At 48.1% G+C, this 115923-nt stretch overlaps 6 protein-coding genes across 12 annotated transcripts; 2 read left to right on the top strand and 4 right to left on the bottom strand.

Annotated features, from left to right (window-relative positions):
- Window positions 1–1999: 1999 nt before the first annotated feature.
- On the bottom strand, window positions 2000–26415 carry LOC135896629 (PHD finger protein 7-like). 2 transcript variants are annotated; one of them, XM_070521716.1, is made up of 13 exons: window positions 26191–26415; window positions 26029–26135; window positions 25866–25967; window positions 24822–24946; window positions 18785–18944; window positions 18614–18720; window positions 18442–18558; window positions 13884–13999; window positions 8697–9074; window positions 7370–7596; window positions 6727–6886; window positions 3288–3384; window positions 2000–2108 (listed from the first exon to the last, which is right to left on the bottom strand). In XM_070521716.1, exons 1-13 carry the CDS (start codon window positions 26255–26257, stop codon window positions 2060–2062), a joined length of 1812 nt encoding a protein of 603 aa, XP_070377817.1. In that variant the 5' UTR covers window positions 26258–26415; the 3' UTR covers window positions 2000–2059. The 2 variants fall into 2 exon arrangements, with proteins under 2 accessions (XP_070377817.1, XP_070377818.1); XM_070521717.1 differs by lacking the exons at window positions 2000–2108; window positions 3288–3384; window positions 6727–6886; window positions 7370–7596; window positions 8697–9074 and adding an exon at window positions 13138–13460 and having other exon boundaries at window positions 26191–26388.
- Window positions 26416–27481: 1066 nt separating this feature from the next.
- Window positions 27482–52736, top strand: LOC135896613 (cell growth regulator with RING finger domain protein 1-like). 5 transcript variants are annotated; one of them, XM_065425083.1, is made up of 6 exons: window positions 27484–27831; window positions 30940–31009; window positions 31065–31192; window positions 37420–37600; window positions 45627–45747; window positions 52187–52736. In XM_065425083.1, exons 2-6 carry the CDS (start codon window positions 30948–30950, stop codon window positions 52493–52495), a joined length of 801 nt encoding a protein of 266 aa, XP_065281155.1. In that variant the 5' UTR covers window positions 27484–27831; window positions 30940–30947; the 3' UTR covers window positions 52496–52736. The 5 variants fall into 5 exon arrangements, with proteins under 5 accessions (XP_065281157.1, XP_065281156.1, XP_065281155.1 ...); XM_065425081.1 differs by having other exon boundaries at window positions 27486–27840; XM_065425085.1 differs by lacking the exon at window positions 30940–31009 and having other exon boundaries at window positions 27482–27831; window positions 31010–31192.
- Window positions 52737–56618: 3882 nt separating this feature from the next.
- On the bottom strand, window positions 56619–57253 carry LOC135896621 (cone-rod homeobox protein-like). The gene is made up of 2 exons (XM_065425097.1): window positions 56990–57253; window positions 56619–56931 (listed from the first exon to the last, which is right to left on the bottom strand). Exons 1-2 carry the CDS (start codon window positions 57251–57253, stop codon window positions 56731–56733), a joined length of 465 nt encoding a protein of 154 aa, XP_065281169.1. The 3' UTR covers window positions 56619–56730.
- A 6587-nt stretch (window positions 57254–63840) lies between these two features.
- LOC135896628 (neprilysin-21-like) lies at window positions 63841–66801 on the bottom strand. The gene is made up of 2 exons (XM_065425103.1): window positions 65774–66801; window positions 63841–65310 (listed from the first exon to the last, which is right to left on the bottom strand). The coding sequence occupies exons 1-2, from the start codon at window positions 66713–66715 to the stop codon at window positions 63895–63897; spliced, it is 2358 nt and encodes a 785-aa protein (XP_065281175.1). The 5' UTR covers window positions 66716–66801; the 3' UTR covers window positions 63841–63894.
- A 13678-nt stretch (window positions 66802–80479) lies between these two features.
- LOC135896626 (disintegrin and metalloproteinase domain-containing protein 10-like) lies at window positions 80480–82664 on the bottom strand. The gene has a single exon (XM_065425100.1). The coding sequence runs from the start codon at window positions 82603–82605 to the stop codon at window positions 80494–80496; it is 2112 nt and encodes a 703-aa protein (XP_065281172.1). The 5' UTR covers window positions 82606–82664; the 3' UTR covers window positions 80480–80493.
- A 6419-nt stretch (window positions 82665–89083) lies between these two features.
- On the top strand, window positions 89084–103040 carry LOC135896619 (retinol dehydrogenase 12-like). Of its 2 annotated transcripts, XM_065425094.1 has the most exons (5): window positions 89096–89574; window positions 89677–90015; window positions 92641–92829; window positions 100809–100921; window positions 101870–103040. In XM_065425094.1, exons 1-5 carry the CDS (start codon window positions 89289–89291, stop codon window positions 102065–102067), a joined length of 1125 nt encoding a protein of 374 aa, XP_065281166.1. In that variant the 5' UTR covers window positions 89096–89288; the 3' UTR covers window positions 102068–103040. The 2 variants fall into 2 exon arrangements, with proteins under 2 accessions (XP_065281167.1, XP_065281166.1); XM_065425095.1 differs by lacking the exon at window positions 92641–92829 and having other exon boundaries at window positions 89084–89574.
- Window positions 103041–115923: the final 12883 nt, after the last annotated feature.

Genomic DNA, 115923 nt, shown 5'->3' with positions numbered 1-115923 from the left:
GGTACAAAAGAGATGGTGTGAGGTTTCTGGAATGTGAACAGTCCACATTCACCGAATATTTGCCTTTACTGTCCCTTCAAATGGAGCTGCCACCATTAAAAGCTTTCAAAGCGAAGAGCAGTGGGTGTATGTGGCATTAGCACCTGTGTCATGGGACTGAAGTGCATTCTCCAAGCCAAGTGTCCCGTCAGGCAGACAGTTATTCGTTCTGATGCAAAATGCGGCACAGAACACAAATACTGGTTACATGCTTCTTACAAAAACCAATTGACTCAGAACTGCGTTTGAAGAATGTAAACAGTTCCCTGTACGTAATTGGAAAAAAACGATTGCACGCATTGTGCATCTCTTAACCCGGTATTTTTCCAGGTAGCTTCGCTTAACCTACCCTAGATTCCTATGAGTGTGCTGAATCTGCCATTTTTTTTTTTTCTCTGGACAATTGTAAGCATGTGAACTACCGATATTGTTGGGGAAGAGAAACGAAAACAGAAATTTGCTGCTTGATGTTGGCTGAACACCATACGCAATATAAGTGCTTCGCCTTTATAATGGTTAAGGTAATTCTTAATTCTAGAGTAAAAAATCTGCGATTGCTCCTGTTCTCACGGGTATCCTTTCAGTTGAAGTATGAAATTTGCAAGAACTGCACTGTGTGAAGAAAAGCTTGTTTTGAACGATTCATCTACATTTCAAGCCAAGTTGGCCCTGAGTACTACTGCGATTGTGATGACGCGACAATGCTGATGGCCCATAAAATAGCTTCTTGGGAGCTCGGTGCTATGAAAGGGGTGCGCGAATATTCAGAAATTTAGAATAACAAATCAAATATTCGATTTGATATTTGAATAGATAGCCATTATTCATAAATATGGATAGTTCTAGAATATTTTTGTATTATTAACTGCACTTTATTTGAACATCAACTTGAAGCAAAAGTACAATAAATGTTATCTCTTCAGCCACAGTAGGCATAAAACATGAGTAGTGGAGCAGGCTACGTACCTTGGGGAGTCAAAGCTGACTGTCTAAGCTGCAATCATTCGTGCTCTCCAACGGGTCTTGGGTAGGTGAACAAACTACATGTGCTCCTAATGCTGAACTTTGTGCTTTTAATTAATAAGCAAAGCTTTATGGTGTGCAATGCCGTGACAGAAAACAAACATTAATAATACTAAGACGTCAAGATTGTTTTATAATGGGAGAAACAGCTGTTCACTAATCAAAAACTATTAAAGAAGTATCAATTCACTTCTGGCACAATTTTATTCGTATTCAATCCAATATAAGAAATGCTTGAAATGACCGTAACCTCTGCTCAAGAGAGCTGCCTGACCTGCCTACTGCCAGGATTTTCATAGGGTCTAAAGGTAAATGTATAACCAGACACAAAAAGTTGCACATCAAATCTCACTGCTAAAGAACAAATACCTAAAAACATTTTTGTGTGATCATAACCTGAAATAACACAGAAGTGATTGTCAGTCTGATAGTGCCTTTCAAAGATGTCTCTTCTCATTTCTGAATGAAATTGAAGGAGTACTGATTCATGTGTTGCCATTGTCTTCAGTTAGCACTTCCATTAACTTTCTTGACAGCTGGTCTTCACTACAAGATTGGTCTGGTAGCTCATAACACTGCTGCAACACTGCGGCAGTGTTGCCTTTCAACGTTGCCACAATATGGGCAATGTCCTCTCTGTCTTGCATTCTAGCAACATCAGTATTCAATGTTGTAATAACACTACACTAATGTTTTAGCAACATAGCTTATATGTTTTAGCAATGTCAGCGTAACATTATAGACCATTATTTTATCAGCTTTGCAACGTTAGGGAAGCATCTGCACGTGCACTGCATTCCATACACTCCTGGTCCACACTTTGAATCCTGAAGTATTCCCGCATTTACTGTGCTTTATATAGTATGCCATTTCACTAAACAAGACCAAGGAAAGAATGTCGATTTGTAATCATATACACCACCAATTTCACAACTACTTGCATGGTAAAAGTCACTTTATTATTCCTGAAACCTTTGCTCCAGAACTGATAGGTTCTCTACGCTACTCGTGCCGAGACAGCTGGCATCCTCCGGTGCATTCCAATGCTGAAAAAACAAGACAATACAAAATGCTACACGTATCAAGGTCAACATGAAACTTTTCACTGCTCATATATTTACAAGAATGCAGAGCATAACTGATGTAATGCACAGGAAACTAACAGCACAAATGATCAACACAAGCAAAGTACTGATACGAAAATTGCCTCAGCCACTTTCTTTTAGGTGGCTGTTGACTAGCCAAAATTTGAACATTTTCTTTTTTTTTTCTTCAAAATATGCATCAAGCACAGACAGCTGTCAGAGTTAAAAAAAGAGACTTGTATTGACACTAAAAGAATATATTGCAGCCACGTGGTACTGCAAACTCTGAAGGCTGCCGAATTGGTCCTGAACACAAGGGGATATGCATTCCCCTCTTGTCCATTAAGTGGTCAATGGACTTAGCTTCCTCAAACATGGCCATAGTGTCTGTACATAGGATTGCCAGGTTTGGCTACTTTGCACCAAATTGGCTACTTCTGAAGGCTCGCGGAGGAAAAACTTTCGGGTTGGCTACATGGCTTCTTTCTGGCCACTTCTAAAACCAAAATTTTCTTATTATAGCTATACACAAACCAGACAAAACAGTACAATAGTGTAATTCGCTGTACTATGCCTCTTATGACCTGCACAATGTACAATGACCATCCTCACCATGTGTATTTAGACGGGAGGATGCAACCTTGCAACCAACAAAATTGATTCAACAGGAACACCTGGCCCGTTCCACGGAACATCTCCTTTTATAAATGAGTGCTCAGAAAATTAAGAACAAAAGTTTTACTATGGTTACATAATGATGCGTCAATGGTATCTGGTACCACGACACCATCACAGGAGGTTTTGTTGATGTGTTAACTGTCATTTTTTTCACATCTGAAGCAACACTGCTCATGGCGTGCATTTTGAACTGGTTACAATAAAAGGCAGTGCAATTATATTTGTTTTACTCTTCAGGAAGTATCAGCATCAATACTAGGTCACTAGCTATGAAGTAAAGGTATAAAAACAAGACGCATTCTTCTGTCAGTACTCCTTCAATGCTGAACAGAAACGCAGACGCTCTTGCGTCTGGCATACGCATGAACCATTACGAGCTGAAATGCAACATGTCCGAGGCACCTACAGCTTGGGCAGCACTTTCAGAGTATAGACAGACCATTCGAGAAAAAAATTCTGTACCTTCTCTGAAACCTTGAAGGAGCGTAACGCAGCCAGTCAGCAGCATATGACCTCAGCATCATGTCGGTGGCATCGGGGAAGTTCTTCTTCACTGCCTCTGAAAAGTGTAAATACAATACCATGGAACCTAATTTACCTTTTACATTCACAGATGTTTAAAATATTTGACAATTTATCTAAATCCCTAATTTTTCATTACAATGCCCATGCTTCGTGTTCATAGATGTGCAGGCCAAATTAGAACAAGATGTTGCCAAGTATTGAGGCTGGACATGAGGTGTCTTACTTAGCTAACATGACCTGTTACATGGGAGAAAAAAGAATTCAGTTTTTGTTTTGTTCCGCAACAACATCAGAAACGGCTTGGAATGACTGCCACTATAGTTATTAGATGTCTTGAGGTTCGTACTGTGACAGGAGATGGTGCATGCGCATCAATATAATGAGGAACACATACGATGTCCTGTTACAGTGGCCCGCTTCCACTCTTATATTTACAGTATTCTAAAGCAGTGAAGCTGGTTTCAGGAAACCGGTCATTGTGCACCTTTGTCTCTGTCGCAGTTCTCTACGCAAGTATTGATATAAAGTGAACTGAAATAGGCCTGAAAAATGAAGATTTTACAGGTCTACGCCCCTACATCCAGTCATGATGACCAGGAAGTCGAAAGCTTCTATGAAGACGTGGAATCGGCGATGGGTAGAGTGAAAACCAAATGCACTATACTAATGGGCAACTTTAATGCCAAGGTAGGCAAGAAGCAGGCTGGAGACAAAGCAGTGGGGGAATATGGCATAGGCACTAGGAATAACAGGGGAGAGTTATTAGTAGAGTTTGCGGAACAGAATAATATGAGGATAATGAATACCTTCTTCCGCAAGCGGGATAGCCGAAAGTGCACGTGGAGGAGCCCGAACGGCGAGACTAGAAATGAAATAGACTTCATACTCTGCGCTAACCCTGGCATCATACAAGATGTGGACGTGCTCGGCAAGGTGCGCTGCAGTGACCACAGGATGGTAAGAACTCGAATTAGCCTAGACCTGAGAAGGGAACGGAAGAAACTGGTACATAAGAAGCCGATCAATGAGTTAGCGGTAAGAGGGAAAATAGAGGAATTCCAGATCAAGCTACAGAACAGGTACTCGGCTTTAACTCAGGAAGAGGAAGTTAGTGTCGAAGCAATGAACGACAATCTTGTGGGCATCATTAAGGAGTGTGCAATGGAAGTCGGTGGCAACTCCATTAGGCAGGATACCAGTAAACTATCACAGGAGACGAAAGATCTGATCAAGAAACGCCAATGTATGAAAGCCTCTAACCCTACAGCTAGAATAGAACTGGCAGAACTTTCGAAGTTAATCAACAAGCGTAAGACAGCTGACATCAGGAAGTATAATATGGATAGAATTGAACATGCTCTCAGGAACGGAGGAAGCCTAAAAACAGTGAAGAAGAAACTAGGAATTGGCAAGAATCAGATGTATGCGTTAAGAGACAAAGCCAGCAATATCATAACTAATATGGATGAGATAGTTCAAGTGGCTGAGGAGTTCTATAGAGATTTATACAGTACCAGTGGCACCCACGACGATAATGGAAGAGAAAATAGTCTAGAGGAATTCGAAATCCCAAAGGTAACGCCGGAAGAAGTAAAGAAAGCCTTAGGAGATATGTAAAGGGGGAAGGCAGCTGGGGAAGATCAGGTAACAGCAGATTTGTTGAAGGATGGTGGGCAGATTGTTCTAGAGAAACTGGCCACCCTGTATACGCAATGCCTCATGACCTCGAGCGTACCGGAATCTTGGAAGAACGCTAACATTATCCTAATCCATAAGAAAAGGGACGCCAAAGACTTGAAAAATTATAGACCGATCAGCTTACTGTCCATTGCCTACAAACTATTCACTAAGGTAATCGCAAATAGAATCAGGAACACCTTAGACTTCTGTCAAGCAAAGGACCAGGCAGGATTCCGTAAAGGCTACTCAACACTAGATCATATTCACACTATCAATCAGGTGATAGAGAAATGTGCGGAATATAACCAACCTTTATATATAGCTTTCATTGATTACGAGAAAGCGTTTGATTCTGTCGAAACCTCAGCAGTCATGGAGGCATTACGGAATCGGGGTGTAGACGAGCCGTATGTAAAAATACTGAAAGATATCTATAGCGGCTCCACAGCCACCATAGTCCTCCATAAAGAAAGCAACAAAATCCCAATAAAGAAAGGCGTCAGACAGGGAGATACGATCACTCCAATGCTATTCACCGCATGTTTACAGGAGGTATTCAGAGACCTGGATTGGGAAGAATTGGGGATAAAAGTTAATGGAGAATACCTTAGTAACTTGCGATTCGCTGATGATATTGCCTTGCTTAGTAACTCAGGGGACCAATTGCAATGCATGCTCACTGACCTGGAGAGGCAAAGCAGAAGAGTGGGTTTAAAAATTAATCTGCAGAAAACTAAAGTAATGTTTAACAGTCTCAAAAGAGAACAGCAATTTACAATAGGCAGCGAGGCACTGGAAGTAGTAAGGGAATACATCTACTTAGGGCAGGTAGTGACGGCAGATCCGGATCATGAGCCAGAAATAATCAGAAGAATAAGAATGGGCTGGGGTGCGTTTGGCAGGCATTCTCAGATCATGGGCAGCAGGTTGCCATTATCCCTCAAGAGGAAAGTGTATAATAGCTGTGTCTTACCAGTACTCACCTACGGAGCAGAAACCTGGAGGCTTACGAAAAGGGTTCTACTCAAATTGAGGACGACGCAACGAGCTATGGAAAGAAGAATGATAGGTGTAACGTTAAGGGATAAGAAAAGAGCAGATTGGGTGAGGGAACAAACGCGAGTTAATGACATCTTAGTTGAAATCAAGAAAAAGAAATGGGCATGGGCAGGACATGTAATGAGGAGGGAGGATAACCGATGGTCATTAGGGTTACGGACTGGATCCCAAAGGAAGGGAAGTGTAGCAGGGGGCGGCAGAAAGTTAGGTGGGCGGATGAGATAAAGAAGTTTGCAGGGACGGCATGGCCACAATTAGTACATGACCGGGGTTGTTGGAGAAGTATGGGAGAGGCCTTTGCCCTGCAGTGGGCTTAACCAGGCTGCTGCTGCTGCTGATGATGAAATAGGCCTACAAATAGTAGCTTGTATTTAAATCTGACTTCGGCTAGTTACCTTGTGCTTAATGGCAATTATGGCGCAGCTGTGCTGCATGATGTGCATTTTTCTTTCTTTTATTTTTCTTTAATTTTTTTCAGTCAGCTGGACCAGTCTTTCAGGAAATTTATGGCTGCTTATGCACAATCTGAACGATTGGTTGAAATTCGGGAGTGTCCCAGACAGATAGGGAGAGTTGGCAGGTGTGCTATGCCTGCAGCAAACAGGAGGAAAAAAAATAAATGCTCTAGCTGTCTTACCGATCATGGCACTGAAAAGTTGAAGGCCCATGAATGGTTTCTTCCCTTTCCTCCCCGTCATGCTAAACTTTTGGGCATAGCTGTCTTGCATGCACCTCTGCATTACGTGGTGCATGGAATCCTGTGGAGATGATCGTCCGATTGTTGACAGGCAGGAGACCTAAGAACAGAAGTATTATAAGAGACCACTATAGCAGCATATTATTATCGCTACAGCATAAAGCTGAAGAAGTGCCTAATAACTTGCCATGGGCTGTCACAAAGGCAATAATGAAAATGGACAATGCGATAATTTCAGCCATTCTTGCCACTTTTGCAGGCTTCATTCAGTAAAATGGAGATATGTTAAGCATCAATGATCATACATACAAAATCATTTTGCAGGCAAAATATTCAACATATTTATGCAACAAGGCATGTAATACCATAAATGCCGCCTTTGAACCTTATTCATGGCATTTGCTGTGGCTCGAGGCAAGCCATATACAAACAGTGCGAATTAAGGCAGAGGCGTTTACCATGCAAGTAGTGCTACCAACATGACAGCCACGGTGCCAGTGAATACTATGATATGGCTGAAATGTATTAAAAATGAGTGCACAATGCTAACTTCAAATGATAATAAACATAAGGTAAAACTTACAAGGTTAGCCCTACTCTGGGCAGTAGAGAGTCGATTCTCGAGCTCCTGCAACCCTTCATGGGATGTCAATGGTAGTACATCGAGCATGCCGCGGTCAACAGGTTTGGCAGTCTGGGCATGCGCTTGCAGTGAGTACGACGACAGTTCCAACTTGTTTAATATGTCTACATGTGCTGAGAGCTCTGCTGTCATCTTTCCCAACTCCTTCAGAATTTTCTTCTGCCGTCCTGTTGGAAAAGCAAAACAACGTTTCGCATTAGTACATCAGAGATGACAACAAGATTTAAGGAACGGCAATATAAGTTTTCTTCTGCAGTGCAGTTAAACGAGCCCTGAACCACTTTTTATTGAAGTTGAGAAAGGCATTTGAAATGAAAATAGGCTGTTTCAGAAATACTTTGCCGCAAAAAGTACTTCAATGCGTTGAGCAGAAGCGGAGTAATTGGCAATCAAACACGACCTCCCCTGTGCTCCCGTTCCTTCTTCAATGCCTTTCACTGCGAAAGCTATGGCACAGTGGGGCATGCCCATATGCCTCGCCCTTCCGATTGTCACCGCGGCGCACAGTTCACATTTCATTTTGGATGTTAACGTAGACGCCACGACTTCCGATTTGGGTGCCTACGACACGCAAAACATAAGCCAAATGTGTTTGTCTTTAGCCACTTGCAGTGACCTTAGCCAGTGGACTCGTGGTGGCACCCTGTGGCAGCCGCGGTATCTACACTACGTAGCTGACCGCAACTACCAATAGCAGTCGCTCATGGGAGTCTGCTTTATTACGAAATAAAGCATAAAGCCTTCCTCCTTAAAAGAGTGAGGAGGCAGCCTTCTGTTAAAGAGAGAGTGTTTGAGAGAAAGGCGACTTCGTGATCCGCTTGTGAGCTCCACGCACACAGCAAACCTTGGCTGAGATGTTCACAGCAGCATGTGCTATTCGCAGACTATGTTATTTCACCAAGCCCAACGGGTGGGAATCGGGGCCCCTTTTAGGAAAAGCAAAACAATGTTTCGCATTAGTATATCAGAGATGACAACTAGATTTTTTTCGAGACTAAAGAGTGGCAATAAGGTAATAAGAGTTCGGACGTTTCTTGTGCAATGCGCAAAGCAAGCTACAAGACCTACTCGCTAAATTTTGAGGTGGTATTTCACCACAGCTGCCACAGCAGCTGTTGGCCGCTGAGTGAGCCCACATGCAACTAGGGAGTGAAACAAGGTGGTTCCACTTGGCGATTAAAAAAAAAAGTAATGAGCATTTACATTTACGTGTAAGAACATGCAGATGACAGCACACATACAGACAGCTGGTGCTACTTCTACTCACTTGACATCTGCGAATTCCTTTCTCTGTAAGTTTGACCTTGCACTGATGATGTAGGCATGGCTGAATATCCAGCGTGCTCAGAGGTCATCGCCAGGGAAGGCACATCAGTCGAGCGGCTAGTGGTGCTACTCAGTGGGGCTAGAGGACTGGGACGGGGAACAAAGTTTGCTTGAAGAAGCAACTGTGTTGAAGTTTCCTCTGAGCCTTGTGAAAAGTCACCGTTGTCTGCACCACACACTCTCTTCCCATCTGAAGAAATTAATCTCACGGCATGCCGCCGCTTCTGCCGCCTTCTGCGCTGGCTGCTGCCATCTTCACTAGCCAAGTCCGATGTCATGGCAGCCAGCTGCTCTTCTTTTTGTGCTCCATTATAAATTTCTGAAAAAGAAAGGAAAAAGAGAGAGAAAGAAAAAAGGAACAACATAGGATAAAGCACCTCAGTAACGAAGTCAACATTACAGTGCAATCATCCATTTCTATGAATGTATAGCTTACCACGCTTGCAGCTACGTTATTCCGAAGTGGTCATTGGAATTGCCGAGTTTTTAATCGTTAATGATATTCTGTGAGAGTTCTTATATGGTGGCTACGCAGCTTTCCTTCTGCTTATTAGCAAAGTAGATGGTATGGCAGACACCTGATCACTTTTTTTAATGTGAACAAACGCAGAACAAGGCCCCTGAACGCCCAACTAGCTTCCAGTTTTTGATCTCTTGTCAAGATGTTTGATGTGGAAGAAACAGGTGACCCACTGAAATATTTTAAAGCGTACTCTGCAGGCAAATGTCGAGTTTCATGTGCTCTTTTCATGCCCATTACGCGGTATTGATACAGTGCAGTTAACCTTCAGGTTTACATAACAGCCGAGATTTTGAACAATCAGTCAAAGGGGTACTGGCATGACAACTTCAAATGTTCATTTATTACATTGAATGAAAGTCATAGATCTCTAAACCCTAGAAAAAATACTGACCGGCCTCAGAGGACTGATAATTATTTAATATGGCATTAAATAATTGGTTTAAGCTAAACAAGCAGTGCACTTCACGATCAGTATGAGGGACATTGCAACATTTTGACACTCCTTCTCGCTCTCTCGGTCGTCCCGTATGCTGCTACTCATTGTGAGGGCCAATGCAGCAGCATAGCGGACAAACGAGCGAGTAGGACCAAGTGTAAAAATGTTGCGTTGTGCTGCTCTCATGTGGCCACCTACTGTGTTGTGACATCATGACACAGTATTGTTCTGGAAATGAAACCAAAATTGGTTGTGGCAAAGCTCTTATATTAAATTATTTACAGCAATCTGAGGCTTGCCACTATCTTTTTCTATGGTTTAGAGCTCTAGGACCTTCACTTAAAACAATAAAATGAATTGTAAAAAATATCATGTCAGTACTCCTTAAAACATCGCAAGTCATTCATAAAAAATTTTTCAATAAAAAAAAGTAGGTCATTTTTGGTCAGAATCTGGGATAATGGAATAGCACACAAGAGGTTAAGCATTTATCTCTGCAACACTAGCAATGCAGTCAATGGATCCATTGTGTTCGGTGTTCATCTTGCCCATCTTTGGCACACTGACAGCAGTGTTGTATGGCGCAGTCATTGGCGCCGTCTGTGATGCACTGGGTTCTGATGAAAGCCTCAAGAAACCATGCAGCGCCGGGCAGCAAAACAAAAAATAGTTTGGTAATCAACACTTCTTGTCTTTCTGGAAAGTCCTTCCAGTATCCACACCTAGCATGCTCACGATGACCTTGAACACACAATTCAAGTGATTGAGGTGTGAACCCACTCTGACAGTCATACTAACAGCAAGCATGCCACCATATGATGGGCCAGAACATCTGTATACCATGCATTATACCATGCTGCCCAACAGGAAACTCTGCCGCAGAAGTCACTGTTTTATAACCATTATGTCTGAACTTAAAAGCGCTGCCTGTAAACATTCACTGGGACAACAGCTGCACATAAAAACGGAGCAGCGTCAAAAAAGGAACAGACTGCACAAAATTCAGAGAAAGGCTTGTTGCAAGTGAGTTGCGACAAGACATGTACCGACAAGCAACTAGCGTCTGTACTGTCTGTATTCACCCACATTTCAGACTAAGACCTGTGCAAATCCCCAACCAAATTTCGGTTTCTTTTACTTGAGGCACAAGTTTAACGACAGCTAGTGCTGTTTCGCACATGTACTTTGCCCCTCTGTACTGTGTGTTTTTGCTTCTTGTTGTTTGTGAATGTGAAACAAAGAGCCCATCCTTGCGGCTACAAAAGCAGCTGACAACACACGAACTGGGGATTGGCAGCTTTGAACAGCCGCTGTGAACATTTGGCCACCTCTTGCTCCTTGAGCAGGCTGAACCATGCAAGTGTTGACTTTGGGAGGTTAGACTAGCCCTATAAGTGCAGCATCCTCAACTTAGTGCTTATACTGCACAACAAAAATTCTGAACTGCAACAGCACATGGTACCTTGCAACAATCGCAAAGAGATGGTGCTGCTCTCTGCTCAAGAGAGCTACAAGAGGACTGGGTGCGAAGAAAGGGCATTCTTAAATAGCATTGCTTGCCTGGTACGTGCCAACCACGTGTCTACTTGAGCAGCGTTTCCGTCAGGCGGTGAAGGGAAGGGGCAACTGTCTTGAGTGCAGGTGGCGAGTCACTGTCGCATCTCTTGCCACTTACAAACCAGTGAAGTGGAAGGAGGGTGTGGGGGTTGCCTCAATGAGTGGCACTCTCCACATGACCTGGATGCCTAATACCTGGGGCCCACATGCAGGCGACTTATCGCCATAAATTAAAGCATGCAGATAGAATCATCAATGCGACTAGCAGTTCAGATTATTTAACTGCATACATTGAGAGGATACACCCGTTGCAGAAAGAAATTGCCAACATGAATTCCCTTTGCGTATCGGTGGCTCCCCTTGTGTTCATTTCACTCTCCTGCTTAAACTTCCTGCCCTACACGAATGCCCACTGCGAGTCGGTGGTTCCCCTCGCGCTCATTTCACTCTCCTGCTTAAACTTTTTGCTGACCATTGTCACACACCTGAATGTTCAGTCGGCAGCAGCAATTGATATGTATGACACTGTGAAGTTCTTTCTTGCATTTTGGGTCTCTTTCTATTTATTGTATATGCTGGGAGCATGTGCAGCAATTCTTTGTCAGGGTTGAGTTGCCACTATACAGATGACATGGCTCGTCTCTCCACTCACTCACCCATGCTCCAAAATCTCTTTTGTTTATTGTTTATGTTCCTTGTATTTCGTTGCATGCAGAATAAACCTTCAGTTAGATGTATATCGATCATTCTCGTCCTGTTATTTGCAGTGTTTCCGTTCTGAGCCAGGCAGAAAATCAGTCTTAAATTGCCCTGTGTGAGCATCCTAATCGGTGACATCATAAGTCCTTGTGGAATGTCAGCGATCCCCCTAGAATCCACAGAAACACACAGCCCACAACTAGAATGTGCCAGGTTGGTGTCAGTGTCACAAAGTGCGACGGTTTGAAGTCAGCCACCTACATGACGTTTTATTATGGCAAATCTTGCAAGCAATACTCGAACAAAAATATTGTGCGTTTCCTGTATATTTTCATCACCCCAGATCTTAGCGGGCACTCTGTGACCCAACCAAATAAAGCGTTCAATCTGCTTCCATCCCTTTTTGATATCTATTTACACAGAAGAATCAAACCATGCAAACATCTCAAGCTTGAAATTTTGTGCTAGTGAAAACTTTTAACATGACACAAGCTTTCTGCAAGACAGGTTTAAAAACAGCTGGCTAGTGCGTGCGATGAGAATTTAGATAAAAAGCATTTGGCTTAATGCTGTCACTGTGAGCTGATGAACTGCCAAGTGGCACAGCAGTTACACCTGCCTGTTCTTGCTCAGAGCAGTACAAGCTACGTAAACTCAACCACGCAATTTGGCAATGATCAGTCAGGAATTTTGTACTGGTCTCCGAAGCATGCTTGTAGCTAACTGTCCAGCACCAGCTGGCATCAACGTGCACCAGAGCCAGTTGATCTGTCAGTTGCGTAGCAAACACTATCTGCTCATTTCATTCTTTGATTAGCTTGGTCGGTTGAATGAATGCATCATTGTTCTGGCGCCGCAGCTTCGAGTTGACGAGCGTGAAATGATTAAACACACATTACAACAGTTTTGTTGTAGCTTGGCACCGTGTGTGTGAATTTACCTGCCTATGCTAAACAAAAGTGGCACATCATTTGACACAGATGCATTTGACACTGCACTTTCCACAATAGCAAAAACTCGAACCAACAGATATACCGTGGCTGTACGCATCCGTTAGCAGGAACTTGATTTTTGTGCTAGTCTAAACTTATAAATGAGGCGCAGTGGGTACTAGTGACCAGCACTCCTGCAGCACAACCTATGTAGCTTATAGACAAGACAACAAGCTCATAGAAACAATAGTGGCATTCAAAGACAACCAAATGAGCCAGCCCATTTATTCATAGTTCAAGGTTCCTGCGAGACGACTGCCACAATGACGCTGCCGTTGATTGTCTCAAGCATGAGCTGCAGCGTGGCACTATCGTCATGGTTTGCGCCGCCACGCATGGAGAAGTCCAGGAGGCGGCGGCTGCCCGATTTCCTGCGCTCTGAGAGCTGCGGCGGAGGTACGTCGTCGTCGTCATCGTCGCTGTCAATCTCGATAACCTCATGCTGCAGCGGGCGCTTCTCATTGCGGCTGCTGGATGGCTGCTGGGCTGGGCCGGGAACTGCGTACGCACATTGCAAGCTGGCCCTTTATACGCAAGAACATGGTGGCCTCTGTTCACTTGGGCCAGCATTGTCATAACTTGAGAACACCAAAATGTGCTTCAACAGTTTTAAGTCAGCCGTACAACAGCGTGCGGCAAGAGTGGCGATCAGAACCTGGCACTTCACAGCACACTTGACCCGGTGGGGTTGAAATGGTTACATTACTGGGTCACATTTGATGAAATACACATATGCTATATATTTGCATAGCAGTGTCAGCACCTCGCTCTCTCTCTTCCCTACCTTCGTGAATTATTGGCTGGCATGCTCCACAACTGCTTTCTCAGTTACAAGGCTGAGACCGTGGGTCTAGAACAACTAAAGTTGTTCACATAGCAAAAACATTGAAAACAAAGGGACCTGTGGCATTAACAACTCACTTCGAGTGATGATCTGGCGGCAGTCTGCACAGATCCAGTGGCTGCCTGCCACATTGCCGCAGGATGCATGGACACCCTGGGAGCCACAGCTGTCGCACACCACCATCCTCCAGCGACTGCGCAGTGAATGGTTTACCTCCATGCTGTTTCATACTTAGCAGGCAACACTGCTGAGGATATGCAAGTAGTGTGGTCATAGAAATCTCACTGCATGCATTTCGTAGAGCAGTTCTTGATTTGGGACGCTTTCTAGAAAACACCACATATTACAACCACAATGAGCGGATGGAAAGCTACAAATTTTGTATTGTTTGTTAACCTTGGCATTTCCAATACACGACATACTGTGTATTGGTTGCGAGTGCTTGGACTCTTAGTTGTAAATCTGTTTCACTATGCTTGTTCGGTGGTAAACAGGCTGAAGGAACACTAAAGGCAAATATTAAGCCACGCGATAGATTAGTGCTCAAGAACCTCTAAGGCATCAATATTATAGCGAACAGAGCCTCAATAATCGAGAAATTGAGTTAAATGCAGAACATGATTAGAGACTCCTTCGGGACATACAAGTACTTTCCCGATGACGAAAGCACTCCTCAGTTAAATTCTGTCACTAGTATACGACCACTCATTACACGAAAGTCCCTGTATTGCATTATAAAATGAAATAAAATGCTACTTGTCCAGTTCTATTTCATTTTTACAAAAGACCTCATTGAGATTACCCTTGACAATGATGCAGAAGGTTGAAAAGTTTTGTTTTTGCTTGACTGTGCGCAACCCACGCTATCACGTTCGAGTAGTTTTGTTATAGCATAGCGTTGTGCTGGTTTTACTGGCTCACGAAACTTTCAAAAACTGCAAGTAATAGAGAATTCAACTTCCACGTGATGTCGCGGGATGCCCGAACGATCCACGCCACTTGACCAAAAAGCAGCTGCAGCGGCGAATCTACCACTTTGCTTTGGCTTGGTTTCTCCATGGCCGCAAATTTGCATTTTGGGCAAAAAAAAACGTATCACTGTCCGTAGGGCGCCGTTTCACTTACCAACGGCAAAGGGCGGTGATGGCGTATGAAACATTGCCAGTCCCCCTGGTTCGATGGAGGGATGTTTGAATTTTGAAAAAGGTATTCCGACCCTTGAGATGCAATTTTCTCATAAACTAAATCTTTTTCTTGGCACGAATCAACTACTGCGAGGTTTCTGGAATGGTATTTAAACAGTCCATGCCAACTTAGTATTTGCCTTTAGTGTCTCTTTAAGATCTGCAATGCCTTCCATGTGATAAATATGTCACATTTTGCAACATCTAAGTACCGTATTTACTCACATAATGATCGTCGTCAAATTTTGTCGTCAAAATTTGATTTTTTTTCTTTCCCGTGTAATGATCGCACCCCGAACATGTCGCAGCGATATGTTGTGTGCCAAGTCCAACTAATGATGATCGCGCTTAACATCTGTCGAATGCCGCGTGAACAACTCTTGAAGACATACCAAGCAGTCTACGCACCAAACATTCTTAAGCAGATGCTCCATTTCATTCCTTTCATCACTTCCCGCACATCCATGGAAAAAAAAAAAAAAGCTACAACCAAACTTACCTTAGCTTTATTATGGTTTTGGTCAACAGCAACAAAAAACGCGTTTCTCGATTCTTCTTGTCTGCACTCGTGGGCACGCAACAAATTGTGAGCGACGATAGTGGCCATGTTTACACTGATACGCTAGCAGTGTACCCTATTCATATGCCGACGCATGTAACACAGCTAAGATATTTGCCCATTGTTAGCAGAAATGTGCCATACTAGGATAGAAGTGAAGACAAATGCCACAGTTTCTGCAGCATGCCCACCATGTGTTTCTATGTCACTGGCGTGCCCATCTCCATTTCTGTCCACTTGAAGTGGACATGGCTATGTTATCATCGCAAACTTGCCAATATTTACGATATTATTCATTACTGATACGGAAGAAACTGTTCCAATGTGCGTAATGTACTCACGAGAAGAAAACAAATCGTGTTCGGCGCGTTCGGCTTGCTCCGCCGGCCGCCATTTTCGTTTTAATATCTTGCACTGTTCAGTGGCAGCCGCCTGCTCGTTGACCTGTCGTCATCCCGCAGCAAACGCGGGATGAAAAAAATTTTTTTCTTTCTCATCCCCAAACCCGGTAAGCCATCTAGCCTCGCCAATCTCCGGCCCATATCACTAACTTCATGTGTAGGCAAGGTCATGGAGCACGCACTCCTAACCCGTGTAAACACTCACCTCGAAGACACATGTGCTTATCCCCACTCGATAATTGGCTTTCGACAGCATCTTTCCACCCAAGACGCTATGCTCCAACTTCAGCATCAGATCCTAGATGGCAAATCCCGTCACACGAAGGCGATCTTGGGCCTCGACCTCGAGCGCGCCTTCGATAATATAAGGCACTCCACCATCCTTCAGCGCATCTCCTTGCTCAACCTTGGAGAACGCACTTACAACTACGTAAGTGACTTTCTATCCAATCGGAAGGCCTTCCTGTCGGTCGGAGACATTCGATCGGAGGAACTCTCCCTCGGCAGCACGGGCACACCACAAGGCTCTGTCATTTCCCCAATTCTGTTTAATCTGGTTATGATTGGATTAGCCCAAGAACTACAAAAACTCGACGGCATTGAACACACCATATACGCCGATGACATTACAATCTGGGCTGCAAAGGGCAGTGACGGCCAAATCGAAACTGCCCTACAAGACGCCATTGACGTCGTAGAAAATTATCTTGAAGGCACGGGACTCCGCTGTTCCCCTGAAAAGTCGCGAGCTTCTCCTATACCGCCCCACAATCCGTGGACGCCCCCCGCGGGGCTCCACAACTAAACGCCAATACGAGGAAATAGAGCTCAACCTGAGCGATGGCGGACCTATACCCGTGGTCCCTTGCATCCGCGTTCTTGGTATGACCATAGAAGCCAACGGAGCTAACTCTACGGCTATCTCAAAGATACTTCGACAGACCGCCAATACATCCAGACTGCTCAAACGAGTGACCAACCGGCGAGGGGGTATGAAGGAAGACAGCCTCATCCGCCTTGTCCAATCTTTTATCGTCTGTCAGATTACTTATGTTGCACCCTTTCTCAACTGGTACAAAGCTGAGAAGTCTAAACTGGACATTATCATTAGAGGAGCCTATAAGCAGGCCTTAGGACTACCCAACCACACCAGCACGGAACTTCTACTACAATTAGGTATCCACAACACGCTAGACGAGTTAATCGAGGCCCAACGTCGATCTCAACTAGAGAGGCTTACTCTCACGGAAACGGGCCGCAGCATTCTAAACAAGCTTAATATAACCTACCACCGTCAACATGGAGATAAACACCCAATACCACGCGACATTCAGCAATGGATACACGCCGACCCTATTCCGAGAAACATGCACCCAGACTACAACAAAGAACGCAGGAAGGCACGAGCTACTTCCCTCATCAAAGCTTACGCCAACACCGCGGGCGTCACCTTCGTCGACGCAGCTGAGTACCAAGATGGACGGCGCTTTGCGGCGGTTACCACAGCAGGCGGCTTGCTCCGACATGCTGCCAGCATCATTACCAAAAATGCCGAGACGGCCGAGGAAGTGGCCATCGCCCTGGCCACTCTTGACCCAGCCTGTCACACCATAGTGAGCGATTCTCGCGCAGCAGTCAACAACTACATCAAAGGTCGCATTTCTCATCAATCACTCCGCATCTTACGACAAGCCCCGCATTCGTCTGAAAATCAGATCACCCTCGTCTGGATCCCAGCACACGCCGGCGTTGTCCACCCGCACCTCACCAACCTCAACGAGGTTACACACTCCGTAGCATGAGGACTAGTCAACCGTGCCGGAGACGGTGCAGGTGCACCCACAGGACGCGACCGCCTTACAAGATACAACGACCTTGTAAAGTCATTTTACCTCTCAAGAAGAACCTTCCCCACCCCTCACTGCAAGTTAAACAGGGCACAGGCAACCACCCTTCGCCTGTTACAGACGAATACATACCCCTCCCTCACACGCTATCACACTATATACCCTGACATCTACCCGAGCCAGACGTGCAAGGTCTGTAAAACTGAATCGGCAACACTCCCCCACATGCTGTGGGAGTGCAAACACCAATACCAAGACCTTAATCCCGTGACCCTCTCGTCGAGATGGCACGCCGCCCTGCGCAGCTCCCACCTCGACGACCAACTCTGGGCGACCCAGCAGGCCTACGAAGCGGCGAAGAGGCAAGACCTTGACGTCCCATCATGGGAGGCCTAGGCCCAGCCGACAAAACTGCTGGTGCTTATTAAAGTTCACTCTCTCTCTCTCACAGGAAATTTAACCCGCGTAATAATCGCATTCCTGAATTTGCGTAAATTTTTTTGACAAAAAAGTGCGTTCATTATGCAAGTAAATACAGTATGAGACTTCATGTTACACTGAATTACATGATGAGAAAGCCTATATGTTTCATCACATATGTTGTTGCATAGTATAGCTGGGCTTTACAAGCGCAACATCCTTACCCATCTTCCTGGTGGTGGCTGCGCCCCAAGGGGCAGGAGCAACGGGGTGCATCACAGTGCTGGTACCGGTAGAGCAGGTCCTCGTAGGCATGTGGTTCCCGCTCCCAGGAGGCATCTCTGCAAGGACAGCAGCCTGTAGGGACCGGAGCCCCATTGAGCGGGAAATACTTACTGATCAGGCACGTAGATGCCGTGGTCCTGCATCTCCCTTTGGAAGGCCTCCTGGTTGTTGCAGTGGCCGCAGCGGAAAAAGTGGCTGCCTGCGCTTATGGCCTGGCGCTGCAGAGCACAACAAGAGTTGTGATGGCCCCGCTACTGCTGCTGCGTGCAACATGCAACTGACCTGGATGCACTTTCGGTGGAACATCTGCCTGCAGCAGGGTGTCACCAGCACGTCCACTGATGGGTGGACCATCTCCTCGGAGCAGATGGAGCACAGGCTGGCGCCTTCCCGTTCCAGTGGCACCACATTCTGGCGAGGGCGGTGTGCTGCGCAGTACACCCTAAAACAAACCAAGTAATGCAGAGTATGCTTGAGAACTGCAGCCCGTGATATTTTCACAAGAGGGGGGGTGGAGTCTTGATGGGACCTCGCAAGCAGTTGCTCTCGCCTGACAAGATTCACCCTTGAAGGTGTTCAAATTAATGGCCCTTATTAAACATAAACAGTTCCCGATTCTCCAAGTACACGAGTTTCACAGTATCACATCTCCTGACAATGGTGCAATGCAATTGCACAGTGCACCTTTTGACTATCCTCACAGTGATGGCGAAAAATACTCCAGTACAGCACAAGTATGACTGTGCCCGGCGAAATGGCTTATGTCAGTGAAGGTGCATCTGAAGTGTGAAGGAAAGTGCTAGCAAAGACAATGATGCCCAAGGATAAAGAGAGAGCGGCCACAGTCTTGCTCACTTTTTCACTGCCTTTCATCCTGCCAATAAGTGGTGCTTACCTAGAACAAGATGTTCTTCGCCTTTCCATTCCTCCACAAATGAACAAGCTTGAGGCTATGTGTTAGAGCTACAAGGTAGTGTAGCTAGTGAAGTATTTGTGTTGAGACTAACACTACTTATTCTGGACTAGTAGAACAACAGATTTTTTAAAATGAATTTAATGTTATGCAGCATATAGCAAAGCGTTAGGGGTGTCATATCATACAGTGACGCGAAATGATAAGACTTGCACAGTGGCGATTCAATGCTAAGGCAGAATCTCGGAACAGTACGCATGTGCAACTTTTGCAGAAACGAAATGCCCTTCTTTGCACACATTAGAAAGAGGAAAAATCCGAGCTTTTTTGTTTTTTTTAATGTCCATACTGTACCTGTGCAAAATACTGCCTCAACAACACTTCAGCTCCAACGGCATTTTCAGCTATCCATTTTCTCATTACCACGGCATGTGCCGCAGCAGTTCCCTGCTCAGACATTTGCTGCTAACATGTACAATGTGCTGGTTCACCTGCCATCACTGGTCTGATGCAGCCGTGTGCTCCATCAAATCGAGTCCATGCAATGTTTTGGCCAAACCCATCTTCTATGCAGCTGCCTGCCACACAAACTGTGGCCATGCCTCAGACATTCTTTCCCCTTTCTCTTACATCTAACAGCACTGTTGTTTTAGCAACTGAGTGACTGTGCCAATCACACCTTTGGGCATATGTCATCCATCATGCATACAGTATGCGCCCTGCATGAAGCATAGAGTTTCTCACTATAACACCTAGAGAGAAATCTGGCGCCACCGTCTATGGGAGTTTCTTAAGGGGGCACCGTGCCGCCATGGGAATGACGGTATATGTGTCTGCGAGGCTCGTGTTGGCTGGTGTTGTAAGAGGTTTCGTCTAAAAAGTGGATATGGCTACACAAATAACGCCTTCTCAAAGTAAAATCTTCATAAAATGTTTCCATTCACGCATATTATATCTTTACTCACCTACAATGCATGACCAAGAGAAGAAAAGCAAGAACAGAGGACAAACTGTGTCAATGCAAGTGCAAACCTTGTCGTCTGTCCTCCAACTTTAGCGTACTGCTGATACTTTTTACATAACATATAGTCATACATGCTTTAACAAGTTCTCATAGTTAAACAAAACACGTTTTTGCATAATAATAAAGCTAAAACAGCTTTTCGTGTGCTGTTTTAGTAGAAAATGAATCATTGTGACAGACGGAACGGTGCTTGCCAAGCGAGTCTTCAAGGTGTCCTGTCTCTCCGAGAATGATGCCAATCTGAAGTCACAATATACCGGCATTCCCATGCATACCATAGCGCAGCAGCGCCAGATTTCCCTCTAGGTAATGTAGTGAGAAATTCTATGGCATGAAGCATCACAGCTGCTTAGCACACGCATGCAGCGATGCCCCTGTAGCACAACCACTTGAGGCTTGCCTTGAGTGCGTCAATTGAACAAGAAAGACTAGATCGCTCCGGCCTGATGTCCTAAAGAACTTGCCATGAGAGGCAAGCTCCAGAAGCTCACCCACTTCTGTACTTCCAGGTGTTATCAGGCATTAATCCACTGTAGAATGCCACATTCTGCAGTTTTCATGTTTTCTGCTACTCACGGTTATGAAAAAATTTGATTTCAACAAGACTAATCAAGGTGAACACTGGTGAGTGAACTTTACTACTTCAATCAAACATGTACACAGCTGTTCCTTTTTCGACTATGTTTACTGGCAAAAATAAAGCTATGAAAGTATCAGTGCTTGCAAACCTTATGGTTTGCTCATCTTCAGATACAACATGAGTGCCACTGGTGTCCTAGAGCATTAACTTTGGCCAAAATTGTCGCACAATTGCTACAGCTAATAAAAAGAATTCCACAGGCAAAAAGCCTTTGCTGAACGCATGCATTAATAGCTGTGTTCGTAGTTTTATTGAGGTAGTAAGAGAAGCAAGCATGATTGCAAACTGCCTCTTAGTGTTTCTCTTCCATTTTCCTGCTTTACGGCACACTTCAAGAGGCAATTTTGCACTTTCTGCATTTAGAAAAGTGAAATGAAATATTCGATGATATTGCAGGGCAGTGCATCCTACGTGGTGACCTTGTGACCTTAAATGCATGTGACCTTAAAGGGACCCTGAAACGATTTTGATGATATTGTGCAAACGTACTGAGTCATTAGAGTAGGCCCTTTTGATCAATAATTGACAGCATCTAAGTGCTCCGCATAAAGCATGTACAGTGAAACCTCGTTATAACGAACAGTTAAAAAATCCGAAATTAGTTCGCTATATCCATAATTCGTAATATAAAATTTCGTACAATTACATGCAAGAGGAGCAAAATTCAATCAGAGAAGGCACAGCAACTCGAACGATGCTTACTTGGGTCACGTTCATTTATTTACGCACAAAGAACTGCGTTATCGCGGCCTGCTTCTTGGTGTTGATCGCATTCCGTATCACGCCCTGTTCCACAGTTTGCAAACAATCAACATGGGCAAACCCACTGCCCTCAATAGCACTGCAGTGGCGGCGCAGTAAATCCAACGCATCACCTGCTTCTTGTGAAGTCCGAATGTTCTCATCGTCTACAGGGTCTACAATCTCGAGCTTGGTCTTTAACGTCAGTGCCACTCTTTTTTCCACATTCATCGCCATCACAGCGCTACGCACACCCGCGCACCGCACTCGACACGACCACCGAAAGAGCCTCCACACAACGCTACGACGGCCACGCCACTGCTAACACTAAAACGCAAAAGCAACATTCGATCACGCCGCTGCTGCTGCTGCTGAAGCAGCGCTGTCAGTGGTTGTGAGATGCGGACGATTTCTTTGGCTGTCAACTCTCGATGACGACGTGGCATCTGTGGCGCTGTCAGCGCCTGCGAAGTAGTCCTGAACGTTTCCTGCGCCACACAACACACTTGTAGTGCAACGAAACCTGCCGCCTGCTATTAAAGTGAGGTAGGGCTTGGCGTCGCGAAGTTCGTTATATCCGTTTTATGCCAAGCCGCGTTCGCTATAGGAAGTTAAAAATACATGTGTTTGACAAAAATATTTCGGAAGAGTTCGATATATTCAATAATTCGTTATATGCGTGTTCGTTATATCGAGGTTTGACTGTAATGTATTATAAGGTTTTAAATATGTACATTGCTGCCGATCGCAGCACATTGCTCGGAGGAATTTTCAGCCACCTCTACCCATATGACGTAAGTCACCCAATTTACATTAGTAGGGTGAGCTATCCGATTGGCTGCCCAGGGTGCGTCATCGATAATTTTTCCACCTTTATGGTGAACACATGATGTGCGTCAGAGTTGCAATGTTAGTTAATTTGTTTCTATAAAAAGACCGTAACAGAAAGAGAATGCTTGTAATGCGCGCTGCTTCGATAGCTTTCGCTCAGGGTTGACTGCCAAGCAGCTGGCGGAGAGTTTGGAGAGGCTTCGCGTGCTCGCTCCTGGAGAACCGGAAGTCGACGACACGACGTGCCATCATGACGCATAGCCAGTGAAGACGGAGCTTAGCCCCAATCACTCAGCGAACAAGTTGAGGAGGAAATGCATGGCTATGGAGGTGGGCAACTTGTAATCGTCCGTAGCGCTCTTAATATGAGACGTTTCACACAAATTGTGGCGCGAGTGATTAAATTTAGCTATGCCCTACGCGTCTACAAAATTTGTCTGAACTGTTTTAAGGGCCCTTCAATTCTCCAACAGGTAGCAGGTGCCACTTGAAAGTAAGGGTGCAAAAACTTTCGTTTGAAATTTCAGCTGATTGCACACCCATTTCCGCTTCCAGCAACCAAATTTCTGAGGCCAGACGGAGGCTTGGCTTAAACGATTGAAGTGAGAGTGCATCCACACTTTCAGCAAGGCAGTGTGAATTGAACAAGTTTGTAGGACATAGGCCTATGCTAAGCGCATAGTGGGACTTCAAAGTGGGGCATGAACTTGGTGTTGGACGGAAATATAATTTTGAGGCACAGACAGAAACTGAACAGTAAGAGTACTAGCTTGATGCAGTGCAACAATAGGCAGCTGGTGTTGCGGGGAAGGTTGGTCCCGCAGGTAGGGTAAAACACTGCCCTTGGGAATCATGGATGTGGTGCGGGGCTGCATGCTGTGCTAGGACACCGGGTCACCACATAGTGGAGAAGAGTAGGAGAAAACAAGGCACTGTCTCCATATACAGGTGTACTTAAACAAGTGTTGTTAGACCACCACTAGGCTCAGTGGTGTAAGCCGACATGTTCGAAAGTTTGGTCTCACTGTACAAGATGTCACATCGAATGCTGGCCAGTGCACTACTTGAGCATCTCCAGTGGAACTGGTAGCAGTCACTACAAGGTCATTTTCTTGCACACTGAAGTTGTATTTTGTTGTAAAACTGACCCTTTACACAAGAAACACGAATCTATCACTTTTGCCCAACTTTCTTTCTAGCAAGTATTTAACAAAGCCAACTTTTTGATGTGTATAGAAAAACATTCTTGAAAGTGCCATCAAATTATGTGGAGAAATAAGCTATGCAGTTATGAAATTGACAAATGCGGCCTAATTTATTGCTTCAGGTCTCAAAACTGCTTTTGCATAACATCTATCGATGCTACTGAACCCTTCGGTGACAATTTACACATTTCTTAGTTACACATTTTTGTATGCGATTTGTTTTTGCCAGTTCTGTCCAGCAATGGCAAAAGAGAAAAGAAAAATTGTGGGCATTGCACTGCAGATAAATTGAACCCACTGGCTCACACAAGGCAGCTCCATATCACTTTACCATGCAGAATATTGCTATACATGACCACTTTACTGAAAGCCCTACAATGTTTGACGTGCTGCATTCCATCAACTATTATGAAAGAATACAGACTTTCCTTCATGCTGCCTGCAGCCAATAACTAACTTGTGCATGTACTAGTCTGGAGCTGGTGATTCGATTATTTTTATTTAAAAATTCAAAGTGACTGACAGTAGACTAAGTAAGAGATTTAATTCCTCTAATTATGCAGACTCACTGAAAAACGCACGAAGCGTCATCCTACTACATCGAGTATTTTTCAATGGTGTCTGCAGCATTTCTGGCTACACACATCTAACATTGATACATTTCTCCATAGTCCAACATAACTGCTTGACTGAAGGGGGGATATGCAACCAATGTGTGACTATGGCAGACTCTAGTACATTGTTGAACAAAAAAAAGCAAGCGTCCTTTACAGCACCAGAGATGTGGCGACTGCAGGGTATGTCGTTTCTGACTAAGACTGATCATATATAGATTTTTTTGTCACAATGCAAGTACTGAAAGTAATCTGTCGGAGCAAGCAGTGTACCACACTTGTGTGTAAAGGCATTGGAACTCATGCCAGCAGTAAGCATTGCCGCATTAGAGCTCCTGGAAATCAGCTCACCTGAAGTCACCGAAGAACTGAAGGAGGCAGTCCCGCTCAACTCCACAGGGCATATGAAACGCCTTCTTGCACGCCCGCAGGCAGCAGCCAACGGTCGCATTTTTTCGCTTGCAGAAGCAACAATTCTGTGCCACAGCCGAGAAAATGACATGCCCGAAATTGGTCACAATGTTAACGTCAGCTTACTTCTCTTACACCTTTCCCATGTTTTCTGCTCCAGTGCTTATGGCTGTCGCCAAACTGCAGGGAGTAGTAAGGCTCACTGTGTTTCAATAACTAGGCAAGCTAGTTGGTACATTATTCGGAAGCAAACACCACTAAAAACGAGACAAAATAAGAAATCGCTTTAAAGCAAGGAGACAATGCATGGACTACTAACTGAAACATCTATAAACTCAAAAGACAAGCAAAGAGCGAGAGAAAGAGGTACACAAAGAAAAACAAAGAAGCACAATGCCTGCCTTAATAGCAAAGGTAAGCGATCTCTATATCACTTACGCACGACACTGCGCTGAATAGCAAAAGCCTAAATTTTCCCGCACTCGTTCGCGTTAAGTACGTGCTCGGGAGGCGCGCACTTTCGAACTTCGGCTCGCTATGTTTGCTTCTGGGCAAGTGCTGAAGCTTTCAAGCAATGTCCGCCAACGTATCGCGAGGTGTACTTGCGTTACTTTTGAACTCCACGCACAAACCAACCACCATGAGCACATACTGAAACGCGAACCGGAGCGTAATTACGTATAAGTGCGACGTGTAAACGCTCTGTGGCATGTTTATAAGCACGAAGTGGTCCAGACTGTACGTTCTGTAGTCTTGAATTAAGCCTCTCCTGAGAGCAAACGAAACGACACACTGCAGTAGTTTCGGAATTGCTCGCGTTCGAATTTATTATGACTATTCGTACCACAGTGTGGTTTCGTATTCTCTATATTGCCTCCCTGCATACTTGCTGGACTTCTCTCCCGCGTTATGGGTTAGAACAATCTACTTCTCCCAATCATCTACGCTGCATTAACTTTTGTGCAAAGGAAAAGGTGCGCTGACCAGCCTGTTGCCCCGGCGTAGTTCCGCGCGCACGTCGGCTTCCAAGAAACCGCGCAGTGGGTCATCCTCCTCGCCTCTCTGGTGCAGGCCACTCGAGAAGAGCTGTACAAAGAGACAGGTGTAGTATTTTTTTTACGTGACCCTCTGGGTTATTGGCGCTCACCATGCAAAAGTAGTGCACGTGAAGGCCGTTGCGAGTTAGAAGTTCCCCGTTGATGTCATCGCTGTGCGGCAGGTCGCAAAACGCGCACGTAGGCACCTGCTGAGAACCTGCATGGGGCACGTAGCTGCTCGCTAGGGAGCACACAAATGACCACCGACTCACCTGCAGTCGATGTTGTCTTGCCGCCAACCGTGCCGCGTGTTTTTTTACGGCGCGGGGCCATGACCATTTCAAAGGTAGTCTACCCAAAGCCAGCCACCATAAAAATATGCAACCAATCAGAGATGAAGACCACGAAGCTTTGGCGCCTTGGCCAGCTTTGGCTTCATGAATGGCTTTAGAGGATTCACTGCTCTTAACGGCTTATCCCAAAAGGAACAAAATAGAAGACGCCTTGACCACATAGTGAGAAACTCTATGGCCTTGACGTCACGTTTTTGAAGCCGGAAATGCAGCCACGTTGTTGTGCCATCACAGAACACGTGTGCCATCTCCTGTTGCGCCTCCCATCAACTCGCCGGAGCAGATAGGCGGGAGTGGGCGGGAGCTTTGAACTTGCATTGCTGCGAATCGCCATAGTAATTATATGAAGCCGCCGGTCGTATGTGTGTTGCCGACGCGGGTCAGAACAGAGCATACAAAACTTCTGTAACAGTTTTAGTGAAGCAAGCGCGCTTCTGTGCTTTTCCGCGGTACGTTGAAAACGACGACGATGACCCACGCCATGATTACTTGAGTGTGTGTGTGTTGCTGACTGACAACTCACACTCGCAAACCCCAAACACAACTTTCAAGCCCACACACCACGCTCAAAAGTCAGGTTGTCTCGCTAACAGAATCTGTTGCGAGAAAGACAAGGGCCGAAAAATCTGCTTCACTTTTCAGAGGCCTAGAGTGGCAGCAAGAGTTTTAGGAATGTAGTTGCTATGACAACGTTGACGTTTAATGTACCAGTCCCAGTAGTCCTTTGCGAAAAACAACACGTGACTTCTGCCACACTTGCGCGCTGGCCGGGGCGCGTCTCTTTCACGGCCTCTCCTACGTTTTCCTTCCTCCATGGCTTATCCTTACGACCGTAACGTCTATGCCATGGTCTATGCAATGCCTCCTTTACTAGATGCCCGCAGCGTTGTTCGCTTTCCCATTGTAGCGGCGGTTCCCTAAGTTGAAGTTAGTTCAGCATAAATTCCGTGAGGCGGCGCTCGTTGCCTTTTCAACTTCTGGCGGATGTGGCAGCGGCGGCTGAATGCATCCGCCGGCGCGTTATATGCGCGGGCGTCTGTTAGCGAGCGTTATCGCGGGCCTCCAAGACGGTGACAGATGTCATGTTAATCTCAAAGGCCACAGCACGTGATTGCAAACTGGAGGCGTTCGCCATGAGAGGCGCTCGTCGTCTTTTTGCGGAGGAGAGAAAAGGGAGAGGACCCGGAACCGAGCTACCGGACAACGCGGCAGGCATCTAGTAAAGGAGGCATTGGTCTATGTCACGTCCAAGACAAGCCGAGCCGCTCACGTTCCGGCTTTCCCGTGAAGTTGGGGGCAGACGTTCTGTGGTGGCGCCAGAATTATGTAGGATATGTAATATTAGTTATACGATGTGGTACTTCTACGGTAAACGCAGTTCTTTGCCTACACGTTCACCGGTCTGCGGCATAAGTCAAGATGAGCGGGTGCACTTATAATGACGTGTCAATGGTTTGAATAGCTGGTCTGTGGACTGTAGGCTAGCAGACGATAGAATATACGTCGTCGCCGCTTCGTCTCCTGCATCGAGGTCCGCTCTGCCTAGGTCAAGCGATACCGGTATTACGAGTATGTATTGTGGTTATACAGTGCAAGTAAACGCCACAGCGTCGTGACGACGGTGGCCTCTAGTTCAAGTGTTCGCTTGCAGACGACACAGCGACGCATTCAACACTGCAGTGTGAAAGCGAGTTTTGGCGGAGAACGTGCTTGCAGCAGTGCTTATAGTGTTGTTTAGCCACTGTAATGAAGTGCGATAACGCACTTCATTAACGACGGGGAAACATGCAGCGCGTGTTTCCCCGTCGTATACCACTGTCACGTAGGCACAGTCTATCCTCGCTGACCAATGCTGAATGTGATCGAAACATGAAGCGTGGGTGAGGTCTAGAGTAATCGGGAGTCAAACATGCTTGGACATTACGTGCTCGATCTGATTTTGGTTTACTGTGTCTACAAAAGTGACACAACCGAAGTGTGCTTTAGATCCTTGCAGACTGCAAATACGGCAAGCCGAAATTTTGACTGGTCTGGTGTGCTTTGTCTGGGAAAGGCGACGTAATCCCCGCTTTGGGCTCGAAGAGGTACTGTCTGGTGCTCGGAACGTGCTTATTACCGCGTGGTTAAACACGTCGACGGAATTCTTTGTGTGGTTTCTCCTTCGGGTGGTCGTGCCTTATGTTGAGCACTGAGACAAAGGATCTTTATCCTTTGAGCTGTCAACCACACTGGCAGACGGAATATATAGTGTCGCGGTGCAGGAGGCATACCGTTTGAAGAAAGTGTAGGCAGTGAATTTAATAAAGTTACTTTGTAATTATCTTTTTGGGAGCAATATGGGCACGCACACTCACGAACAAAATGCAACTTCTTTTTTTGTGCTCCCTCACAATTCCTTTTCAGAGCAGTGAAGAAGAGAGCATTACCTTGCAGCACTGTAGCACAATGACTACAGGGACAAATGCTCACTTTTAACTGCTTTCTTCAAAAGTCTCAGTATCAACATTCATACAGAACTTGCAAACACAATTCAGATGAAGAAATACGAAAAATTCAGTCCCATTGCAGTGCAAAAGCACACCATCATACTTGTTCCACAGTATATATTTTTCACTTTCTTAGTATAGAGAAAAACTTGCATAATTTGGTGTACCATTTTACCTCTACTGGTGCTTGGAATCTCACTGGCATATTCACAACATTTGAAATGCATTGGATGGCAACAACACACAGCTAGGTGAGTCTCTTGGCTTGTGCTTATTATTGCGATAGCAATTATATAGACGTCCCAAGTGAACTTTTGCCGTCGGCAACAGTATTGCCACAAGGCTGCACGTATATTTAGGTTTATGTATGCTATATTAGATGACATGCTGTATTACACGCTACATATGCAGGTTATATTGCTACACTATTCTATCACTAAAGTTGCTCACACCAGGTCTTACATTCTTGACTCAATGATTCCTCAGAATTTTGAGAATGGCAGTCCACAGACAAATGTCACAAAGTATAACACTCGCAGCACATGCCTCTTAGCCAAATATATTTAACCTATTAAATAATAAAAGTGCAAAACAGTATCAGAGCTCAAACCGGAAAGCGGTTTAATATACTGGAGCAACTCCTTATGGGCAACGTAGTGGAGCCTGTGTGATGTCATTACAGGCCCTACATACTGTGGCAAAGCTTTTAAGGGTGCCATAAATTTTGGTGCACCCACTTATATCGCATTCATGTTAGTAGGGCCTGCGTATTCTTAGAAAAACAATCGAGAAGTTCCAGCACAATGCTAAAACTTGCTATCAGAGTCAGTGTTTCGCCCGAGGGGTGAAAATGCCAATTTCTGTTACAGTCTTTGATGGCGCATACCACTCCAGCCTGCGAAATATGTCGGGTCAGGAGAGCATAATTAAAATAAATAATGCCCCAGTACGTGCCACTAGGTAGCCTCCATGTGGCGTTTCATGCCACAGCCTTTGTTGCTATAGCTTACGGCGAATGTTGGCTGGGCTCTTGGGGCTGACAGCACCACCAGTGGCCACATTCGTTACAGTGTGCACTGCACACTGTTCACCAACCAAAATTTATTTTAATTTTAGAAACCTGACATTTCAAAGCTTGACCATCTCTATCTTATTACTAACCAGGCTGTTGAATGAATCTGAATTGAGGCTGTTCAATCTGAATGTGAAACCAGGCTCTTGAATGAATTGAATCTGCTGAATGTTTACCTTTACCACGTAGTGTATTACCACGATGTGGTGAATACGCTACATTAGGATGTGCTAGTTGAGAGAAGCAATGCGCTAGAATGACGATTTGTTTACCTGGAGGCAGTGAATGAAAGAAGCTGTAAAATAAACAAAGACAAACTGTTTTGCAGTGGGAGGAGAGCAAGAGAACCAGAATCTTGAAGCTAATTCAAATACTTGTGTTTTACAAGTAGTAGTCATAGAGAATGAACCTGGCAAGCCTAGTTCTGGACAGAACTATAACTTAGTAGCTGTCATAAATAGCACTAGCATAGTCTAATTTTGATCAAATTAAGGTTTTGTACACAAACAGCTTGATCGAAGTAGGTGCTAACAACAAGTTGTGGCATGGATAACCTAGTATGTGATTGCAGGAATTAGTTGATCAACATGGTGGATCCAAGATACACTGCGAGATATATGCACTTCTAGGTATTTAAATGTCTTGGACAAAAGTAAAATTATTCATGTAATAGAAGGAGAATACGTAATTGTTGTGATATGAGCACTGACTGACATTGAGGAATACAGACCATTTGCTGCACCATACTGGGATTTGGAGGTGATCATGCTAAAGTACAAAGCAGCCTAATGAATTTTACAATTAATTGGTATATACCGTTTCTCTCTATTGTTTCTTGATGAATGTTTTGATGTTTTATGGTTGGTGCTGCTGTTTTTTACATTTTTGCTGATGTGAAAAGCACTGACATACAGTTTATATAGACTTCTGTTTTTTTCTACGCATTGATGTTCCTGTTTCTTTAAGCGAGGAGGTACACCAAGTGTAGCTAGGTTACCCGTGAGTGATTATGGTTTTGTGAGTGGTTAAAGTAGAGGAAACTAGCATAAGAAAAATGGAGGTCAATGCTGGTATGAAGCTGATTTGCAACAAGCATTGTTGTATGTGCAGCGACCACAATGGAGCTGGACGTGCTAGTGGCTGTATGTGGGTGCATGGCACTTCTGTTCCTCTTCGTCAGGTACGTGGGCTACAGCTGAGATGACGGGATTGCCTAACGTGCACACTGGGTCCAGGTACGGCAGAGGCATCCTGGATGGCACTGGCTCATCAGTGACGTACATTGCCCAGCGTAAGGATTATCATCCCATGGTCCAAGTGGAGAACCCCTTTGTAGTGGCCTGTGAGAGCACCGGGGACCCAGGTAATACTTCTGTGCAGGCAGTGTGTGCATGCTCTGTGCTTCCTGTGAAGTTCACTTCCCAAGGATGGTTTCTGTGAGCAAGGTGCCTTCGCAAGCACTGCACTGTTTGTTAACACAAAACCGGTGAAAAATTGGAGAGAGAATTCGCCTCTGTGTGTCAATTTGTGAAGCAAGGATCTGTGTTTAACGGAGAAAATGAACCCTCAAACTATGTGTCAATATGTGAAGCGAGGATCTGTATTTAATGGAGACAATTAACCTTGAAAACTCCAAACTCGTCAATCAGAAGGATTTGCTTTTGACATCCTTTTTGTCGCGGAGCCAGCTCTGTGAGAAAAAAATTTCTCAGATGATTATGATACTCCCTAACGCAAAATTATCTCACAGCTCTATACCTGTCTTCACTTCGCAATATATTGGCTGGTGCGGACAATCTGTCTCGTGCGGCAAGTTGCAAATGGAGTGAAGTGCGCCGCGACTGCCTCACTAATCTGGAGATCACGAGAGCCATTGCGTGGGCAATGTATGGGCACGATGCACAGCAGCCACCACCGACAGACCTCCCAGATGATGATGATCATATATTGGCATCCGTTTTGAAATGGGGCGGGGACAAATTGTCACCTAGCCTGTTTGATTTACTTAGGTATGCTATTAATGTTTTTCCTTCTAGTTCTTGTATACATTTCTTTAATCTCTGTCTACATTGCACCGCTGCCTATGCCTGTAATGGATCCCGTCATGTCAATGTCTTCCCTGCTTTTTTTCCACGAATGCTCTAAATGTCTCCTGCTTATCTTGACTGCTGACTGGTTGATACTTCTGTCTACTCTAAGTCCAAGCACTTCTGGAAGTTGTACATTATGTACTGGTCTCGCAGCGTGAATCCCTTCACATTCCATTAGGTTGTACGGAGTGGTGTCCGGATTTTTCCTGCACATATACATGCCTCGTCTAATTGTAAATATTTGCGCCAGTATGTTTTTGTTCTTATACAACCAGCTTGAGCTTCAAATAGCAAGGCACTTCCTTTCATATTATGGTACAGATTTTCCCTTCTAATTTCTTTTCTCTCAATCTTGTAAATCTCCATGGTCTTTCTAATGCAATAATGTGAAGGGCCCCGTGTCTCAATCTGGCGTCGGCATCCGGCGTCGACTGCCCATTTTGTGAATAATCATTCCGAACCACACATACCCAACCATGCAGGCCCTCCGTGTAGTGCAAGGAAGTTACTGAACTAGTTTACTTTCTCAGAGTAAAATGCATCAGAAAAATCATAAAGCATGACTTCACACAACCTTGAGACATGATAGTGTTGGACTGTATTTTGAATATACAAGAAAACATCATTCTGTTACGCCGAAACTCAAACAGCTCAAACAGAAACCCCCTTTAGCGCAATAATGTTTTCCAGCTGCCGTTTGAGGTTTGTTTTAGTTTAGCGGCACGGCCCTCTCGGTTCCTTGCACAACATCAAAAAGAAAGAACCACGAAGCTCGCTTTCGTGCATAGCGTTCGCCGCCAGCGTTTCCCGGTGAACATTGCAGTTACATAAGCTGCTGTTGTCGGCAAGCGTGAGAAGCACTCAGGGACCTTTGAATGCTTAATCATCCTCAAAATTTTTTTCATTTGTATTCTTTGGATCTAATTCACTGTCTCCGTTTCTCTCTCTTTCTGATTACTCCAGGTTGTCTGTCTTCACTTTCAGTTACCTTGTACTTGTTATAGCCAACTTTCTTGGCCTCTTCGTTTATTCTGTGTCCACGCTTTTTAGGTACAGACACTTTACACATTAACCGCCCGTTTATTTTCATCCATGTTCCCAAGTCTCTTCAAAACCAATTTTGCTCTACACTTCTCGTACTTCAATCGAGTCCTAACGCATGGCGTCCTGCACGACGCGCTACTCTGGTGCCATCTCGTAGCCATTGTGGCCGCAGTGCGTCTTTCTTCTCCTACGCTTTCCTCCTGCCGTCTGTCACCCCCGCTGCGCTCCGCGTTCGCCTTCACCTTTCACTGTGCTCGTCGTTCGCCCGGTTACGCCGAGGCACGACGCCGAGGCACGCCGACGCTCGCCGCAGGAACGGACGCTCTAAAAGGGTGTCGAACGCAAACTGTTGGAAAGGGCCTGTCGAAGCCGAACACGTGCCTGGCAGGTGCGCTGCCCGAGATAGCACTCGACCGTAAGCGGCCCGCGCACCGTATGCACCGTTGTGATCTCAGAGGCCACAGTGGGAACGTGGCACGGTTGAAATGGGGGAGGGGCTTGGGTTAACCGTCCCTGACAGTTCCGGACTGCCCGAAGCAGTGTTTGCAACGAATAAGCGTAGAGTATGAGCGTTGAGTAGCGTTTCAGTTAGACTGGGACAAGTCTCAGAGCGGTGAGGCAGCTGTGTGGTGAAGCGAGCGGCAGCACGAAGCGTTCGCTAATTGGAACAAGCACTCGCGCTTCAGAGACATGGCGTCAGTGATGCCGAGAACGCGGGGTGACGGGCGATGTGCGGTAATTAGTAGCCAATTAACAAAAATCAAAGAATTAACTTTTTTGGCCCTTTCGTTTCGGCGAGGTCATCGTTAAATGGGGAATCGAAGCGAGCCACTCCCCTCCGTACAAGCCATATGAAATATTGGGTCGGGAAAAATGCGGTTACCCGCGGAAATGTGGCACGACGAATTTCGGCCATCGGAACGCGCGAACCCAAAACCGAGAGGCTGGAGCGAGCACGCGAAACCTCGCGCCCTTCGAGGCGACGTTCTGTTTACGTCGCCCAGCAGCCAGGCTCCTCGATATGTCGCGGCGCTGGCGTGATAGTAGTACACTCTAGTGATATCGATCTAAAGAAAAATGACGCTTGATTCTCCAACTGTGGGTTGTACAGTCTGTTTCACACTTAAAGGAAAACTCGGAGCGCGTTGCATCGGCGAGCGCTGGAGTCGCGCGGCGGAAGCAGCCCGCGCAGGCGCAGACGCTCTAGGGGCGGAGTCGTGATCTGCGTCGTCTGCTACGGCGGCGCACGCTGGCCGCATTGTCGGGAAGAGTGCTACGGTTAGAGGCAGTGCGCGTATTCCATTGCTACTGCGGGAACTGAGCCGATATTCCTTATTAAGCGTTGTGCGACGCCAAACTCTGAGCTTTCATTGGCCACGTTTGAGTTCTACGAACTTCTTTTGACGACATGCTTCTTTCGTTCTTTCGGAAGGCCCAATGCTTAATAAGGAATATCGGCTCAGTTCCCGCAGTAGCAATGGAATGCGCGCACTGCTTCTAACCGTAGCACTCTTCCCGACAATGCGGCCAGCGTGCGCCGCCGTAGGAGACGACGCAGATCACGACTCCGCCCCTAGAGCGTCTGCGCCTGCGCGGGCTGCTTCCGCCGCGCGACTCCAGCGCTCGCCGCATCGCCGATGCAACGCGCTCCGAGTTTTCCCCTAAGTGTGAAACAGACTGTACATGCGGTACAACTTGTACCATGTAGATTTTCTGTGCTTGTACCACATGTGCTATTTTGCTGCTGCTTGCATTTCGTGCAACTCACCCTCTGTTAAAGCAGGGAATTTCTGTTCCTTGCTTCCCTGTGTGTGACGTGAACACGGAGCAGCTGTAACGTGCGAGTGGATTGCGCTCCTGCTTCTTGAACACTTTTCATATAAATCTGCGAGGTTAACCATCTGTTCGGATTCCTGCTGAATTAATACCCTTTTTGCTTTTAAACGATCATCATCGTCCCTGCGCGCTAAGAAGCTTAGCTTCACACGGAGAGAATAACCTTACCAGAACAAGGAGACACAGTGACATAATAAATAGACATATTTGTTACATGCCTGGTGCAGAACAAACGCGGCCATTTCTAGGTTGAGCTCTTGAAGCCACAATGTGTCCTCTCACGTTCTCTTACTCTGCTCTAGACATTCAATTATCACTGCCTCTTGCTGGACTAGTTACTGGTTCTCACACTACAGTTAAAACTCGATCTAACGAAACCCGATTTTGCGAAGTTCCCGATCTAACGAAGAAATGTTAATTCCCCGGCAAGTACCATAACGTTCAATGTTGTCATCAACCTGAATTTTTAAAAAAAGCTGGTTTGCATTAAACCCTATTTAACGAAGCTTTTCCAGGAATACATGAGTAAATTAAAAGAGCAGTGATTCCTTTCTGATTTTGACGCAGACGGGTTTTTCGAGCGTGCGCTCTAACGCTGTCGCGTTAAAACATCTAGGCACCCTAGTCGTGGCCCTAGCTTTATTTTGACGAAGCTACATGCCGCGCCCATTCACGGAACAACGGACTCGGCTGTGGCTAGCGTTCTTACGTACCAGTGGCGTACCAGTTGGGCCGCCCTCGCGGACTTTTTACGCACGCAGGCGTGGGTACCTTTTGGGTGTCGCTACGCTACAATTTTAGATTTCAGAGGACCGGAAACTTTCTTACTTGATTTTCCGAACTTCCCGATTTAACGAAATAATTCGAGCGTGGTCATCACTTCGTTAAATCTAGTTTCAACTGTATTGTGTAAAATACGCGAAGCCACATCGTTCCTTTATGTGCTTTCGTGTCTTTTGCATCGCAATAAACATTCACTCCTTTCCCACATAGAGCATATGTTTATGTGTGCTTATAAGAGTGTGAAAACATATCTTCGTGGTCCTATTTGAAGATTCCACACACGTCACTGACATTTACTATTGGTTAGAGGGGCTTAAGGCGACAGTTCGGCGAATTCATAGAGGTAAGAGTTTTTTTTGTTCTCAAACTTGTTGCCGTTTGCGGATTACCGGGCTTCCGGAACGCAAACGTGAGCGGCATGTTTCGTGGCGCCACCTTGTAGCTCAGAGCTCAACAAGAGCAAACGCTGAGTATTACTGCAGTAACCAAGTCTATTCTACTTCGCTGCCGATGTAAGTTTTCGGTAGCGGCGTAATCGTGAACACGTCGCGTTTTTATTGTAGGCTTTTAGCGCGTCCGCGATTCTGGCAAACGGGGGTGGTTTGGGTAGATTGCCACATGGGCGGGGGCATAAACGTGAGCGGCCGGAGCGGTGTAGCCGCCTGGTGGCGTAGAGCTCAACCAGACAAACAGGGAGCTAAAACTGCAGTAACTCACCATATCCTGCTTTGCAGTTGGTGCAAATTTTTGGCAGCGGCGTAATTGTGAACACGATTACGCCGCTGTCGAAAATTTACACCAGCAGCTAAGCAGAATATAGTAGTTAGCTTTGTGTTTGTGTGGTTGAGCTTTGCGCCACCAACCTGGCCGCTCACGTTTACGCCTCCGCTCACCCGGCAAACCACCCGCGCTTGCCGATATACCGGGCACACTAGAAACTTTTAGCTTGTACGCTATTTCGGTAAAACGGGAGCGGTTTGGGCGGATTACCGGATGGTCGGGGCGTAAACGTGAGCGGCCGGAGCGGTGAAGCCGCCTGGTGGCGTAGAGCTCAACCAGACAAACGCATAGCTAAAACTGCAGTAACTCACCATATCCTGCTTCGCCACTCGTGCAAATATTTGGCAGCGGCGTAATTGTGAACACGATTACGCCACTGTCGAAAATTTACGCCAGCAGCTAAGCAGAACATAGTAATTAGCTCTGTGTTTGTGTTGTTGAGCTTTGCGCCACCAGCTGGCGCCACCAATCTGGCCGCTCACGTTGACGCCCCCGCTAAACCGGAAAACCGCCCGCGCTTGCCCGAATACCGGACACGCTTAAGGTCTCCTTTAGCGGTCGCGGTCCGGGGGCGTTTAGCGGGGGCGTCAACGTGAGCGGCCAAATTGGTGGCGCAAAGCTCAACAACACAAACACAGAGCTAATTACTATGTTCTGCTTAGCTGCTGGCGTAAATTTTCGACAGTCGCGTAATCGTGTTCACAATTACGCCGCTGCCAAATATTTGCACGAGTGGCGAAGCAGGATATGGTGAGTTACTGCAGTTTTAGCTATGCGTTTGTCTGGTTGAGCTCTACGCCACCAGGCGGCTTCACCGCTCCGGCCGCTCACGTTTACGCCCCGACCATCCGGTAATCCGCCCAAACAGCTCCCGTTTTACCGGAATAGCGTACAAGCTCGCGTAACATGAAAACGTGTCAAAGGTAGTTTGGTTAGATGAAACGTCGCAACATGGCGTCACCAGCGTTGCCCCTGCCGTACATATTTGCCGTACACCGCAGACGGTAAGCTTGTCACGATGAAGCTCTGTAGTGTTGGTATGGCCGCCGCCATGCAGGAGGTCTGGCGCTTCAGCTATGGAGCGAGTGCCCATGCCAGGTGTGGTTCTACTGGGGGCTAAGCTACGCGGCTTTGGCGAGCTGGCCGCGGCTGGGGTGGCCGAGGCTGCGCGAAGCGGCGCAGGCGGGCAGCCTCTGGGTGGCACCCGGAGACTGCATGGTCCAGGAGCCCCCCGTTAGGCAAGTTTTTTTTCACGTGCCTTCATTTATTGGCATATGAATTTGTTGTGTGGTTGTCGCACGTACATACGAATTCATTGGATTCGCTTAATGATCCTATATCAGGTATTACAAAATGGAATATGAGAAGGAAAAAGGGGTTTGCCAGTATTCATTTTTTTTTTCAAGTTTGAGTGAAATACCCATACAATTCAAATTCGAATTATTTGAACCACGTAATAATTAACTGCGCCGGCAGTGTCTTGTTATGTCCATATATGGCCGTGTAACAAATTTTGATTGTCCTCGCAGCAGTGTGTAGTTAAAGAAAACGAAGTGTCCTAAGATTTTTCCTGTGGATCTAGGCACTGTGATGGTTCGTGGGCCTAGAAACTTAAATGCACGAAGTCAGTCAACACGAACTAGCTAGTTTATGAACGAGGACAGCTGTACGAAAAACAAAAACGAACGGTACCTGACGTGTCGCGGAACGTAGAACACAAGTGACACGCGTCGATGACATATAGGAAATGACACTTATGCAGATTACGCAACGGTCCGCGAAGTTAAATGAATGTCTCCCGTGGATATAAGGACGGCGATTCGCGCGCGCAACGCTGCGACGACCGAAGCGCCGGGCATTGATGCGCTGAGTTGCTTGTCGTCGCGTACGTCACTCGGGCGCCAGAAGCGCTTTGCGGACTCCAGAGGCCCGCTCCTTGAATGCCGGGTAGCTTCGTGGTGGCGGTCTGCTGCCTCGTCATGGCGGCCTAGTCGCGTTCACCGTGCGACCGGTCAAACCGGTTGTTGTTGTTGTTGTTGTAGCCTGTGGCACGTGTGGCTCCTACCCACGATGGGGGATTGGTTACCGCGCGGCCCCGCCCCGACGCTACCGCCACACTTCTTCCACTTCGTGCACCGCAATTCAAAACCGAATTTAAGCTCGAATCTTCACGGCACATACTTACAAGTCAGCATGCTGGAAAATATTTAGAGCCCCGCATTTGTTTTCTGTACGCCACCAGGCTCGCGCCTATATAGTGACTCCAACTGCGACTACAGATCACAGCTGGAGTCACTGCTGTCACAGAACCACTTGCTCCGTGCACAGAACCCAGCTGTGATACAGATGATCACTGCTGGTTTCCGATATATGGTTGCGTTTAACCTCTAGTACGATGCTTCACTTGCTGCTAATCACCTTTTGGCGCAGTGTTTAAAAGGAAATAAAACTGCTGCGGGCGTGGCAGCAATCTAACGAAACACTCCGTGACTAAAGTAGGAACGTACGTTGATAAGACTAGGTCGTACTTGCAGCGTTAAACGTTTTCTAAATCGCGAATTTTTATAGGTAGGGACATTTATGTTTGAGCAGTAAAAGTTACTTCATATGATCCTATATAGCAAAGCCCTTGTGGTTAACATCTTGTCAGTAGGCAGGCATTTATGAACAGAATCCCACAAGAAACTCAATAATTACAGAATTAAGGATAGTAGCGCCGTGCGAGCGGTGAGAAAAGCTTCCCCGTGAATCGGCCTACTGTCAGAAGTCGCCGTCACATGGCGCCACGCGTACACGTGTATTAAGGCCCCTAGATAAAAACTTGTTTTATCTAGGAACCTTAACCTTTACTAGAGTTAATGTATAGGCTCGCTAAAGGAAGCCATATACTGTAACCCTAACGTGTATCAGCGTCTGTGCACGTCAAACTGTAGACGTTTTACAGCGCTGCTTGCATGGGCGCTGCCATCTTTGAGCACGTGACCGCGCCGCCATTGCCCGCCTTCCGCATGGTTTCCGCTTCCCATAGCGGACGAGGTACTGAGTAAATGCAGAAAAGCGCATTTTTCACTCTATATGTGAAATATTGTTTGCCAGCGACGAAACGCTTTCAACCGACCGAAAGCGCAAGAAGAATGTGCAGTGCTGATTATTTACAAACGGCCTTATTTTAGCCCGATGGCGATGAGCTAATCTCCTAAGTCGGCGCGGGTGCGTCCTCTGATGAGGTGATACCCGATTAAGTGTGCTTTGTTTTCTCTATATTATAGTGGCAGATGTATCTCTTACCTCGGTACTGTGTAATCCGTCATGACAGTGATTACGTGGGATCAGTGATCGTGAAATACCAACTTTTTGATTTCTGTACTTGCCATAACATACAGAAGAAAAGTTGACTCGCCATCCGGGCCCTGCGAAAGCGAATGTACAGCAAAGCTGTTGCAGAACCTCCACTACAACTGCTGAGGGGATATGCAATGCTTTATTGGTGGTTCGGATGCTTGTATTAAGCGTGTTCTTTGTTGAAATGTATGCTGTTCTGTGTGTTGTATTTGTAATTTTAATGAATGTATGCACTGTTCCCTTCACTTTGCTGAGCGCTTGTAGCCTGTGACTTACGGGGGTATGAACCGTTGCTGATGATGATAGATTTGTTTTGAGCTTGTTCGTTGTCGAAGCATGCGCCGTTCTGTATGTTGTATGCGTGATTCCAATGAATGTGTGCACTGTTAGCTTGACTTTGCTGAGTGCTTCTAGCGATCCATTGCATTTTTGCTTGCTTAGGGTATGAGCCATTGCTGATGATGATAATTTCTGCTCGCGGACGTGCGCGAGAAATGCCGACCACCGAGAGGCTAACAGCTTCGCTGTAAAATGTGTTTAGACGGTAGTCGTTTTCGGGGTCTATCATGACTGCATGCTCGCTTACCACGTGATGTAGCGAGCAGGAGAGGCGCGGAGCGGCAGCGTCTAAAGCCCCTTAAACTTCGTAAAGTAGTGCCACTCTCCTCCTCCGCCTTCACTCCTCCTGTTTCTCCTCTCTTTCGCGCTCCCTCCTCGACCGTGGCGCCACCTACATTGCTCGAGCGTAGCAACGGCCCCAACATGCGCTCCTCGCCACTCCCTAGACGCTTCTCGAGCAAGAATGGCGCTGAAGCAAGGGGCGAGGGCCCACGTGATGCTATTAGGCCAATAGCGACGGGGGCGTCGGCCTCGGCCAGAGCGCGTGAGGAGGAGGCGGCATTCTTCAAAGCGTGGCACTACTTTACGAAGTTTAAGGGGCTTTAGCGGCGTCAGTTGCACGTGCGCCGCCTGGCGCTCGCTCTTAAGAACGGTTCGGAAAGCGAACCGCTCGCTTGCGCTCGCCTGATTGGTCAGGAATTGACCGCGCTTTTGCTGACGGAAAACGTGACTCTGAACACATTAATAACACGTGAGGGCGAGCGAACGGTTGGCCTTTCGCGCCCCTGAATCCCCGCGCTCGGCACCTCTACACGTGGCGCGATGACGTCACGTCAGGTGTGCTCTCGCCAGCGACTCTCGGCTGTAGTGTAACTTCCCCATCTACCTTGTGCGCTCATTCGGTGCACACGTACATCACCGAATGAGCACCGAATCATCTTCGATGGCTTCTGCGCATATTATTATTATTATTATTATTATTATTATTATTATTATTATTATTATTATTGTAAAGGATCGAGGGATAACTAGGAGCCACTTCCTACCATCTGGCGAGTAGTTGCGCCGGTACAAGAGGCCATCACGGATGCTGAAGTGCGAAGCTTGGCGTCGCAGAGTTCGAGTGGTCGAAAGAGTGGGTGCCCCGGATAAAATGTCAAGAAGCGAAGCGATCCAGGGATCGTGGCGCTGTGCAGAGGAGACGGTGGCGACGTCAAGAGCTGACAATGGAAGGTCTATAGTGGATATGGACGCAGTTTCGGTGGATAGTGGTGACCGCGACAGTGCATCAGCATCGGCATGCTTGCGTCCGGAACGATATATAACGCGGATGTCAAACTCTTGAAGTCGAAGAGCCCAGCGGGCAAGGCGACCTGACGGATCCTTCAACGAAGACAACCAACATAATGCATGATGGTCCGTAACTACATCAAACGTGCGGCCATATAAGTAAGGGCGGAACTTGACAAGCGCCCAGACTATTGCCAAGCATTCTTTCTCGGTGACGCTATAGTTTGATTCAGCCTTGGTGAGCGTTCTGCTGGCGTATGCGACGACATACTCTGCGAACCCAGGCTTTCGTTGCGCGAGAACAGCACCGAGGCCGACACCGCTGGCGTCTGTGTGCACCTCAGTTGCGGCCGTAGGATCGTAGTGGCGCAGTATAGGTGGTGACGTCAGGAGACGGCGAAGGGTGGAGAAGGCTTGGTCACACTCAGAAGACCATGACGAGATATTGGAGGCGCTGCTGAGTAGTTGGGTCAAAGGCGCAATTATAGAGGCGAAGTTGCGCACAAACCGACGAAAGTAGGAACATAACCCTATGAAGCTTCGTAACTGCTTTAGAGTCGTCGGTTTGGGGAAGTCAGTCACGGCACGTAATTTAGCTGGGTCCGGAAGCACACCATCCTTTGATACAACGTGACCAAGAATTGTAAGTTTTCGCGCAGCAAAACGGCACTTCTTGAGATTTAGTTGCAGCTGAGCGGTTTTCAGACACGTCAGGACATGGTTGAGGCGTTCTAGATGGGTTGCGAAATCTGGCGCAAAGACAACAATGTCGTCGAGATAGCAGAGACACATGTGCCACTTCAAACCCCGCAGAACCGAGTCCATCATGCGTTCGAAGGTGGCAGGCGCATTGCAGAGGCCGAAGGGCATGACATTGAATTCATATAGACCGTCAGGCGTGACGAAGGCTGTCTTTGAACGGTCGGCCTCTGCTAAAGGTACCTGCCAATACCCGGAACGCAAATCTAACGACGAAAAAAACTCGGCACCTTGTAGGCAATCAAGGGCATCGTCAATTCTGGGTAAAGGGTACACGTCTTTTCGAGTGACCTTGTTTAGGCGCCGGTAATCCACGCAGAAGCGAATCGATCCATCCTTTTTTTTTAACGAGAACCACAGGGGATGCCCACGGGCTTTGTGAAGGGCGAATAACGTCGCGTTTAAGCATATCGTCAACCTGGTCGGTAATAACTTGACGTTCCGCGGTGGAGACGCGGTAAGGGCGTTGTCGCACTGGCGAGTTGGAGCCGGTGTCGATGTTGTGAACAATGGTAGAAGTTCGGCCAAGGGCACGTTGGGCAACATCGAAGGAGTCGCGGAACTGGTAGAGCAGCTGGAGAAGAGCAGTGCGTTCAAATGGGGACAGTCCGTCTGCGATGCACGAATCGAATAGGTCAGCAGCTGGAACATCAGAAGGGGTAAGAGCACTGATGACGTCGAGGTCGCGTCGAGCTGAATCTTGCTGCACGGAAAAAAATTTGGCCGACATCAATGGGTTGCACGCATCCAAGGGATTCACCTTTAAGCAGTCTGATGGGATATGGAAGAGGATTTGTGAGGCAGAGAGCGCTTGTTCCATTCGAAATAGAGAGGGTCGAATAAGGCAAAAGAAGTGGCTTCCGATTTAGAAGAAGGCATGATGGTTCAAAGAATGCAGCTTCATCACATATGCTGTTGCAGAATACGGGGAGCAAAACAGCTGCTGTCGGCGGAATTTCTGTGTCTTCTGTGACGACTATTTTGTGTGCGGCTTGATGAGCGGGGTAGTAGGACTCGTCACACAAGGGGAAGAGCTCAAGTTCAGATCTGGCACAATCAATAACGGCGTGATTATACGATAGAAAGTCCCAGCCAAGTATAATGTCGTGCGAGCAAGAGGAAAGGACGATAAGCTCGACAATGTAGTGTTCTTTAGCTATAATAAGTCGAGCAGTGCAGGCAGCTATAGGCCGAACAGGATCTCCATTCGCTGTACGTAAGGGCATCATCTCAAGAGGCGTGGTCACCTTCCGAAGCTTGCGGCAAAGTGTGGCGTCTATAACAGAAACGGCAGCACCGGTATCGACAAGAGCATATGCACGGATGCCTTCTACGAAAACTTTGACAATATTCGACGGCAAAGTTCGAGGACTTGAGCATTTCGACAGCGCAGTTCTTGCCTCACGAACTGCGGAGGCTAGTTTCCCTCATTTTCAGGGGCTGGTCGACGACGCATGGGCGACAAGGAGCGGCGACGGGGTGAAGGTGAGCGACGAGACGTGGGTTGCGGATAGTCACGTGAAGACGTGCTTGGTTGGGGACCCGGATCTTCATAACGAGAGCGGGGACGATCTATGTAGTTCGGTGAACGGGCGTCTGAATATCCTGGCGCGCGACGGCGGCAGAATCGGGCGATATGACCAGGGCCACCGCACGCAAAACAGATCGGCCGGTTGTCGCGCGTTCGCCAGGGATTTGCAGGGATGGGAGCAGACCATGTCACGGACGGCTGAATCGGGGCTGCAGCATACGACACACCATGGGGTGGTGAGGGCTGTTGAAGCTGCTGCCGCTTTACTACCTCAGCGTAACTAAGAGGCGCGGCGACAGGTTGCTGCTGAATGGGCACCGGCATGGCCTCGGAAATCTGCTCTTGAATGACGTGTCGAAGCACGGGAGCCAACGGGATTGGTCGCTGCAGTTGCTGCTGTTGTGGGAGCTCCTGACGCTGAGCAAACGGCAGGAGAGACAACTGACGGGCCACCTCCTCACGCACAAATTCTTTCATTTGTGCGATAAGGTATGGCTGGGCAGGCATGATGTCCAGTGCAGCGAGCGGTTGATTGTACGTCTGAGATGAACGTCGGGTGAGAGCCCGCTGCCTTCTCAACTCGTCGTAGCTGTGGCACAGAGTTACCACTTCAGACACTGTGCCAGGAGACTTCGCAAGAAGCATCTGAAAGACATCGTCGTCGACGCCCTTCATGATGTGCTGTATTTTGGCACTTTCGCTCATTGAGGCATCGGCGCGCCTGCAGAGATCGAGTACGTCCTCAATATAGGCGGTAAATGTTTCATTCGGTTCCTGTGCCCGTGTGCGCAGCCGTTGCTCGGCGCGTAACTTCCGCACGGCAGGGCGACCGAAAACGGCAGATATTGCCTCCTTGAAAGCAGACCAGTTTTCAAATTCCGATTCGTGGTTCGTATACCACAGCTTCGCCACGCCAGCCAAGTAAAAGTTCGCGGTACTCAACTTAGTAGCGTCATCCCACTTGTTGGGTCCACTAACTTTTTCGTAGGACGACAGCCAGTCCTCGACGTCCTGGTCTTCCGTACCCGAAAATACCGGGGGGTCTCGCTGGCGAACGGGGCCGGGACAAACGGCGGCCGGGAGAGGTGGCGGCTGTTGGGCTGCGTCAGCTTGCATGGTCGAGTGCAACGTGCGGGATCGGAGTTCCAGGGTGCCGACGATGTGCGTACCCAGCACGATCCACCAAATGTAAAGATGTTTATTGAGCGAGTCCAACAAACGGGCGGTAGCTCGGAACAGTGAGCGCGGAGAGCAAGATGGTGGTCTTCGAACGCCGGTCTCGTGCCCTCAGTTCTTGATGATGATCGGTATGCCATTCTCCTCCTTTCTTCATTACATTATTATTATTTTACCACTAGTCTCAGGCCCTTTTCAGGACAACCGCGGGGGCCCGAGGGGTCGCGTCCAACGCCATTCCCGACGTTACCGTACTGGTGCCATAGATGACATGATAGGAACTTTATTGGAGTCCTGCGGTACTGAGATCGTGGGGAGCCAAAGCCGAGGGCTCCCGAATATCAAGTCGGTAGCTCCGCTCACGATGGGACCGGGAGATGAAGTCCCGCCGCAGTGTCGTGGGCCCTCAGGACAGCGTGTGCCATAGATGAAGCGGCGCTTTCCGTCCTCCGCTCAACACTCTGTGTTTTTTGCCGCTCTCCGGCAACATTTCCACCCGTAAGCGCACGCGCAAATTATGAATTCGTTGTCGCAAGTCTCCAGGCGCATGCATGCAATGGTCGTGGACTTCGACCCCGCGAAGCGGAGGCGCCATTCCACATTAAAGAAGATTGGAACAACTTGTCCACTTCTTTTTCTGGCCGTGGAGAAAACATTTAAGTCGTGCAAAAAAAAATCAAGCAAACAGTGAAACGTTATTTGATTTCGTATTGTTTACACTTTCTTCTCGAGGGCCATAACCACCCCACATTTCGTGCACGCGACGTGGCCTACGCCTTTCCTTTTTGCTTCCTCATTGAGGGTCGCGCGGTCACGTGCTTGTGCAGTCTCGACAGCTGCCAGCGACACCTGTGGCGCGGCGTGGGTCCCGCTGTGCCACCACGCGAACCGCGCGTGTCACTTGGTGTCCTGTTTGTGCGGCTTACCGAGGCAGAGCCCATGGAAGTGGTGAGTGAGCTCAGAGCCTTGGAGGCTTGGCATTTCTTCTACGTGCTCCCGCATGGCCCACCCGAGGCGCGAAATACCGACGTATACGTGGCACTCTCGGCCACGGGAACGCAAAGTGCTGGAGCAGTGCTTGCCATATATGTGCAGTATTTTTCGTAGCGGAGGTCACCGTGAGCCGGAAGTGACTACATGTTACGTAACAACTACAACATGCAAGTGTACAAAATTTTTTTAAAATGGCAGGAGCTTTCATTCATCCAAGATGCACGCTGTGGTCTTCGAAGACCACAGCGTGCATCCAATAGCTTTATTTTCAAATTGAAGACATGTTTGAACTAAAAGAATAAGTGCTCGTTAATCAGAGTGGCACAGATAGGGTAAAACTGCTGCCTTCTTCATCTTCTTCAAAAAAAAAGAGCGGCGAATGCAGTCATGTTTAGAAAAAGTACACGCTTTACTTTAAGCTCCTTCACAAAAGAGCTTTTTTGCTATAGCCGATGTGCATTTATAGGAAATAAACAAGATACGGTGCTAGCAAACAAGCTGGCAAAACACCGTCCTCTGTAATACCAATGAACGTTATGGGCTCACCGGAAACAGATGTGCGATTGCAATTTATGCGTGTCATTACAAAATAATTTTGTTTGAGTACACGTGTTCAGGTTAGAATTCATACGTTCATATTACCTTTCCTGAAGGGCTGCCAATTATTCTGGTACTAAGTGGTTGCAATATTTTACACGTGAAACAAGTGCATTTACGTTATTGCGTTCATTTACAGTTTTTCGCCAGGTCTCCCAGATTTCTTAATCGTCTTGTCCTTGAGTTACTCTATAGGGTGTCTCAGCTTTCACGTGCCAACTTTTTCTTTAAGCGGTGTCTTTCGTGTAGATAAAACCAACTGTATGTTGTTAACATCAACCTCAAGATGCATCCGGTATTTGTTGCATTGCTCCAAATAATTAGTTTTCAATGACTAATTTACCGAATTTCTAGTATATACATACGGCAAATCTGGCAACACTGTTTTCGAACACATTCGAAACGCCCATTTTGTATATTTGCGGCGCGCCATCTTTTGCGGGGCTCGCTTTTCTTCGTGTTCAGGGAGGGCCCCGCTATATATATATATATATATATATATATATATATATATATATATATATATATATATATATATATATGATGTCGATCCGGCATCGCGCCTGCGCAGAAAGCAGCTTGCCCATCCGTCCCATCCCATTCCATCCAACGAAGCATCCCGCGTTAGGCGATGTCCCAGCGCATGTAAAGGTATGTTCCTGTTCCCTGAGAAATGGGACCAGGGTATCTAGCAACCGGGAAAACTGGGAATTCTCAGGAATTTTTAATAGTCTGGAAATACTCAGGGAATGTGTGCTTTTATCAGCGAAAGTGAGCTGTAATTTTATTGAAAGGGAACGAAAGTCGCGGTAATGCTGGCTCGAGTAACAGAGAGGAATCGTAACAAATCGTTCTTGACGCCGTATTGTCGGCTTGAGGAGTTGCCAGTGTACAGTCAACGACCGATTTTTCGGACGCCCGCTAATTCGGACGGCTTCGCTGTACCGTCGCGTAACCCATGGAGCCTATGTATAAGAACGTCTGAAATTTCGGATTCAAGAACCCTTCGCCGTCCGATGTTCCGGACTTTATGCCGTGACCGCAGGTCCGAAATGGCATTAATCAAAGCCACCACCGCCGCCATTTTGATTACCTCGCCGCCTCGAACCGGCGCTATCACACGCAAATCAGCTACTTCGACGTTCGCTATTAAGCTTCTTGCCGTTTGGAGCCGTGTTTTTTATAGAAAGAATTTAGCGCTGTCAACAATGGCACCGACTCCGCCTTTGTAATCTTCGCGATTGCCTTCGAATCTCGGAAAGCACGACGCGTTGCGTAATGCCGGTTCCCGAACGTAAGCTTCGAAGCTCCGCCTCAGTACAGCAATGTTACGCGGCGAAGCATGCGCGAAGGTATTGAGGTGAAGCATAACGAGCTTGGGAAGATGCGATTGTCACGGGAAACAGTATGTATTCCTTCATTATACACGCGTGCACCCGCCATCTCCTGTCACAGTGTATTCCTAATAAGTGTACTGGCAGGCAGGCCTTCAGCACTTTTTGGATGGGCCTATGGCAAGTTTAGCCCTTAAGGGCAGTAAAAGACATGCATTAATTCTTTCCGACTGCCTGATTTTTCGGACGCCTTCGCGGCCCCTAGGGAGTCCGAAAAATCGGACGATGACTTTACAGCTCACCAAGAGGGTGCTTCAAATGGTCCGTGGGGCGAACGCGCGGCGGAAGGAGGAGGAGAATAGAAAGGACCTACGCATTGAGGAATGAACGGGAAAGGAAGCATTCTGCTGCTTCTGTGAAGGAGCTTGAGCTGAAAAACAAAGTGTCGGCTAATGCCTAGATGCAGGTGTCCTCATTACAGACCAAAATAAACTCTTCAAAGCAGTGAAACGCAACACTGAAGCGTTGCGCGCAGGCTGAGAGTATGTCAGGACAGTTGTGTTTATGCCAGCTGTAGAGAGAGAATCTCACTTGTGACAAAGTTCAGGTCTCACACCAACGAGCTTGCTGCCAATTGGTAGAAATGTATAGTGTAATATATTGAAAACTTTTACCGCGCTTTGTGTGTTGAAATGAGTGACAATTGATGTAGATATGTATGTACCCCCCTGTTGTAATGCCTTCCTAGGCGATGCAGGTACTGAATAATAAAAAAAGCATTTAGCTCCATCTTGTGGCAAGCCTTAAGAGTATCTGTGGCTATCTATTTTTAATTTTTTTTGTATCTGGAACATTATTGTATAGGTGTTTTAAAAAGAGCAGTAATCGAGGAGCTGCGCGAATGGCGCCAAGAACGGTCTCCATCCTGCTTCAAAACGGCATTGTAGCGGGGAACGGTGCCGAGTCTGCGCCACATGAAGCATAGGGAAGCTGAAACCCGAAACCGGAAGCACGCTCCATCATCATCGTCATCATCGTGGACGTCAACTGAGATAGATTACATCGTAGATTGCCGTAGATTACATCGTAGATTGCCGTAGATTACATCGTAGATTGAAGGACATTCAGCTGCACGTTACCTCGATCGGCTGCGGACGGAAGTCAAGATTTGAAAGCAGTGTCGTGAAAGCAGCGTGGCACTTCTGATGAGCGAAACGTTCTACATTAAAGCCCCGTAAACTTCGCAAAGTCGCGCCACGCTTTCAAGAATGCCTCCTTCTCCTCGCGCGCTTTGGCTGAGGCCGACACCGCGTCGCTATTGGCCTAATAGCATCACGTGTACCCTCGCGCCATGCTTCAGCGCCATTTTCGCCCGAGAAGCGTCTACGGAGTGGCGAGGAGCGCATGTTGGCGCCGTTGCTACGCTCGAGCGGTGTAGGCGGCGCCACGGTCGAGGAGGGAGCGTGAAAGAGAAGAGAAACGAGGAGGAGTGAGGGAGGATGAGGAGAGTGTCGCTACTTTACGAAGTCTTGGTTTCGAGTTCCACCACTGGGGAGGCTGGTGCTGCTTGCTGTCAGCGTGAAAAATTATTTCAGGTTGGACCACGCAATAGAGAGTTTTAGAAACGTTTGGGGCCCCAAAGAAATAGCGTCGAAGCCACTGCGCATGCGCGAGACGCAAACTGCGTTTGGGTTTTGCGTTGGGAACGCTATTTCACCGATTTTGCGGGATCTCAAATAGCGTTCCCAAAAGCTTTGCGTCAACAAACATGGCGGCACCCATCGAAGCGACCGCTCTAACCTAGCACCAAACTGGGTTCGATTCGCGGTAACGCATGAAGTTCGCAAGCTAGGAAAAATGACTGCAGTTATCGCTTTCTCTCAACTAGCGTGTGTTATTAAGATTGATTCATTAGACTCCGCTGATTCCGAATTCGAGTGTGGATTTTATGGCTCGTAGGCCTAACACGGCTAAGCTTGGCTAGTGAAGGCACGTAAAGTTGGTTTTGTTGCTCAAAACTAAGCACAAATAATTGTTTGCTGCTTGAAAAATAACCTCTAAATTGTAAATAAACGCGAATACACGCATACCAAAATTACTATTCATATTATAAAATGGTCTATTTTATTTATTTTTAATCGTTTTTCTTAGACGCCGTAGGGGCGCTGTCAGCGCAAGACGCTATCCGCAAACGCAAAGCCCTATTCTAAATCTCTTCACTCCTGCGTGCCCCAACGCTAACACCCGCAAAGCTCTTTGGGGCCCCAAAATATTGGGGCCCATATTCTAAAACTCTCTAATGATAGCTCGCCGCGTCCGTCGTCGAAAGTGGCAGCAAGCTGGAAATAAAGTTGTCGTAAAACTGCCGTTATACTTTGTTTCCTTTTTTGTTGACGTCGTTGATTGCGACTCATTTGCCTGCTTAGAGGCCTAGGTCACGTGATGCCACATTAGCCGATGGAATTTGCCCACGAACGTGTCCAGCATGAGAGTTTTATTGTTTTATGCGTGCTGAGGTGTCAGACACACGTCACCAGAACCGGTGCAAGCTTTTACAAATAGCCCCGAAAAACCCGCCGTGGTGGCTGCGCGTTGCTAAGCCCGGGTTCAAATCCCGGCCATGGCGGCAGCATTTCGATGGGGGTGAAATGCAAAAACGCCCGTGCATTGGGTGCACGTTAAAGAACCCCAGGTGCTAGAAATTCATAATCATATCGCACGTGGTTTTATCAGGTAAAACGACAAAATATTTTTAATGCGAAAGCATTATATGCCCCATATTGTGACTCGGGGTCGCGGACGGGCTCTTGGAGCAGACGAAGAGGAGTCGAAAAGCTTTATACAATATGTACAGATATAGCAGGTAAGAGCATACAAGCAGCGGTAAGAGCGACGGGGCGGATGGTGGCGACTCTCTCCCAACAATGGACCGGTCCTGCCTTAAATCCCTTTGGCGACTCATCGTCGGCAGGTGCTGACGTCACCCGCCCCACTCGTTGCCTCGATGATAGGCACGCAGTGTGGCACAACACCCATTGCGCGGAAGTCCATCGGTGTTACGGCCGAAAGGTGGTACCAAATATGGCCGATGATGCAAAGAGTAAAAATATGTCAAAGAATGCTCGTATTGACGTCAAATTTCTCAGGGTGGTTCCTGTAAACACAGTAAATTAACGTCTTTCAAAAGATAATTCGGTACATTTCGGTGGGAATCGAACTCGGACCTACGGGGTGCGAGACGAGCACGCTTCCCCGGCGCCACGATCCTGGCAGACTAAAGGCGTGCCTAGTGCGCATGCGTCATTGCGCCCGTCACGCCGGAGCCATCTGGCTGACCAAACGTATGTCGTCGTGCGTGCGTCATTGGGCACGTGATGGCGCAGCCAATGGGGAGTAGGTGGCGCCATCTCATGAGTGTGTAAAATGAGAGCTATCATGACATTCCGAAGTCTACAAACGGTATAATGCTTTCGCATTCCCACACGTAAGCAGTGTTAAGTGTCGCTGCCGATTTTTTTTTAAATACTCGAGAGAGAAGAAACAGGCCGCAATATTGCTTGAGTCTGCAAAGTGACCCTGCACTCTCACTTGATCAAACTATATACCACAACAATGGCTTAGAGCTAACACGTATTCCGGCCTTTCAGTAAGGCTTCTCCGTTGTCATGAGCTAATAACGAATCTCTGACTTGAAGCGGTAGGAATTATGCGGATCGCTGTTTCGGCTCAGGATACAAAAGATTCGCCATTTACATGGCGTCTTCCAATGAATAATGAAGAAGGGAAACGAATGCCGAGAAATTCTACCCTTAACATATCTTTGTGGCTTTCTTTCTTTTTCATCATAAAGAACACCAAAACTTTCATGTCACAAATATATATATATATATAAATAAACGGCTGTAGGTTCATCAAACTGCACTCATTCGACAGCAACGATTACGGATGCCTCGTGCGAAGACGCAATGCACGTACACAGGAGTATATCTCGCCTGGTTTACTCGCCTGGCGTACTCGCCTGGTGAAACGCCTGGTTTACTCCTGCTCTGCCGAATGCAAGAACACTCGCGTGTATACTGTGCATTGTGTACGCGCGACAGAAACCCCAGAGCGGCCAAAATTAATCTCAGAGTTCCAAACTATAGGAGGCGTGCCTCGTTGCCCTGGCTTTGACCTTGTACACAGGGTTCCTTTACTCTCAATTCGACACGCCAACACATTTTCCCTCCTTTCCGCGTCCTCCCGCCTCACACCTTTTCCCCTTTAGTAGAACCCCACCTATATATACTGTGGCGAGGAAAGCATACGTCGCCTTGAAGAAGACAAGTCCACTTGTCGATACGTTGGCTCCTGCATTCACCTTGTTCACGTTTTTCTCATCGTCTCGTAATCAGATAGCGGTTCTTGGACGTAAAACCACTTTATTTCTTTCCTTTCTTCCCGCGGAACGCTTCGTGCCGCAGGTGGCCCTCGTCGGGGCGGTGGAGCTGTCGGCGGCTGGCGTGCCTCGGCTGCTGGCCCAGCACGTGAAGCTGTCCAACGGCCAGAGCTGGCCTCTGCGTACCCTGTTCACGCCCGCGGGCGCCTCCTGCATGGTGTGCCAGGTGGAACCCGCCAGCCTGGCGCTGCTGCCGTGCCGGCATGCCGGCCTGTGCGGCGCCTGCTTCTCCCGCGTGCAGAACTGCCCCGTGTGCAGGGCGCGCATCGTCTCCTGCTTTCACGTGGACCCCCGGACACTGGGCGAGACCGAGACAACCGGGGCAGACCTGTAGTATACATGCACGCGGGACGGTTACGGTCGTGGCAAGGACCGCGGACGCTTTTCGAGTTCAGTGCCGTGGATTCTACAACACCCTGCCAGCCTTCTCCTCGTGGGAACTCTTGGTACCAGCAAGTTCACGAACGCCTATGTGGAACAGGGGCGTGTGTGTCGTCATCGGTATAGCGCTGGTTTCCTGGTAACTCATCGTGTCTTTTCGTATTCTTTCGTCTCGCATAAACAATCTGCCGCTATCGGAGTGTCGGGGAGAATTTCGGTCTGCTCGTGGTATGAAGGATTGTGGCACGGGATGCGTGTACAACCTTCGCAACTGCAAAAAGGTTTGTGGCCCTGTCAGCGACTCAACAAGGGAGTTGTTCGTAATCTACAATGGTGATTCCCGAACTTTGTGGGCTCCAGGAAGCTGCAAAAGCCTCCTGACAGTTCCGGGGAACGCTCGTGTTCATTCCTGTCTGTCCATCAATTCTACTTGTGTAGGGATTCTTGGTAACATCGTGTTCACGGTCAATCGAACGCATACATGTATTGTTTATTTCTCGGCAGCGTTAACCTTGTACCGAAACGCCTTCCAGGGAGGGCAAAGAAAGAAGAGCGGTAACACTCACCCAGAATCGGTACATCAAGGTGACAAGAAAGATTACTGCAAATGCGGATCGATTAACTGTATTATAGGTGAGAACAAGAACATACACCGGCTACATTGTTGTGAAACAACCGTGTCGAAATCACATTTCCTATGTATAAATCACACAGAAGGGCAACGTTCACATGGGGACAGATCTGAACAAAATTTCTGTACTGTACATTCTTCTGGGAACTTTGGCCGTGCATGCAAAGGCCCCGCCACTGAACGTTGTGCAGTTATTCCGCAAACTATACAAGTTTAAGGATCGGCGTGTGCGCTCCCGATTTGTTGCCCTCAAACGGATCGTTTGAACTGGCCACCCCGTGCACTGCCGCTTGTGACGTTTACGAAGCTTGTGCCTGCCGCTTGAGCAGCGGCAGCGGTTACCGGCAGCCTGTGGATGGATGCAGGAGGACCACGGCACGGACCAGACTGCCATTATCCTGAGCTGCTGTGTCAAATTTTCCGGAGGTATACAAAGATTTCGGCAGCATCATGACATTCGTAAGGCGTACTTCATTATGTACAGTCGCGGACAGAATAAAATGGACCACGGGATCTCCGAAAACGTTAAATTCCCGAGCAGCCTGTAGCAGTAACCAGTAAAACTGCCCACGACAACGTTGTTAGCATATTCTAGTCGAGGTCCAAAATGCAGATACCAGATTGCGTTGTGAGGTTGCGGAGATATTCAGCTTTTTCTTAGATTTCACGGTCCATAATATTCTGTCCGCGACTGTACATTATCGATGCCAGCGAGAGTCGCGCGGCCCATGGGGCCCGTTTGGTATTCGTTGTGGTTGAACGCATCGTCCAAACATGTCACCACGCGCGCACCTATGTAGCTGTTCCCGGCATGTGCCATTCATGCTCTCCGCGAAGTGTGTCTGCTGGGGTGGCACTATGCACAAACACCGGTGCAGTTACCTATTGAATACTTTGCGGCAGTGGCTGTGGCGTCATATGCTGCTGAGCACGGGATCACGGTCTCGACTTCCAGCCACGCCGGCCGTATACCGGTGGGGGTTGAACACGAAAAACGCTCGTGCCATCCACTATATATGCGGCGTGCCTCGTATAATACACTGTGCAGTTTTCGGTCCTTTAAATCCCACCGTTCTTTTTTCACAACAGGGCTGTTCCACAGCCGCTCTCGTGCGGCGGCGTGCTCGGCATCAAAGCTTAAAATTCTCAAATTTTTGTTTTGAAACGTGATTATCAATGATTATAAAAATAAAAATTGGCGCGCGTGACATCTGCGATTGCTTGATCGCGAGACTAGAGTGTCCAAGATATGAAAATGCCGATATGTGCGTGCTCAGGACTCTGATTGCCTCGCGATTGAACAGCGAACGTTCCCGAGCCTCAACTCGGCAAAGCTTCGTGCGTTTAACCGTTTAACACTCAGACGAACGATAAAGCGTGCATGGTTGTCGTTTTAGGGCGCAGCTTTAGGCGCCAATTCCCGAAGCGAGCGTTGGCGTTCCCGGCATAACCGAGCGAACAGGCGCATGGAAAGAGGAGAGCGAAAGCGGCGAGAGAGAAGAGGCGCGAGGAGGAAAGCTGAGAGGAGGGTGCAGCGGAACAGTGAGGCGGAAAGCGGAGGAGGGTATCGGAAGTGTGAGATGAAAAACGTCTGCGAGGTTTTGAATCGCGCCCACGCGTCACCCACGGGCAAGCGCACGCGCTGGCTCTCGCGATCTCCACATTGGCGAGGCATTGGCGCCACACTTCGCTCCGTTTGCAACGTGCCGCGCGAGACCGGTTGCCCACGGCAGCCAATATATGGCGACATGAGAACGAGCTGCGCTCAAATGAGCGTCGGTGAACATTTTCAAGGCCGTCGTTATACGCATCCCTAAATACCGGTGACCAAGAGACAGGGGCGATGAATGAAAGAATTGTAAAGCGCCCTCTGGCCGGTGCAAATGTATACACCTATAGTAACCAACCTATTTCTACAAAATAAACGGAAATAGAATATTGAACGAATAAGCAAGCAGTGAACACTCCAAGCAACACATTTAGTCTACATCACCTGTAATTCACCGACTTTCTGTTGAAAGAGTAGTAAACAGAAACTTACCGCATTCTGTTCGATGGCGTTTGCTTCATAACTTGATGCACGCTCATGTACTATCTCACGTTGTCTTATCGGCATGATCTCAAGACTTGTACCAGACTTCTTCGAAAGTGCTATGTTCTTGAGTGATGTCACTTTTCATGCATGTCGTATTTTTCACTTGACGCTGCTTTCTATACTGGTTACACATACACGTTGAAGACATGGAAATTTATTCAACGTATTCAAAAGTTCTGTCTATGGCACCCGCTCTTGAGACGGGCCGGCTACGGCGTGACGCAGAGTACTCTTCTTGTAGAGTAGGGATTTATCCGTTGCAGTGGAGTGGCGTCACAGTGGTATGCGCTATCGATGACCGAGCAGGCCCATATGGGTGATGTCATTTCTGTAAATACGCGGAGTACCTTCTGCAGTGACTAAGGCAGCTGGCTCCCGTGAGCATCTCCTGATCCATGTATTATTTTTATATTTTTGAAGGCGCCAAAACGTACACGTATAGGAGGTTCTGGAACCATAAATTATTTCTTCAGTAGTGCAGAGTATCGGCGCTAGCACAGTACACAGTCAAGTCTCTCCACCTAGCTGCTGTCATATTGCCACGGACACGTCCGTGAGTTGTGTTCAGATCGCTGTTGTTGCGGGCGTCAAGCTGTTCAAGTGGCGCGGCTCAAGCGACCCGTGTATGCGCGTCGCCATCTACCGCAGGAAGCAATTGTATGCTGATCGATCATCATACCTTGCTGGCGAAGCAGTGCACTGACACGGACACAGAGAAGACATACAAGACGACACTCGCTGCTTCTTTGTGTGTGTCTTCTCTGTGACCGTGTCAGTGCGTTGCTTCACCAGCAAGGTATGATGATCGATCACCAACTAGCCCAACTTTCCACATTACTGTATGCTGATTAGCGCTTGCCCTCGCCACTCAGGTGTTCAGTCCCGCTAAGTGCGTCAGCAGTAGACTGCTTCAATTACATTCGAAAGCGCGATGGCCTTCGCAAGGCGTCTCTCGCTAAAGGGGTGATAATCACTGCTCGGCATTTTGTCTAAGATCAAGGTGTATGCACTGCCCACATGATCGCAGTCGGACCGTGACGTTTTATAAAATTTCGCTTTGTTACATCCCCCCCCCCCCTAAAAAAAAGCTGGGCGACAAGATCAGAAACGCCGGTGCAAGAGAAAGACGAAGATGTCGCAATATTTATTCACAAACAGCAGCGAAGACCGTCTCAACGAGTCTTCACCGCTATGTATACGAGTCGACAATTGATTCCGTGACCCTTAAATCGTAAAATGACGCACCGTGAACTATCTTTTTGGCGTTCGACTTACGAAACGGGGGTGCTATTCTGGAGACCGTCAAATCCCGCCACAACGTCGGATCCGCCATCATTAACATTTCTGATTGGCCCACAGGGCTGCTGCGGCGCCTCCGATTGGCTCGAAACGCCGCCATTACAGAATTTGACAACGTGGCGGAATCTGGCGATCTCCAAGTTAGCACCCCGGTACGATGCGCTCACGGGGTGCAGCGACCCGGTGTGAGCAGCGAACACTGATGGCCAGGCAAAACTGCAAAAGGGTCGTGCACCGCGTCGGCCGGCCCGTCGCTGATGCAGCACGGGAGCAGCGTTCCGGCGGGACCCAGCGGCTGCTGCTGTTGCTGCTGCTGCTGCTGCTGCTGCTTTCGCCACTTGGCCCGGCGGTTCTTGAACCACACCTGCAACGGGCGGGCTCGTCAACGGGTCCGACCAAGAAGCGCCCGATCGAACTGTCACCTCCACTCGCTCCTCCCGCAGGTGCACGCGCAGGGCTAGCTGCTCCCGCAGCGCCACGTCGGGGTAGTGGGTGCGCGAGAACGCCGCCTCCAGATGCGCTAGCTGCTGCTCGCTGAAGATGGTCCGGTGGCGGCGCTGGCGGGGCGGCGGCGGCGGCGGCTGCTGCTGCTGCTGCGCGCCTGCCACTCGACCCGGCCGCCGCTGCTCCTCTTGCCGCCGCCGCTCCGCCTCCGGCGCTGCAAAGAGGGCCCCGCCGCTTTTCATATGAAAATGGCGCGCGGCGCGTGCAGACGGCAGCTGCGGAAATCGAATCTCCTCCGGTTCGGGGGGCAAACGCGGCGGGGATTCAGGGCGCCGCGCCGCCGCCCTTTAGCCGACTAAATCCGCGCGCCGGATAATCCGCGCAGGAGAAGCCCGCGCCGCGCCACCAGTTTTGGAAAGCCGCAAAGCGCTTGCGCTAAATCTGCTTACAAAATCTTGCGCGGATTCTCTCGATCCTCCGCCCCCCCCCCCCCCCCCCCCCCCCCGGGGGCCCCGCGCGGGGCTTAGAGCTATGCGCCACTTAGCCTTTTTGCGAACCGCGTTATAGTGGAATCCGCGCCATTTCTCTCTGCGGTCGCGCGAGCGGGGGGCTTCTCAGGTGGACGAAACTATTGCGTGCTCCGCCGAGGTATTGCGAGCGTTCCGCTGGCGCGAACCGCGAAAACGCTCCTCGTTCTTTTACCTGCCGTCTGCAGCCATCTAATGAAAACGCGTCTATAGCGACGTTTCTATCTTGCAACACATGTATGGACAGCGGAATGATGTTATTTTCACTTTGAAATGAGCCGTAAGCGCGCATATATGGACATTATGTGCCAATCATCGCCTATACAACAAGGGAGGAATGTTGGCTGGCAATATAGCAGCCGGGCTGAAACAAAATTCGAAAATTACGACGGGGCTTCTCGGATCTCCGCTGTTCGGTCTGATTTTAAGAACGCAGTCACAAGGAGGAGGAGTAGATTTTAATGAAGAGAAAGGAGGAGAGGTCGGCCTGGAGAGCGTGTCTCTAGACTGCTACTCCTCACTGGGGAATGGGGAAGTGGGAAATACAGGGAAAGGTAGGTGGCGGATGATTATGATATGGTACAATGAGATACTGTATACACGTTGTCCAATATGCGGATGCGCACTGGAGACGCAATACACTAAGATTAATCTTGTCCATACAAAAAGTAATCTTGCCACAAAAAGTTTTTGCGCAAACACATTTCGCACTGACTACAAGTGCCTCGAAAAAGTATATAGCCGCTCCTTGTACTCCGGCAATGAAGCGTATTGCGCAATCGTAGCGAACGATGGCTTCCACGTTTCATTCGACGACGACGAGAGCGTTTTTCGCGTTGGCGCCGGTTTTCTGGCCCTATAGCCAGAAAGAAAGCCACACAAAGTGCGCCCCGTGTTCGACGATACAATGCAATACAATGCCGATAATGCAGCGAGTCTTTTCGCAAGTATAGTGGAACGACAGTGCATCTTTATCGCAATTTCGACGACGCACATCTCGAAAATGTCATCCACAGAATTTTTTTTTTCAGGTGGATATGCCTTGTAGTCTCACCGGCTGCATATCCAAATTTCACTGTATGTGCTGTCAGTATAAAAGCTGCAAGCAGGGATAAGGTGCCTCAGAGAGGCGGGCCTACGTTTCGACGAGTGGACGAGCTCTTCGCCTTTGACAAAGATGGGTCCACTTTAGACGAAGATAGGTAGGTCCACCTACCGAAACGTCGACCATTCTTTCCGAGGAACCTTATCCCTGTTTGCAATTTTTATACCACGGTGCGATACTCCATCTGACGGCCTTCTTCTTGATTTTGGATTTTTATGTGCCTAATGTAATTCGTTGGAAACGTAATCGGTGAAATTTTCTTAACTAGTCGATTATGCATTTCGATTTCTCGTCCAAGTAATGTTCTCTTCGAATACATGAGATCAAGGACTATAATTACGAATTGTGTCACATGTGATGTTTAATAATTACTAGAAGTCTTCGCAGAAACACCTGGTATATGATCATGCCATTGTTGCCCTCTGTAGGGGCGCGGCCGACCCCCCAATATTTCCTCCTCACAGTGTGCATAAGACTGAACTTCGGGTTTTTTTTTTCCTCACGTCGGAAGCCTGCCTGTAGGCATAATAAGTAGATTACTACGTGTATATACACAAACAGATTCGTTTCGTGCACGTATAGGAAACAGTATAATGAAGGCATAGTGTTTGCATTTCAACTATATAGCGTTTGTTAACGGTCTAGCTGCATGAACTTAAAGATTGCATGACGTTAACATCCTGGCATGTGCGGCGCATTATCATCGCACGAGATTACAATATGCATAAAATTAAAATAATGATCACTGTACTCATCACGTTCATTTGCATAGCATTTAATTATAGTGCTATCGCTTCACGTGGATTCCAACAAGCGCATATCGTATCTGCCTAGTTGTGTTCCTACTAATATTTGCTAGGTTATCAGCTATCCCCGTTTCCTCTCTACTCCACTCCGCTGTCTTCCTGTCACTTTGTTTAGAAACAGCCAACGTCATACGATTCCTTCGGCTCTGAACTCAATTACCACGGGAGCAGCGTTCTCCCACAGTGGACTGCGCAACTTTGTTTTCTTGATTGTTTGCTTTTTCGTCAAATAAATGTGTTCGCCCACTATTAGGGGGCATCCATGGTCACGAAGCCAACGGTTATTCAGTGGTAAAAGAGCGTGTGTATACGTGTTTGTGTTTGGGGGGGGGGGGGCAGCGGGAACGTGAGGCGTAGTTGAAGAAGAATGCAATAGTCAATGCAATAGGCAAGAATGAAAGAAACGGGATATTTGAAATAACATATTTTTCAAATACGTTATGACGCTGAATGCCTGGTCCAGGTTGTTTTAAAAGTCCGCAGCAGGTGCACGCCAATCAAGAGCGATTGACCGAGGCTTGTAAAAAAAAGATGTGTCTCCCGCCTCAGCTGAAAACGCAGCAAGGAAACAGTCCCCGTGCTCAGTAAAGAAATTATTTAGCTATTAGGTTGGGCATTAGGATAAAGGAAATAGGCCCTGTATAAAATTATTTATAAATTCTGCAAATATTTCGAATTTACAAATACTTCAGTGACATGTGTTTGGCAGAAAGCTGTAATTTCTCGGGAGAGTGTGTTCAGGTTTTCAAAATGTATATGGCAGGCGCTCTGGGAGAGCTATTTGGAATTGTCATTGTTTTGTGCCGAACTTCTTTCCAAGGTCTCACCTGCATGTGCTGCTATTGTTATTAGTACATCAGTAAACTTCCTTTTGTAGAATAGTCCTTAGCTGTTTTGATACCAGTGTCACGAGTGATTTACCTGTCATTTTGATACCTTCCGTTAGCAGTCTCATGAACTTCTCTTTATTCTATAGTTGCTCTGTAGTGCGTTGAACTTTTCTCGAATTTTAATCGTCGTGGACATTATATGTAAATGCACTTTTCATAAACCGTACTGTTCGAACAAGGGTTCACTGCACATTTGGCTTAGATGATTGGACGACAGTTGCACTTGTGGCAAAAAAAGAAAAAGAGAGATCCGGCACCAACGACCAGTCATCACAACATGCCTCAACCAGCAAAAGCATTTTAAAGAGAATAATTATCGTTTTACTCCTCTATAATATGCCTATATAGGCCTCACTGAGGAATTTATAGACAGAACCCATTGTCTGTGTCTAGCTATATCAACGCTAATCTAGTTAGTAACGTTAGTCTGTGTGTTACCTTGGGCTAGGCGTTTATCTCTGATATCGAAAACCAATCTCAAGAACACCACCAAGATAATGCCTCAACTATGCTGCCGAGGTGAGATGAAAGGTAGCGAAATCTCAATACACCAACACTTCGCGAGAACTTAAGTTCTCGCGAAGGGGTCAAAAGGGTAAGAAATGGCTACCCATTTGGCCTGAAGTGGGCAGGCTTGGCGTCGCTGTGAGTGACCACGACGTAGTTTCCACGTAGTAGCCACCAGGCGTCCCACAACGGTGGCGTGCTGAGGAGCGTCGCCAGGGGGCGTTGCAGGCATCGCACCTCTTGGCTTGGCTAGAGACTTTGGGACCGCCCGATCCAAGAGGGAATATTCAAATCAGCATAAGCATCACCATCGATGGTACACGGGATGAGACCGCCGGGAAATCGCCGGCGTTTGTCAGTGGTGTAGTGAACTATATAGTCAGTGTACATCTGAAAGGAGTGTAGATAGTTAGCTTGACGCACAGCCGCTTGTGTGCCTTTCCATCGAGCGACCGGGACTTGACTTTTACTGTCCGTACCGCTCAAAAAAAAGGGGGGGGGGAGGGGGAAGAAGGAACACAGGCAGCTGCGCGTCGCCGGTATTGACGGCTTAAGCACGGCCCGCGCATGGAGTGTTAGAAGGTCTTCAGAAATGCGAGCGATGTGCAGCGCGCTTTGCTGCAAAAATGACGAAGCCAAGTGGACGTACCGCAAGGCAGCGTTCATTCTACCGATGCTGGCATAAGCGAGATGCGCACGCACAACATAGTGTTCCTGCCGAGCAGCTGTGCGTGCGTGCACTAATCTTTTTCTTTGCTGCTACTATGCCATAGCACAAAGCCCCGACACAGCCAAAGAAGTGGCTATCACGCTAGCCATATATCAACGTGCACCAACAACGCCATCATACCAAGTCGACTCCCAATCGGCGTGCCGCAGATACCAGAAATGTCGCATATATACCCGCGATCACGCTCAATGTCCTGGAAGACATCTCAAACGAGAAGCAACTCCTCGACACAAACGTCGTTTGGACCCCGGGTCGGAAGCGAAGCGGCCGGCGCACGCTACTGCCCGAGATTACTCAGCCCGGGATTTCTATGCCAAAAGGGACTCGTGAGGCAACGAGGCCTCATGGCATTTAGATGCAGATCCTTGGGAATACTAGCACATATACCTACTCTAGGGGATTGGCCGAGAGCCCTGAGGACATCCCGAAGAAATGTTCGGATCTTACATTACCAACTAGAAAAAAGATCATACCCACTATATATACTTCCCCCTCAAACTCAGCAGGGAGAAGACGGTCGATCTGCGGCGTCTCCGGCAGAGCAACACATATGTGAACGGCATTACAGTGCATATAAGTTACACACCACCTATGTACTTCCCATACTTCTGCCGCTGTATAGTGCATGCATTGTCCGCCACATGCTGGTGGAGTGTCCGCGCCACCGAGTGCTCAACAACCAAGCAGACGCCACAGAAAACCAGGGCACAGAGAACCGCAAATCTGAGAGCCTCAGATTTGGAAGATCAGCGCAAGCTGGTGAACCATACGTGCACGGGACATAGCGAATCGCCAATGGCTTTGTGGACTAAAGGAGACGCCCACCCTGGGCGAAGAAAGAAGAACTCTTTCACGTTGATTCTTGAAATAAATGTTTACTCCCTCTCTGTCTCTGTCGAGAAGTCTTTCCTCGCGCGAGCGGGGAGGCAAGGTCGTGGAATCTGGGCGAGAGAGGGCGCGCACTCGCGTCTTGTATACGGTTGACGTCGAAGTCCGTCTCTTTCGCCAAACTTCGGCGAGGCGCTTCAAAGGCTGCCTCGTGATTTTCTTGTGTACATTAGCTTCCTTGACACCTACAATCCATCACCATGATTCGTCGAAAGCCTCTGACAGCTGTCTTGGTGGCTTTATGTTGGTTCCCGTGCAAGGATTGTGATGGGTCTCTCTGGTTGCGCTCTGGCATCTGGCGGGTTGTATATAAGGACTCTTTACAGGGTTCCCCCGAGAGATTTCGCGTCGGAAGCACCAAGTCGCAGCGAGTTCTGCTCTTATATCAGTAATTCAGTAAATTGCAAGCTATTGTTCGTGTAACTAAACACCAAATAAACCGAATCCGGAAAATTTCTACGGATCTCGTGTGTGCTCGCATCATATCTCTCCGGTGGGGAAGAAGCAGCGACTTCATCTACGCACACACCGCAGCAGCACGGTGGCAGCGGCGACGGTGTGAACGGGACTCGAGCGTATATAAAAATCTTGGCACCGTGTCTGCGCGGCCCACCCGATTGCAGGGGTTGCCAAACACTCTGGTCTTGAGGAGGGCCACCTGCCTTCCCGGTGTGTCGTGGAAACCGCAGGCTCGCGAATCGCACGTCAATTAGCCTTGAACGCCGCTGCCGCGATGGTATTTCTCGCGAAGACTACTAGAGTGCGGATAGGGTTGTCTTAATCGTTAAATTCAAACTCTAATGTAAGAATCCACCGAAAAGGGGGAGGGGATAGATTCGGATTCGTTTTGGCCGCTCGCGGAACCTAAAGATGCCGTTCGCCAGTGGTTCCGTGCAGCTCAGTTTGGGGACCCCCTGCCGCATAGTGGGATAAACCGCTTCTGCGGTAAAGGTTGGAAGCGACGGGGAAGGTTTCAAGTCAGCAGGGTGGTCGACATTCAAGACGTCGACAGGCTATTGTGTGTACGAGTAGACAGCATTGATTACTCGCGCGTTTGTCATCGACCTTGTGAATATCCCCATATAAATGCTTCCGGCGTCTCTTTCTGAGCTTGATCACCCTGCACAAAGTCACGAGCGAGCGACTTGGGCGATAGCCCATGGGGCTTGTGGGTCCCGGCTGCATCCGGACGCAGCCGTCTGAGAGCAGTTCTCCGTGGCTATTTCCAACCGCTGCGTGTGTATGACAAAGCAAGTGTTGTAATTGCAACGGCACGTTTGAGCTCTCCTGTTGCCTGCATGCCGGGCGTTTTGTTGAGAGATGCTTCCCTTCCCTCCCTTGTGTTGCAATGCCACGAGCTAGGCACGCGCAATTCGCTTGTTTGGCGACACGGCGGCTGTCGCTTGGCCGTGGTACGCAACACGACGCCTTTATTGCTGCTGCGCAGCGCTCCAGAGCGTGCACCTGCGACGTGGGTTCATGGGCGAACCCAGCGAGCAGTTCCAGAGAGCGGCGAACTCCTGAGAGTTGCGCAGAGGCTGGTTGACGCGCTCTTGCGCCTCCGGATCGTGGCCCTCGCACAAACTGGTAGCTAGCAGCACGTGGAAGAGTTGGCGCGTGGTCAGACCCCGGCGCAGGGTGTCGCCCATCGCGACGCGCCGCTCGCGCAGGTAGGACGAGAACTGCGCCTGCGCTGGCGACAGCGCCGCGCTGTCCAACCAGCGGCGAAGAGACGAGAGGCCGTCCGGTTCCGGTCCTCCGCGCTGCGCGTTCAGGCAGCCCTGGAGGCGGTGCAGGGCCGTCGACGTGTTCAGCGACCACTCGAGGCGGCCTAGAGCGTGGCTGCGCTGGTGCACCGCCTGCAGAAGGCTCCGCGCCAGCCGAGTCGCCAGGCGCGGCACGCCCAGCGACTCCTGGTCCGCCGGCTGACCCAAGTCCAGTAGCGCCGCGGGTACGAACACGGAGCCGCTGGACCAGTCCCAACGGGGCCACGTGTCGAACAGCGAGCCCTTCCAGCGGCCGCTTAGCCGGGCGGGCAGCGACGAACGGCAAGCGTCGCGGTAAGCTGTAAGCAGACGCGCCGCTGGCGCCCTCTGGTGGTGGCGCGACGTCGGCGATGACGTGTAGGAGAAGCGCACCCGCACGGCGGCCAGCACGTTGCGAGCGCGCGCCCTGTCTCCGGTCGACATCCAGGGCAGCGAGGGCAGCGCGGAGAGTAGGCGTCCCTTGAGCTCGGCGGCGAGCGCCGACAGCGACGGCAATCGGGCCTCCAGCAGGGGCGCCAGCGCGGCCATGTACGCGTCCTGCAGGAGCGGCTCGAGCTGATGCAGGCAGCGCTTCCAACGCGGCCAGCCGGCCGACGCGCTTCCCCTGTGGCGCAGCTGCCACAGCTCGCGGAACTCGTCCCCTTGCAGCAGTGGCGACACGTGCACCAGCAGACGGAAGCCGAGGTAGTTGAGCACGTCCGAGGCGCGCGTCATCTGCAGCACCGACCGCAGCGCGCGCAGGTACCGGTCGCTCTTCACCAGGAGCTTCGTCTGGTCGCGCACCGTGACCAGGCCGCGCAGCACGAGCGAGAGCAGCGGCTTGTAGGCGGCGTACGACGCGACGCTGGTGATGCGGAACCGGCTGGCCGCGAAGTCCTCCTCGCCGCGGCTGCTCGAGATCTCGGCCAGCTTCTCGGAGAAGTCGCGCACTCCCGCGCTCGCGTTGGGCTCCGACCCGCCCGCCAGGCGAAACGCGGCCGCGGCGCCGTCCGTGTACCATCGCGGCAGTCGCCGCTCCCGGTGCTGCCCGATGAGCAGGTCCGGCTCGCCCAGGGTCACGAGCGTCTGGCCGCCGGCCGTCTGCAGTCACTTATCTCATCAAGGTTACCGTTCGGTGCACGTCGGCACTAGACTATGATTACGCAAGGCACGGTGCGTTTCCGCAGGGTATAGTGAGACGATATGCAAGATATGCAAGTGGGCTTCTCCGCACACCTTTTGTAACCTAACCAAGATGGCCGACCTTGGGCTGGAATCGTTATCGGGGTACCAACATGCGGGCTGGCGCTATCGTTCCTGCCGCCTTCCTTTTCCCGCGCCGTCGAATCTTTCAAAAACGCGCGTTCCAGCTTTAGCAGTGCTGCCATACCTTTGTTGGAGCAAGTTAGATGTGTCGAAGAGCGTACTAACGGAATCTTGCATATCGTCAATGCATTTTGTTAGACGAGCGCATATGCACCACCCACTGCACCATATAGAGTTTTATACGTGGTAAAAATCTACGCTTCGCGCGAATTCTCAAGCAGGCAAAACAGGGGTACACCTGTAGCAGCTCCACGGCGAGGAGCGCGTCCAGACCGAGGTCCCGCGTTAGCGTGGCGGCGACGCGCCAGGCGTCCACGTGGTCGCGGTTGTTGCGGTACGGCCAGCCGGCCAGGCCCACGTCCTCGAGCAGCTCGCGCAGCTGCCGCCAGCCGACCTGCGTCGACCCCTTCCAGCAGAGTCCGAGAAGCGGCGGCGGCCTGGCGCGCAGCGCTTCGAGCAGGGCCCGCTCCGTGCGCGCCTGCAGCAGAACGTCGGACGCACGGCGGCGGCGACCGCACGAGAACGCGTAGAAGTCCGCGCACGGGTCCGCCGCCCAGTCCAGGTAGCCCTCGAGGTAGGACGAGTGCGCCAGGCAGAAGCGGCTCAGGCACATGCTGTGCAACGGGCTCCGCTGCTGCTGCTCCTGCTGGTCCTGTTCCTGGGGCACCTCGGTCGAAGTGCTGGTCTCGCCCGGCTTGGGGCTCGAAGACGGTGCAGCGGTGGCGTTGTCGACGGCTGGAGTGCTGCCGGCCCCCGCGCTGGAGCCGGCGGCGGCGGCGACGGCGGGAGCGCGCTTGGTGGCCGAGGCCAGCTGGCCGAGTCGGTCGTTGGACCAGTTCACGTACAGGTACAGCAGCGCGCCCGAGCAGAGCAGCACCACGGCGGTGCTGACCACGGCGAAGACGGAGCCCGGCGGTGGGCTGCGGCGCCAGCCGAGCGCGCTGCTGCTGCTGCGGGGCCCCGTGGCCTCGCTGCTGCCGCTGCCGCTGCTGTACTCGGACTCCTCGCCGTAGTCGTCGTCCCGCATGCGGAACAGGGAGTGCCGCCGCGGCGCGAACGTGTCCGAGGAGTCGTCGGTGACGCGACCGTCGGAGGACGAGGCGAGCCGACGCACGGCGCGCGGCGAGTAGCGGCCGCTGCGGTGCGCCGACTCGTCCCAGGCCAGATCGACGGCCGCCATTCTGTTGTTGACGTTGTTGTTGACGTTGATGGTTCCTTTTCAACGATGGGGACAGGCCAGATCGACGGCCGCCATACTGTTGATGATGATGCTGGTGCTGCTGCTGGTGCTGATGATGATGGAGCCCTTGATGAGTTTGGCGCGTACCCACTCACGGGGATTGGCCAAGAGTCGGGCAGACTTTGCTTATGTGTTGATGATGACGATGATGTCCTTGATGAGGTAAAGGCAAGGCGCAGAAGACCAGGACTTAGGAAGAAGAACACAAACGACAAGACGGTCTTGTCGTTTGTGTTCTTCTTCCTAAGTTCTGGTCTTCTGCGCCTTGCCTTTACCTACTTCAAGCATGAACCAACTAGCCCAACCAGGAGTTTTACTTGAGCATAGTCCTTGATGAGTTTGGCGCTTACTCACTCAAGGGGGTTGGCCAAGAGTCGGGCAGACTTTGTTTATTTTCATCTGTTGACGTTGTCGATGTTGTTGTTTAAGTTGATGATTCTTCTTCAACGTGGGATAGGAGGCTGAATGGCTTCTTCGGAGCGGCGCCTGCCCGTGGAGCGACAGCACTCGATCGCCGGCTTCGTCCTCATCCCGGCGTTTCTCAAAACGTTTTTTATTGTTAATAAATAGTTTAATAAGTCGTGCTTGTGAAAAGCGCTGCATGCGACGAGCGGGAACGGCCTCTTGCGTATCCCTTGTTCAGTAGTCCCCCGTGTAGTGGGTATAGCTTGGAAACGAGAAGGCCCACTACACATGCTCTCGTAAACCTGCTTTATTGGCACAGATTGAAGCACGAACAGTAAATAACTGGAGGTGGGCGAATATCAACTTTTTACGAATTCGAATAGTAAGTAAGGAATATTGAATCGCGAAACGCGGACGGGTATGTTCACGGCAGGAATATTTATTTCGGTATAATTCAGCGCCGCGCCTGTCTGATCAGATGAAAGGAACAGCCCTCAGGGACAAAGGATCAGTTTTAAGCACAAGATCAGTGAATGCTATTAAGAAAAGCTGCACTTAACATTTTTAGAGCCTGGTTTGCAAACAAGCTGTCCAAGAATGAATGGCTGCCATTTATTAAATGTTACTTTCGGATAGCTATATTCATGCAGTATACTGCATGAATATAGCTTTCCGAAAGTAACATTTAATAAATGGCAGCTGAAGAAATATTGCAAGTTGTAAAAAAAGAAAAAGAAAGTACTGACGGACTTGTGTGCTCCAGAAACGCGTAAAAATGCCTGTTGCCAGCAAAGCATCACTGGTCATGGCGTAAATTGTAGAACTGCTATACGTGAGTGTAAGTGAGTGAGTGAGTAAAAACTTTATTGCATATAAATAAAATAAGGCACGATGGTTGGGGTCCCTACTCCAGGCCCCCACTGGCACGACTGTAGAGCGCCAAAACACACTAAATGACAGTCTACACGCAAGAATAACAGGTTGTCATGTAGGCTTCCGCCTCGAAAACGAAAACCTAGTAGGGTCGGTAATATCGGCGAATGACTAATCGATTAAATGTATTCCGCAAAATGAATAATCTTCATCGATTTAATAGATTAGGCCTGTTCGATTAATCATTTTGCGAGAGTTCGGCAGGAGCGGCGCTATAGTTTCGGAATCGGTTCTGGAATGGCGGCTCACGAGCGGTGACTGTGCAGCTGTGGCAGAGCGACTGTCGTCTGTTTCTTGTTTTCCGTGGTCCCGATTGATGCCTTGCCGAGCGCTTCCCCTCTCTCCCTCCTTCCTCCACACCGCACACGCCGCCCCAAGCCGGAGGCTCGGAGTGCCCTCGCATTTCAAGCCGTGCTATATTAACCTGCAGTTGTTCATCGTCGTGCCACTCCCAGTCCACTAAAGACGTGGCACAACATACGCGCCGGTTAACAAACGGGAGTTAATGACATCTTAGTTGAAATCAAGAAAAAGAAATGGGCATGGGCAGGGCATGTAATGAGGAGGAAAGATAACCGATGGCCACTAAGGGTTACGGACTGGAAAGAGAAGGGAAGCGTAGTATGGGGCGGCAGAAAGTTAGGTGGGCGAATGAGATTAAGAAGTTTGCAGGGACAACATGGCCACAATTAGCACATGACCGGGGTAGTGAGAGAAGTATGAGAGAGGCCTTTGCACTGCAGTGGGCGTAGCCAGGATGATGATGATGATGATGATGATGTATTTGACAGCGATGGAGTTCGTGTCGATTCCAGCAAATCTATATATAGCTTCCGCGGGCGTCTGTTCTCGCATGCTGGTTGTGCGGCCATGTAAAGAAGGTGTCGGTTTCACCCGAGCATCCCAGCCAGTTGACATTCCTTCGCTCTGTAGAAAAAGAGAACGTGGGTTTAAGATCCTAAGTCAGTGATTTTCTTTTCCCAGTGCATGGTCTAATTTCTTGCGTATTTTAGTGGAACTTCAGCTTTCACTTTTGGCATCTTTTTTTTTTTTATTTCCTGTTTAACTGTGCTGTTTAACAGGGATTCACTAGTGCCACGTATCTTATCTAATTATACACTAAGTGCCCATCTTATAACATATATCGTTTATCTTTTCAAAGGCCACTAGTGCGAACTATATTTAATCTTTAACAAATGACAGATTATTATTCATAAAACGTTTATACACTTGTATTTCTAACTTAGTTTCACCTCTCAAACATTAAAATAGGGTCCTACAAAATTAGATAATTGTGTTTCAGCCTTTTCAAAAATGCTTGGCAAAAGCTTCGATTACCCTCTGTGGTTGCTTAGTGGCTATGGTGTTGGGCTGCTAAGCACGAGGTCGCGGGATCGAATCCCGGCCACGGCGGCCGCATTCCGATGGGGGCGAAATGCGAAAACGCACGCGTGTACTTAGACTTAGGTGCATGGTAATAAATCCCAGGTGGTGCAAATTTCCGGAGCCCCCACTACGGCGTGCCTCATAATCAGAAAGTAGTTTTGGCGCGTAAGACCTCATAATTCTTTAAAAGCTTCGATTAATCAATAAATCGGTGAAAATCAAACCATTCACCGAAAGCGATTAATTGATTACAGGTTAAAATGAATGATTAATCGTTAATCGAATAAACGAAGTAATCGACCATTCCTAAAACATAGCTGCATAATCGATGTTTTTCTTGCATTACGTCGAAAATTTTCACAATTGCTTCACTTCTGATAATTTGCAATAGTCAGTGTAGCAGACGAATAACAGTAAACAGACTTTCAACAGTCAGTTCTTTCAAAATATTTTGTTCGTTTCGGTATTCGAAAATACCAAGTAGTTCCTTTTCGAATACAAATAGTTAGTGTAACATACGATTTGGACTCGAAAATTTGACTATTCGCCTTGACTTATGAATCATTGATCAGAACGACCGTCACGCGTGAAACATGGAAGTGCGACGCGTAAATTGCTCTGTAGCCGGCTTCTATAAAAGCATGGAGTAGTCCAAGATGTACGTTTTGTGGAGTCTGAATGAACCCACTGTTACAAATGCGAGTGATCCTGTTATGGAACGACACACAGTGGAGTGATTTTTCAATTCACGTTTAAACTTGTGCTGATACCATGTATCGTTACAGGCGGACGGCGCGGGAATTTTCAGACGAGGACAAAGCACCGAAAAAGGCGCACACAAGGCTGTACTTTCAACAAAATGTTTATTTTGCCGGTAGATATGTTTTACAGACATCAAAACAAGAAAAAAAAGAAAAATCATGCAGAGTCCTTTTTCACACGAGGCTGCGCTGTTCTATCGTAACGATGAATAAAACCAACAAGCTCAATTTGTAGACAGTCGGTTTGTTCGTGTCTCATGTGATGGGCTGAACCCATCACACGAGCTCAAGAGAGTAAGGTCAAGTCCAAGGAAGAGGTTGTGTGGACACTATAGGCGCAGTAGCGTATAACTAGGGGCTGGACACACCGTGCACTTGGTGTTCAGCCCAATGACAGCAGGACAGCATAAGGCAAATTACTTGTAGTTCTTAAGTGAATTGAAAATGACCATGGTATTGCGTTGTTTTGTGGCGCGGACGCCATATATACTGCCATGTTTCATTAAGCCATACTTAAAACAAACGAATTTAATTGTGCAGGCCATGGCAGCGGGAAGAAAATTCCAGTCCTTAGAGGTGTTTAAGATTTCCAGTATGTCGAGGAAAATGCGAACGATTACCGGCAGGAGGCCGAGCACTGGGCGTGAGCCTGGTATCTTTAGCTTCTTCAGTTAAAGCCTGGAAAAACACGCGCGCCGTAAAAAATATTGTATACAAATGCACGCTGTGTAGTTAACCGACTCGTGAATGCACGGCATCCTCTTACGCAGGTTATTTCTTATCTATTATTATTATTATTATTATTATTATTATTATTTTATACCCGGTTTTCATTTGATTATTTCCTTTTTTCTCCAAACACAAAACGTTTACTTTTAAACTCCAACGCTCAAATTGTTAACTCCCTTGTTATCATTATTGTTTTTACGCACCTAATTGAACCACCCGATTCTTGGCCAATCCCCCACTGTGGGTATGTGCCACGGCCACTCAGGACAACAACAACAACAACTCAGCGTGTTCCTCGACTTGGATCGCGATTTCGGCGCAATATTCTACCGCATTAGATTTCCGACTATTCAGCAACAAATATTAGTGCGGTGTGCCTACAATGCTGCAACCTCGCAAGAAAAGAAAAAAATGAGCGTGTTTCAAGGCAGCCCGGAAATCAATGAATTACATATCTAATAAGATGGTGAGTTACTGATGTAATCGTGGAACGCAGCTGGCTCCAATTACGTGGCAACAGTGGCTTCACTAAGTGGAAGTGGAGAGGAGGGGGAGGGGGGGTTGCAGGCCGACTTGGGTGCAGCCCGCTGAGCGGCGCTGCTGTGCTGCGATCGCCGAGCCCCCTGGCGGTCGCCACTCGAGCCTTTATTTTCTTCGGGGCTCGTTGCCGAATGCGATAAACGTTTCTTGAACGCTTACATTTCTGGATCGCTTGCGAGATGTGACACGTCTGACCGTTACCATATTGTCATTATTTTTTTTATGATGTTTACAGAAATAAAGGCCAAATTACAGACTAAAAATATAGGAGCATTGCCCTTTTCCGATCACCGAATGATTGTAGTAAATGTGACTATACTAGCAGTTTGTCCCGTATGAAATGCTCCCCTGTAATTACGATAAAGGGCTACAAACGTGCTGATGACAATTCAATATTAGATTTTTTGGCATTCTCGTTTGGCCAATTTGAGCACCATGCAAAGGAAAAAAAACTGTGGATGAGCTTTGGAATGAATTTAAGGATATAGTAAACCATTGTGTGGACCGATATGTGCCAACTCGTAAAAAAAAACGTCTAAACAACGCCGACCTTGGATTAACCGCGGCATCATTCACACGAAAAGAAAGCTAAAGCGACTGTGTAAAAAGAAAAAAAAGGTTCGGACGAAATACTGAGACTTCGCGCAGAGTTGAGGCCTACTCTGACACTATCCAAAAAGCAATTTTTTGAACAAACACTGACAGGGTTCCTAAAACGTTCTCCACAAAAATTCTGGAGGTATCTCTGCAGAAGGAAAGATAAAATTGAAGAAATCGTAAAAGACAACATAAAGTTAACAAAGTCTGCGGACATTGCCGAACATTTTAATCACTTCTTTCAATCTGTGTTTACTAATAATACGAACACGAATACAGGCGAGCATTTACCGTATATTACACGTTACCCAATGGAAAATCTGGAAATCAAACAAAAAGGGGTGTTCGAACTGCTGCTGAATTTAGATGAAAAAAAAATCTAGTGGACCTGACAGAATTTGTCCTGAATTTCTGAAACGCTTTGGTGAGTGGATATCCTACTACTTAACGATAATTTTCGAGAAATTGTTACATACGCATGGTCTACCCACAGACTGGCGCAGGGCCGTAGTTATACCACTGTACAAAGGTGGTGATCGCACACTTGTAAATAATTACCGTCCCATTTCACTCACATGTATCAGTTGTAAACTTCTGGAAAACATCATCGCAAAACATATTTTACAATTTCTAGAAGTGAATAGTTTACTTTACTCATCCCAGCATTGCTTCCGTACTCGACTATCTACAATTACACAATTAATTGAAGTAGTTCATGATCTCGCTGCAGCCTTAGATGAGAAGCACCAGAATGACTTCAATTGTATAGATTTTGCGAAAGCCTTTGATAAAGTTCCGCATAATAAACAGATCTTTAAATTGTGAGAAATAGGTATCGATGAAAGATTAGTGCTATAGATAAAATAATATTTAAGTGATCGTAAACAGACCGTAAGTTTAGATGGCAGCCTGTCGAGTCCACTCCTAGTGCTTTCAGGTCTTCCTCAGGGGTCAGTCTTCGGCCCACTGTTATTTCTTATATATATATATATATATATATATATATATAAATGAAGCTTTTTGCAGATGATTGCCTAATTTATTCTACCGTAACCAATGTTCAGGATCAACTCAGAATTAGTCGTTGTTTAGAAAATTTGAGCCGATGGTGTACATTATTGGATATGAATATAAGCTACATTAACTCAACATACACACATATGACTAGGAAAGTAAACGCGTTCTGTCTTTTAACTATTACATCGATGGTAATTTGTTAGTTCGTGCTAACCAGTTTAAATATTTAGGCGTTACAGCCACGCATAATCTGACGTGGCATACGCACATAGAGAATGTGTGCTCGAAGGCGAATCAGAGACTAGGTTTCTTAAGGCAAAAACTAGGTCAAGCTTCGCGAGATGTAAAGCATGATAGCTTATAAAACTTTTTGTTAGACCTTTACTTGAATGTGCCTCAGTCATCTGGAGCCCTCAACAGAAATAAATGACTACAAGGTTAGAAAAATTTCAACGTCGTCCCGCGCGCTTCGTACGCTCAAAGTACCGCCGTTTAGATTCCGTCACACTGGTGTTGCAGTCTTGTGAACTGGAAACACTTGAAGTACGAAGGCGAAAGAATCGTCTGAAAGTGTTTTTTAGACTGCTACATGGACATCTAAAAATCAACAAAGATGAGTATGTGCAGCTACCAGGAAAACGAAGCAGTCGTGTTAATCATCAATATGTTTTACGCCCATACTTTGCTCGCAGTGATGTGTTCCGCTTTTCTTTTTTCCGTGCCGTGGTTGAACTTTGGAACGCGATACCAAGCTTTGTGGCAAATGCCAGGGATGTTTGTGAAGTTGAAAAATTGTTAAACATGTATTGTTGTGATTCCGCTGCCGCTTGATGCACCTGTATATGTGGTCTGCCTGCATTTAAACCCTCCCTGTAAGAACGCTCAGCAGAAGGCTGGCAGTCTAAATTAATTAATTAATCAATCAATTAATTACTTAATTAATTGATTTTCCAAATAAACACTGAAACACAACAACAAAATACTTTGTAAAAAGCAGCGCTATGCATTTCAGCACAAACATGGGTATTAGAAAAATAACCGGTCATGGGGAAACGAAAAAAAAAAGATAACAGGCATAGCTTTAAACTGAGTGAAGTATTACGTAATTTTGCTAAGAAAAAATCGCTTAATAGCATCACTTGAATGCTGAAAGGGGTCAAACAATTCTTTGTTTAATTCATCTAATAATACTGGAAGACTATAAGAAAGAGACTGCTCGGTATAATATGCCCTAGGCGTCGACACTAAACAAATTTCTTTGTCTAGTCTGCAGGATATGCGTGTTTTTCTCAAGTTTGGCCAGATAACAAATATAATGTTCATCACTTTGTGAGGAGTGTTTATAGATCATTAAAAGTCTATAATTGTATAAACTATAGATTGGCAGGATTTCATATTTTAAACACAAGTCATGTGTGGGGGAACGGTAAGGCAGACCAACAATGCATCTTACGGCTCTCATTTGAAGAAGGTGAAGCTTGGATAAATTTGTGACACCCGCAGTGCCCCAAACGGTACAACAATATTTGGAATTTTGGAACATTTCTACTATTGCATTTGTGTTTGTGGTATGCCAAAGCAATATTTTGCTCAATTATTTATTTTTATAATTAACCATACGAGATGATAAAATAATAATGAAAAAGAAATCCCCTACAATTTCTATAAATGACCTCAAATCTTGCTTTTTGCTTCAACGACATAAATACAGAAATAACGAAATGAAGGATTAGTAAGTTGCGCATATCAAAGCGTAATTGCTCTAAATTACCCGCACAACGTTTCCGTAGTAATCAAATTAAGGGTCTTTTTTTCACGTTTTTCCTTATGCACGTTGCCTTCCCTTGTTAATTCAAATGAAAAAAAAAGTTTTCGGAATGCATTTCCTTAGCTGTAGTAAAAAGTCACGATTTTTTAAAATATAAATTGGAGAGGGTCAAGTCCACGGCTGACGAACCTCGCGTGGAATAGCCCTTAATTCTGCACTCGTGTCAAAAATGAGAAGGAATATTCTATCATACATCGACAAGCTGGTTTTTCTCAACCGTTATTGCTATGATCGGTGAAATTGCTGGCCTTTTAGAAGAGGGCGCCTTTTTTGCGCTATTTCAGTGAATAGCTTTGTTCTGCGTGTGGGTCTATAGACGCGTGCAGTCGCCGACCCTATGTTTATTATTCGGACTTCGCCGCGTGGTGGCCGAAATTTCGCGGTGGCCGAAATTTCGAATGCCTTACGAGGTTTTACTTTACAGGAGTTTGGACGCTTTCTGCTCGCACCGTGACGCAAGCGATAATGTAGCCGACAAATATATTAAGTTCACTTGCCAAAAGACGCTTCCGGAATTAAAAAAAACTTGGAAAGAGCTAAAGTATTTTGAGGTCGATCGGCGTCAAGGAAGCCGCCAAGAGGCAGGAACTCTTGGCCGTAACCTAGCTCGGCGGGTGCCCCAGCTCGCTAACTCGCCGGACGCGAATCGTTCTGATTCGAAATAAAGTTTTCGCAGTCACTCACTCGATCGAGGCGCCTGGCACTAGTTCGTTGTATAGGCCACGCATTCAAGTGTTCGTTGGAGCCCGGAGTTTTAGGGTGAACCATTGAAGCACGAAATGAATTAATGAATGAATGAATTAATTAATGTTTTAGTAGGTTCTGTGTTAGTGGGTAGTCTCAATGGCACTTCACGGTTAAGACTTTTTTATCACTGTCTGACGCGTCATTCCATGCCAAACGTCCCAGTCATAGCGCTCGACCACTTCAGATTTCTCCATTAAATATAAATTCAGATCAGTGCCTTATAGATAGCGTTTCCTAGAAGCGTCTCGCTTGAAAAGAAAAAGAAAGGAAAATTCATCACGTGACCAGAAGGGTCTGGTCACGTGACCAGAAGGGTCTTTCCACCCCCTCACCCCAAGTTGAATCGGGCGCAAGCCGTTTCGCTTAGGCTCCTACAGACCAGCACATATCCGTGTCTGTCCGCTCTCCACGAGGCTTACCCCGACGTGTATCGCGACGACGCCTGCCCGTCCTGCTGCCAGACCTCCACTCTACCCCACATGCTCTGGGAGTGCGGGTGCGCTCTAGAAAAGCAAATCCTGGCTGTCCGGCGTGCCCGCGACCGGGCCGGTGGGCTAGACCTGCCGGTCCCGACGTGGGACTAGCCGGGTGCGCGACGAGTTCGCGTCCTCGCCGGACCTACAATAAAAGTTTATTCACTCACTCACTCACTCACTCACTCACTCACTCACTCACTCACTCACTCACTCACTCACTCACTCACTCACTCACTCACTCACTCACTCACTCACTCACTCACTCACTCACTCACTCACTCATCACGTGACCAGAGCTTGAATTCGCCGGCCTTCATGATTCGTGATTCATGATTCATGAATACGGCCTTCATGATTCTGATGAAGGCCGGACCCCGGCCGAAACGTCAATAAACCGCTTCATACGCGCGTCTACTTCACTGTGAATATTTACCCGGACCCAGAACTGCTTTTTTTCTGGTATATATATATATATATATATATATATATATATATATATATATATATATATATATATATATATATATATATATATATATATATATATATATATATATATATATATATATATATATATATATATATAAGAGAAGAAGGGAAACCGAGGAGCTTGATTTCGGTAATCATGAACACATAAAGCCAACAGACAATGAAGGCAAGGAAAACATGGGGGAGATTAGCTCTGGTTTAAATTTAAATGTGGAAAATAATAAAGAAGAGGAAAATAAAATTGAACGAAGAGGCAACTTGTCGGCCGATGGGAGCCGAGCCCACATCAGTGAATAGTTAAAAAAAATATTTTCTATTTACTGCTTTTTGTTTGACTATATGAGCTTAGAAAATATACAAGGACATACTTTGTAACCGAGATATCTGGTGCATTATCGCGTGATAATGAATCTGTTATCTTGTACTGTGATTTACTGTGATTCGGTATTGTATATTATGTAGTGAAATTCTATCGACAAAAAGTAAGTCTAATTGCTATTTTTTGTTGTTATGTTAATCAGAGCGAACATGTTTGTGTTAGCAACGTCGAACTATGTAGCGGGCAGGGACCTTTGTCAGGCAATCGTATGCCTTTAGTACTTGCCTGCTCTCGATTGTACGAGGAATCAACAAAGCTAAAATTGAAAAAAACAACAAATGAAATCATTTAGCATTATTCAAAAGAATAATACAGACCGTTGCTTTATATCCTTGCATTATCCCGCTCATTTTAATTAAATGCGTCTAATGCACTGGCGTAAACAACAATTTCCTGTTCTCCAAGTCGCATTTTCACGCCGGCGGCTATTCACTCGCGATTTGTCCATAATGCGGTCACTCTAAAGGGGATTAACACTTTGATGTGCGGCTCTCATTTTTTTGCTTGGCGTTATTTTAGTAAGTGTTGGCCGAAGGTATTTCAGTGCATTGCACGGGTGGGTATAAATCATCTCCCTGAATAAAATTTATTCAGTGGGCTTATGTGTCGAAGGGGTGCCAGCTTCACCCACGGCAAGTCATATGCTGCTAGGGCCGGGAGAGAGAGTGCAGCGAGAGGGAAAAATTCGCACGTGCTTTACACTCACGTGTTCCCTTTAGCAGCAGACCACACTGTACAGCGTTGAAATCTCTCACAACCGGTTTTCTTTCAAAGACGCGACATCTTTCTTGGCGGGTTACCCCAACTTTCCTGCGTAGAGAGTATGTGGGTTCCCAACGTCTTTCGTGGACCGATCCCGGAGATACGCAGTCTAAGTCCTACTGGAGACATTGGGTTTGTGATGACACTAGGTATTGGGCCACTTGCCACTACGTACACTCGGCCACAAAAGTTTACGGACCACAGGATCTCAGAAAACGTTCAAAACCCGGGCAGCCTGCAGCAGTAGCCAGTAAAACTGTATACAACCATATTGTTAGCATATTCCAGTTGAGGCCCGAAATGCAAGTAGGAGGCTGCATTGTGAAGATGCGGAGATATTCATCTTTGTCTCAGATTTCATGGTCCGTAATATATTGTGGCTGGGTGTACGTGCCCCTTGGGTATATGCAACTGGGGATACCGGTGTGATGATGATGGCGATGATGATTGATGAAAAAAAAAAGAAACTTTGGAAGGCGCTTATAACCCCTGTAGGTAGTTGACGTCAACCGAACGTTGTTGCTCCAGAACGGCGGCTCAAACTAACGAATACGGGGCGGCATTCTCGGGCGATCACTTTCGGAGGTGATTTCATTTTCGCGAGGTTTCGCTACTCGGCACTGAACTATAGTCGAAGTATACGGCCGACAGCGTTCTTTGCGTTGCGCGAAGAAAGCGAGCACGTCATCATCATCATCCTCAGCCTGGTTACGCCCACTGCAGGGCAAAGGCCTCTCCCATACTTCTCCAACTACCCCGGTCATGGGCTAATTGCGGCCATGTTGTCCCTGCAAACTTCTTAATCTCATCCGCCCACCTGACTTTCTGCCGTGCCCTGCTGCGCTTCCCTTCCCTTGGAATCCAGCCCGTAACTTTTAATGACCATCGGTTATCTTCCCTCCTCATTACATGTCCTGCCCATGCCCATTTCTTTCTATTGATTTCAACTAAGATGTCATTAACTCGCGTTTGTTCCCTCACCCAATCTGCTCTTTTCTTATCCCTTAACGTTACACATATCATTCTTCTTTCCATAGCTCGTTGCGTCGTCCTCAATTTAAGTAAAACCCTTTTCGTAAGCCTCCAGTTTTCTGCCCCCTACGTGAGTACTGATAAGACACAGCTGTTATAAAGTTCTCTGTTGAGGGACAATGCCAACCTGCTGTTCATGATCTCAGAATGCCTGCCAGACGCACCCCAGCCCATTCTTATTCTTCTGATTATTTCAGTCTCATGATCCGGATCTGCGCTCACTACCTGTCCTAAGTAGATGTATTCCCTTACCACTTCCAGTGCCTCGCTACCTATTGTAAACTGCTGTTCTCTTCAGAGACTGTTAAACGTTACTTTAGTTTTCTGCAGCTTAATTTTTAGACCCACCCTTCTGCTTTGCCTCTTCAGGTCAGTGAGCATGCATTGCAGTTAGTCCCCTGAGTTACTGAGTTACACCTAAGTAACGCCGGAAGAAGTAAAGAAAGCCTTGGGAGCTATGCAAAGGGGGAAGGCAGCTGGGCAGGATCAGGTAACAGCAGATTTGTTGAAGGATGGTGGGCAGATTGTTCTAGGAAAACTGGCCACCCTCAATGCCTCATGACTTCGAGCATACCGGAATCTTGGAAGAACGCTAACATAATTCTAATTCATAAGAAAGGGACGCTGAAGACTTGAAAAATTGTAGACCGATCAGCTTACTGTCCGTTGCCTACAAAGTATTTACTAAGGTAATTACAAATAGAATCAGGAACACCTTAGACTTCCGTCAACCAAAGGACCAGGCAGGATTCCGTAAAGGCTACTCAACAATAGACCATATTCACACTATCAATCAGGTGATAGAGAAATGTGCGGAATATAACCAACCCTTATATATAGCGTTCATTGATTACGAGAAAGCGTTTGATTCAGTCGAAACCTCAGCAGTCGTGGAGGCATTACGGAATCAGGGCGTAGACGAGCCGTATGTAAAAATACTGAAAGACATCTATAGCGGCTTCACAGTCACCGTAGTCCTCCATAAAGAAAGCAACAAAATCCCAATAAAGAAAGGCGTCAGGCAGGGAAATACGATTTCTCCAATGCTATTCACAGCGTGTTTACAGAAAGTATTCAGAGACCTGGATTGGGGAGAATTGGGGATAAGAGTTAATGGAGAATAGCTTAGTAACTTGCGATTCGCTGATGATACTGCCTTTTGAGCACGTCACCGCGCCAGAAATGCCCTCGGTCGTACACGCGGACGCGTCCAGAGCCGAGTCACGCGAAATCTCGCCAAAGTGAAACTATCTCCGAAAGTGATCGCCCAAGAATACCGCCCGTGGTTCGCCCTATTCTCACCCTCAGCTCGCTCAGGAAGTCTAGTTGACGTCTATCATCGACGTCGACTAGAGGTCGATTCGCACTAAACTTTCTTTTTTTTTTCCTAACATGAATCGGATGTTCGTCTGCTCACCGGCGCTGGGCCCCGGCCGTCGCAGGATGCTCTCGATGGAGAAGCTCAGCGGGGGCGGCCTCTGCTCCTCGCTGGAGCCGCACTGCACCGCGCTCGCCGGCGGCCGGCGCATGCTGCCGACTGCCGAGGCGAAGGCGCGGGCCGGAGCCGGGGCGGCGCCGCGGCCCCGCCTCCTAACCCCGCCCACGCGTGTTCACGCGGTTCAGAGAGCCAAGAATTTTTATTGCCCGCGCAACAGCAGCGGCGGCCGCAGCAGCAGCAGCAGCAACAGCACGAAGTTCGCGCTCGGCAGCAGCAACATCGCCGCCGCCGACTTGCTGCTGCTGTGCGATATGGTGGGCGAGACGATGCACATGCCGAAGCCGTCGCACTGTCCGCGCCGGCCGTGGCAGAAGAAGTCGGAGCGCTGCACGAACAGGCGGCCGTCGAGCGACTTGAGGCCGTGCTCGATGGCGGGCAGGCAGGCGCCGCGCGAGCCGTTGCGGCAGCAGATGTGGCACTCGTCGTTGCCGAACCGGCCCTCGTCCACGCACACGCAGTCGAGCAGGCCCCGGTCCTGGCAGGGCGTCGACTGGCACTTGCCGTGGCGGCAGGTCTTCTTGGTGCCCCGGCACGGGTAGCCGTCGGCGCGCGCCGTGAGCGGCCGGCAGACGCCCTTGTCGTCGCACATGCCCGACGCCATGCACTCGTCGAAAGGGCGGCACGACGCGTTGGACGCGGCGCGCAGCAGCGTGGCGCCGCACTGGTCGCTGCAGCAGGCCGACGACCGCGGCGAGCAGGTGGACCCGCCGGCGCGGCGCACCGTGCACGGCAGGTCCCGCTGCGGGGGCAGCAGCGCCTCGTGCAGCTGCGGGCCCGACGGCGCGGGCGAGCAGCACGGGTCCAGCGTGTCGCAGGTGGCCTCCGAGCCGCAGTCGCACTCCTCGCCGGGCTCGATGATGCCGTTGCCGCAGCGCGCGCCGTCTTCGGCCAGGCAGGTGCCCTTGGCGCGCAGCACCTTGCGCATGTCGCGCACCGAGCAGGGCGAGAAGGCGCGGTGGTTCGGCAGGGAGCCGTCCACGGAGTACTTGACCATGATGAAGAAGCCCGACTTGCCGATCGGGTGACAGGCCGGGTCGGCGGCGGGGTCGTGCGGCGAGCCGAAGCTGTGGCCGATCTCGTGCGTCACCGTGCCGAACGAGACTCCGTGCGGGACTCGCTTGCGGTTAGACGTGCTCGTCGTGATGGAGGCGATGTTGAAGCTGTGTATGGTGTCCTGGTCGATGAAGCGCATGGGCAGCTCGCAGATGCCACCCACGGGGCCCTCGGGGTCCGGATTGGCCACGAACGAGATGCCCAGCGTGTTGCTCTCGAAGGGCCGGTGGGAGAAGCCCACGACGAGGCAGTGGCGCTGCACGTAGAACGAGAAGCTGGCCAGGTAGTCCTTGGCCGACAGGTCTTCCTGGCCCAGCGGGTAGCCCTTGCTGCTGGGCTCGGCGAAGATGGTCACCTTCTCGGGTATGAGGCCCACTCGGAATGGCAGCTGGAAGTCGGTGTTGCGGAACACCAGGTCGGCGTAGTGCAGGTGCAGGATCATCTCCTGCACCACCAGATTGACGTTGCGGTTGCGCGAGCGGAAGAACGAGTGGTCGGCCAGCAGCTCGATGCCGCAGACGCGCAGACCCGACGACGGGCCGGAGGACGAGCGCATCCTCTGCGCGCTCATGCGCGTCAGCAAGTCTTCCTCGGCCGACAGCCGCTGCAGCTGCTTCGAGGGGCCGACGGCGCGCGTCGTGTTCTGGAAGCAGGCGCGCACGCCCCCGCGCATGGTGATGCAGTCGGGCGCCATGACCTCCATGCCGGAGTAGACGACGGCGTCGTAGTTCTGCTTCTCCAGGAAGAAGTTGTCCGCGGGCTCGACGAAGTACACGTTGTTCTCGGTGCGTATGACGCCGTCGAAGACGCCGTCGCGGAAGTAGCCCATCACCTCCGAGCGCGGGTTGTCCTCGAGCCGGCCGATGTAGAGGCTGTAGTCGGCCTCGTACGCGACTCGCGACACGCCGGTCGTGTTGTGCACGAACACCGGGATGCGGTTCACGTGGCGCGGGTCCTCGGCGAGCGACAGGTTGAAGTGCTGGCCGTAGGCCTCGAATGAGACCCGGTAGCCGCCCTGCGCGTCGGCTGCCACGTCCATGGCGTCTACGCTGCGGGTGGGCGGCACGCTGAACGCCTGCATGCGAACTCGCTCGAAGCGGCTCACGAAGTCGCTCAGCTCGCCGCGGCCGCCGTGCACACCTAGCGCTAGGAGCAGCAGCCATGGCAGCAGCAGCTGCGACCGCCGGCTCCGGCCCATGTCGCGGCCCGCCTGCTACGTGCCCTCCTCTTCCTTCTGCGTGGCGATGGCGATGTTGAAGACGGTGATGATGATTTCTTTCGAGGATGGCACGAACCCACTGTCGGGGATAGGGCCAGGAATCGAGTGGTAATGCGACAGACGAAATCACGATTGATTGCCTTTACTAGATGGAATGATGTCACAGTGGTCTTAGTTTGACACACACACACGCAAAGATAAATGAAACTGCTAAAGACACCGATTATAAATGAAATAATGTAATGGGCAATACAATAAAGCCCGACTTGCAAAATGAAGATGTAAAGAAGGTAAAAAATAATAAGTAGTTTCAATGGAGTGTGTTAGAGTGTATTTAACAAATTTTAACTGAGTATATTTAATTTGTCATTTGGGTACTTGTATTTGGGAAATGAACACTATTTTCTGGTGTCCTTGAGAAACTGGGGGTGACACAGAGTTTTAACTTGCTGGAAAGGTCTGTATCGGCAGATATGAATTACATTTGGAGGAAATCGCAAGCATGTTACGGGTGATCTGCGGACGAAGTCGAGTGCTGAAAATTGTTATGCAGCCATCATACACAACATTTTCCTGTGTCCCGTGAAAATTGACTCTGGAACCGAGCTTTCAGTTGCTGGCAGTACTTGTACGTGTGTGTCTCAGTAGAGATTACATTTGATGGGCATATCAATCATATTACGGATGATGTGCACAAGAATTCGAGTGCTCAAAAGCGGTATACAGCCATCATACACAATATTTTCCTGTGTCCTGGAAAAATGGAGTATGTCACCGAGATTTCATTTGGTGGAAATGTTTGTGTGTCTCCTATCCTGTGAAAGCTGAGCAGAACCGCGAGCTTTCATTTACTTACGAAATTTCTGTGCCCCAGCAGATATTAATTACATTTAGTGGGAAGATCAAGCATGTCACGGGTGATGTGTGGATGAAGTAGAGTGCTCAAAAGCAATATATAGCCATCATACACAATACTTCCGTATGTCCTTGGAAAACAGAGTGTGGCACCGAGTTTTCATTTGCTGGAAATTTGTGTGTGTTCTGACAGAGATTAACGTACACATTTCCAGGGCATAGCAGACATTTTACAGGTGATATGTGGACGAAGTCGAGTACTCAAAAGCGTTAATGCACAAGATTTTCATGTGTCATGTGAAAACTGAGTATGGCACAGGGTATCCATTTGCTGGAAATGTTTGTGTGTCTCAGCAGAGATTAATTACACTTAGTGAAAATAGCAAGCATATTTACGAGAAAGTGCGCACGAAGTCGAGTGCTCAAAAGTATTATGGAGCCGTCATGCACAACATTTTCCTGTGTCCTGGGTAAAGTGAATGCCACAGAGATTTAATTTGCCGGAAATGTTTTTGTGTCCCAGCAGAGATACATTTGGTGGGAAAATCAAGCATGTTACAGGTAAGTGCGGACGAAGTCGAGTGCTCAAAACTATTATGGAGCCGTCAGGCACAACATTTTCCTGTGTCCTGGGGAAAGTGAATGCCACAGAGATTTGATTCGATGGAAATGTTTTTGTGTCCCAGCAGAGATACATTTGGTGGGAAAATCAAGCATGTTACAGGAAAGTGCGGACGAAGTCGAGTGCTCAAAAGTATTATGGAGCCGCCATACACAACATTTTCCTGTGTCCTGGGAACTGAGCGGCACAGAGTTATCATTTGCTGGAAATGTTTCTGCGTCCCAGCAGATATTAAATACATTTTGTGGGAATATCACGTTGCAGGTGATGTGCGCACGAATTTCAGGGCTCGAAAGTATTATGTAGCCGCATGCACAATATTTTCCCGTGTCCTTGTGAAGCTGAGTGTGGTACAGAGTTTTCATTTGCTGGAAATGTTTGTGTGTCCCAGCAGAGAATAATTACATTTGGTGAGAATATCAAGCATGTTACGGGTGATGTGTGGACGAAGTCCAGTGCTCAAACATATTGTGGAGCCGTTTACACAATAGTTTTGTTTGTCCTGTGGATTGATCGAGTGTGGCACAGAGTTTTCACTTGCTGGAAATGTTTGTGCGCGTTCTGGCAGAGATTAATGTATACATTTTCAAGGAATAGCGAGCATTTTACTGGTGATGTGCGGACGAAGTCGACCGCTCAAAAGCGTTAACTAGACAGCCCTCGTACATAATATTTTCCTGTGTCTTGTAAAAACTGAATATGACATCGAGGTTTCATTTGCTGGCACTCTTTGTGTGTCCCAGCAGAGGTTAATTACATTTGGTGAGAATATGAAGCATATTACCTGTGATGTGCGGACGAAATCCAGTGCTCAAAAGTATTATGGAGCCGTGACACAATATTTTCCTGTGTCCTCGGTAAACTTAGTGTGGTACAGAGTTCTAATTTGCTGGAAATGTTCGTGCGCCCCAGAAGAGATTAAGAGGAAGCTTTAGCTCGGGCCCAACTCTACTGTGGCCTATTCAAATACATGTAAAACGCAAAAACGCTTCTCTGAGATTACCCCTGGACCGATCTTAATGAAATTTGTTGTACTTGAGAGAGGAAGTTAAATTATAGTGACTGTTGCAAGTGTAATTTCGTTATAGGGGCTGAATTTTGTTGAAATAATTTTTAAATATTCGAAAGTTAAGAAAGATAGAAGCACGAAGTTTGCAAATAAATAGCTCTCCATCAAGAACAGATATGGAAGCTCTGTAAACGGCATCCATTAGGTCATTCAAAGCGGGCAAATTGGTTTTGTCAGTTTATATATTACGTGAATTTGTTACGTTGTGTTCAAGGATTCTGCAAAAGCTGTATGTCCATATTGCTGAATTCTTGAAATTCATGTGCAACATATCAATTTTCTCCGCTTTAGATGTACTATTAGTTGCAATTCACAGAATTGTGATATCACTCTTGTGTGCTAGTAGTAAAGTTAGAAACTTGGTAGTTTCGTTTTTTAGAGAGGTTAGATTTTCGAAAACTTTTAGTAAAATGTTGACGACCGAAATGAAAAATTTGAATCCCACAGTCGCTAGAATTTTTTAATGCAACAAATCTCGTCACATTTAATGCAGTGGTTGCCGAGATAAACGAATTGTCCTTTTACATGTGTTTAGATAGGAGCACCCGAGCTAAAGCTTCTTCTTGATTACATTTGGTGGAAATATCAAGCACGTTACGTGTGATGTGCGGGTGAAGTCCAGTGCTCAAAAGTATTAAGGAGCCCTCATACATAATATTTTCCTGTGTCCTGGCGAAATTGAGTGGCACAGAGTTTTCATTTGCTGGAAATTTTTGTGTGTCCCAGCAGAAGTTAATTGCATTTGGTAGGAATATCAAGCATGTTACGGCTGATGTGCGGACGGAGTTCAGCGCTCGAAAGTATTATGGAGCCGTCGTATACAATATTTCTGTGTCCTGCGGAAAGTGAGTGTGGCACAGAATTCTCCAAAATAGTGCTTACCTGAGCTCATAAGCTGTACATAGCAGAATTTGTTTCCAGCTGAACGTTCTGACACGGACAGGAAGAGACGACACACGCTGGACTATCAACAGAGTTCTCATTTGCTGGAAATTTGTGTGCGGATGAAGTTCAGTGCTCGAAAGCATTAAGCCGTCGTATACAATATTCCTCTGTCCTGGGGAAATTGAGTGTGACACAGAGTTCTCATTTGCTGGAAATGTTTGTTTGTCCAAGCAGAGAATAATTACATTTGGTGGGAATATCAAGCATGTTACGGGTGATGTGCGGACGAAATTCAGCTCTCTAAAATTATATGGAGCCGTCATACACACTATTTTTCTGTGTTCTAGGTAAACTGAATTTGGCACAGTGTTTTCATTTGCTGGACATGTTTTTGTCTGTCGCAGGAAGAGATTACTTTCGTTTGGAGGGAAGAACAAGCATGTTCTAGGTAATCTGCGGATGAATTCGAGTGCTCAAAAGCGTTATACAGTTGCTATATACTGATTATTTTGCTGTGTTGCAGGAAAACTGAACGTTGCACCGAGTTCGAACTTGATGGTAATGTGTGTGTGTGTGGGGCGAAATACAGGAGTAAGAAGAAGGGACTATGCTAAGGGTAATTTGTGGTGAAAGTTTAGAGTTTGTGGGTTGATTAGGGGCTTTGAAGATAATTGCTATTTCCCACTTTTCTCCTTGTTTATAAGCGCTAATCGGAGCGCGTAGAATAATCCCCCGGTGTCGTCGGGACCTACGTGGAGCTAACTAATGTCCTCGTTCAATTTATTGTACATTATTATACGAGCATTGCCTTCAATCCCTTTTCAAATTTTACTCAGAAGTGATTACGTTTCGAGATATTTGTTTCGGGTGTCGACTATTCGGATGAATGCAGAACTGTATGAGTGATTACAGCATTCATGCTGTCAGCTGTCGTGAAAATTGACACCTATTTATTCTGTACCGATGCACCGTTACAGACGAAGAAAGGCATCAGTGTATTTGCATTTGGAATATACCGCGGCTCGACGAAATTCCAATACGCAGCATCAATGTCAACCTACCACGTATGATCTTAAACATTGATCTCTGTGTTCTGCCATGAAAACATTGATCTCTGTGATCAGGCTATGAAAAGTGATTTTCTTTACGACAAGAAATATTGGCATACGCTTACTTTACCCAAGTACTGTAATATTTGGGGTCGGGCATGTCAAAAGGGGTAGATGGCCCATGTCGTCGTGCGACACATCCACGCTAAGGACGTAGTTGAAAGGAGGAGCATGTTCTCATCGAGAGCGAGGAGTACTGATTTTTTTTACAATATCTTCATGAATAGTGGAGAACGTTACAACTCACCACTCTAGCATGACTTAAGTGAAGCATCATGAGGAGTCGAAAACGGCTGCTTAAAAGCCCTCTCTGTCCTCCCTAGATCCGTAGGCCGCAGCGCCCCTTGTAACCTGATGTGCTCGACATCGCCCTCAGCATACCCTAACTCCCTATTTTGCAGAACCGACTCATTCAAATACTCTTTTCTCCCACACACCATTAAAAATTGGCAATGCGTAGACTGCGCATTAAAGCATGTCGCTTTACTTGCATCTTTAACGTGTTATTACTTTTCGTGATTGCGCCTACATTTTGCAATTTTTAGGCATACCCTGCATGGATCGCCAACGTGCAATATTTATTAAATAAATAAAATAAATAAATATCGAAGGAAACCACACTGATAGCACACGTTTCATGCAGTTCCAGACGAAAGCGAATGTCCTGCGCTTTTTAATCTCTTGTGTTCATTATTCCTGCTATAACTGCCGCCACGTATGAAGCCGGCATGCAGGTTTCTTTCTTAAGCTGCATCAAATTAAAAAAAAAATTGTCTGTGGCAGTTAGCGCAATTCGAACCCTGGATCTAAATTACTCAATGACGCAGCCGTTACTTCTAGGAGATATCAAATGCTTGAGTGTATATTTAACATAGTTATGCTAGTTAACGTTATAATTAATTATATTATGGCACATATTTCAATCAACGAATTGTAGCCGATAGCATATCCAGTTGGAACGTATTTTCAGGTCACCACCAGTTTCGAGATATATTAATTTTCGTAGTGTGCGACGAAATGCATTGGCGTTCCAGTTACTTTTGTGCGTCAACGTACAAAACAGCCGTTTTCGTCAACAAGTAAATGGAACAACAATGTATTTTTACCGCAACTTTGACGGCGCATATCACGAAGCCAGTGCCATCCTCGGAATCCTTTCCAAGTCGATATCCCTTGAACACTCACCAGCTGCAATTCGTATATTGAAATATGTGCCATGAAGTAATTAATCAAGAAGGTAATTAGCATAATTGGCTTAATGATACCATTAAGGATTTAGATTTCTCGTATAAGTAATGGCCGCCTCATCAAGTAATTTAGATCAATGGTTAGAATTACGCTATTTACCACAGGCACTATTATGTTTAATTTGGTGCAGCTGAAGAAAGAACCCTGTACAGTACAGCGCGGCTAGAATAATATATGGAAGGTTGTCGCTAGTGGGTTTCTCAGCAAGCTGAGGATACGAAGTGACCATCCAATGTAAGATCTGTGTGTTTGATTTTATCTTATCTTATGTTCCTCTCTGTGCCCGAATTCATGTACTTTTCTGTGACCTGACTTCATGTTTGATGCATTTTTTGTGTATTCATAAGTATGCTGAATTTACGTTCCAGTGCGCTTTATGTGATATCCGCTGTGAGCTTCCTTCATTCTGCTTTTTCGGGTCATTTATGTCACCTGACTCCAAGTCTGACTTTTTCGTTCTTGTTACCTTTCTGTCGTTCAGTGCCGGCTTGTTATAATATTCTGTGTAATTAATGTATTCGTTATATGTCGAAAAAGAGCAGGCGGCGACGCCTGAAGGCGCCAATGTCTCTTAAATATTATCCAACAAGAAAGATTAAGAAGCGGGCCATTCTATGGATATACCGGCCCGGGCGGTTTGCACCACTGCCGCGGTTTCTGACGAGATATTTCTCGACGTTGGCTTTCTTTTTTTCCCCCTAACTATGGCACCGCCTTAGAGAGGCACCACAATGCTTTTGCCGTCCTTTAGCGCGAACAGATAGCATTGGCCCTCGACTAAAGATAGCTTGTGTAACGGCCCACCCGCACGCGCCCGAGCAAGCGCTCTCAAACACGCGCAAGCCTGCTTTCTACTAATAGGCCGTGCACGTGGATGGAGGCGCCGGCACATGCCTCGGTTGCACGACACCGCCGCAGAGGGCCGCTGCCTGTCTCTTCGCTGAGCAGACGAGCACGTTGCAGCGGGGGTCGCTGCTGCCTGCTTGCTCCCCCGCACGTCCTTCCTTATCTCTCGGGAGAAACGATGTGGCTGCTGGCGTGTTTCGCACCGGCTGCCCTCCTGCTCGCCCTGTTCGCCTACAACAGGCTGTCCACGAGGGTCTGCCGGTGCAAGGCCGACCTGAGCGGACGAACGGTGGTCATCACGGGAGCCAACACCGGTGAGCGTGCGGCTTCCCCCTTGCGTCATCGTCGTCGTCGGCGGCGGCGGCTCGGGTGACGCTAGTTCTTTCGCTCGCTCGCGCACGTAAACGCACACGCAGGTATCGGCTACGAGACGGCCCGCCAGTTGGCCCTACGCGGCGCTCGGCTCGTGCTCGGCTGTCGCAACGAGGAGCGCGCCAGGCGCGCCGTCGAGCGGCTGTGCGCGGAGACGCGCAGCTCGGCGGTCAGCTGGCTGCCGCTGGACACGTCGAGTCCGGACTCGGTGCGCGCCTTCGTCGATCGCCTGCTGCGCCTCACGGGCGGGCGCGTGCACGTGCTGGTCAACAACGCGGCCACCGCGGCCGCCTACGACCGCCGGCGACTGACGGCCGAGGGCCACGAGCTTGTCTGGGCCACCAACTACCTGGGCCACTACCTGCTGACGCGACTGCTGCTGCGTGAGCTCCTGAACGATGTTTGTGCGCTCGGAGTGAAGGAGGTCGAGCTTTTGAATCTTCAAGGGGAGTATGGTAGCGCGATTCAAAGACGGGACAAGAGAAGACACAAAGGGACACACACAGCGCTAACTTCCAACACTGTTTATTGTCGAAAACCAGGTCATACTTATACACTCAGACAACATGAGTCACAGCCACGTGAACAGATTAACAATCAGAGCGGTACATTTTGTGAGTACATTTTGTGCAGTTGCAGAGGGAATACTTCGGCAAGTGCAGCAATCAGGGACTGCTGAACGAGCGGAAAGAGATAGGAACCGAGAGAAAAAAAGACCAACAGTGATACCTTATATCCACCGGTTGTCGCACAACCTAAAGAAAATTGCCCGCCGAGGAAACACTGATGTGGTTTTTTCTGCGCCCAACAAACTAATCAGCCTGTGCAGCAAAACAAGACCAGAAAAGAAAGAAAGTGCCCCTAGCTGCCAAGTTAAACACAGGAAGAAGTTCAGAGAATGCAAGACTTCAATTATTTATCGTATACCCTTATCGTGTGGGAAGTATTACGTCGGACAGTCGGGCAGATGCATAAATGATAGACTGCGCGAACACAAAAATAAAGTCGACAAATTTGTATCAGATGGGTTTCTCTCCCTTCATTGTAAGCAACATAAGTGCTCCCCTCTCTTCGAATCAACAACCATTACCGGTAGAAACAAGTGCGAACTCACTAGACTTATAATAGAAGCCGAGCAGATTGATGCCCTAGGGGATACATGTATCAGCAAACCATCATTGGCTCTCTCTGAAAAAGAACTGAAATTTTTGCGCATGGCCTAACATATCACAAAATGTACCGCTCTGATTGTTAATCTGTTCACGTGGCTGTGACTCATGTTGTCTGAGTGTATAAGTACGACCTGGTTTTCGACAATAAACAGTGTTGGAAGTTAGCGCTGTGTGTGTCCCTTTGTGTCTTCTCTTGTCCCGTCTTTGAATCGCGCTACCATACTCCCCTTGAAGATGCATTACCAACAAGCCCACATTGCAACCCTCGTGAGCTTTTGAAGTCGCCCCGCGGCGGCCGCATTTTCGATGGGGGGCGAAATGCGAGATCACCCGCGTACTTAGATTTAGGTGCACCTTAAAGAACCCCGAGTGGTCGAAATTTCTGGAGTCCTCCGCTACGGCGTGACTCATAATCAGAAAGTGGTTTTGGCACGTGAAACCCCATAATTAAATTTTTTTTTGTTGAAGTCGCCGCGAGAAAAAAGAAGTTCATACTGAAAGTATTGTTCTACATTACAGCGCAGAGGACAAAGACAAGAAGGCGCAGAAACTACGCGACCACTGACGCTTTTATCGATCTGAACAGAGCCTTTGTAAAGCGACACTAAACAGAGAGAGAGAGAAAAAAAAAAGAAAGTCAGTGTAGGTTGATAAAGTATTCTTTCAAGATTGCATTTTCGTTAGTGTCACGGTAGTATAGGTTGATTATCAGAAGAGAAAATGAAAGTCGAAGTTTTTCCGTTTCCCTCCGATACATCAGCGCGTTACGTCGGTGTGATGTCACGATCATAAAGTATGTTTTCCTATTTGGGCCGTTGTGGCTAAGTAACGGTTTCTGACACATGTCAAGTTACTTCTATTGCCCCCTTCTCAGTTGCTCATGAATGTCTATAAACTTTCACGGCAGGCCGTCAGCACATTTGATTGCTGATAACTTCTTTCGGCTACTTCTGGGTGGTTGAACCAGGCAAGAGTTGTCACTGACAAGAACGAGGAATCTGCACCGCGCTCGTCTAGTGCATAAAGAAAATGTTTTAGGCTGTAGGTGCATGACAATGTCTTCTTTGTTGAAAGATAACGAACGCCCTAATAAACCTGCTACTTTTATTTTCTGTGGTATGGTATAAGCAGTCGGCTACAAGCTCGTGTACGTAAGGCACGGAACATAATCATTCGATCTGATTAATCCGGTGAATCACCGAAAATCTGAAGCTTGTTGTTCGAAAGAATAAGAAGACCGCTTGACAGGGAGCAACACGTGACGCTTAATTATATATATATATACATTTATTGCTGCAGCGTCTGTTGTCTCCTTTGTCCAGGCTCGTTGAAGCTTTTCTATATGCAAGCCGATTGTGCACTTTTCGCGCATCGTCGGGAAGCTGTCAGTCGAGAAGGGCACTGAAAACACAACCACTTTTTTGTGCAACGACGGTAAAATAGCCAAAACACTTCAAATTTCCGCTCATATCAAAAGAATGCCGCAATCAAGCTTCCTGTGTGTACTTTTTTTCAATAATAAACTCCGAAAATCGCCCTTCCGATCAACCTCGACAACGCGGTCCGCTTCATGCGACCCCCGGTAAGAGAAACAAAGTAAAAGAGCTACATCGACAGGTTGGAATTAGTACGAAATGTTTCTTGATCGCAGTTGCCGTACGACACTATCGTGAGGCTTATAGCGCGTGAAAAGACAAGGACGAAGCAAGAACGTGACACACACAGGCGCAAACTTGCAACAATCTTTATTTCGAGCCATACCGATGTAATTACCAACAAGCCCAAATCACTGCATTACAGTGGAATACTATAGTTTTTACAAACTATGCGGTGCAGCGACGCTACGGGATTGCGCGCCCTCTCGCGTCGTCAACCTGACGTCAGTGGCGCAGCAGATGGCGCGCATCGACTGGGACGACGTGCAGGGCCTGCGTGGTACCTGGGCAGCCGGCCGCGCTTACTGCAACACCAAGCGAGCCATGCTCCTCTTCACCGCCGAGCTGGCCCGACGTCTGCACGGAAGCGGTAGATATATACGCTGCTTTTGCTTTGTTTGTATTACGGAGGGAGAGAAAAAGAAATTCCGGCAGAACCCGCCTCGCGATGTGAATGCCGACGCTAACGCGATCATGGCTTTGAAACCCTATATTGAAGCGACACACACCATAGAGTTTCCTACAAAATTACTAGAGGGCACTCTGGCGCTGCAGTCGTTGTCCTACCATGGGAATGATGGGAAGTACATGGATTTGTCTGATCTTCGTGCTTATAGATTCAGACGTTCTTGTGACTTTGTATATTACGCTACATAAATCTTATTGTCGTATATTTCAGCGCAATCTATATTCTTCGAAGTGCAGAAGACGCCGGGAACGCGTACAATTGCTATTCTTGTCTCGCCCGTTCGTCGTCGTCTTCTTCCCCAGCTCCATGGCTCCGAAGTCGCTCATCAAGCCAGCGTTCCCATATTGCCCCTCGCGCCTTCGTCGTCGTCTTCTTCCACAGCTGGCTCCAGTGCCGCTCATCAAGCCAGCGTTACCATACTGCCCCTCGCGCTCGTGCCACTGCTCGCGCGTTCGTCGTCGTCTTCTTTCCCAGCTGGCTCTGAAGTCGCTCATCAAGCCAGCGTTACCATACTGCCCCTCGCGCCTTCGTCGTCGTCTTCTTCCACAGCTGGCTCCAGTGCCGCTCATCAAGCCAGCGTTCCCATACTGCCCCTCGCGCTCGTGCCACTGCTCGCGCGTTCGTCGTCGTCTTCTTTCCCAGCTGGCTCCGAAGTCGCTCATCAAGCCAGCGTTCCCATATTGCCCCTCGCGCCTTCGTCATCGTCTTCGTCCACAGCTTCCCCTAGTGCCGCTCATCAAGCCAGCGTTTCCATACTGCTCCTCGCGCTCGTGCCACTGCAATGGGGAACCAGCGCTGGATAGGCGGCGCGTCGAAAAGAGTGCGTTGCACGCCGCCCTGGCGACGAAACGCGGCATATTCCAGCCACACAACCAGACGACACACACACATACGCAGCCGTATTATAGTTCGTATGTTTCCGTTTTCGCGCCGCTTCAAGTGGACAGTTTTTGTGAAGAAGCTAGCGCCATCAAGTGAAGAAATGACGAAAGAAGCTTTTTAAGCTTTATATATTTTTCACAGTGCGTCGCGGCGAGCACGTGTGTTTCTTTAACGGTTGCGTCGTGTATCGATGCCATGCTTGCGTGGCTGCCTGCCTCGCAAATCTAGCAGTTATGGCTCCGGTCGTGCTGCGCTATGGTTTCGTAAGTATTAGTTGGCCCGAAGATATTCCATATTTCTCTGGCTAGACATAAAAAATTCTGATGTTACTTCGCCACAGCAATCAATGGAGAAGAAAGCTTTATCGCATCAGCTGACTCGCGCAAGCAAAGGTTTGAGTGCTCCCCTGCTTGATCCGTAACAATCCTGGCTACATTTAGCACTAATTACATAAATTTGCCGGATGCATCTCAGCGCCGAGTCCTCATCCGCATGCGCATTTTTATAAACACATAGGTGGCTTAGTCGCGCGTGCGCCGGCACTATGCGCATACAACTCGTATTACAAGGCAGCTTCCCTCCCACATAATTCTTGGCAATGAATGGATAATTTTTACCTTTCGTATCGTTCACTTGGTGCGGTGGCGTTGAAAGGGGTTTGGCGGTGGCATCGCGAAAGAAAAATGGTACATATGCCGGATGGTGCATGCTATTGCTCATTTTGTTTCCGACGAAATACCGACTGCAGATTCTGCTGTTTGGTACTGTCTGCCATGGCTGACCGTCTTCACTATCGAATAAACCAAGGATACACGCGAAATTTGATTTAGGAACCAGCCCGACACCGCTTGACAGGGCGACAAGACGGGAGCTTACTCCGCTCGCCTGACTGCTTGGATCCAACGCCGCCTCCGTTCTTGTTCGTAGGGTTTAGATGGAAAGACGCAGAAGGATACATCCTCCCTCATCCCGACTTAGTTGTGGCACTTGTATACGCAACAGTATCGTCGGCGCCCTTTTGTTTTCCTTTGACTTTAAGGGCACGCAACGCAATTTTCGTCCGCGGGGGAGGCTGCATTGTGCACGTTCTGACCGCCAGGGCGGCGCTGCAGGCGCCGTGAAAACTCCAGCGCTGGTTCCCCATAGCTTGTCTATGTGCCCAAATCGAAACGCGCCAAGCGTCTCTAGCGTCTCAAAGCACTGGCATGCCCGCGAGAAGTTCATAAGTGCGTTTCATTCGCTTGTCGATACGTGCATCCGTGGCTTAATGGTTTCAATATCAGGCTTCTGTACTAGAGTCCCTGTGTTCGAATCCTGCCGTCGGGCACTTTTAATGATGTTTATTGAATTATTTATTACGCAATAAATTGTTGAAAATGACGAGTTTACAAAGTCAGAAAGCCCTTTGAAGCCAAAAGGACGAAGTTTAGGCAAATCCATGTACTTCCCATAATTCCCATGCTGGGACAATCGCTCTCATTGTAGCTCACGTAGACACTAGCGCCAGAGTTCCCTCTAGTAATTTTGTGGGAAACTCTATGACACACACCGCATTGCGAACGCCGAAACGCTTCGTTTCTCGCGCCTCCCAGGGGGGCATGCTGCGCCATCTGGTGGCACCGCCGCGAAGTTCGCGCGTGGCGCGTGTGAGCATACATATTCAGACAGGATTATCTGAATATACGGGGTGTCTCAGCTAACGTTAGCCACGCTCTTAAAAGTGAAATATAGAATGTACGAGATCGACTCAACTAGTGGTATTCTGTCCGCAATGAAGTACCGTACCAGGAGGATTTTTTCCGTCATTATCGAACTATCGACAATTAGGTTAATGAACAAACTGTTTAATTAATGAATTGAGGGTGCGAATTTCGATAGAAAAGTAATAACTGTCTTTCAAAACGCCGTGTTCATTTGGTTTCAGTCTGCTATGTCTCGCGTAATTTTCTTTTTTTTTCGCGTTATAAGGAAAACGCGCGACATATGAAAGTAGCCGCATGATTACGCGTCCGCGTGCCGCGGCACTGCAGCGGTCCCGGGCGTTACTGCGGGAAAAATTAACTATGCTCTATGTTTTTATCCTCCTCCTCAATGCTGCTGCACACCGCATTGGCTTCACGCGGAAACGGTCGCTCGCAGTTCGCGGTGACCAACGCCGATGCCGGGCCCCGCGCCACTTTCACGTGGCCGCCGAGAAAGCATAGGGAATTCTTCCGAGTGACCATGGAGGAAGGAAAACAGGAGAGAGGGCATTACGTAATGCAACCAGCCTTTGCAAGCGAACGCTCCGGGAAACCAGCCCTTAGCTCAGTGTTGGCCCAACGCGTGACCTCTTGCGTCGAGATCACAGAGCAAGAATCAAGATTTGCTGAGACGTTTGGCAGTGTGTGTGTGTATATACATATATATATATATATATATATATATATATATATATATATATATATAATTATTATCATTTCCCAAACTGTAGTGCGAAGTACGTGGGCGTACCGTTACTTTGTACCGTACGAGTTTTGTTAAAAATAGTGGTTCAGTGCATTTTTAGGGCAGGTTTGATTGCGCATATCTCCAAATTGGTGTCATATTCTAGAAATTCATTCGTATTGTACACGCCTTGCAAACTCACCGGCTACGATTCGTAAACTCCAATAAGTGCCCTGCAATTAATAATTAAGTTATTTAGCGATTTCTTAAAAAAAGAAATTGAATATTGTTATTTGCAATAGGGGGATTAAAAAAATTCCGTTAAGCTTAAGAGGGATCGCGGAGCCAGCTGTGGAAGAAGACGACGAACGCGCGAGCAGTGGCACGAGCGCGAGGGGCAGTATGGGAACGCTGGCTTGATGAGCGGCACTGGAGCCAGCTGTGGAAGAAGACGACGACGAAGGCGCAAGGGGCAGTATGGTAACGCTGGCTTGATGAGCGACTTCGGAGCCAGCTGTGGAAGAAGACGACGACAAAGGCGCGAGGGGCAGTATGGTAACGCTGGCTTGATGAGCGACTTCGGAGCCAGCTGTGGAAGACGACGACGACGAACGGGCGAGCAGTGGCACGAGCGCGAGGGGCAGTATGGTAACGCTGGCTTGATGAGCGGCACTGGAGCCAGCTGTGGAAGAAGACGACGACGAAGGCGCGAGGGGCAGTATGGTAACGCTGGCTTGATGAGCGACTTCGGAGCCAGCTGTGGAAGACGACGACGACGAACGCGCGAGCAGTGGCACGAGCGCGAGGGGCAGTATGGTAACGCTGGCTTGATGAGCGGCACTGGAGCCAGCTGTGGAAGAAGACGACGACGAAGGCGCGAGGGGCAATATGCATAGAGTTTCTCACTACATTACCTAGAGGGAAATCTGGCGCTGCTACTCTGTGGTATGCATGGGAATGCCGGTATATTGTGGATTCGGATTGGCATCGTTCTCGTAGAGACAGGACACCTTGAAGACGCGCTTGGCAAGTACCGTTCCGTCTGTCACAATGATTCATTTTCTACTAGAACAGCACGTGAAAAGTTGTTTTAACTTTATTATTACGCGAAAACATGTTTTGTTTAACAATGAGAACTTGTTATTGTGTGTACGGTTATATGTCACGTAAAAAGTATCAGCGGGCCGCTAAAGTTGGAGGACAGACGACAAGGTTCGCGCTCGCTTTGAAACAGTTGGTCGTCTTTTCTTGCTTTTCTTCCCTTGGTCATGCATCGTGGGTGAGTAGAGAGTAATATGCGTGAATGGAATCATTTTATGAAGATTTTACTTTGAGAACGCGTTATTTGCGTAGCCATATCCACGTTTTAGACGAAGCCTCCTACAACACCAGCCAACTCGAGCCTCGCAGACACATATACCGTCATTCCCATGACGGCACGGTGCCCCCTTAAGAAACTTCCATAGACGGTGGCGCCAGATTACCCTCTAGGTGTTATAGTGAGAAACTCTATGGCAATATGGGAACGCTGGCTTGATGAGCGACTTCGGAGCCAGCTGTGGAAGACGACGACGACGAACGCGCGAGCAGTGGCACGAGCGCGAGGGGCAGTATGGTAACGCTGGCTTGATGAGCGGCACTGGAGCCAGTTGTGCAAGAAGACGACGACGAAGGCGCGAGGGGCAATATGGGAACGCTGGCTTGATGAGCGACTTCGGAGCCAGCTGTGGAAGACGACGACGACGAACGGGCGAGCAGTGGCACGAGCGCGAGGGGCAGTATGGTAACGCTGGCTTGATGAGCGGCACTGGAGCCAGCTGTGGAAGAAGACGACGACGAAGGCGCGAGGGGCAGTATGGTAACGCTGGCTTGATGAGCGACTTCGGAGCCAGCTGTGGAAGACGACGACGACGAACGCGCGAGCAGTGGCACGAGCGCGAGGGGCAGTATGGTAACGCTGGCTTGATGAGCGGCACTGGAGCCAGCTGTGGAAGAAGACGACGACAAAGGCGCGAGGGGCAGTATGGTAACGCTGGCTTGATGAGCGACTTCGGAGCCAGCTGTGGAAGACGACGACGACGAACGCGCGAGCAGTGGCACGAGCGCGAGGGGCCGTATGGTAACGCTGGCTTGATGAGCGGCACTGGAGCCAGCTGTGGAAGAAGACGACGACAAAGGCGCGAGGGGCAGTATGGTAACGCTGGCTTGATGAGCGACTTCGGAGCCAGCTGTGGAAGACGACGACGACGAACGCGCGAGCAGTGGCACGAGCGCGAGGGGCAGTATGGTAACGCTGGCTTGATGAGCGGCACTGGAGCCAGCTGTGGAAGAAGATGACGACAAAGGCGCGAGGGGCAGTATGGTAACGCTGGCTTGATGAGCGACTTCGGAGCCAGCTGTGGAAGACGACGACGACGAACGCGCGAGCAGTGGCACGAGCGCGAGGGGCAGTGTGGTAACGCTGGCTTGATGAGCGGCACTGGAGCCAGCTGTGGAAGAAGACGACGACAAAGGCGCGAGGGGCAGTATGGTAACGCTGGCTTGATGAGCGACTTCGGAGCCAGCTGTGGAAGACGACGACGACGAACGCGCGAGCAGTGGCACGAGCGCGAGGGGCCGTATGGTAACGCTGGCTTGATGAGCGGCACTGGAGCCAGCTGTGGAAGAAGACGACGACAAAGGCGCGAGGGGCAGTATGGTAACGCTGGCTTGATGAGCGACTTCGGAGCCAGCTGTGGAAGACGACGACGACGAACGCGCGAGCAGTGGCACGAGCGCGAGGGGCAGTATGGTAACGCTGGCTTGATGAGCGGCACTGGAGCCAGCTGTGGAAGAAGACGACGACGAAGGCGCGAGGGGCAGTATGGTAACGCTGGCTTGATGAGCGACTTCGGAGCCAGCTGTGGAAGACGACGACGACGAACGCGCGAGCAGTGGCACGAGCGCGAGGGGCAGTATGGTAACGCTGGCTTGATGAGCGGCACTGGAGCCAGCGGTGCAAGAAGACGACGACGAAGGCGCGAGGGGCAATATGGGAACGCTGGCTTGATGAGCGACTTCGGAGCCAGCTGTGGAAGACGACGACGACGAACGCGCGAGCAGTGGCACGAGCGCGAGGGGCAGTATGGTAACGCTGGCTTGATGAGCGGCACTGGAGCCAGCTGTGGAAGAAGACGACGACAAAGGCGCGAGGGGCAGTATGGTAACGCTGGCTTGATGAGCGACTTCGGAGCCAGCTGTGGAAGACGACGACGACGAACGCGCGAGCAGTGGCACGAGCGCGAGGGGCCGTATGGTAACGCTGGCTTGATGAGCGGCACTGGAGCCAGCTGTGGAAGAAGACGACGACGAAGGCGCGAGGGGCAATATGGGAACGCTGGCTTGATGAGCGACTTCGGAGCCATGGAGCTGGGGAAGAAGACGACGACGAACGGGCGAGCAGTGGCACGAGCGCGAGGAGCAGTATGGAAACGCTGGCTTGATGAGCGGCACTAGGGGAAGCTGTGGACGAAGACGATGACGAAGGCGCGAGGGGCAATATGGGAACGCTGGCTTGATGAGCGACTTCGGAGCCAGCTGTGGAAGACGACGACGATGAACGCGCGAGCAGTACTGGCTTGATGGGTGGCATCGGAACCATAGAAACTCCATGATCGGAACTAGCTGTGGAAGAAGACGACGAAGGCGCGAGCAGCAGTGGCACGAGCGCGAGGGGCAGTATGGCAACGCTGGTATTATGAACGACATCGGAGTCAGCTGTGGAGAGAGATAAACTTTATTGTAATTGTAAAGATTTGAAGGAGGGGTGGTCGGAGCCTCTCAGTCCACGGCCCCACTGGTCTCTGCCGCCTGCCTGACCTGGCTAATTAAGGACTTTTGTCCTGCCAGGTCGGAGCGGGCGAGCTGTGCCTCCCACTGCTCCATTCTCCTACTGGTGTTTGGCCTATGAGGGTGCTTAGTGCACTCCCAGGTTATGTGCATTAGGGTAGGTATGCCACCGCACCAAGGACAGTTGGCCCTATAACGAGTGGGATACATGGCGTTTAGCAATTTTAAATGGGGGAACACCCCGGTCTGTATTTTACGCCAATCGGCGGCCTCTTCCCCGTTAAGTTGTGGGTGAGGCGGCGGGTATTTTCTTCGGACTCCACGCTGATGAACGAGGATGTCTTTGGCATTTAAACAGCTGTGGAAGAAGTCGGCAAACGCGCGAGGAGGTGCACGCGAGCGTTCGCGCGGTTATGCCGACGCCGACGCTCAACCCAGGAGCTGCGGTGTAAAATGTGCACAGAGTGATTGGCATTATTCTGGTCCGCCGAGAGAGAGAGAGAGAGATTCTTGATTGGGGAGTGAAAGATGGGGCTAAGTGTAGCGCGTTAACTGGGTCTCAATAGAGGACGCAGGGTCACGCGGGGTCGACTTTTTGAGAGAGAGAAAGCGAATGGGATGGCTTCACGGAGAGTAGGCTTGCGGAGGCTGGCAAGGCTGGCTGCATGAAGTAATGCTAATTTGTTTCCTTCCTCCATGGTTTGAATGTTATCGTTATAACGCTGCGACATTCCGGCATGCAGGCGTGAGCGTGTCCGCAGTACATCCCGGTGTGGTGGACACACCCGTCGCCCGAGGCCTAACGCGTGTGGGAGAACCCTGGTTCGGCTTGCTGTCCACCTTATTCGGAGGCAAGGTGCGTATCTCTGGTGCAGTATACATGTATGCATGCATGGTTACGCGACCGGGCTATGCAGATTATCACACGTGCATTGTTTTGCTTCGTTTGCGGCGACGGTTTCTTTTTACTAGGCTATCATTTGTGTCGATCTGCCGCTTAGCGCAAAACGTGCATATACTGCATTCGAAATTTCTTTAATGTTGTCGCGAATCTATACCGAAAGAACCCAGTTGATCGATGCCGAAAACTGTGTGTGTGGTGTATAACTTAACACAGCGTCTCAAAAGGGCTAGCGCTGTCACAGTCGACGTTGTGGGCTCTCGCATGTACGCGATTACCAGCGATTACTCTGAACCAGACGCACACGTGACCTATGAAATCGTATTCGAGGACATACGACTGTGCTCGCCGTTATCGTTGCCGTCTTCCGAGTGCTTGCTTTTCTCGACAAACGTTTGCCCACTTGAGAGTTAGATTATGAACTCAGTTTTTTCAACAGCTACGTTTACAAGAACCCGACAAAGGCCAGTCGAGTCGGCTTATCGAGCAGGAAAAAGTGGTCGTCATGTTCATATAAACGCTGTATACCGACAGTCTTCATAAAAAAGCGCTAAAGACGAAGACGAGGAAACTCGTACAAACACATACGTCGTATGTGTTTCTTTGTCTTCGACTTCGTCTTTAGCGCTTTTTCATGAAAACTGTCAAGATGCACCAACTCGCCCAAATCAAGGTATTATTCTTATATGCCAAGTTGGACCGAGTGAGCTTCGATGCGAGTTCGGTGAACCCGCCTGCAAGGGGTGAGTTGACTCGCCCAACTCGCTTGGCAAGACGCGGTCATATCGGGCATGGGTCCACTCGACTTCTGACTCGACCCGCTCGCGTCGAGTTCATGTAAGCGAAGCTGTATACGCTTTTTCGTGCTTCACCATCGATATGTACGACGTGACAATATCGCAGACGGTGCGCGAGGCCTGCGAGACGACTGTGCACGCGGTCGTGGCGGCGAACCCACGCAGCGGCTGGTACCTGTCCGATTGTCGTGCCCGGTGGCCAGCCGCCCGCTGCGCCGACGACGAGCGTGACGCCGGCCGCCTGTGGGCGCTCAGCGAGCTCAGCTTTCCGACGCTGCCGCCGGTGGGAGAAGGCAGTCGATGACTCGTCGCCTCTGCAGCCCTGTCTCGAACGGTCGCAGTGATCAACACCTACAGACGCCACGGCCTTCCAGCGGCCACAGAGACTGACCTGCTGTTCACAGTGTGTCCACAGCTCCCTGCGCTGCGAAGCCTGCTGGAGTTGATAAGTTCCACGGGAATAGACACCCTACAAGCGCCCGCTACAACGCTGGCAACTTTACAGAGGACTGCCACCTGTCGCGCATAGTGGAGTCTATTAGGCCACATCCTCCCTCTTTCTCTATCATCTTTCACTACCCATTCCCTCTCCCCTGATGACGCTTCGCCGTGCTGCGTGACGGGTTGCAGAACCAAGCGTCCTTCCTTTCCTTAGATCACTATCATCATCGCTCATTCTGTACTGCACCGCCTGAGAGGCCATGCCTCCCTGCAGTGTGCTCCACGCACCCCGGACACCTTTTCTAAGCCCACGTGTACAGCAGGCCTGTACCCGTGGTGCGCGGTTACATTCAGTGTGGTGTTCGGACGCGAAGTCTGTAGACCGGAGTTGGGCGGACTATGTAGGAAGGCTTGTAAGGCGCCATTTTGGACGTCGAGTGAGAGCGCTATTCGCCACTTCCTCCGGTTTTGGAGTACCGTCTCTCGCCGAGTGAACTGTGCCAATTCTGGAGACCGCGTAATCGAGGGCGGTGAATTGGTGGGCCGATTCCGAACCCTGTGCACGATGTTTCCTCGCAAGAAGTTTAATCCACCAGAGCCCAACGTACCATTTTTGATATGTTGAACTTCGTACCTGATAATACTTATTTAGGCGCGAGAAACTTAATGGTTAGGACGGTGTGGTAACATTTTTGACACCCCGGTGCTAAGTTGCAGCAATGGACAGTTCAAGAAACAAAATGACTTGTGCATTGCTATTGTGATTACATTTTAATTGAAATACCACGTCATAGTGTTTTCATAATATATGTGGCCTATTCGTGGCCAGGAATGAACATGAAAAACTCGATTATTGTTGTGGAATGGCGTCTGCGATTTGTGGAGTTTGTATGGCCTGTAACGCGGGCTGACCCTGGTGGCAGTGCAGTCAAAGGTAGCTGTGTCAAAGTATTATTTACTTAACCGGTCTTTAGTCACTTTAGCGACAAATATGCCTTTTGGGGCGCCGTAGCTAACTCTTAGTGATCTTTTGAGGGCCAGTTAGCGTTTCTGGCATTATTGTTAGATGAACTGCTTCCCTGGCCATCAGGCAAAGGAACTGTAAAAGAAGCGAAATGGTGAAATGTTTTGTCAAACACACGCTGCTCTGCATAATGGAAACATTCATCTTAGATTTCCGGCGCTTCTTTCGCACTCGGTTCAGAAGTCGCCATCGCGTGGAAATATAATCGTATAGAAAACAAAGCAGGATATACCTGCCAACCTGTGTTTCATAGATCTCACTTTATCACTAATGATTTACCTTTCGACGAAGCACACAAGTGGCAATGAACTTGCAGTGCAGAACGTCGTGTTGCTTGTTGAAGTGTGGAGACCATAGCAACCGTATTGTCTCCAAACGTGACGCCGATTTGATGGCCGACACCAGGGATCCGAGGTGCAGCCGGGGCTATATAAGCATAAAAAAGTGTTTGTTCCTTAATACCTTGTGGTTTGTTTACAGTGGGGCCAAACTAAAGTTGTTGGGCGAAGTGACGCGCTGCTTCTATATTCAGGTAAACAGTGCAAACTTTTTTTTTTAAGAGTTTACCCTCAAGGGTGCAAAAGGCTTTACAGTGTGCGCTGCTGCGAACATCACGAGAGGCTGACATAAACCAGCAATTAATCCTGTCGCTACTAAGCGAGTTGGGTATCATATATCACAACTGTACGTATAGCTTAAGCACAGCTTTTCTTAACAAACACTGGATCTTTACTGCATTTATGGGACCTCCATAGACCACAGTATAGGTTTCCTTTAATGTCCCGAAACCTTCGTTTCGACAAATTTTCGACAAGCATTCGGCTACGCTCAAAAGATGAACGACATCGAAGGGGTAGTTAAGCGCTATATAAGAAAAATACGATGTGTACAATTGTATTTATTCCATCCTATGAAAACGTTTAATATCATGCACTCTCTATGCTTATGCACATTTCGACACTTTAATGCTTTTTTACGTTTATGCACTACGTCGTTCATAAGCCGTGCGGATATGTAATTGCCGAATAAGGCACACTGTGAGACGCCAAAACTTTTTTTCTGGGGGGGGGGGGGGGGGGGGTCAGGTTGTTCCCCACCCTCCAGAACGCCTCTGGAGAGACGTTGACTCGGGATTGTCCCGATGATGGAAGGCGACGTATGACGCTTCGATGGCGAGAGGTGTATTGCGGTAGTGTTCGGCATAGCTTCTTGTCAAACGATCACGTGCTTGTTCTGTCTTATATCTGCTATGCGCAGATCGAGTGGTCGTGTATGTGACATTGCCGTAAATGAGAATAGGGACCATGTGGTTATGAAAAAAACAACGAAATAAAAAATGACAACCATTCCACTCTGTGAAGATGGAATGACAGGGAAAGCTGACGACAGTCAAAGCTCTCAAACAGAAAGCAAAGTGCATTCCCTGCCATTCCATCTTCACAGAGTGGAATGTTTGTCATTCGTTCGTTCAGCATCGCGGGAACGTTCTTTGTCAGTGGCCGTTTCGCGCTGGCGCCGTTTATATTCTTGTTTCTGTTCCTTCCGGTGCTCCTTAATTTATTAATTATTTATGGGGTTTTACGTGCCAAAACCACTTTCTGATTATGAAGCACGCCGTAGTGGAGGGCTCCGGAAATTTTGACCACCTGGGGTTCTTTAACGTGCACCTAAATCTAAGCACACGGGTGTTTTCGCATGTCGCCCCCATCGAAATGCGGCCGCCGAGGCCGGGATTCGATCCCGCGACCTCGTGCTCAGCAGCCCAACACCATAGCCACTGAGCAACCACGGCGGGTTCCGGTGCTCCTCGTATGCATGTTGTTGTTCGGGTGTATGAACGATACGTGTCCGCCCCATCGATAACGCAGCTGTTTTTAGCGCCGATACCTCTCCTGCTTACATACTGCGATAACCTTGACGTCGCGCTATTTTTCACGGCGAGCGTTCTAATCTGTTCTGCATTTTGACATCTGCGCCTCCGCACTGCACCCGCACGTGATCGCACACAAAGGAAACAATGAAACCCATTGTGTATGGGTTAGTTAGAAATCGCTAAGTACGGTTCTGTTGCCGGACGCAGAAATCTACGGAAGGTTAATAATAATAATATTTGGGGTTTTACGTGCCAAAACCTCTTTCTGATTATGAGGCACGCCGTAGTGGAGGACTCCGGAAATTTTGACCACCTGGGGTTCTTTAACGTGCACCTAAATCTAAGCACACGGGTGTTTTCGCATTTCGCCCCCATCGAAATGCGGCCGCCGTGGCCGGGATTCGATCCCGCGACCTCGTGCTCAGCAGCCCAACACCATAGCCACTGAGCAACCACGGCGGGTAATCTACGGAAGGTTAGTCATATACAACTTTCGCTGTAAAACTGGGCTTTTGGCGCCCATGTTTAACCAGAAATTTCAATTTGAAATCGCTGCTCTAAGCCTCTTCCACCGACAACGACCGTAATTTCCGCATGGTTTGCGTGACGTCAAGAAGTGCGGGGCCATTTCTGAGACATTTGAGAGAGGTATTGTTGCGATATACCCCTCAGAAATTCGATGAATTTTACGCATGCACGATTCCAAGGCCGTCCTCCAGAGAACTTACTCTCTGCATTATGCCGTGAATCCCACGAACCATTTGATTGTCGCAGACATAAGAGAAATTAGTCATCGGGCATTTGAGAAAAGACAATGTGCATATTCGATGGCTACCAAGTCACTGCGCTGTCGTGGGAAATGACCACGTATACGCAGCCACTCAATCTGCCCATGACGGTGTTGAGTGCGTTGATATTTTTTTACTTATTTATTTATTTAATTCATTGCATACACACTATACAATACTGTTTGGACTCGTTGCCTTGGCGGCTAGTTTGGGGTCCAATAACAAAATAGACGTAAGAAGAACAGCGTACTTATTCTACGAGACTACTTAAACACATGTTAGGAAAGCATTTTTTGCATGGAAAATATAGAATAAACAAAAAACTATGTCATGACATCTGGGGATACAAATAAAAAGACCCTGTGAGCATTCATGAAAGAAGTTTTTTTAAGCATTGCACAAAGTTTTGGCCGACCTTTACACTGAGTGGGAGTGCGTTCCATATTAGAGCACCGTTGAACTCCACGAGTCTCTGTCCATATATATTGTGACGTGGTGGCAAGTTAATACAGTTGTTACTAGCCGCCCCCGTGTTTCGTGCCGAAAAATTAAATATTGTGGTAGGTAGCGGATTATTACATCCTAATGTCAAGAGCAGATGCACCGGGAAAAATTCGCGCGCTTACGCGCTGGCTTAGATTGGCGCAACGGAATTCGGCGGACATAGAAAACCAGCACCTTCGTCCCTTGGATCCCCATCTCAAGCTCCGCCTTCTGCCCGGCTCGCCACGACGTGACGTAACTCTCACAGGTTGTCTATAGCTTTGAGTAACATTCACTACTACCTATACTAATCCCTAATCGGAATGGCCAGAAGTAATGGACGTGTAGTTTGTGGGCGCCAAGGGACGACTGCGTATACATTCTGTGTGATTGTCCTTTCAGTGAGCACAAAAAAGAAAGTGCTGTGCACCACGCTCGGCAAGCTTGACAACCGTCCCTTTACGGAAGAGAGAACTCTTAAACTCCTTGGTGGTGGTGGTGGTGGTGGTGGTGGTGGTGGTGGTGGTGGGGTGGGGGGTTATACTTTTAGTGTACATCTATTGGACACGTCTATTTCGTGTGCTGCTGAAGTTCTGATTGGCTGGGCTGGAGTATGCGTCAGAAGGATACAGGCACCCCCACCAATCAGCACTTCATCAGAAAACGAAATAGAAATGTCCACTAGGTGGACAGAATACTGCCTCCCCCCCCCCCTCCCTCCCTGAAGGAGTCCAAGAATTCTTTTCCGTCCAGTACCAACCCGAGCTTCTCTAATAGCTCTAGTGTTTTTTTTAAGTTCAGGACTCAATGAAAAACTGTAGTCATGTGCAGTTGGCTTCCTCATGCTTGTGCGGACAGGTAACTTCGTATCTTCTTTCTTCCTTAACTCTTCTACCTTCCCCCGAGGGCGGAGTAACCAACTGAACGGTCAGTCTAGTCAACCCCCCCCTCTCTCTCTCTCTCTCTCTATCGCTGTCAGCAATATGCCTTCTCGGAAAGCTACAACCGAGGTTCACTTCGTGACATAGGAAGGCCTGAGTTTTTCACCATCCTCTCGCCTGTAGATATGTCATCATGTTTTTACTCACACTCATCCTTGGTATAGCAAATAGGACATTTGGTGAGTCACCAGACTGTATGATTGTAGGGTCTGTAAAACTTACGAGCCATAATTAAAAGAAAAAGGAAGGCACGTCCTTATCGCCGAAAGTATGGTATATTAGCTCATCTGGCAGAAAACACGGCCGCTTATCCTACGAGAAATTATTAACCGTGGAAAGTTCGAACATACAAAATAACATACGGTCAACAAACTTTACAAAACGGGCTATCCAGACTGCTGAATACATTGCCCAAAAACATGTTTAATTTAGGAAATGTAACTTTCAAAAAATTACGAATTCAATGAAAGAATATCCTAATCTCTTTTACGGTGTTCTTTTACCAGTGCATCGTGCTGTGCATGTGACACCAGCTATAGTCTTTTTCGCTTCGGTAAATGTAATTTTTGTTCTAAAATGTCGCGATTTTTTCATTCTGTGTCTCAGCATCGTTAATATGTTTCCATAAGCTTGCGGTACTGTTTGTGCATGTGGCATCATGTAGCTGAGCAGCTGCTATTTATGGGGGCCTGTCGCTTCGCAGTGCAAGCAGTCGATATCGGCAGCTTTTTCCGCTAGTCTCCAGCATCGTGCATGTTGATGCATAATGCAAATGAATTTACTTTATACTAAAAAAAATATTAATGCATTTGATTTTCTACGCTTTCCTCTGGAATCTTTTTTTCCCACTTGTCCCCCAACTATGCAGAGCAGCTTGTCAGCGGTTCTGTGCACAGCGACAAAGATATATGCCTTCCGAAAAAGAGCTGTCTTTCTTTAAAAGGATACTAATGAGAAAAGACGATTTGTTTGGTGTCAGTAAATTACTCTTGCACAATGTAAAACACACACACACACACACACACACACACACACACACACACACACACACACACACACACACACACGCACACGCACAGGCACACACACACCACTCTTACCGCGGCAAGATACTTGGTAAGTCAGGAAAGAAAAAAAAACGGAACAATATGGCTGGCGACGCCGTCTTGAAGGTCCCGCACCAGCTCGCTGTGACGTCACATATTTTGACAGCGTTTTCTAGGGCCTATAGTCGGATACAACTTTAGAAAAAAGGGGGCGTTTACTCCTCCGAGGCGGGTGCACCAATGGGCGCGCATTCTGGACCGACGTCATGCGCCGGACGGCCGGTGACTTCGCCGCTTCGGTCATCTGGGCGGGGCCTCCCCTTTTTTCTAAAGTTGTATCCGACTATAGTTAAGTTATTTAGCGGCAAAGATCGACTACATTGTGTTCTAAAGTAGCCAAAGACTGAATACAGCAAGTTTCGCCAACTTTAATGAGGCAACGTGGCCCAAATACGAAAGAAAAAAGGCATTGAAATCCGTGATGTCACACTGACGTACCGGCGTTGGGATTTCGGCGTGAAATAAAATAAAAACGTTGAGCTTCGTTTTTCCTTCTAATAACCAGCCTATTAGTGTGAAACTAACGTTAACATAGTTATCAAAGAATACTTGATCAGTATAAATTGATCTATTAGTTTGCTTTAGGGTCCCTTTAAAGAGGTTTTCTGTCTCGCAAAAACTGGAAATTCCCTTATTTTATATATCCGTTTAATTAAACCACCCGATTCATGGTCAATCTCCGACTATGGGTCTGTGCCACCATTATTCAGGTGAAAAACAACATCAACCATTCAACTACCGTGCTCAGTGACCCCGCAGAACGCACTTCATTTCGTCACTTCTCAGTGTTGCCAGAATGACGATTCAACTGGAGGATAGTAAAATGTTTTTTTTTTTAATTTACAGCACCAAACGCGCTCCAGTTTCGTCAGTTTGCTGTAATGACACATAGGGTTTGACATGCATTGCATAATGCAACCTCGAAAAATTTGGTCCTTGGGAACGGCAGCCTAATTCTCTTGCGCCAAAACAGCGCGCGTCATTTGCGGAGCGTGCATATAGACCCTTTTCATGGTTACAGAGTTCCCAGAAGAAACACGGTTAAGCCTTCAGGAGCAACACGCTACAATAGCTTATAAACTTACAAAACCCTCCAGCTGTCACTAGTTTTGCTGCAGATTTGGATTGTTTAACAAGTAAATTATAATGTTAAGTACAAGAAAAAGCCCGTATACATGAGCTCGACTTACGGCGCACGTCCTTTATATCTGAAAGCATCAAGCATATGTGCCTACAGTATAATATGCGCAAAATGCTTCTCTTTTCTTGGCTAACTGGACTCTCGAAAATGGCTGACCGGAAGTTTCCTGGAGTCATGAACGCACGGCTGCCACATCGCGGATGAAAATGGTCTGTACGGCTGACGAAAGCAAAGCCTGCGTGCGCGCGCTTCCCTTCGAACCGCCAGTCGGTGTCATGTTGACGCACGCGAGATCATTTGCCCAGACTTGCCTCATATAAAGATTGAATTTGATGATATGCATCCCACTTTGACGACGGGAAGTGCAGGCCTAACAACAAACTGCTAAACTGCACCTAACTAAACTGCTAAACTGCAAACTGCACCTAACAACACACTGCTGCCGATGCGGTTGTAACTCTTTATCTAATCGGTGCAAAATACCAAGGTGTTATCGTGACTGCCGCGCACGTGAGATATATGGGGCTTTCTGCATCGACGGACAAGGTGACCCGTGCGCAGGCGTTCCGTGAATATCGCACCTCACCAAGCAAATCGCGTTTCTTGCACGTTCATGATGGCGCTCATTTGGTGGTATTTTGTCTTCTTTATTTTCAATATCATGCCTTCCTTCTTTTTTTTTTTTTGCCGGGTACCTTAGTGTGTCTCACAGCTCCATCTCTCCCTTCCACGCACCTGTATATATTTGCTGTGTGCTCAACAACAACAACAAAAATTGCTTCATAATCAACGCTTCGCCCGTTTCCTTTTGTATGTCCTGTGTCCTGCGCTGTTGCTCATTTTTGATGCAACATGCACCAAGCGGCCAGAGTTAGCAGTTTAGAAGTTCTTTACAGATATCTGTAAGGTGACATAAAATGTTCAATAAAATGTTCGAACATTTTATGTCACCTTACATATTATGTTTTATGTGAGAGTCGTAGCGGGACGTGCCCATTCTGGAGAATTGGCCCAGTACGAACTTGCACCCTGTGACATGTACAGTATACTGAGTGGCCAAATCAAAGAAGAAAAAAGAAAGTAAATCCAAGGGTCCGTTAAATATATTTCAACTTCCCATTAGCAGATCGGTGTGCTTTAGGGATGCCTGTGAGCGGACGTGGTATGTTCAGGTTTTATATGGAAAATTAAAGTAACAAATAATACAATGATTATCTGCATACTTGGTCAGCGGAGAAGGGTTGTAAAGCCACCTCCCGGGTAGTTTCATATAACCTTCGTACATATAATAATAATAATAATAATAATAATAATAATAATAATAATAATAATAATAATAATAATAATAATAATAATAATAATAATAATAATAATAATAATCAGCAGCAGCAGCTGCAGCAGCCTGGTTACGCCCACTGCAGGGCAAAGGCCTCTCCCACACTTCTCCAACTACCCCGGTCATGTGCTAATTGTGGCCATGTTGTCCCTGCAAACTTCTTAATCTTATCCGCCCACCTAACTTTCTGCCGCCCGCTGCTACGCTTCCCTTCCCTTGGAATCCAGTCCGTAACCCTTAATGACCATCGGTTATCTTCCCTCCTCATTACATGTCCTGCCCATGCCCATTTCTTTTTCTTGATTTCAACTAAGATGTCATTAACTCGCGTTTGTTCCCTCACGCGTTCTGTTCTTTTCTTATCCCTTAACGTTACACCCATAATTCTTCTTTCCATAGCTCGTTGCGTCGTCCTCAATTTAGAACCCTTTTTGTAAGCCTCCAGGTTTCTGGCCCGTACGTGAGTACTGGTAAGACACAGCTGTTATACACTTTTCTCTTGAGGCATAATGGCAACATGCTGTTCATGATCTGAGGATGCCTGCTAAACGCACCTCAGCCCATTCTTATTCTTCTGATTATTTCAATCTCATGATCCGCCATGAACGGGATCCGCAGTCACTACCTGTCCTAAGTAGATGTACTCCCTTACCACTTCCAGTGCCTCGCTACCTATCGTAAACTGCTGTTCTCTCCCGAGACTGTTAAACATTACTTTAGTTTCCTGCAGATTAATTTTTAGACCCACCCTTCTGCTTTGCCTCTCCAGGTCAGTGAGCATGCATTGAAATTGGTCCCCTGAGTTACTAAGCACGGCAATATGATCAGCGAATCGCAAGTTACTAAGTTACTGTTATCCCGAATTCTTCCCAATCCAGCTCTCTGAATACCTCCTGTAAACACGCTGTGAATAGCATTGGAGAGATCGTATCTCCCTGCCTGGGGCCTTTCTTTATTGAGATTTTGTTGCTTTCTTTATGGAGGGCTATGGTTGCTGTGGAGCCGCTATAGATATCGCTATAGATATCGTATATACATACATCCACAAATACATCCGCCGAGATAGCGACAGACCCAACAGTACCCAGCTAAGGCGGCCTCGCGAAGACCGCGAAAGTAGGCAAAGAAAGTTTCGCGTTGGAATAACGTGCCCGATGCTGGGATCGAACCTCGAACCTCTAGTGCAGCAAGACGGTGATCCAACCCTTAGTCCACAATTAATGGCGCTTGTACTTCCACTGTGGCAACGCCAACTAGCTCACTGAAATTACCGCCGCGTGGTGATGATGATAATCTCTATATTATGACGCATGCCCACAACGGGGGATTGGCCAAGAAGGGGGTGGTACATTTAAAATAAATAAGAAAACATTAAGAAATGTAAGTCAAATAAGAGTTGTCACACTGCGTGTGACGAATACATCCTGACGATATAACCGTTCCACAAGAACAGGCTAAGGTTGACGAACGAGTGTCTGACGAAATCTCTGTGGTCTGGCAGTATAATAATGAACCGTACGCCACGAGAAGTTTTATGAAGCCGAGATTCTGAAGAAATTTCGTCTGGCTGGGAAGAATTATAATTTACCCATCTACCGTGTGATGGTTGATGAAGTCGAGAGCATGACGAAATCTCGTCCAGTCAGGAAGAATCATTATTGGCCGTTCACCTTGTGAAGGTTGATAAAGTGAAGAGTCTGACGAAACCTCGTCTGTTACCACAGAATAATTTAATTGGCCGTGCGCCTTGCGAAGGCAGATGAAGTTGAGAGTCCGACGAAATCTCCCCTGGTAGGGAAGAACCAAATTGTCCGTTCGTCTTGCGAAGTTTGAGGAAGTCCGATCTCTAATAATATCTCTTCTGGTCGAGAAGTATTGTGATTGGCCTTGCGAATGTTGTTCAAGTCGCGAGTCTGACAAAATATATCGTACGGTCTGGCAACATTTCAATTTGACCGTACGCCCGGTGAAGGTCGTTGAAGTCGAGAGAGTCTGATCAAATATCGCCCGTTCTAAAGCAATCGTACTTGGCCATATGCTACGGGCTATCCAGAGGGTCCACGATGGCGCCATAAGGCTCGGCCTGATGGTGCCGACGTGGACGCGGCCCGCCTCAGTCTGAAAAGACCGGGCTTCAGGACTCTAATAAAGTTTTGTGAATGAATGTATATGCCTTGTAAAGCTTCAGGGAAATCCAGATTCTGAAGAAATCTCGTCTGGTCAGGGAAAATCATGGTCGGACGTACACCTTGCGAATGTTGCTGAAGTCGGGAGTCTGGCGAAATCTCGTCTCGTATGGCAGAATAACAACTGGCCGCACGCCTTGCGAAGGCTGTTGAGAGGCTAGAGTCTGACGAAAGGTTAGAGAATGCATGCACTGGGAAAAAAGCATGCAAAAAAGCATTGGTGTGAACGAACCGGCGGTTTAACCGCAAGTGCCGCGTATACCCGGTGCTCCAGCTGACGCGGCATTAGGTGTGATAAACAATCGTTGTTTATTCCTATGGTGCCCCTTGATGAATATGACTATAGTTCCAAGGTTGAAAGCAGTGGATGCTACCGCTTTTGTTGCCTGCATATGAAAGTGTTGCCCCACTTTTGCGATGATGCAGTCCCGGCGAACCTTTGGTGCCAGCGTGTACGTGCGAGAAGAAATGTGCCGAGAGTGATGTAAAGAAGAGAGTGCGTGAGCAAGAAGGAAAACTTGTGGTGAGGGGAAGGGTGGGCGAGGGAGTGGAAATGGAATGGCGTGGTGACGGGAAGAGTGGGTGAGTGAGTGGAAAGGGAATGGCATGGTGACGGAGAGGGTGGGCGAGTGAGTGGAAAGGGAATGGCGTGATGACAGAGAGAATGGGCGAGGGAGCGGAAAGGGGAATCGCGTACATTCAGCTTCGCGCGCGATTGCAGAATCACGGAATGCCAAAGGAAATTGTTAGGAGGAGTCACGGAAGTCGTCGCGAGCTTATAAACGTTGCTGCGTTTTTGGAGGGTATCCGCGGACCATTCTTTGAGTCATGCCGGGGCATAGGGCCAGAGGTTCATTGCACCTCACTCCGCTACTCCCGTGGCCTCCTCAGTATACAGGAGGGGCATAATATATAGCGAAAGGGCGCAGGAATAAAAAAAAAAAACAAGCCGTCCGAAAGCTGGTGAAGTATGTTTTCTGTTGTTCCGGCGGTAAACGTTATGGCTACTCGCAATATAACACTTCTCTCGTGACGCTGAATTGCTGGGAAACACACCGGCCTCTTTATCTCCCAGCTGATGCTTCTGCCCCGGCGGGAATGTTTTCACCGCTACCGTTATTGCCCCTTTATTGGCCCAACATGCAACGTGCACAGGCATCTGACACCGTGCACTATTATAGCAGGGTCTCGACAGTGTAGGCTATAAGCCAGGACTTCTGCGTACTTTTCCGAAAGAGTATGAGCGACATTGCGCTCCCTCATGCCGACAATCTGAAGGTGCATGGTTGAATAGTGTCGTTAAAAGAAGTCCTCACCTGTTTGATCCCCATCTGCTCTTTAAACGCGTTTGAGAAGCCGAAATGGGACGAGGCGCCAGCTAGACTGACACTTTTTATGGGCGCACACAGGTCGTATAGTAAGCAGGTCTGCATGCTGACCCGTTAGCAGGGCCGCCTTATTTTATTTTAATTTTATTTTATTTTGTTTTTGAGCTGCCGGCGTGCTTGGGTTCCTTATTGCCTGGATTGAACGTTGAAATTCGGTGATGAATATTTCAAGTTCTATATGCAAAATGAAAAAAAAATGGGGTCAACTGTCACTGCCTATGATGTTGCCACGTAAACGATTTTCCCAACGTTCTAATAAGCAAGTTCATTAACAAGTATTCGTTAATTAGTCTTCTGAAACTTACGTTGCTTGCGGGAGAGTATGTCCGCATGCTTTGGAACTATTCTGCAAAAAAACCGACGTTCGCTACGCTCTTAGCCTTTTTTTTATGAAAATAAAGATAAATGTATAGCTTTAAAAAACCCTCACAATACTGTGTGTTCCAGCTAGCGTTAGCCAAGCCGGTCTAAGTAAAAAAGAAAGATAAAAAATAATGGCGCAAGATACAATGATAAGACCTACGGTATTAGGTCGTCAGAGGTCCGACGAGCGAACGTTGTAGTTCTTGAAAATCTTATCTTGCACCGTGTTTTTTAAATAATTATATTTTCTTGGGACGGCTTCGCTAATTAGTTAGCTGGGGCACCCTATAAAAATATGAAGAATAGACCTGCATAGCTTTCCGTATTGCCCATACAGTTGTAGTAGCGACCTTCTCAGTTCGCTGAGGAATTACAGAATGAGGCAACAAATGATACTCAAATATCATTTCTGCAACAAGCATGCGCATTCAGGCGTATAATTAGCTTGATCAATGAAAGCGTTCGAAGCTTTCCTTTCCTTCCGCAGGGTTCGGTGCTTCTCTTCGGTCTGTCTCTGATCAAGTAAAGGTGGGCCGATCCCGGATATGGTGCAATACTGTCGGCGCCCGTTAATTAGACCTCGGTTAATTCGACTTCTCTGTTATTTCGAACGCGCCGAAAATTCGCGGCGACGAGAAACCATTCATTGCCCTATTTAAGAAAAAACTCGTTTAACTCGACCGTGAAAGCACATCGCTTCGGTTAATTCGACCTCCACCGGCGCTCCCTGGCGCGCGCAGCGGTAACTAAATGCTTGAAAACACGAGAGTTTCAGCAGAGCGCGCTACTGACTCCCTGGGCGACGACTGCAGTGACCGCAGCAATCCATCCTGCTATGCTGACTCGTTCTGTATCCCTGGGCGATGTCTCTTTTGAAGGCTTTTGGCAACGCCGTCGCTGGTGTTGAGGTCTTTGGGCGACTGACTGACGACGACGACGTGCACAAGTTATTCTGATACTGTATTGAGGTAGTCTTACGACGACAGACTGCATCAAACAGTGAAAAAAGTATCATTTTGACTGTCGTTTGTTAATTCGATCTTTCGGATAATTCGACACAAATTTTACGGTCCCCGCAGGGGCCGAATTA

The sequence above is a fragment of the Dermacentor albipictus genome, chromosome 7, assembly GCF_038994185.2.
Source record: "Dermacentor albipictus isolate Rhodes 1998 colony chromosome 7, USDA_Dalb.pri_finalv2, whole genome shotgun sequence".
Lineage (NCBI taxonomy): Eukaryota > Metazoa > Arthropoda > Arachnida > Ixodida > Ixodidae > Dermacentor > Dermacentor albipictus.
Note: the sequence above shows the minus strand (reverse complement) of the source record. Positions and strands in the feature narration are given on the sequence as shown.

Coding starts and splice junctions, on each gene's coding strand:
- LOC135896629 (XM_070521716.1), bottom strand. CDS start 26,257: ATGGTCATGGCCCCGCGCCGTAAAAAAACACGCGGCACGGTTGGCGGC. Junction 25,968..26,028: donor ACGTGCACTACTTTTGCATG/GTGAGCGCCAAT, acceptor CTCTTTGTACAG/CTCTTCTCGAGTGGCCTGCA. Junction 6,887..7,369: donor CCCAGAGTAGGGCTAACCTT/GTAAGTTTTACC, acceptor TTCTGTTCTTAG/GTCTCCTGCCTGTCAACAAT.
- LOC135896613 (XM_065425083.1), top strand. CDS start 30,948: ATGGAGCTGGACGTGCTAGTGGCTGTATGTGGGTGCATGGCACTTCTG. Junction 31,010..31,064: donor CTTCTGTTCCTCTTCGTCAG/GTACGTGGGCTA, acceptor CACTGGGTCCAG/GTACGGCAGAGGCATCCTGG. Junction 45,748..52,186: donor AGGCAGAGCCCATGGAAGTG/GTGAGTGAGCTC, acceptor TTCGTGCCGCAG/GTGGCCCTCGTCGGGGCGGT.
- LOC135896621 (XM_065425097.1), bottom strand. CDS start 57,253: ATGAAAAGCGGCGGGGCCCTCTTTGCAGCGCCGGAGGCGGAGCGGCGG. Junction 56,932..56,989: donor TGCGGGAGGAGCGAGTGGAG/GTGACAGTTCGA, acceptor CGCCCGTTGCAG/GTGTGGTTCAAGAACCGCCG.
- LOC135896628 (XM_065425103.1), bottom strand. CDS start 66,715: ATGGCGGCCGTCGATCTGGCCTGGGACGAGTCGGCGCACCGCAGCGGC. Junction 65,311..65,773: donor TCGCCGTGGAGCTGCTACAG/GTGTACCCCTGT, acceptor AAGTGACTGCAG/ACGGCCGGCGGCCAGACGCT.
- LOC135896626 (XM_065425100.1), bottom strand. CDS start 82,605: ATGGGCCGGAGCCGGCGGTCGCAGCTGCTGCTGCCATGGCTGCTGCTC.
- LOC135896619 (XM_065425094.1), top strand. CDS start 89,289: ATGGAGGCGCCGGCACATGCCTCGGTTGCACGACACCGCCGCAGAGGG. Junction 89,575..89,676: donor CATCACGGGAGCCAACACCG/GTGAGCGTGCGG, acceptor ACGCACACGCAG/GTATCGGCTACGAGACGGCC. Junction 100,922..101,869: donor CCACCTTATTCGGAGGCAAG/GTGCGTATCTCT, acceptor ACAATATCGCAG/ACGGTGCGCGAGGCCTGCGA.